At 42.6% G+C, this 127,405-nt stretch overlaps 2 protein-coding genes and 1 pseudogene across 2 annotated transcripts; 1 reads left to right on the top strand and 2 right to left on the bottom strand.

Annotated features, from left to right (window-relative positions):
* Positions 1-6,059: 6,059 nt before the first annotated feature.
* On the bottom strand, positions 6,060-65,598 carry LOC126355980 (cuticle protein 16.5-like). Its single transcript, XM_050006595.1, has 2 exons — positions 65,454-65,598; positions 6,060-7,414 (listed from the first exon to the last, which is right to left on the bottom strand). The coding sequence occupies exons 1-2, from the start codon at positions 65,584-65,586 to the stop codon at positions 6,627-6,629; spliced, it is 921 nt and encodes a 306-aa protein (XP_049862552.1). The 5' UTR covers positions 65,587-65,598; the 3' UTR covers positions 6,060-6,626.
* A 120-nt stretch (positions 65,599-65,718) lies between these two features.
* Positions 65,719-84,270, top strand: LOC126355979 (glycine, alanine and asparagine-rich protein-like). The gene is made up of 2 exons (XM_050006594.1): positions 65,719-65,794; positions 81,185-84,270. The coding sequence occupies exons 1-2, from the start codon at positions 65,780-65,782 to the stop codon at positions 82,781-82,783; spliced, it is 1,614 nt and encodes a 537-aa protein (XP_049862551.1). The 5' UTR covers positions 65,719-65,779; the 3' UTR covers positions 82,784-84,270.
* Positions 84,271-92,745: 8,475 nt separating this feature from the next.
* LOC126356584 (5S ribosomal RNA) lies at positions 92,746-92,863 on the bottom strand (annotated as a pseudogene).
* Positions 92,864-127,405: the final 34,542 nt, after the last annotated feature.

Genomic DNA, 127,405 nt, shown 5'->3' with positions numbered 1-127,405 from the left:
GGAACCTAAAAGATTATTTATGAAAGAAGAAAGTAGGAGCTATTGTATCAGATACGACTTAGTGCTAAATGTCTTTCTGACAACTTCACAATTAGTAAAATAGTGCCAGAATATAAACTATAAAATGTACTTTGTCCTACCTTAGATATAAGTTGAAAACAGAAACTTAGACTGTATTGTCTGTTTCTCAGGGACATGCAGGCTGCATGAATGACTGACAACAAGCGGTAGGGAGATTGGAAGTAAAGACGCAAACCACAGTGAATACAATTTCCTCCCACAATTTTGTCAATCAGTGAAATTAAATGAGTGTTACAATAGGACACCCACCACAGTGCCGAGTATTATAGTAAAAGAAAAATGTGAGTGCGTTGCAGTGATAAAAGTCGTGTGTATTCTCTTTTTCAGGAAGAGACTGATTTTAAAGAAAAAAAATAACTATTTTGTAACCATTGAAAAATTTATATTTCCATGTAAATGTATGTAAATAATTTGTGAATGTCTTCTGTACTAGGTTTTCTATGTGTATATGAGTATGGTTATTTTGTGTATGTAGTAATAAGGAATTTCCTAAGAAGAAGCAACTTAAGTTGAAAGAGGTATACCAAAGTAATCCATCGCTTGTTTGTTCTTTTAGAAATTTAATTTTGTTCAAAAATAGATTTTCACGAAAATTAAAAAGGGGGTGATGAAGCAAAGCAAGCGCTGTATCATGTATAAGATACAGAGGCGAGCGAGTGCACGGGACTTACCCTAGTTCACTGCTAGTAGCGTCACGTCATCGTAACGCGCCTGCATATAGTATTGCACCACATTTAACATAAAAGTAAAAATTAAGATTTGTGTGTAAAACTTTGTTAAAGTATAGTTCTATGTAATAATGTTTCAGGTAACAAATCTTAATGTTATAAAATTAGTAGTTTACGTAAAATTCACGTTTTGAAAGAAAAATAGGAGGCGCTAAATAATGACGCTAGGAAGCCAAAATTTGGTGAGAAGGTGCAGTAAGAAGTCATTAATGAGTGGTGCTGGTTTCCAAAACCATAAAACTAAAATTGACTCCAGAATCCGCGTTTTTCGGAAAAATCAGAGGCGCGAAATAATAGAGCTACAATATTGAAAATTGGTAGGATGCTTCAGTTCACCCTAATAATAATAATGGAAATACCACAATCAGTTACCTCTTCTAGTTTTTTAGTAATTTAGTAAAAACTACTTTTGTGAGTAAAATGTACGTAAGCATTATAGATTAAGTACTTTAAATTTTAATGATAAAACAAATTCTTTAAGACCAATGATCAGATAGGACAATTAACAAAGCTACACCAAGTTTTAGTCTTGTAGCATAATTAACAGCTGATACAAGTCTTGATAAAGCTATGGTTCAGAGGTAACAATCTACCGTTAGTTCCATTGTAAAAATTCTAGAGAGTAAAGTTTTAATTTTAGCGGGCTGAGATTTTCTACGTGCTTCTGTGCTGCTCAGATGTATGCATACAAAAATTGAGAAGTTTGTAAAGCTATTATTAAATGTGATATTTAAGATTATGTGCCTGAGATAGCGGTCATTTGGAGGCCGCAGGCATCTGCATATGAACGGAAAGAACAGATGCTCTCTTGGCGGTACGCGCCGGAGCTATATAAAAAGAGCGGCAGAGGCAGTAGTAAGCTCACTCCGCATTAGACCAACGCCTAGTCCACGCGAGCTTAACGTCCGATCGCGCCTCGCCTCGGGTGACGTCATAGCGGACTGTGACATGCGCGTACTTAGCAATGTAAACGGACATTGAAAATCGCGAGGACTGTACACCGTCCTGGATCGTTTAGACTTCGGTAACAAACTGTTATTGTGCCGTCCGTGTGAAGTATAATTCCGCGTGGCAAGTGGTGACTAACTCCACTTTTAAGGCGAGCATTAATTTTTTTTTAACATTATTGCGAACTATTAATAGAGCACCGTTAGCTAATGAACTATTCGGGAGGAACTTGCTGTAGAAGTCGCCTCTGAACTATTAAACGATTGGCTGAATTAACAATATTTAATGTCTTTAGCATTTTCAGAAGTTTCGAGTAATTTGTGTGAGCCTTTAAGATAATAAAATCTTGTTTGGAACGTTAAATTTTATTGAAGCAGCCCTAATCCCGTGAAGAACTATGGATATTTTTCGTTTAGCTGGGCTGTACAGGAATGTGGCCGTGCAGACTGGGAACTAAGGTCAGTAAGTTTCCCTTCGCTTTCTGACTGGCCACCAAATTAGTTGCCAGGCTCGCGTGATTTAAGGTGGCAATGTTCAACTTTCATTCAACATTAAACAACGACTTCTTCGCCGTCCCACATATGTTGCATCGGCAATAGTCTGTTACGTGAAATGAACATTCAAACAACTCATTCGACGACTTCTTCGCCGCCCCACAACACCTAGACGATTGTTGCAGAAATTTTGGAACAGTCTGTATACTAAAATATACGAAATGAGTTCAATAGGTAATGCAACACATTTTTTTCTGAGACCAGGTTGGTTTTATTCAGCATACCAGTACACCACACCCCTCCTCTGGCTAAAAAAGCCATACTGGCAGAGAATTTACATCCACAGCGTACCCATTCTACTGGTCGAGGTCGGAACCAGAGTTTTGCTGTGTCAATAACTTCCCCATAAGCCATGCACTGCTTCATGCGGAGTGCATCCTTCATTGAGCCAAACAAACGGAAGTCAGAAGGTGTGATATCCGGCCTGTAGATGGGATGAGGAAGCATTGTCGCTGAGAAGGAAAAGTTCGTTTGAATTTTTGTGGGAACCAACAAGCTGAAGTCGTTTCTTCAGTTTCCTCAAGGCAGCACAGTACATTTCTGACTTGATCGTTGCACTAGAAGGGAGGACATCAAACAGGATAACCCCTTCATAGCCTCAGAAAACCGCCGCCATGTCTTTGCCGGCTGAGGGTGCGGCTTTGAACTTTTTCTTCGGATGCTGAGTGGTGCGACGCTGCAACGATACAGGTATCATTACAACACTAAGCACTATCTTTGCTAACAGAGCTGCTAAATTTCGATCAGGTAAATTGTTCGTCTTTCTAGGTGCACGTGTATGGCGTGTTCGTGATGAAAATTGAGCATTTGTTAAAATTAGCGACGGATGACTGCTGAATCATACCACTATTTTATAAAAACTGCAGCTAAACTGTGTGTTATGGAGGAAGTGGCGTCCTCTGACTTACAGTGGAGCAAATAGCCAGATGTATTGTGGACCATCAGACTCTGCAAGCTGCAAGAGACATATTGATGGCTGTACGTACAACTGAAGATCCTGTGGCATTCAGAACCCCAAGTAGTAAGCTGCCGTTTCACATTTGAGTAGCATTTGTTAAAGAGGCTTGGACACAGCCAGTCATCAACTGAAATGCAACATACAATTTTGTCATATGATGACATGATGGAGACCGTGGCTGTTGTTTGAAGACAGATATTGATGGTGTTAGGACAGCAACCAGCCACAAATTTACTTTCAGTTGCTTTATTCAAAGGGTTTCGAATCGTTGTGATTCATCCTCAGACGGTTTACACGCTTTCTTTATGACATGTGGTGTGTTTTTTACAGATTAATTGTCCTAAAATATAAATAATACGTAATTATAAACACGCCACAGACAGATGGTTGCGTTACAGATTTTCCTTGCATGTGACTTACGTGAAACGTTAGTTTGGAGTGTTTGTTTTCGTAACATTCGTCCAACTGATGTAAATACATTCTCACTGCATTCTTAGTGTTGCACACGTAAATTGTTCTCACTGAACACTTTAGATTTGTCACTGAGATTTCTACCACGCACCACACGTTTTGATACATACAAAGAGCTTACAAACATATGAGTATCACAGATGCTATGATATATCGTAACATTTGACGATGATGCCCTATGTTTGGAAAGGATCATATATTCATTTACGCAACTGTAATGCCTTTTACACTAGTACAAAGACGTTGAATTTTTGAGTTGATATATATATATATATATATATTAGAAAAACTTTATAATTAATTTAACAATATCAGCTCAAAACCTTGTTTCAACCTACAGTCACTTACCTTCGACTCCTTCCTGCACACCACAGCATCATCAGCGATCAACTTCAGACTGCTACCTACCCTGTCTGTCGGAACATTTGTGTGTATTTGCCTTTGCTACCTTTGTGGATGACATTTTTACGAAAGTCTGGTAATATGTCTCCAAACTTATAGATTCTACAAGACAACTCGAATAGTCGTTTGGTTGTCACTTGATTTCAGAAATTCCGAAGGATTGTTATGCATAAGCTTCGCGTTATTTAATCTCCATGTTTCGAATTCTCCGTCAGTCTCTAATACTTGTAGAGGTCTTCAGTTTACTACCACCTACCTACTGTCTCCTGTGCATTTAACAGTGGAAGTCTCATTGCATTCTTAGAGTTACCGTCCTTGCTTGTAATTTCCTTCCGACATTTATTTTTCAATTTCTACACATTTTCATGCAGCCTTTTTGCCTTATTTCGCCTTAGCTTCCCTGCGCTTCCTATTTATTTTGATCCTTACTGTACTGATGAATTTTCCTGAACGTTTTTTGTACTTTCTTCTTTGGTCGACCAGCTGATGCATTTCTCCTGTTACATCAGATTTTTTCATCCTTGCGATATTCCTGTTCAAGTTTTACTATTGCCCTTTTTTTTGGAGATATCCATTCCTCTCCAAGTAAACTGCCTACCGTATGCGGCATACATGATTCAAATGTACCATCTCCCCAGTATAAGCAAAGCCACGTTCTACTACATTATCCAGCTCTCACAATAGTCGTCTGAAATTTTTCTCCTCCACATGAGTTATGCACACATCTTACTTTCCATTCCACAGTGTCATCCTACGAAGTTTCTTGCCTGAAGCATATCATCAGCTAGTAGGAAATCACTTCTGTCTAAAAAATAAGATCTCCCAAATCAAGCCTCAGGAACATTACAACACCTTTTATTTTCAGGTCTGTTCTTTTCGTAACCATTATGTTAACCCTTTCAGACCCTGGGGATACAATTGTGTACATTAACTTTTACTGTGTCTTAGCTGCAGTAGAAATACTTTTTCCCAATGGAAACATTTTTGAACGTTCAACATTTTCATCATGGACAAGTGCCACCAGCTGTTCGGTATGACTATGAAACTACGATAAAATCAACGTAGAAGAGCGCAGCAGCTCGTGAGCATCAGATTACATGAATGTGACTGGTTCGCTATAGTCCACTGTACAATTGAATATTGTTTTTGATATTTTGTATGGTATCTATTGAATGAACATTTTACTATTTATTGCAAAAGAAAGTATTTCGTAATTACTTATTTTAGTCCATAAAATGAAACCAAGTGTACAAAGTATGTTTTCAAGATAGGTATACACTTTTGCATAGATCTTGCATGTAAAATCATTTAAAAAATCACCGAAGAGCATTACCCCATAAAGAAGAGTTTTCCATCCTGCAGAAAAAATTCAGTTTGGAAAGGATTAAAGAGCTGGTAGTTCGCTGCTGTTAGCCCATCTGCCCCGTCAGGTGAGAAAAAGAAACGGAAAACAATACATTTTTCGATAGAAGAAACCAATCTTATATTAGTATTCAAAGAGTACCGTTGGTAACTGAAGCTCTTATGGAAAAGTTTCTACATAATTTGTACGTTTCTCACTGGCGCTGAGTTACACTTCTTGTTGGTATCAGAGTAATGTCAGACACGAAAAAACGGAAAAATAAAACGATAAATGGGTAGGAAACAGCCTGGCAGATTAAAACTGTGCGCCGGACTGAGAGTTGAAATCGGGACCTTTGCCTTTCGCTGGCAAGCGCTCTACCATTTGGTAGAGCACTTGCCCGCGAAAGGCAAACGTTCCGAGTTCGAGTCTCGGTCGGGCACACAGTTTTAATGTGCCAGGAAGTTTCATATCAGCGCACACTCCGCTGCAGAGTGAAAAACTGATTCTGGAATAAAGAGATAATTCGGTTTTTTTCATTTTATCCCTTTTATTCGGTATTTCTTTTTCACAGAATTTTATACGTTATTCTATGTGGGACGTGAAGATTCAGGGAAAGAAAAGAAGATCGCATACATAAAACGATGTAGAGTTCAGAATGGAACAAGCAAGTTACAGTAGCGGAGACTACAAAGAGAGCCCGCATCTCGTGGTCGTGCGGTTGCGTTCTCGCTTCCCGCGCCCGGGTTCCCGGGTTCGATTCCCGGCGGGGTCAGGGATTTTCTCTGCTTCGTGATGGCTGGGTGTTGTGTGTTGTCCTTAGGTTAGTTAGGTTTACGTAGTTCTAAGTTCTAGGGGACTGATGACCATAGATGTTAAGTCCCATAGTGCTCAGAGCCATTTGAACTACAAAGAGAGAATAACGTGGGTGGAGCAGGTACGCAGTCGCCAGGGAAGATGGGGCTGTGCCTTACGGCGAGCCCATCCCCACCTCTCACGTTGCCTAGGCTGGTCCGACGGGCAGGCTGGTGGCGGCGACCCTGAAGCCCAAGGCATCGGCGTGGTACTTGACGCTCTGCAGCAGGCCGTGGCCGTCTACGTAGGAGTATCCACCGACAGTGGAGCCGTCAGCGGCACGGCTCTCAGTCTTGGCGGAGTTTCCGTCGGCCTAGCCGTATGTGTACCGGCCGAGTTCGTCTTGGACGCGGTACTGGCTGGAGGCGGCCACTGGCAGGACGGCCGCGCGGGGGCGGAGTAGGCGACAGGCGCGGGGGGCTGAGTAGGTGACAGCTGCGGGGGCGGAGCAGGCAACAGGGGTGACGGCGGCAGCGTGAGCAGCAAGGGTCACTGGGGGAGGCGTGGGCAGCGTAGTCCACGGGGGCGGCATGAGCAGAGAAGGGGGTGGCGGCGGGGGTGGAGACCACGGCGGGGCCGAGGAATCCGGGGCTGCGCTTCTTGCGCTCCAGCAGAGCGGCTTTGGCAGCGACGTCAGCCTGGAAGCGGGCGGCGCGGGCGGCTTCCACCTCGGGAGCGTCGACGACCTCCACTGGCGCGGCAGCCACGACAGCGGGGGCGGCGGCGGCGGCAGGCGCTGTGGCCATAGCGGGAGCGGCGGCGACGGCTGCAGCGTAGGCGGCCTTCAGGCTGGCGGGGACCACCTGTGGCGGGTGCACGGACAGTGTGGAGAAAGAGTAGCAGCCAGTACCGGGGGCGGTCACCACGGTGGAGCCGGAGGCGGCGGCGACGACGGCCGCAAGTGGGGCGCGAGAGGCCACGATGGCTGCATCTGAGGCGGCGTAGGCGATGGCGGGGGCGGCCACCGTGGCTGGGGAGGCGAGGGCGGAGGCCGCCGGCGTCGATAGGACGCCCGCCGGAGCACCCAGATAGCCTGGCTTAGCTGCCGCCAAAGCCAAAGGCAGGAGAAGACCACCTGCAGACATCACGTGCTGTTAGTTAGTTCTTTGCATGTTCTTTGTGCATCATAATTGCGGCCAGTTGCTGTGATGCGGAACTAGATATGCAATTACTGTGAAAAGTAAAGCCACAGGCAGAAGGATCTGCAACGAATCGACGCATGGTGCAGGGAATGGCAATTGAATCTCAATGTAGACAAGTGTAATGTGCTGCGAATACATAGAAAGAAAGATCCTTTATCATTCAGCTACAATATAGCAGGTCAGCAACTAGAAGCAGTAAATTATCTGGCAGGAGGCATTAGGAGTGATTTAAAATGAAATGACCATATAAAATTAATCGTTGGTAAAGCAGATGCCAGACTGAGATTCATTGGAAGAATCCTAAGGAAATGCAATCCGAAAACAAAGGAAGTAGCTTACGGTACACTTGTTCGCCCACTGCTTGAATGCTGCTCACCGATGTGGGATTCGTACCAGATAGGGTTAATAGAAGACACAGAGAAGATCCAACGGAGAGTGCCGCGCTTCGTTACAGGATCGTTTGGTAATCGCGAGAGCGTTACGGAGGTGACAGATAAACTCTAGTGGAAGACTCTGCAGGAGAGACGCTCAGTAGCTGGGTATGGGCTTTTGTTGAAGTTTCGAGAACATACCTCCACCGAGGAGTCAAGCAGTATATTACTCCCTCCTACGTATATGGCGCGAAGAGACCATGAGGAGAAAATCAGAGAGATTAGAACCCACACAGAGGCATACCGACAATCTTCCTTTCCAAGAACAATCCAAGACTGGAATAGAAGGGAGAACGTATAGAGGTACTCAAGGTACCCTCTGCCACACACCGTCAGGTGGCTTGCGGAGAATGGATGTAGATGTAATTCCGTAAGTTTTATTTCCCCCACATGCCAATAGTGATTTATACTGAACAATGCTCATTCTCTCTCAGTATCGCTTGAAAATATTCTCTCTCTCTCCCTCTCTCTCTCTCTTTGACACACGCACACATACACACACACACACACACACACACACACACACACACACATATACATACATACACAAACCATATTACTACAAATTTATAACTTCTTCTATAGAGTGGAAGATGGTCAAGCAGATATTATTTCAGTTTCGGTTTGAAGATGATTTTATTATCATTTCATTCATTTAGATCCTGGACAGATAGTCAAAGATTGTTTTACATGCTTTCTGTTGCACACTATTGCTGTGAATGGAGAGCGTAAATAATATCTGTTTCTATAATTATATTTACGAATAATACTGTTGTTTGTCAACTATAATTGATTATTAGCAATAAACTGAATTAGTCGTTTGTCCTGATGTGTCTACAACCATGGGTCAAAATTATTTAGGTCATACTCAAGCACGCTCCTCCGACTAATTGTACAAACTTTTCGACCATTTCAAACTCTTCTTCTTCACCTTCTGCGTTTCACAGGATAGGCCAGTCGACCTGTTCTGGCCCCATTTAAATCTTTTAACAGGCCGTCCTGTGTCTCTCTTCGTTTTTATTGTAAGGCCTTGTTTCTTCCTTTCGTTCCAGATGTTCCTTCCAGTTTTGTTTATATTCTGCTATTTTGTCATCTACTATGGAAACACTCATTTTTCAAATATTTTCATTAGAAATTCTGTCCAGCAACCATGGTTGTTGCACCAATTCGTCGCTACCGACTTCGTCCTGTATGATGTACGCAGGGCTTGGCCAGTAATGAAAGTGACATTTATGGAGAAATTGGATTTTTGCGAGGGTCGGACGGAGCTTGAGCGACGTATGTTAATATGGTAGTCGGACAGCAGTTGGTGCAGCTGAGTGAATACGGAACGGTACTCCAAGGATCGTGGGATCGCGTTCCGCTGTGGGAGTTTATTTTCAGTACCTACATTATTGCTCTCCTAATAAGCCGAAATAATGCTCGGTATATTGTGATTTTAATTCCGGCGTAGCCGGCCGGAGTGGCCGAGCGGTTCTAGGCGCTACAGTCTGGAACCGCACGACCGCTACAGTCGTAGGTTCGAATCCTGCCTCGGGTAGGTGTGTGTGTGTTGTCCTTAGGTTAGTTAGGTTTAAGTAGTTCTAAGTTCTAGGGGACTGATGACATCAGATGTTAAGCCCCATAGCGCTCAGAGCCATTTTTTTAAACTCCGCCATAGCCGGTCCCAAGCCCGGTTGAGAAAGGAGGAGGGAGTGTAGTACCACCTCGCCCGGGTGATAGTACCTCGTGAGGGCCCCTTTGCCAGGATAACGGTGAAGATCTGAACGGCAGGGAAGGCGGAGATGAAGATCATCGGTACGGTGGAACTGGCGGAAGAGGTAACCCTGCATCCCAATGTATACGTCGTGGGTGTGGGCGTAGCGAAATCGGTAGGCTGGCACTAGGCAACAGTATGGACTTGATGCACAGAGCAAATAATGCTTTAGATAGATGAAGATCGAAGGCGCATGGGCGAAACCAATCATAGTTTGGTTCCTCGGCCATGATACTGCGATGTGGAAGGGAAGCGGAAAGACTACTAAATAATTTTATTTCCTGAACCTCGGAAGCCGGAGAACAATGATGGCACTTCCTGGAGTAAAATATTACGGTGGTAAACTACTACCCCGTTCGGATCTCGGGTGGGGAGTATTTCAGGGGGAGTCATCGAAAGAGATGATCATTTTAAGCTCAGGATCAGGACATGCAATGTAAGAACACTTCGGATATCAGGAAAACTGGAAAATCTAAAGAGAGAAATGGACAAATGCGAAGTGAACGCAGTGGATTTAAGTCAAATGAGATGGGGAGAAAGAGGTGAAGTAACATCAGTAATTACACATTGCTTTATACCAGTGGAAAAAGTTTTGAGCATGATGTGGCAATAGTGATGGGAAATCAAATAGTTCAAATTGTGACTAAAGTGGTATGCCATAGTGATCATTTAACGTTTGTGAAAGTAAGTTTACAACTAGTGGACATTCTGATAGTACAAGTGTACATGCCAACGTCAGACCATGACGACAAAGAAGTGGAGAAAATTTACGATGAAATAGAAGATATCATACATTCTGAAGGCAGAGGAAGAGTAAACACCATAATCATGGGGTACTTTCATAGTGTGGCTGAACAAGTTGGATAAGCAAACATCGTGAGTCAATATGGATTAGGTAGAAGAAACGACAGCGCAGGGATGTTAGTCGAAACAACTTGGTGGTGATGAATACTTGGTTCCATAAAAGGAATGGTAAATTGTACACGTGGAAGAACCCAGGAAACATTAACAGATCCAGATAGACTACATACTCGTCAAACAAAGGTTTGAGGGTGGTGTGAAAGACACTAAGACTCTACCAGCTGCTGACGTCGATTCTGATCACAACCTTTTGCTTGCAGACATCAATACAAGACTGAAGACGATACTATAGCGTGGGAGGAGAAAGCAGAGATGGGACCTGGAAAAGCTACGAGAGAATAATGAGGCAGTAAGACAATCTTTGGAACAACAATTTAGGGAAATGAAAGGTGCAAATATAAGGGAAATTGTGGATGAGCAATTTTGAAGAAATAGACAAAGGGAAAGAAAAATATATAGAAGAAATGTGTGACGAAGTAGAGGAGCTACAAAGAAGAGGAAGGTATGCAGAATAAGATTTTCACTCTGCAGCGGAGTGTGCGCTGACATGACACTTCCTGGCAGTTTAAAACTGTGTGATGTCACAGTTTTTATCTACGAGGAAGTTTCAAGAGGAAGGTAAGGCCTTTTGTGCCAGAAAACAAAGGAGCTGGGACGTAGAGAAAACAAAGGAATAAGGACTTTCGGGATACAAGACTTTAGAAGACAAATGGTTACTGAAAAACGCAAGTGCTGAAAGTATGGGAACAATATATAAAGGAACTCTACGATAAGGAACATTGTCCACAACGCACTGAAATAGAAACAGAGGAAGAAACTGACGAAGACGAAAAAGAACCTATCACACTGACAACTATAGGAGAGAAGGCGATTAAAGACATGAAGAGAAGGAAAGCCACAGGAGATGACGACATTCCGGTGAAAGAAATAGGAAAAGAGGGTTTGAAAGCAGTGACGCATCACATAAACAAAATCTACCAGAGTGGGGAATGATCTAAGGACTTTCTTGGATGTCACAATTGTTGCTCTTGAGAAGAAACAGCAAGCCATGAAATGTAGTAATTCAGAACAGTCAGTTTAATCTGACACTTATCGAAGATTATTGCAACAATACTCAACAGATGGCTGGAACAAAAAACTGAGGAAGTAATAGGATAGGATCAGTTTGGATTTAGGGAGGGAAGAGGAACCAGAGACGCCATCGTCATAGTGAGGATATTGCGGAGAGAGTTTTGGCTGTTCGCGAAAGACGTTTATGTTTTTTCTATAGACTGGCAGAAGGCCTTTGACAGAGTCCACTGGATAAAATTGATGAAGATCCTTAAGGATATAGGAACAAACTCGAGAGACTGGAGACTAATTCTCAGCTTGTAACTAGGGCAAAGAGCAAAGGTGCAGCTGATCTACGGAGAAACAAGCAGCGTGAAATAGGAAGACGCATCAGACAAAGGTGTCGTCTATCGCCGAGAATCTTCAACCTGTATGGGGAATGGCTGACGAAAGAAGCTTCGGAAGGACGCGGAAGCTTCAGGATAGATGGGCAACTCATCAACAAATATGATAATATCAATAAGAAAGTAACGGGTTTAGGGAGAAATTAAGTGAACTTGAGCCACTTCCTGGTGAAGCTGAGAAGAAATCTCAGGAAATTTCTTGAGTTTACTATTGAGAGAGGCGTCTGAGAAAGTTTCTGAGACTAACAAACAAATTGAAGCTCAAATTAAAACTTGAAGTAAAGATATAAGTACAGGTAAAGATTTTGGTAAGTACCATTTGTAATACACAAGTATGGTGAAGCACCCGTTCAGAGAGACGGTGTAAAGGGAGGACAAGCTAATCCAGTGAGTTCTTTGAAGGGTTTATTTGGAGAAATCACTATTCCAACAGTCGTTAGTAGTCCACAAGCATATGATAAATGTGTTGAGAATGAAGAGACTAGGCAAAGGGAATCTATGCCAATTACTCTTGACGAACATGGGCGTAACGAAGCTGTCCTGGCATTTCGGTTATCCTTACGAAATAGAAAAAAAAAATCCAGTGAAGTTACAACATGCCATCAGAATAAAAATATCGTGAAGTTAAAAGGTGCTAAACCATAAAAACCGAGTTGAGAAGCTTTCACTAAATGGATTGGCTTATATAAAGCCTCAGAAGAGCTTAAAGTTTGAAAAAGAGGGTCCAAGACGTAGAGCTTGTAAGTAGGTAGTTCTTTACTGGTGGTTCTGTGAGGATGGAAGTTAGTCTGGTGTCCTCAGGCAGGCCACTGGATTACGGAGACGCAGTAAAAGGTCTAGATAAACGATATAAGAATTTTTAAAGTTAAATGTCATGTCTATATGTTAATTAATCCTGATAGTAATAGCTGTCGAAACAAGGCCCCCGGCCCCGGGAGTAGTCAACATTTCATTAGAACTACTGACAGTCTTGGGAGAGCCAGTCCTGACAAAACTCTACCATCCGGTAAGCAAGATGTATGAGACAGGCGAAATATCCACAGACTTCAAGAAGAATATAATAATTCCAATCCCAAAGAAAGCAGGTGTTGACAGATGTGAAAATTACCGAACTATCAGTTAAATAAGTCACGGCTGCAAAATACTAACGAGAATTCTTTACAGACGAATGGGAAAACTGCTAGAAGCCGATGTTGGGGAAGATCAGTTTGGATTCCGTAGAAATATTGGAACACGTGAGGCAATACTGACTCTCCGACTTACCTTAGAAGATAGATTAAGGAAAGGCAAAACCTACGTTTCTAGCATTTGTTGACTTAGAGAAAGCTTTTGACGCTATTGACTGGAACACTCTCTTCCAAATTCTGCAGGTGGCAGGGTAAAATACAAGGAGCGAAAGGCTATTTACAATTTGCACAGAAAAATGGTTCAAATGGCTCTGAGCACTATGGGACTTAACTGCTGTGGTCATCAGTCCCCTAGAACTTAGAACTACTTAAACCTCCTAACTAACCTAAGGACATCACACACATCCATGCCCGAGGCAGGATTTGAACCTGCGTCCGTAGCAGTCCCGCGATTCCGGACTGCGCGCAATTTGTACAGAAACCAGATGGCAGTTATAAGAGTCGAGGGGCATGAAACGGAAGCAGTGATTGGGAAAGGAGTGAGACAGGGTTGTAGCCTATCTCCAATGTTATTCAATCTGTACACTGAGCAAGCAGTAGAGGAAACAAACGAAAAATTCGGAGTAGGAATTAAAATCCATGGAGAAGAAATAAATAATTCGAGGTTTGTTGATGACATTGTAATTCTGTCAGAGACAGCAAAGGACCTGGTAGAGCAGTTGAACGTAATGGACAGTGTCTTGAAAGGAAGATATAAGATGAACATCAACAAAAGTAAAACGAGGATAATGGAATGTAATCGAATTAAATCACGTGATGTTGAGGGAATTAGATTAGGAAACGAGACATTTAAAGTAATTAATGAGTAATGCTATTTGGGGAGCAAAATAAATGATGATGGTCGAAACAGAGAGGATATAAAATGTAGACTGGCGATAGCAAGGAAGGCGTTTCTGAAAAAGAGAAATTAGTTAACATCGAGTATAGATTTAAGTGTCAGGATGTCTTTTCTGAAATTATTTGTATGGGGTGTAGCCATGTATGGAACTGGAACATGGACGATAAATAGTTTGGACAAGAAGAAAATAGACGCTTTCGAAATGTGATTCTACAGAAGAATGCTGAAGATTGATGGGTAGATCACATAACCAATGAGGAGGTATGTAATAGGACTGGGGAGAAGAGGAGTTTGTGGCACAACTTGACAAGAATAAGGACCGGTTGGTAGGACATGTTATGAGGCATCAAGGGATCACCAATTTAGTATTGGAAGGCAGCGTGGAGGGTAAAAATCGTAGAAGGAGACTAAGAGATGAATACACTAAGCAGATGCAGAAGGATGTAAGTTGTAGTAGGTACTGGGAGATGAAGAAGCTTGCAGAGGATAGAGTAGCGTGGAGAGCTGTATCAAACCAGTCACGGGACTGAAGACCACAACAGTGTTAAAAAAGCAGATATGGATGAGTTTGGTCATAAAGCGAACAGATTTTCCTCAGAGGCATAGTAGGTGGTGAAGATAAGCTGATGTAAACTGGAACATAATAGGTAACGAGAAGTATGAGAGAAGTGGATGATAGGTCTTTACATAGTCACTCACACCGTGTCCATAACTGTGAATTGTTCTGAGCAATTCGTTTAAGCTTTTCTTTCTTAAAAAGAATTTCATGTCAAATTTTGGAGTATTTTGAGGTATTCTTAATGAATTCAGCATAGCAGGACGCAAAGCTATCAATTATTTAGATCAAACTGAACAAAAGTAAAATAGTCAAATGTGTGTGAAATCTTATGGGACTTAACTGCTAAGGTCATCAGTCCCTAAGCTTACACACTACTTAACCTAAATTATCCTGAGGACAAACACACACACAGCCATGCTCGAGGGAGGACTCGAACCTCCTCCAGGATCAGCCTCACAGTCCATGACTGCAGCGCCCTTGACCGCTCGGCTAATCCCGCGAGGCAAAATAGTCAGTAGCCCTGCCGAAGAGGGCAGTGTACAGGGCTCAGATATTGCACATTATGATAAAGACTGTCGAACGGGATTGTCTGACTTGGTGGGTGAATTAGAAATTATCCTGAGGTAGAAATATTACTGCAGGTTTTAACAATTCTGTGAGTGTACATAATACGAGTCCCTAATTTGCCCATTACAACTGTGAGGACATTAGGAGCAGTACAGACTGTCAGCGCCTCGGATACTGCTGTAGATTCCCTTCATGCAGAAGCAGCCATGGGCTGACAACACTGGACACAAGAGGGCCACTACGTTGATTTCTCAGACAAGCCGCGGAACACTATCGGTGGACGTATTGCTGTGTGGAGGATCTGAAGAGAATCAAGATTGTCAAACTGCAATTTCATCATCATATGCACACAGAACCTTATGTGACAGTTTGGCATGCACTGGCTACACAAAACGTTCACATTTGGTTAGCATGGTTGACAAAGTGGAAAGCAAACGTCAAATTTCTGAGTTATTAAGGCGTCAATCTTCAAAAAGATAATACAAAACCGCAAGCTGCCCGTACTGTCCTGACCTAGTTCATTACAGTGGATGGTCGACCGTTACAGTGGTCACCATGATCTCCATACTTCTCACAAGTTGAGACATGGGTTGCCGAGACACTGCTTTGTCACCATTCGCCGGTCATTAGTGAACTTTGGCATACAGCCGGAACAGCATCGATTCACAAACCGCTATCTATATCGCCCAAGCTCAGTTAGGCTCCATACCCCGCCGCATTAGATTTCCTGATGCTGCCAGAAGGGCAGCTGTGTGTACTGAGTTTGACACCCTGTATATCCCCCATAAAATTAATAATATATTCATTCTGTTATACTGTATACTCACAATAAGAAATTTACCGTTATCTGCTATCAATCCTGTTGTTTCAGTTTTATTTGCCAGCGGTATAGCTTGTTGAATACGACCGTATTGAAAATCATATGTAGCTATTCACATCTTTTATCTGTGGGACATGTTTATGTTGTATTAAAAATCCACTGATATATCCATGATGGCCGCCAAGGCGCTTACCCTGCCTACAATGTTATCTTAGCTGCTGTCAGGCAGGCTATGCGCACCATAGACCAGTTTCCGGCTATGTCCGTGGTTTAGGAAGGGCTGCTGTATTGTCATGGATCACGACGATTCTCAATAGAGTTCAGTGGACTACTACGCTCCATTGAAATATACGAAGTGTTACGTACCACAGTCTCTAAAAACGGAACCCTTATAGGATCACTTCGTTGTCCGTCTGCCTGTCCGTCTGTTAAGACCCTTTTTTTCAAGAGCGGGTGGAGACATCAAATTGTCATTTTTGTCAAATACTAAGGTCTACGGTTCCTTGGCGGTGCAAAAAATGCTAAGCTTCTAAGCCAGTTCAATCAAAAGATACAGTCATTTATGTCACATTTGTTGATACTAGCAAACTCACTTATCAAACAGACATAAGTATATTCTCTTCTCTGTTCAAAACTATATACAATGAATTTCATTTATCTTAAATGTATTAAGTTATTTAAGGAATAATGCAATCAAGTAGCAATGAACTATATTCTGTTTCAACTAACAAGTTACAAAAATAAGTGTATTTCTCATTTGAACCTAAAATTCATGTATTCCACGAGTGAAACATACATTAGCGCAAATCATTTCAGATGAGAATAGCTCGAGGTTGTACCGAGACCTTCTCATCTGAAATAGATAGCAATAGGCCATTACTAACGAACATGCTACTTAGATTGTATTACTCGTCCAAATACAGCATATCACTTCCCTCTATATTTTACAAATTATTCTTAACCACGATCATTGTGTTTCATTTTTTTTTATTTTTATTTGACATTTCCATTGTGTAAATTATATTCTCATCAACTATGTAGTAACAAATTATATGGAAACATTTTAACAATTGTTAAGCATTCAATTCGCTGTAACCTCAGAGAAATCTTTATAATATTGTGTTGTTTATGTTATTTAAAAAAAGCATTAACAACTGTATACCAATAAGACTGTAACAATGAGAAGTCTTTGCTATTAGATTCAGAAGCATATAACCCACCTTACATTTCAAGGTGGTGGATTACTCTGTACTCTTAATGAAATAAATAAATAAATAAAATCATAAATTATCAAAACCTAGAGATGAGCTTTCTATATATATGAGTAATCGGCGTTGCACGGGTATGTATTTATTCCAATCTTCTATTAGTCCATACTCTCCTTCCCCCTCTCTCTGTCCATCTCCACCACCACGTATCTCAGTCCTCCTCCTCCACCCCCTCCCCACTCTCCTGCCAACCATTCCCTGCCGCTATTTCTGTCCAGATCTTCCCCTCGTTTGTCAATCTGATAATCCTCCCTGTCCATTTGCTGATTCCTTCTCTGTCCGCCTCCTCCCCACTCTAATTCCATCTCCTCCCCCATTTCTTTCTCCATCTCTTCCACCCCCACTCTCTCCTTCTCCCCCTCACCCTCTCCGCATTCATCTCCTTCTTTCCTATCCCTGTCGATCTCCTGCTCCCGCCCTCTCCATCTACCTTTTCCTCTTCCATTTCTCTGTCCATCCCTTCCTACCCCTCTCTCTGTCGACCTCCTCCACCTTCCTTTCTCTATTCATCTCCGCCTCTCCTCTTTCTCTATTCATTTCCCTCTCTCCATCTCATTATGCGTCTGCTCGTCATGCCTTGTCTCTCCATGTTATCACGCTCATCCAAATATAAGTCTAGTGGTTCCTACCCCTACAGTATTTATTTACAGATTTCAAATAACATGTGCACCAAATTTGACCTAAATCATTCCAGGCGTTTGGGACGTTTTTTACCCGTGACTCTGCCCACACGCACATGGTACATATATTTCCCACATTTTAACCATATTTCACGTATTTGTACATGTATTTAATGTGTTTGACTAGCGAATTTCACCCTGTAGTTTCATTTTCAATGGTCATGATGTCATACCTCCAGAACTATGTGCTGTGCTGGGAAATGTCTGACGAATACAGTTAATTGTAAAGAAGTAATAAATTATGTGTAGCAAGTTTTCTGCATGAGCAGCGAAAATATTGTAATCGACAAACTTTTTCGCTTTCATCATTTTGTGGGGGTACGTCAGTCAGAAAACGTTTCGTTAAGGTTTAAAATTATGTGTAAAGTTTGTTGCAAGTACATATCTGCTCTCTTTCTTAAATACTGGATTCATGAAGTCTGGGAATTCACACGTTGTGAGCAATGCTTGATTTTCACCCCCACCCCTTTGATAAATGGTTCTTAATCCCAGAGAATTCGTTACCTGAGAGTTAGGTACATGTGTACCAAGTTTGGTTGAAATCGGTTCAGTAGTATATGCGGTTTGTAAGGATTAAGTTTGTACGGAGCCCTCAGAAACGGATCGTACGCTCACTTGTCTGGATTTTTTTTCATATGTTAAATTGTCTAATAAACAGTCTAGTTCCTCTGGACGCAGTTCGCCTTACATAAGGAACCAAATGTCTTCAAACTTCGATGATAAGATGGAATGAAAGGAGATAATGGAAAATGTACCACTACAGAATCACAGAAAGTAATTTAAGCAATCTGCTGCGTGAGAGAGGAAGAGAGAGTGAAGTTGGCAACAATAGGTGCCAGGGCATAGTCTATTCCCCTTTAAAATGTGGCCAACGACATAAACGTCTCGTATGACGCACCCATTACCATCGGCGGATTGATGTGCCCTTACTCTACGAGACACTGAATGGTTACAAATTATGGCGACTGGGAACAACTGCCCACCATTGTGGACTCCTTGTTCCCCAGAAACCAATAGCTAAAATATTTTCCGCTAACAAGATTCGCACCACGTACGTACAGTTAGAGCCTCGCTAAACGAACCTGCGTTAGTTATCATGGCAAAGGAAGCGGCTGTTATAGACTGAATAAATTACAGCTTCTCGCCTCAACCTCGTTCTTCCTCGGTTTCTCGCACTGGTATGTCTTCATCTGTTTCGCTCCAGTATTGACCACTGAACCGTAGCCAAGGTTACTTTTACAAATTTACCTTATTTGAAACGAGTATATCAGTGACTACTTCACAACTATGTTCTCAATACGATGTTGTTGTCGTGGTCTTCAGTCCAGAGACTGATTTGATGCAGCTCTACATGCTACTATATCCTGTTCTAGCTTGTTCATCTCCCAGTACCTACTGCAACCTACATCCTTCTGAATCTGTTTAGGGTACTCATCCCTTGGTCTCCCTTTACGATTTTAACCCTCCACGCTGCCCTCCAATACTAAATTGGTGATCTCTTGATGCCTCAGAATATGCCCTACCAACCGATCCCTTCTTCTAGTCAAGTTGTGCCTAATTTTCACTTATCTCCAATTATATTCAATACCTCCTCATTAGTTATGTGATCCACCCATCTAATCTTCAGCATTCTTCTGCAGCACCAGATTTCGAAAGCTTCTATTCTCTTCTTGTCTCAACTATTTATCGTCCACGTTTCACTTCCATACATGGCTACACTCCATACAAATACTTTTAGAAAAGACTTCCTGACATTTAAATCTAAACTCGATGTTAACAAATTTCTCTTCTTCAGAAACACTTTCCTTGCCATTGTCAGTCTACATGTTATATCCTCTCTACTTCGACCATCATCAGTTATTTTGCTCCCCAAATAGCAAAACACCTTTACTACTTCAAGTGTCTCATTTCCTAATCTAATTCCCTCAGCATCACAGGACTTAATTCGACTACATTCCATTATCCTCGTTTTGCTTTTGTTGATGTTCATCTTATATCCTCCTTTCAAGACACTGTCCATTCCGTTCAACTGCTCTTCCAAGTCCTTTGCTGTCTCTGGCAGAATTACAATGTCATCGGCCAACCTCAAATTTTTTATTTCTTCTCCATTTATTTTAATTCCTACTCCGAATTTTTCTTTTGTTTCCTTCACTGCTTGCTCAATATACAGATGGAATAACATCGGGGAGTGGCTACAAACCTGTCTCACTCCCTTCCCAACAACTGCTTCCCTTTCATGCCCCTCGACTCTTATAACTGCCCTCTGGTTTCTGTACAAATTGTAAACAGCCTTTCGCTCCATGTATTTTACCCCTGCCACCTTCAGAATTTGAAAGAGAGTACTCAACTCAACAGTGTCATAAGCTTTCTCTAAGTCTACAAATGCTAGAAACGTAGGTTTGCCTTTCCTTAACCTATTTTCTAAGATAAGTCGTAGGGTCAGTATTGCCTAACGTGTACCAACATTTCTGCGGACTCAATACGATAATGTTGAATATACTATTGACAAGGAATATTTAATATAGTCTCATTAAAATTACTTGATAGTTGACTTGTTGCTACAATGTTGACACATCAGCTGCCGGCTACCGCTCAGTCATGGGTGACACACGAACACAGAGTGTAAGTTTATGTGGTGTGCGTACTGTAAGACCTTCGGTACACACACCATCAGATTATTTCACTTGTCACTCTAACGAAATAGGCGAGTGTCAGCAATATGTCTCGTGGTCTTATCATGGCGTGTCTATCTTTTGCCGTTAGGTCAGATGATAGAAATGCCACTTGGGAGCACTGAGTAGCAGATTGAAAGTGACCTGCTTTAAACAGAACTAGATTAATTTTCACACACAATTATTAAAATAATAAAAATCATAGATATTACGTAACTTGATTCTGGATGCTGTTTACAATTGACAATCTGAAGTTCCTTTGGTCTTGGTACGTTAATCTTATTCTCACATATCTTCATGGCTATGTACAGGAGTATGATAATCTTGTTAGTTGCAGACTGAAACTTGACTACAGACTAATGCAGACTAATGCAGACTGGTGCAGACAAATGGAGACTGACAAATTGGAGGTCTGTACACCCATTAAAATACCTCGCGCGTCCAGGTATCACTGCGCGAGTGTTATCCTTGAGGAGAAAAGGTTCTACGTTAGCAGCAATCTCATTGGCTGCGTTATATATTAATAGGCGGATCGGCTGAAGCAGAATTTGGTCCGTCTCTAAGACAGCGCCATCTCGTAGTGCGGAGACGGACGAGCGCTGCGCCTGCACTGTTGTGCTTTGCTGGGCGCGCTCTAGTTACAAAGTTGTGTACGGGCTGACTACGCGGAACTATGTACACAACACTTTACAAATGTTGTTAATGTATAACGCGAAATAATGTCGGAAGCGGCCGCCGCGAGGTATGTCGGAAATGCGAGATACCCTGTCAACAGATGAATTTAAGACACCAACGACTAAGGAGCGGGAGACGACAAGTTTTCTAGTCCTCAGTTTAAACTCATGTTTTAAGCTAAGCCCAAGCGCGTGATGTGCATGTATCCGAAAAGACGGCAGCAACAACCTGAGGCAGAACTAACATCGCGATCGCTTTGTTCACGGAGTTAAAGCTAACCGCTACGAGCAAATTCAAGTCGGTAAAAATTCAATATCTGCGCTAAAATCATAGTGTAATTCCGTGTTGTCGTTGGTTGATTGAGACTATCCTCACACTAATTTACACGAGCTGCCGCGCTACCAATCGATGAGCAGATGGCACTAGGTTGCAGATTACAGGTGAGACATGCAGATTCCAAACGAAAAAAAAAAACAATGATACGAAGAAAAATAAGAGCAAATTAAAAAAATACAATGATGAAAATGACGCGGCTGAGAATTAGAAATAAAAATACATTTGAACTAATTAACAGAATACAAATAACAATCAAACTCTTTTTATTAGATTTAGAAATTTAAAAATGTTTCGCTACCTTTGACAAGATTCGGATCTGCGATGTCGACTTTGTATTCTAACCATTGCGCTATGCCGCAAGCCTGTGTTAGTTATTTATATTAATAACTTTGGTGCCGTAAGACGGAGAGATAATTGCAGCCTTAAAAAATCCGGCATCACGCAATGTCGTTCGAAGCTTATCTAATGTCAGCCGATCTCTGTGATTATGACTTCATGTGTGACGCTGAATTGTGTTTTGGCCACTGCTGAGTGTGGAACTTGTGTATTTCATTAGCATCGTTTTTGTGCTCGCGTGTGTGTTGTTTCGGTGTGGATATTACGTTTGATGAAGTTAGAAATAAAAGTGCTAGACCCATAATTCGGGACCCAAGCATGTCAAGAAAGAAAGCCGGACGAGGAAATGGACGCGAATTGACCTATACTGTTATAGCAATTTGGCAATGACGAACGGTTTGGACGTGACATTGAGCGCTCTGATGGAGGGAACCACCTCCAACGCGTGAAGTGTCAACTATCAAGTAATTTTATTCGGACTATAGTGTGCCTTCGAGTGTAAGCCGAGTTTTGAATCCGTTTGTGAGGTAACGGGGCGAATTGTGGTGGTCCTGAAAATATTCTAAGTTTACAGTTGGCTTGACCTCACGGGACACGGCGGGCGCGGGCCGCTCCGTAGGCCAACCACGTGGTGCCGGGCTTTGGCAGACGCAAGAGGGGTCCATCGGTCGCGTGGCTGGGAATCCCATGGTGACGCTGTGTTGATGAAAGAGACTTGTATGCCAAGGGTGCCAAACATGGCGGACTTTGTGAAACCATCATGGCAGACATTTCACAGTTCGTATAGAAATTAATATTAGCCAGATGAAGCATGATACCTCAAAAAGAAACAAGTACAATGCTATTGTTTGCACGACGAATCTGATGGAGTTATCAGATTTTCAATATCTTTATTAGTTTAAGGTTTAGTATCGGACGTTAACTTATACAAGTAATGCCCAGCAACGAATTTCCAAAATCTAAATGCTTCATCCGATTTTGTCGATCGACGTGTCTTTAGAAAGCTATTAGTGTAAACCTAAACTGGTATAAATTACAGGCAGGTAACTTGAATAGTACATGAGTTATTGGAGGTCAAAGTGGCCGATTACTATTGATCGTGTCAGGTCTAAGTGCTCCACAGCTACACGGAAAAACGGTAGCAGCATGCTTATAAATATATTTATTTATCTATGTCTTTGTTTATATCCGACATATGCTATTCATGAAGTAATTGGTCAATTATTTATAGAAAGTACAGTGACATTAGGCTACTGGCCTACTTTTGCTTGCTATTCCTTTGATACATGTTTATTTGATTTGATTATGTATTTAATACTGTGTGTCAGATCGTGTTTATGGCCCGACGGTAGGAATATTTATTCAATTTGAAGTTATTTAAATGTAAATACAGTATTTCGAATGTGTTTCATTATGTCTGTGTGGGTACGTTGGCTCGAAGACATGGCACGAGCGCTCTAGCCAACGACAGCGCTCATGAACGGGGAGACTGGATGGAAGCGGGAAGAGAGTTCTGGACAGTCGCGAGAGAGACTCGGAGAGTGTGGAGCGGTCTGGGCGTGGTCGCGGGCGATAGAAATACTTCGGAGTGCTGACTTGTGAATTTGTGAGATTTCTTTGGTTTCTACAGTGAGGACATAGTATGCGTTTAAAAGTGAATTTCTCGCGAGCTATGTTGTTGCTCATAACTGATTACGTGACGTAGGAATCGATTGTTGCCCTGTTACTCAACTTATATTTTATTTAGTTACTGACCATCGACACCAATAAGTGTTTTGCAGAAATACATCGCATTCTCAAAAGTACTTCTACTATCGTACTGATCATTTAAAGTCGTTAAGATAGTTAATTTCAATATTTCATTTACAAATTTCTACGTTAAATTCACAATTGCCAAGCGATAGGAACCTTCGACCATTCGATTCATGTGTCTATTCATATTGTATACTGTAGACTCAGCAGTATTTGGCTTGTAATGCGGCAACTACGTAACCCAGCCCCTAGACAACGAAACCAGCAAAAATTTCTGATGTTTCAACGCTGAGTCAGACGGTAAGTAGTTGAGGGCCACCACCATCATTTCATTTCCTTTTTTTGAAAGCACCCACGTTTTTCTTCGCGTTTCGATGACCGATCTAGCCCTCTCCTTCAGGTACTGCGAGTTTTGTTAGTATGAGTACCGGAAGAAAAGACTGAGTCGGTAATAGAAATGTCGTGCAGAAAAAAAAAAGAATCAAGAGTGTTGGGATGAATTCAAAACGAACATTGAAATATGGAAGAGTGAATTTTGCCGATAAAATTTTGATAGAGAGAACACTGGAATTAAAGCAGGCAACAAAGAACAATGGATAAAAAGACACAAAACACTATGCTATAGTAAAGCTGCTGTAACAAAATGGTAATACGTGACTCAAAAATACGAGTACAATAACAAAATGACTGAGTACATTAGACGAGCTCCAGCACGTTTGGAAAAGTAAAAAAAAAAAAATCGCAAAACTTGATGTCCAATTAGATATAAATATCGAACTTATTAAGAATAGTGGGATGCTTCGCAAGATAAGGCTTTTGCTTGTAATCAATGAACTCTGGCCAGCTTATAACGTTTCTCCAAATAGGAAGACTGCGAAGGTAATTTACATTTTTTAAAAAAATGGATTAAGGAATGTATGTGACAAGTACAGTTTATAAACTCTACTTAAAATTACTAAATAATCGTTGAGACCAGTAGCAAATGTTTTCTTAGTATAAGAACGAAGTGTATTTAGAAATGGGCACCTCCGAACGAAGTTATTTTCAGCGTTAAAACAATTCTAGAATAACGATGCGAAGTAGATCTAGAAACAAAAGCTGCTGCCACTAACTTCGAGAAAATGGACAATAATGGAAGAAGAAGGATACCCCATACATCTTATGCAGAAAACAAAAATTTATATGATGATTACAAAATACACTCCTGGAAATTGAAATAAGAACACCGTGAATTCATTGTCCCAGGAAGGGGAAACTTTATTGACACATTCCTGGGGTCAGATACATCACATGATCACACTGACAGAACCACAGGCACATAGACACAGGCAACAGGGCATGCACAATGTCGGCACTAGTACAGTGTATATCCACTTTTCGCAGCAATGCAGGCTGCTATTCTCCCATGGACACGATCGTAGAGATGCTAGATGTAGTCCTGTGGAAAGGCTTGCCATGCCATTTCCACCTGACGTCTCAGTTGGACCAGCGTTCGTGCTGGACGTGCAGACCGCGTGAGACGACGCTTCATCCAGTCCCAAACATGCTCAATGGGGGACAGATCCGGAGATCTTGCTGGCCAGGGTAGTTGACTTACACCTTCTAGAGCACGTTGGGTGGCACGGGATACATGCGGACGTGCATTGTCCTGTTGGAACAGCAAGTTCCCTTGCCGGTCTAGGAATGGTAGAACGATGGGTTCGATGACGGTTTGGATGTACCGTGCACTATTCAGTGTCCCCTCGACGATCACCAGAGGTGTACGGCCAGTGTAGGAGATCGCTCATCACACCATGATGCCGGGTGTTGGCTCTGTGTGCCTCGGTCGTATGCAGTCCTGATTGTGGCGCTCACCTGCACGGCGCCAAACACGCATACGACCATCATTGGCACCAAGGCAGAAGCGACTCTCATCGCTGAAGACGACACGTCTCCATTCGTCCCTCCATTCACGCCTGTCGCGACACCACTGGAGGCGGGCTGCACGATGTTGGGGCGTGAGCGGAAGACGGCCTAACGGTGTGCGGGACCGTAGCCCAGCTTCATGGAGACGGTCGCGAATGGTCCTCGCCGATACCCCAGGAGCAACAGTGTCCCTAATTTGCAGGGAAGTGGCGGTGCGGTCCCCTACGTCACTGCGTAGGTTCCTACGGTCTTGGCGTGCATCCGTGCGTCGCTGCGGTCCGGTTCCAGGTCGACGGGCACGTGCACCTTCCGCCGACCACTGGCGACAACATCGATGTACTGTGGAGACCTCACGCCCCACGTGTTGAGCAATTCGGCGGTACGTCCACCCGGCCTCCCACATGCCCACTATACGCCCTCGTTCAAAGTCCGTCAACTGCACATACGGTTCACGTCCACGCTGTCGCGGCATGCTACCAGTGTTAAAGACTGCGATGGAGCTCCGTATGCCACGGCAAACTGGCTGACACTGACGACAGCGGTGCACAAATGCTGCGCAGCTACCGCCATTCGACGGCCAACACCGCGGTTCCTGGTGTGTCCGCTGTGCCGTGCGTGTGATCATTGCTTGTACAGCCCTCTAGCAGTGTCCGGAGCAAGTATGGTGGGTCTGACACACCGGTGTCAAAGTGTTCTTTTTTCCATTTCCAGGAGTGTATAATCATAAACACAGGTCGCTCAAGAACAGAGGAGATAATAATAAATAAATTTCTCACACAAGTACATAGCTTGTCACCGACACTCTTTAACACACACTGAAGAGCCAAAGAAACTGATACACCTGCCTAATATCGTGTAGAGCCCCCGCGAGCACACACAAGTGCAGCAACACGACGTAGCATAGACTCGACTGATGTCTGAAGTAGTGCTGGAGGGGACTGACACCAGAAATCCTGCAGGTCTGCCCATAAAGCCTTAAGAGTCGAGGGGGTGGAGATCTATTCTGAACAACACGTTGCAAGTCATCCCAGATATGGTCAATAATGTTCATGTCTGGGGAGTTTGATGGCCAGCGGAAGTGTTTAAACTAAGAAGAGTGTTCCTGGAGCCACTCTCTAGCAATTCTGGACATGTGAGGTGTCGCATTGTCCTGCTGGAATTGCCCAAGTCTGTCTTCATGCACAATGGACATGAATGGATGCAGGTGATCAGACAGGATGCTTACGTACGTGTCACCTGTCAGAGTCGTATCCAGGCGTATCAGGGGTGCCATGTCACTCCAACTGCACACGGCCCACACCATTACAAAGCCTCCATCAGCTGGAACAGTCCCCTGCTGACCTGCAGTATCCATGGATTCATGAACTTGTCTCCATACCCTCTCACGTCTATCCACATGATGCAATTTGAAACGAGATTCGAGCGACCAGACAACATGTTTCTAGTCATCAACGGTCCTATGTCGGTGTTGACAGGACCAGTCGAGGCGTAAAGCTTTGTGTCGTGCAGTCATCAAGGGTACACGTATGGGCCTTCGGCACCGAAAGCCCTTATCGACGACACTTGTAGATGACCAAGCATTGAAATCAGCAGCAATTTGCGGAAGGGTTACACTTCTGTCACGTTGAATGATTTTCTTCAGTCGTCGTTGGTCGCGTTTCTTACAGGCTCTTTCTCCGACCGCAGAGATGTCGGAGAGCTGATGTTTAACCGGATTCCTGATATGCACGACACGGTGGTGAAAAGGTCACACGGGAAAATCCCCACTTCATTGCTACCTGGCAGATGTTGTGTCCCATCTCTCGTGCGGCGACTGGAACACCCCGTTCAAACTCACCAAAATGTTGATAAACTGCGATTGCAGCGGGTAGTAACCGATCTAACAACCGTTCCAGACACTTGCTGCCTTATTTGAGCGTTGCAGACCTCAACGCCGTATTCTGCATGTAGATGTCGTGTGGCTAGGCCCTCCCGTTGGGTAGACCGATCGCCGGGTGCAGGTCTTTCTAGTTGACGCCACTTCGGCGACCTGCGCCTCGTTGGGATGAAAGGATGATGATGATTAAGGCAACACAACACCCAGTCCATGAGCGGAGAAAATCTCCGACCCAGCCGGGAACCGAACCTGGGCCAATAGGATCGACATTCAGTCGCGCTGACCACTCGGTTACCAGGGCCGGACATTCTGCTTGTTTACATATCTCTGTATTTGAATACGCAGCCCTATATTAGTTGGTGCTTCAGTGTACCTATTGAAGATATCAGAAGTAAATGGAAGAATAATCTGAACGCTATGCTATAAGCAGGGAGTGCAGTCCTAAAACAGAATAAGGAAGCAAACTTACAACATTCGGCGAATGTTGTTGTTATTGTTTTGGTCTTCAGTTTGATGCAGCTCTCCATGCTACTCTACCCTGTGCAAGGCTCTTCGTCTCCGAGTACCTGCTGCAACATACATCCTTCTGAATCTGCTTAGTGTACCAACTCTTGGTCTCCCTCCACGATTTCCCCCCCCCCCCCCCCCCTCCTGTCCTTCCAGTACTAAATTGGTGACTCCCTGATGTCGCAGAATGTGTCCTACCAACCAACCGATCCCTTCTCCGAGTCAGGTTGTGCCACATATTTCTTTTGTCCCCATTTCTGTTCAATACCTTCTCATTAGTTACATGATCTACGCATCTAATTTTCAGCATACTTATGTTGCATCACATTTTAAAAGCGTGTATTCTCTTCTTGTCTGTTTATCGCCCATGTTTCACTTCCATAATGCCTACACTCCAGACAAATACTTTCAGAAAAGTCTTCCTAACACTTAAATCTGTATTCGTTGGTAGCAAATTTATGTTCTTCAGAAACGTTTTTCTTGCCACTACTAGCCTACAGTTCGCTTGCTCTCTGCTTCGGGCATCATCTATTATTTTACTGTCCAATGAGATTATATGAACCAGGAAGACACGGCTACAATCGCAAAAAATCAAACACTAAAACCAAAGTTAGGACTCATTACGGAAAACACCCAGTCGGATCGAAAATTGTTATTCAAGACAAGGCAGTGGAACAACTGTCCAGTGTTAGATATTTAGGGTGTGATAACAACATAACTAACGATAATGAGTTACAGAATAAGAAAACAATTTTCAATACATAAGTGGAACCATAAATAAAACCTTAAAGACCAAAATGAAAATGACAAAAAAATTAAAACTTTACAAAATATTGGCTGTGTCTATCTTGCTGTAGAGCAGTGAATTTTAGACTGGAGGAAAGGAAGACAAACGCAGCATACGAAAGGCTAAAATGAGATTTTTAAGATATGTCAAAAGTTGCTCAAGGGTGAGTCTTATAAGAAATGAGAATATACGAGAATTACTAGCATTTAACTTAAACGACAAAATCAAGACAAAACGAGAACAATATCTTAAACGTATATTGGAACATATACTACTTCCGAACATTACGAGTTACCTCGAAGAAAACTATGTATTGGCACAGAGTTAGCGCGGAATTAGAAAATTTCCTTATTGTGCAACACAATTCGCTATTTCTTCTCATGATTAATGAGTGCTATCGAGATGGTATCTAAAACTGAGTCCATGCTTCTAGATTTACAGAATGCTTCCGATACCATTTCTAACAGGCGGCTTCTAATCAAATTGCATGCATATGGAGTATCGTCTCAGTTGCGTGACTGTTTACTCCCTGTGCTGTTCCTAATTTCTTAAAATGCTCATTTTACTAAGTTTTGAAGCTCCTCTTTTCGTTCTTCCGTGTTTGCGATTTAAAAACTGGGTTGTTTTGAAAATCTGCCTTGTACAAACACAATTAGTTTATTTTTATATTTACCCAGGCATGTTTATCCCAATAACATGACACCTCTCACTGACTGTATTGTCAGAAGTGCCTGCTCAGATCACATTTCGCCACATTATGTGTAAATGCATCTGAGGTAAAGTAGTGAGCGGAAATTTATGAAAAACTGAGTGAAAGCAATGCACTAAATTGCAGCTGATTGAGACACCAACCAGGGACTAGAAACAGGACGGAAGATTTTGCACATGGAAGACTATAAAAAAAATCTATGTATAATAATACAGTTCAATTAGCTATGTAATTTTAAGAAATAAAAATGTAACCCACAGAAGATGACACATTCGTGTCGAAACAAGCCTGGGGAAATATAAAAATAAACTAATTGCTTTTGCATAAGGCTTATTTCCAAAACAGTTAAAATGATTTAAGAGAATCTAAACAGCCATCGTAGACTGTTTGTAGATATTGCTGTCATATACCGTCTAGTGAAGTCGTCAGAAGATCATAACCAATTGCAAAATGATTTATACAAATTACATGAAGGTGACGAAAAGCGACAATTGATCCTAAATAATGAAAAGTGTGAGGTCATCCATATGAGGACTAAGAAGAATCCGTTTAATTTCGGTTACATGAAGAATCACACGAATCTAAACGCTGTTAATCCAACTAAATACCTAGGGATTACAATGAAGGACAACTTAAATTAAAACAGTCACTTGGAAACTATTGGGAAGGCGAATGAAAGAGTGCATTTTATTGTACTGGCAGAACACTTAGAAGATGCAACAGATTTGCTAGAGACTTCCCACACTACGTTTTTCCGTCCTCTTCTGGAGTACTGCTGCGCGGTGTGGGATCCTTACCAGATAAGTGGGACAGGTGACATCGGAAAAGTTCAGAAAAGGTCAGTTCGTTTTGTATTATTCTCCAAAGGGAAGAGAGTGTCAAGCATACATTATGCGAGGTGGAGTGGCTATCATTTTAAAAAGGGCTTTTTTCGTTGCGGCGAAATTTATTCACGAAAATTCAGTGACCAACTTTCTCCTCCGAATGCAAAAATATTTTGTCGAAATGATAATCATAATAAAACAGAAGAAATCAGAGCTACCACAGGCAGATTAAAAAAAAAAAAAACTCGAAAGTGTCTATAGTCATGTAGAGGCAGATGTATGGAAGAAGACAGAATGCCAGTCATTGTACACAAGTGTAAACCAGGAATAGACTGGCTGAAAAATTTCAGTCTGAAACTAGCACATTGCTTAAACGTTTAAGAGAAGAAGCGGAAGAAGAATAGAATCAAGAACTTTGCTGAGCACCCGAAAGCACATGATTACTCAATCACGTGGAGAAATCCTGAAAGATCCAATCCATCATTAATCAACCTACTGCAAAAAAATGATCGGGGGACAACGTTATCAAAACCATCAAAGGATTTTGTTATCTTGGGAACGTCATAACAGCCATCCGATTTTGCTCCAATCTGTTCTTCAGAGAAAATTATGTATTAAATTGGAAAGAAGAATTCATTTTATTCGAAAACTTAGCAAAACTATTAGCAAACTACGATGCCTTCAGATGCAGCAAAGAAACCGGGAACATATAAATTTCTTTTCTACGTTTTATGCGAGAGTGAATAGGTATAAACTGTATGTAGCGAAATAGCTGCCAGGGCATCAGCGGTCCCGTTGCTTGTCTTATGAAGCCCGCGTGACTAAATGACATGCACTGGGTGTGTCTAGCGCACTTGGCCTCCACGAGCATATTTGGCTCCCGTAAGTTATGAGTCAACGGCAGGCTGGCGTGGCAGAGGTCACGAGCCGAACCATGCACCTAGTTGAACAGCAAGCTGCTTGTGCTGTAAGGTAAAACTTCGCCGTCACCCGCCTCTCACCATTTCCTTATGAGCCTCTAGATACATACGTTTCCAGTAACATATTACGGCTGTCGTCCGAGTAAGCGTACCTAGAGTATTCTGAACAACTTTGGCTGCTTATCCACAACTACAGATACGGTTGGTGTAGGCTTGCAACGTAACACTGACCTTAACGAACATGGGGAACATTCGCAGTGCACCTGACATACATTATGAACTTCTCTTAAACGTCACGTACGCAATTAAAGCAATTAGTGGTGTCATGGTGTTTTGGGTGTCAGTATTCAAAGCGTGAGGTGGACAGGGGAGGGGGAGTGGTTGTGGGGGGTGAAAAGTTTTGTCATGGTGGAGCCTCGATAGACAGTGCTAAATATACGACTGGCTAAGAGTAAATCGATCTTTGAAACAAGAAGTACTATAAGACGCAACTGCTGGAATATGAATCACGACATATTCAAGAGTTGTTGTTCATTTCACAGGGTGATAAATTATGATGGGAAATAGAAAGGAGAACAGCGAATTGATGAAAAATTGTCAGATATGGTTGTTGTTGTTGTCTTCAGTCCTGAGACTGGTTTGATGCAGCTCTCCATGCTACTCTATCCTGTGCAAGCTCCTTCATCTCCCAGTACCTACTGCAACCTACATCCTTCTGAATCTGCTTAGTGTATTCATCTCTTGGTCTCCCTCTACGATTTTTACTCTCCACGCTGCCCTCCAATGCTAAATTTGTGATCCCTTGATGCCTCAAAACATGTCCTACCAACCGATCCCTTCTTCTAGTCAAGTTGTGCCACAAACTTCTCTTCTCCCCAATCCTATTCAATACCTCCTCATTAGTTACGTGATCTACCCATCTAATCTTCAGCATTCTTCTGTAGCACCACATTTCGAAAGCCTCTATTCTCTTCTTGTCCAAACTAGTTATCGTCCATGTTTCACTTCCATACATGGCTACACTCCAAACAAATACTTTAATAAATGACTTCCTGATACATAAATCTATATTCGATGTTAACAAATTTCTCTTCTTGAGAAACGCTTTCCTTGCCATTGCCAGTCTACATTTTATATCCTCTCTACTTCGACCATCATCAGTTATTTTACTTCCTAAATAGCAAAACTCCCTTACTACTTTAAGTGCCTCATTTCCCAATCTAATTCCCTCAGTATCACCCGATTTAATTTGACTACATTCCATTATCCTCGTTTTGCTTTTGTTGATGTTCATCTTATATCCTCTATTCAAGACACTGTCCATTCCGTTCAACTGCTCTTCCAAGTCCTTTGCCGTCTCTGACAGAATTACAATGTCATCGGCGAACCTCAAAGTTTTTATTTCTTCTCCATGAACTTTAATACCTACTCCAAATTTTTCTTTTGTTTCCTTTACTGCTTGCTCAATATACAGATTGAATAACATCGGGGAGAGGCTACAACCCTGTCTCACTCCCTTCCCAACCACTGCTTCCCTTTCATGCCCCTCGACTCTTATGACTGCCATCTGGTTTCTGTACAAATTGTAAATAGCCTTTCGCTCTCTGTATTTTACCCCTGCCACCTTTAGAATTTGAAAGAGAGTATTCCAGTCAACATTGTCAAAAGCTTTATCTAAGTCTACAAATGCTAGAAACGTAGGTTTGCCTTTTCTTAATCTTTCTTCTAAGATTAGTCGTACGGTCAGTATTGCCTCACGTGTTCCAACATTCCTACGGAATCCAAATTGATCCTCCCCGAGGTCCGCATCTACCAGTTTTTCCATTCGTCTGTAAAGAATTCGCGTTAGTATTTTGCAGCTGTGACTTATTAAACCGATAGTTCGGTAATTTTCACATCTGTCAGCACCTGCTTTCTTTGGGATTGTAATTATTATATTCTTCTTGAAGTCTGAGGGTATTTCACCTGTCTCATACATCTTGCTCACCAGCTGGTAGAGTTTTGTCATGACTGGCTCTCCCAAGGCCGTCAGTAGTTCTAATGGAATGTTGTCTACTCCGGGGGCCTTGTTTCGACTCAGGTCTTTCAGTGCTCTGTCAAACTCTTCACGCAGTATCTTACCTCCCATTCGTCTTCATTTACATCCTCTTCCATTTCCATAAAATTGTCCTCAAGTACATCGCCCTTGTATAAACCTTCTATATACTCCTTCCACCTTTCTGCCTTCCCTTCTTTGCTTAGAACTGGGTTGTCATCTGAGCTCTTGATATTCATACACGTGGTTCTCTTCTCTCCAAAGGTCTCTCTAATTTTCCTGTAGGCAGTATCTATCTTACCCCTAGAGAAATAAGCTTCTACATCCTTACATTTGTCCTCTAGCCATCCCTGCTTAGCTATTTTGCACTTCCTGTCGATCTCATTTTTGAGACGTTTGTATTCCTTTTTGCCTGCTTCATGTACTGCATTTTTATATTTTCTCCTTTCATCAATTAAATTCAATATTTCTTCTGTTACCCAAGGATTTCTAGCAACCCTCTTCTTTTTACCTACTTTATCCTCTGCTGCCTTCACTACTTCATCCCTCAGAGCTACCCATTCTTCTTCAACTGTGTTTCTTTCCCCCATTGCTGCCAATTGTTCCCTTATGCTCTCCTTGAAACTCTGTACAACCTCTGGTTCTTTCAGCTTATCCAGATCCCATGTCCTTAAATTCCCGCCTTTTTGCAGTTTCTTCAGTTTTAACCTACAGGTCATAACCAATAGATTGTGGTCAGAGTCCAGATCTGCCCCTGGAAATGTCCTACAATTTAAAACCTGATTCCTAAATCTCTGTCTTACCATTATATAATCTATCTGATACCTTTTAGTATCTCCAAGATTCTTCCATGTATACAACCTTCTTTTATGATTCTTGAACCAAGTTTAGCTATGATTAAGTTATGCTCTGTGCAAAATTGTACCAGACGGCTTCCTCTTTCATTTCTTAGCCTTAATCCATAATCACCTACTATGTTTCCTTCTCTCCCTTGTCCTACTGACGAATTCCAGTCACCCATGACTATTAAATTTTCGTCTCCCTTCACTACCTGAATAATTTCTTTTATCTCATCATACATTTCATCAATTTCTTCATCATCTGCAGAGCTAGTTGGCATATAAACTTGTACTACTGTAGTAGGCATGGGCTTTGTGTCTATCTTGGCCACAATAATGCGTTCACTATGCTGTTTGTAGTAGCTTAACCGCATTCCTATTTTCCTATTCATTATTAAACCTACTCCTCCATTACCCCTATTTGATTTTGTATTTATAACCCTGTATTCACCTGACCAAAAGTCTTGTTCCTCCTGCTACCGAACTTCACTAATTCCCACTATATCTAACTTTAACCTATCCATTTCCCTTTTTAAATTTTCTAACCTACCTGCCCGATTAAGGGAACTAACATTCCACGCTCCGATCCGTAGAACGCCAGTTTTCTTTCTCCTGATAACGACGTCCTCCTGAGTAGTCCCCGCCCGGAGATCCGAATGGGGGACTATTTTACCTCCGGAATATTTTACCCAAGAGGACGTCATCATCATTTAATCACACAGTAAAGCTGCATGTCCTCGGGATAAATTACGGCTGTAGTTTCCCCTTGCTTTCAGCCGTTCGCAGTATCAGCACAGCAAGGCCGTTTTGGTTAATGTTGCAAGGCCAGATCAGTCAGTCATCCAGACTGTTGTCCCTGCAACTACTGAAAAGGCTGCTGCCCCTCTTCAGGAACCACACGTTTGTCTGGCCTCTCAACAGATACCCCTCCGTTGTGGTTGCACCTACGGTACGGCCATCTGTATCGCTGAGGCACGCAAGCCTCCCCACCAACGGCTCATGGTTCATGGGGGGAGGTCAGATATGGTAGTAGAGGAAATTAAGGCAAATGAGGTATTTCGTTAAATAAGGCTTCCGTTACCTCCTTTCGTCTTAATTTTCAGGTGGGAGACTGCCTTAATTTTCAGATATGGTAGTAGAGGAAATTAAGGCAGTCTCCCACCTGAAAATTAAGACGAAAGGAGGTAACGGAAGCCTTATTTAACGAAATACCTCATTTGCCCAGTAAACCCTAAATTATCAGGAAAAAAAATATTTTGCACCAAAGTAAGGTGCACGCTGACTGAGAAAAGAAATTACCATAATGTGCTTGTAGTTACATATAAGACGTAGGCACGTACCGTAAACATTTATTCTAACATATTATACAATACATTGGCACCTAACATGTCGGTACAATATTTCATCTTGGCCGGTCGTGGTGGCCGAGCGGTTCTAGGCGCGAACCGCGCGACTGTTATGGTCGCAGGTTCGAATCCTGCCTCGGGCACTGATGTGTCTGATGTCTTTAGGTTAGTTAGGTTTAAGTAGTTCTAAGTTCTAGGGGACTGATGCCTCAGATGTTAGGTCCCATAGTGCTCAGAGCCATTTGAATTATTGAATTTCGTCTTACTCATTACCATCAGTATCGGTATTCAGTTCAGCACTCACTATGATATTTTCTCCTCTTCCCACACTACTCCATCCTCGCTGCCGTTCAGCGCAGTCGGCATGAAGCATTTCTTGAACCTCCTGACAATGGACTCTGATAATGTGGAGCAGGATTTCTCTCGCACAGAAGGGTGACTGACGACTTCTTAATCCTACCGGATGTTGGTTTGGGCAAGATCTTCTTTCAGGGGCCAATGTGAATACGTTTTTCAGATGTTGTCCTTGAACGGCTTGTTTATGGCCAGATCTAGCAGGCCGGGGTGGCCGAGCGGTTCTAGGCACTTCAGGCTGGAGCCGCGCGACCGCTGCGGTCGCAAGTTCGAATCCTGCCTCGGGCATGGATGTGAGTGATGTCCTTAGGTTAGTTAGGTTTAAGTAGTTCTAAGTTCTAGGGGACTGATGACCTCAGATGGTAAGTCCCATCGTGATCAGAGCCATTTTTGAGCCACATCTAACTCCTGTAGTTTTGAAGTCATTCCTCCTGATATAACGACAAGGTCTGTCTTTTGTCCAGCAAGTCCATCTATTACTTAATCAATTAGATGTCCCTTTAAAGCATCCAAACATAGCACGGCTCTCATAGCAAGCAGTGCCCCAGGTCGTCGACTCCAACCTGCAGATGTTTTGGCATCGAATCACCAAGCCCCTAGGAAAGTTTTCTTTCGGAATAGTTTTTCTCTTCAGAATGACATAAGGCAGCGACGTTCCGCCATCGGCTGTGAAAGCTATCATATTTATTCTGATAATTTATTTATTTATTATTTGTGTTCCCAGCGAGTCTCACTGGGATAATTTTTGCCCCTTACGTGTCGAATGGAGTATTGCTCGCCATGGCATAAAACATTGCCGTTTCATCAGCATTGAAAATCAGATGAAAACGGAATGAGTGACACTTTGGCAACTGGAAGTCTTAACTCTGGAAGTTAACCGGATCCTTCTCGAAATCTGCTGGCATTCCCAGTGCTTGTGCAGTACTTAGTGAGAGAGCAAGGCCATTTCTGCGCATTAACCGTCGATACGACGCACGGAATTCTCCCTCTGGCACGTTTATGAATCAGGTGATTTCTAAGGCCTTCACTTGGATTATTTCTTGTGAGACAGATATTGCATCTTTCCTCTTATCTTTCACATAGGAAAGAACTTTAGCTTCTGACTTTCGCTTATTTGCCACATTTTGATCCCCTGAATAATTTTCTCGTTAAAACTGACTTCTTTCATTCTGCTTCTAAAGCGACCCAACGTTGGACATTAGGTACGTCAGTCCATAGTTTATACCGACCTCTCTGTTGGTTGTGGCTTTGGCATGATGCACAAATGTACGTTTGAATAGGTTTCTTTATCAGTATCCAACTGAAACTGAATTATGAGCCAACGAAACAATATTGGTAGCCCTACAAAACGTTAGCACCTGTCTTATAAAGTGGTTTTCCACCAGTGTTCGTTACATACACTAGTTGTGCAGTTGTAAATGAGCAAAATGTTTTGTACAGGAAGGGTATGTAAAAAGGTAAGGTAGCGAATATAAGCCCCAATCGTACTTTTTGAGGTTAAAATTTGGATAAAAATTGCGTCTTATTTTCGGGCCAATGCGGTAGGTTCCCTTTTTGGGCCAGGCAGATTTGCATCCCTTCCCGTCCCACTATTGCTGAAGAAAACTTCATAGAATTTATCCCTTTGCAAACAAGTGGAAAGTGCCAACGAAGATAACTAAATGGCCCCATGTTCATATGATGACCATATCGGTTGATGAAAGCTGATTCAAAGAACATTTTTTTTTTACTTCAACAGCTTTGCATCTACAGACGTGTGCTTCCTGTTACATGTAAGTAAATAACGTTGTCTTCAAACTGAAAGCTGTTTGAACACTGCAGCGATTTTCTATGGGAGATGCTATGCCCTTGTCTTCATTTGGCCTTTGAACAGACTTAAAAAGAGACAGCGCCTATTCGGCATCACTGATGTCGTCCTAATTTATGATAGTTGTAGAGCTTGGCTAGAAGTGAATGTCACGCGAGTGAGAGCTCCAGACCGCCAAGCGCTTGGAAAATAAGTTTACCAGTTGCGTGTAGGACTTGTGCACTGAAGTATCCGTATAAACTTAAGTATGTATACAGACAGTTCATCCATTCCACGAATCGAGAATCACGACCATTTTTACCTCTTATCGACACTGGTAAGGCCAAGATACCGATTGATACCGCCAAGATATCGATTCCAACATTTTCGAAATTTGACATTTCAGGGTTCATGTGACACAGACGTTCATAGATTGGTCTGCCAATTTTTGTTTCATATCCAGCTTGAAACACCATATCTACACGCAACAATCGCTCCTGGATATGTGACGATGGATAAATTCCGAAACGCGCCAAATGAAGAATAAAGTCATTCGTTGACTGATGTTCAGCTTTTACCATTGCGACCTAGTGAGCTTGAATGCATAACTAGTGTTGGTTTTAACTTAAAGTTTAACGTCGGGTAAGAAATGAGAAGGAAATATTATTTCATGTGACATAATTACAAATTATCAATCTTCGGATTCTTTTCCTTTACTTGTACAGTAAAACCTTGGTTCTTGACAAATTTCATGATTCAAGGTCAATGAGTAGTACCCTAGACATTTTGATGAGCGAGAATGCGTCAAAATATATGACAAATGGCAGTATCGTTTAGTTGCATCGACTTAGAAGCTTCAGTTTCTTACAGCTGCCAAGGGATCGTAGGCCTTAGTATGTGACATAAGTTTCAGCTTGATATGTCAATCCGTTCATGACAAAAAAGGGTTTTTAACAGTCGAACAGACTGTCGGAGAGACAGACGGACAACAAAGTGATGTTATAAAGGTTCCGTTTTTACCGACTGAGGTATGGAACCCCTAAAATAGCGTTTCGGATGCAGGACGAACGAGGCACTAGCTACACTACTGGCCATTAAAATTGCAACATCACGAAGATGACGTGCTACACACGCGGAATTTAACCTACAGGAAGAAGATGCTGTGATACGCAAATGATTAGCTTTTCAGAGCATTCACACAAGGTTGGCGCCGGTGGCAACACCTACAACGTGCTGACATGAGGAAAGTTTTCAACCGATTTCTCATACACAAACAGCAATTGACCGGCATTGCCTGGTGAAACGTTGTTGAGATGCCTCGTGTAGGGAGGAGAAATGCGTACCATCACGCTTCCGACTTTGATAAAGGCCGGATTGTAGCCTTTCGCGATTGCAGTTTATCGTATCGCGACATTGCTGCTCGCATTGGTCGAGATTCATGGCTGTTAGCAGAATATGGAATCGCTGGGTTCAGGAGGGTAATACGGAACGCCGTGCTGGATCCCAACGGCCTCGTATCACTAGCAGTCGAGATGACAGGCATCTTATCCGCATGGCTGTAACGGATCGTGCAGCCACATCTAGATCCATGTGTCAGCAGATGGGGACCTTTGCAAGACAACAACAATCTGCACGAACGGTTCGACGAAGTTTGCAGCAGCATGGACTATCAGCTCGGAGACCATGGCTGCGGTTACCCTCGTTGCTGCATCACAGACAGGAGCGCCTGGGATGGTGTACTCATCGACGAACCTGGGTGAACGAATGGCAAAACGTCATTTTTTCGAATGAATCCAGGTTCTGCTTACAGCATCATGATGGTCGCATCCATGTTTGGCAACTTCGCGGTGAAGGCACATTGGAAGCGTGTATTCGTCATCGCCATACTGGCATATCACCCGGCGTGATGGTATGGGGTGCCATTGCTTACACGCCTCGGTCACCTCTTGTTCGCATTGACGGCACTTTGAACTGTGGACGTTACATTTCAGATATGTTACGACCCGTGGCTCTACCCTTCATTCGATCCCTGCGAAACCCTACATTTCAGTAGGATAATGGACGGCCGCATGTTGCAGGTCCTGTACGGGTCAATGGTGGCCGAGCAACTGGGTCGTCACAATACGCCAGTCACTACTCTTGATGAACTGTGGTATCTTGTTGAATCTGCATGGGCAGCTGTATCTGTACACTCCATTCAAGCTCTGTTTGACTCAATGCCCAGGCGTGTCAAGGCCGTCATTACGGCCAGAGGTGGTTGTTCTGGGTACTGATTTCTCAGGATCTATGCACTCAAATTGCGTGAAAATGTAATCACATGTCAGTTCTAGTATAATATACTCGTTCAATGAATACACGTTTATCATCTGCATTTATTCTTGGTGTAGCAATTTTAATGGCCAGTAGTGTATTTCTGTTAGAGCACGCGCATCATTTAGCGCAGCGGAAAGAATAAAGGGCGGTACTCCCAAGTCGGCGAGTACAGTCCGTATGCGGAAAGTTCTTTGATCTCTTTATTTTCGATTTTTACACTACATGCACTGCAAGAAGTGAAATAATGCCAGATATACTGTCTTTATTAATATTTTCATAAAAGATACGAAAGGCATTTTTTGGCAAGTAAAGGCATTTTTTGACTGATATGGTGAAGCCCTAGACGCAGAAGACCAAACGTCGTTTTATAAATTGACTCGTGAGGGTCACAAACCAATCCGCAATACTTCGACGTGATTTTTCAAGATGGCAAATGAGTGGCATTGAGCAGTATGAAAGTTATTCCACGAAACGCGCTATGCTAGTGGAACCTTTCGATAGCAACATATTTTGTCAGGCAAAGGATTTAATCAAAAAGCTTCGAAACTCCTCCTAACGTATCGCGAGGAAAATCAAATCACATCTCGAGAAGACTCCATCAAAGTATATTCCATTTTCATTAAGGGTATAATCGCAAAGATTTGTTGAAACGATGCGTTACGTGCAGTTTTCTCCAAACTTTATGATAAGAGACAATCTCTTGTGAATAAAAGCCAAGTTCATGTTTCCATAGAAACTTTAAAACAACCACGTACTTGAAAAAACGAGATGTTTATAAGTTTTTCAGCATGCTGAGAAAGCTAATGCTTCCCCTGTTTCTACAATGCAGATAATCCCTGCATGGATACATCGTCATCTGTACAGTAATTGAAATATCTAATTTTATATATGATCATAATAACATCAATGATTAGTGCCAGACGACGTCCTAGACACTCTCTGAAAACGACTAGAAGATTTTATTTCTAAATGTCGGTTCTTTTCACCAAAAACTGGAGTCTTAAATATTGCCTTCAAGGGCAACAAGTCTTGAAGAACTACTCCACGGAAGTAAATTAATACAATTATATTTCCTTAATAACCGCGAAATTCGGAGCTAAACAATAATCTTAGAATGCCATAATGTGCGAAACCTCCGGTTATTACTGTTATTTTGGAGAGAATACTTTGTATGTCGGCAATGCGGCGGAAGCAGTGTAAGTGATGAGCGGCCCAGATACATGTTGCTCGGAGTCTTTTACGTTGGGGTAGTTCTGGAGTATGGCTGTGAACTCTCACCGCAGTAAAGTAATAAATGTTTTGAACTGGTATTTTATTTGGCCCAAGCAATTGCATCTAGTACAAAAATCGTTAAATAACGCAAATACTGGCAAGAAACTAAGTGAAGTCATCTCCTAGAGAGGCAATAAGTTAACTGAAAACATCGACGAGATTTTCGCTGTGACCAGGGCCTATTAGCGTTACTCGTGTAAAACTTGCAACCACTTGCTGGAAATTTGTTTGCAATCGCAAATTTTCCTTTGCCTTTATTTTTATGCCTTTAATGGAATTAATGAAAATATTGATAAATACGGTATATTGAACATTACTTCTGTTTTTTTTCTGAACGCTTAGGCGTATGGGATTCCCAATTCTGTCACTTTTATTTCTGGTCAAGCCCTCCTTATACCGTAAATCTGGACGAAGTCTTCGGCAACAAGTAAGCAATATTGCCTTGTTAACTAGCTATTTGTAGGGAGACCTCTCTTTAACTTGGACTCTGAACAATAGGAAATTGCAGTGTTGAAAGAAACTATAAATGGCAGAAAAAAATCCAGGTTCAATTGAAGACTGAAGCTGGACTCTGGATTCATAGTCAGTCACTTAACGATTCACCCCCGTCGCTGGGTGTTCAGCGCGGCTGGCTGCCATGCGGAGGACAGGCGTTCGATTCCCGGCTCTGCAAGGGATTTTTCTTAGTGGAGGACTGGCATGCAGTACATTTAACCTCCTGGAGCCTACTAAGTAGCTACTAGACCGTTAAGTAGCAATTTCAAACCCGACAACGATGACGTAGCGATGTGCTGACCACGTACTCCTCCGTACCACATACAATTTCGCCGTTAACATAGGTTGACACGGCGGTCGGTCGGACATGATTGGCCCGTCTAGGGCCAGAACGTGGAACTTATTTTTTTTAACTCACTAAACGAATGCAGACAAAATGTTGACCAGAGAAGTTCAAGGAGAAGAAAATGGTAGCATTTGAAACGTTGCTGCAGAAGGATTTGAGTTGTTAAACAAAGTAATTGAGAACATCACCTGAAACAAAAATTCTTCCTCCCTCTACTCCCTCCCTCTCTCTCTCTCTCTCTCTCTCTCTCTCTCTCTCTCTATTTCTCTCTCTCTCTCTCTGCCTCTGATCTTCTCCATTTAACTTCTACCTTTCTTCCTTTCCATCACATTACCTACACACTCTCCTTTTCCCTACTTTGCACACACTTTTCATTTCCTTTTACTCATCTCGCACCAACTCCACTTTCTTTTCAGTTTTGATCATTAACTCCGACACTGCACCTTCAGTCCATTTTGCTACAGATCAAAAGAACGTTAAAAAAAAAAAATAGAACCCCAGAACACGCAGATAAAGTACTGACCCTAAATACACAAAACGCAGAGACATAAACACTAGTATGCATTGTTTTGTTGCGCTTTTTTTTTTTTGCTTCAAGAAATGTATAGTGCTGCAAGCTAATGGTAAATTAGGCCAAACGCAGCAGTAAATGAATGTGCAAGCAGTTGTAAATAGAAATTAGGCAAAAATGGTGTAAATAAGAAGCAACTTGAATATCTCTTGTGACAAAATGGTTTTAAATCTAGGAGATAACCAAATCTCTAGTTACGTTTCATTTCAGACCAGTGACGAAGTTTTGAATGAATGAGACTAAACCTGTGTGGTGGAATACGTACGCATTCTTTAGATGTTACGAAAACGGATTTAAGATATTTTTAATAGCTGTGCACTAAGCCTGGAATATGTAAGACTGAAATATGTTACACACATTGTTATACCTTACTTTACTACTCGCGTTTATGTTGTGAAATTCCTGTCTTCTCTTTTCTATGAGTAAACAATCCCATAAACGGTGAATCTACGCTTAGAAATCGTTCCGTTCATTTGCAGTAGCCATTTCACTATGACTTGTCGTATGATCTTGTCTTGACAATTAGTATGCTAAAGGTTGTGGCACTACAGCAAAATCTACGACACAAAATATTGCCTTTCTGCACTATTTGGTTGGGACTAGCGTTTGGTAATTGATTCAGTCAGTAAACTAGGGCGAGAATCCCACTGCTTTGATTCCTCTGTCTTACTGCAAGTGCACCCTTACTTCGAGCTCATAAGGCACCACCGAAAGTATGAATCGCGTGTTATAAATATTCAGTATAGATGACTCCAACGATATCGTATACTGTTGTTTGTGTTGATGATGAATTTTTTGCTTACAGACGGGAATGTATGAAATCCGATGTTGTGATATACTGGGGCACCTATACGCAATGGCAAGGGGTACTGGCGACGTGCAGGGGGGGGGGGGGGGGGGGAGGGGAGGCAAGGTGTGTGGAGGCGTGGAGCCTTCCCCTAACACTCAGAGAAAGGAAAAAAAAAGTATGATTTAAAAGTCGGTATTAAGCAGGTTTTTAACAATGTTGGAACTGCTACTTTCTTATGGTGTTTACAAGTCACCACTCGTCTTCCAAAAAAATTCAAAATATTTCAAACCCCCAGTTCTAGACCGCCCTCCCCCCCCCCCCCCCTAAAAACTACAGTATGGGCGCCCTTAGCGATACAGCGTACTTCTCTAGAACAGCACCACTATCGCAGACAAATCAACATTCCCTTCTGACGGACGGATCTCAAAAAAGCTTCACGTGTCCACACTCCAAGAGAGGCTACGATGACGTTACAAACTGAAGTCAGGACAACAGCGTGCTCTGGTAAAGTCTTGGTGATGAAAATTTTTTCTGTCACCAAGATTCTAATAGACGCTTTCAGATAGAGTCATGATACTATCGTAAATTATTGTTCTCGGCTAGTATATTTGTTTTTTGAGGATTCTCTTGCAATAAATTATGAAAATAGGCAATGGAGATGCAAGCGAACAACAAATACACAACAAAAAACGGGAGTTGTCAGTCCATGCAACAACGATAAAGTTTGTGCTGGACAATGAAGTCATTCTTAGAGCCACTAACCTGGAGAGAGTGTAGATGGAAATGTTTTCTAGTTCAGGTGCTTTATAAGTAGAGTTAAGTCTGCGTTTTTAAAGCATCAGCATCTAATTCGTCAAGGAATAACCAACGTGACATTCTTACACTTGCACTGTATGGCGAAGTGACTGTTTATGAAACAAATTTTTGATAATCTGTGCACCGAAGCATTTCAGATTTAAAATGTAGTGCACGATTTAACACTTAAACATGTTTTATAGGCTGCTTCTGCGATTGTTTATTAATACCATAAGTAAATAAATAAACACAACTTAACCAGTCGCTTAACTTTAATTATTCAATTACGACGGGTTTCAGACGTTTTGTTCTTTCAGAGGTGACAGTTTTATTGTTCAGCTCAGCAGAGTTGCTCATGGCAAACCAACGATGTAGGAAATTCCAGAATGTTTTAAATTAATGACTTTCTGTGGAACTACTGAAAATAACATATTTACCAGCAACATGACGGTTTGGAATTGGAGACATCCTTGCCACTTAGCAAATTTTGCAGACATCCAAACATATTACAAACATGTATATGTGTTAGTGTTTGTGTTTGTGTGTGTGTGTGTGTGTGTGTGTGTGTGTGTGTGTGTGCAATACCTCCTTCTAAACTACTGGAACGATTTCAACCAAAATCCCTACAGATATCCATTGCTGTCAGGCAAAAATCGCTTTTGGGGGTAAGAACCACAGTTCATGAAATATGGCGGCATAAACAATGAGTTTTATGAAAAACTGTCTCATCAAGCATGACGTTTAAATGTATTACTTTTTTAATATTAACTCTATTCGCAATATATTTCACTGGCAGTATCTACATATGCCTCTGAATGCACCTTCACGAATATATAAGTGTACGAAACATATTTTAAGAGGTACGACTTCATAAACACTGAGATGCGTAAAAATTGAAGACTCAAGCATGAAGTTTTAATATATTTATTGTTTACTACTAAGGCACTCCTCCAATCGAGTCATCGTGAGGAAATCCCCGAAACCTGTCAGTGCTTTTGACATTTTTCAACGCGCAGACATCTCTAGGTGAAAACAATGCCCGTCTATAGGGCTATGAGAAGGCGTTACCATAGAGACTTTTACAAATCTGCGTTGTAGACACCTTAAGCAGATGCGCACAGCGTTCAGAAACTGTCCAGAGTCCTGTTCCTTAATGTAGATACTGTACGTATAAATTTTTATATTGTCTATATTTCTTTGTACGACTGTTTCATAAATTCAGAGGTGTTTTCGCGAATATAGTATAATTGAACAGATTTCTGAAACTTCCCTAAATTCGGATTCACTTAACAATCTAGTTCCCACGTGCCTTTGTTGTGTCAGCAAGTGTAAAGCACGGCTCTGAGTACCTTAGCTTTGCAGACCGTGTCTCATAGTAATGACTCCTGTTCAGTTTGCTTAGGGGAAGACCGTTTGTCAAACATGTATGTATTTTTCCTTATTCTTATATTTGCACTGAATATCTATGATGTGTGTTTATGTGCGTGAATGTCGCCATTGAAAGTTTCCTCTGACGTTTCCATAATTAATGATAAATTCTGAGCCGCGCGGGATTAGACGAGCAGTCTGAGGTGCTGCAGTCATGGACTGTGCGGCTGGTCCCGGCGGAGGTTCGAGTCCTCCCTCGGGCATGGGCGTGTGTGTTTTTTTTCTTAGGATAATTAAGGTTAAATAGTGTGTAAGCTTAGGGACTGATGACCTTAGCAGTTAAGTCCCATAAGATTTCAGACACATTTGATTTTTTTTGATAAATATGTAGGTTCAAGTTAGATATAGCGGGGATTAACGAAGTTCGCTGGCAAGATGAACGACTTCTGGTCAGGTGAGTACAGGCACGTAAATACAAAATCAAATAGAGGTAACGCAGGAGTGTGTCTAATAATGAACAAGAAAATGGATAAATTTCTGTCAACAGCATTTCGGACGGGTTATCGTAGTCAAGGAAAACACAAAGCCAACACCCACCGCAGTAGTACAAGTTTATATGCCAACTAGGCCTGCAGATGATGAAGAGAGTGAAAAAAGTATAATGAGACAAAAGAAATGATTCAGGTAGTTAAAGGGAGAGGAAGATTTAATTGCGATGGGTGACTGGAAATCGGTAACAGGAAAAGGAAGAGAACAAAAATAAAAGGCGAATATGGTATGAGGGAAAGGGAATGAAAGAGAAACTTACCTGATAGAATTTTTCACAGAGCGTGATTTAATCACAGTTAACACTCGATTTAAGAATCGTGAAAGAAGGCTGCATACGTGGAAGAGACCGGGAGACACCGGTAAGACAGATATTTCAGAACCAGATTTTAATCTGTAAGATTCTCAGTGGCAGATGTGGATTCTGATTGTAGATTGAAACTGAATATTCTGAAAAAGTTAAAAAATTTAGGATATTGGACCTGGATAAGTTGAAGCCCATGCTAAACTTAGAGCTAAAGCAAAACATCGACAGTCTTGAAGATTTACTGTTCTTTTCAATTTGGCATGCTATTTTCGCTGCTTCTGCAGTAGTGTTCTGACGTGTTTCGTTTAACGTGGGGATAAGCACCACCTTTTATTAATTTATTTGGTATAAATTTCTCAACTGCCACCGATACTATTTCTTTGAATCCAAGCCACGTCTGGTCTACATTTACATGATTAGTTTGGAAAGAGTGCAGACCGTCTCTTAAAATTAAAATTTATACAGTTGCTGACAGGGCAGCGAAATGTTGAAGAGCTTAGGATGGCGTTAAGCGGAATTTTTTTCTAAATAAATATATTTTGCCTTTATTTTTGGATGATCTGGATGTTGAGGTGGTCAGTCTAGCTACAACGATCTTGTTAACAATAATCCCTGTATCCCTCATGATGCTCCCTGTTTGGTAAGGATTATTTGTTGAAAAGAGGTCAAGTATTTCGCAACCATTTACACTTAGAGAGGCTCCTGAATAAACTGCTCAAAATACTTTTGAGGGAAATCGTTTGCTAGAATTTTTGACGATGGTTTGTACGTTCCACCGGCTTTGAAGATGTATTTTTGCCAATATTACACCAACTATAGATGTATGAGTTCGGTCCCTACTTGAAATGAGACATAAATTTTCTTCGAAGTGTTCAGCAATAGTATCACGCGAGTTGGGGGATCGGTAAAAGGAACCAATTATTAATTTACTACGGATGTCTCTACAGTAGAATGCTGAAGATTAGATGGGTAGATCACATAGCTAATGAGGAGGTATTGAATAGGATTGGGGAGAAGAGGAGCTTGTGGCACAACTTGACTAGAAGAAGGGATCGGTTGTTAGGACATGTCCTGTGACATTGAGGGATCACCAATTTAGTATTGTAAGGCAGCGTGGAGGGTAAAAATCGTAGAGGGAGACCAAGAGATGAATACACTAAGTGCATTCAGAAGGATGTAAGCTGCAGTAGGTACTGGGAGATGAAGAAGCTTGCAGAGGATAGAGTAGCATGTAGAACTGCATCAAACCAGTCTCGTGACTGAAGACCACAACAACAACAACCGATTATTGCTTGTTAACTAGCTATTTGTAGGGAGACCTCTCTTTAACTTGGACTCTGAACAATAGGAAATTGCAGTGTTGAAAGAAACTATAAATGGCAGAAAAAAAAATCCAGGTCCAATTGAAGACTGAAGCCAGACTCTGGATTCATAGTCAGTCACTTAACGATTCACCCCCGTCGCTGGGTGTTCAGCGCGGCTGGCTGCCATGCGGAGGACAGGCGTTCCATTCCCGGCTCTGCCAGGGATTTTTGTTAGTGGAGGACTGGCATGCAGTACATTTAACCTCCTGGAGCCTACTAAGTAGCTACTAGACCGTTAAGTAGCAATTTCAAACCCGACAACGATGACGTAGCGATGTGCTGACCACGTACTCCTCCGTACCACATACAATTTCGCCGTTAACATAGGTTGACACGGCGGTCGGTCGGACATGATTGGCCCGTCTAGGGCCAGAAAGTGGAACTTATTTTTTTAACTCACTAAACGAATGCAGACAAAATGTTGACCTGAGAAGTTCAAGGAGAAGAAAATGGTAGCATTTGAAACGTTGCTGCAGAAGGATTTGAGTTGTTAAACAAAGTAATTGAGAACATCACCTGAAACAAAAATTCTTCCTCCCTCTACTCCCTCTCTCTCTCTCTCTCTCTCTCTCTCTCTATTTGTCTCTCTCTCTCTCTCTCTCTCTCTCTCTCTCTCTCTGCCTCTGATCTTCTCCATTTAACTTCTACCTTTCTTCCTTTCCATCACATTACCTACCCACTCTCCTTTTCCCTACTTTGCATACACTTTTCATTTCCTTTTACTCATCTCGCACCAACTCCACTTTCTTTTCAGTTTTGATCATTAACTCCGACACTGCACCTTCAGTCCATTTTGCTACAGATCAAAAGAACGTTTAAAAAAAAGAAAAATAGAACCCCAGAACATGCAGATAAAGTAATGACCCTAAATACACAAAACGCAGAGACATAAACACTAGTATGCATTGTTTTGTTGCGCTTTTGTTTTGCTTCAAGAAATGTATAGTGCTGCATGCTAATGGTAAATTAGGCCAAACGCAGCAGTAAATGAATGTGCAAGCAGTTGTAAATAGAAATTAGGCAAAAATGGTGTAAATAAGAAGCAACTTGAATATCTCTTGTGACAAAATGGTTTTAAATCTAGGAGATAACCAAAACTCTAGTTACGTTTCATTTCAGACCAGTGACGAAGTTTTGAATGAATGAGACTAAACCTGTGTGGTGGAATACGTACGCATTCTTTAGATGTTACGAAAACGGATTTAAGATATTTTTAATAGCTGTGCACTAAGCCTGGAATATGTAAGACTGAAATATGTTACACACATTGTTATACCTTACTTTACTACTCGCGTTTATGTTGTGAAATTCCTGTCTTCTCTTTTCTATGAGTAAACAATCCCATAAACGGTGAATCTACGCTAAGAAATCGTTCCGTTCATTTGCAGTAGCCATTTCACTATGACCTGTCGTATGTTCTTGTCTTGACAATTAATATGCTAAAGGTTGTGGCACTACAGCAAAATCTACGACACAAAATATTGCCTTTCTGCACTATTTGGTTGGGATTAGCGTTTGGTAATTGATTCAGTCAGTAAACTAGGGCGAGAATCTCACTGCTTTGATTCCTCTGTCTAACTGCAAGTGCACCCTTACTTCGAGCCCATAAGGCACCACCGAAAGTATGAATCCCGTGTTATAAATATTCACTATAGATGACTCCAACGATATCGTATACTGTTGTTTGTGTTGATGATGAATTTTTTGCTTACAGACGGGAATGTATGAAATCCGATGTTGCGATATACTGGAGCGCCAATACGCAATGGCAAGGGGTGCTGGCGACGTGCAGGGGGGAGGGGAGGCAAGGTGTGTGGAGGCGTGGAGCCTTCCCCTAACACCCAGAGAAAGGAAAAAAAAGTATGATTTAAAAGTCGGTATTAAGCAGGTTTTTAACAATATTGGAACTGCTACTTTCTTATGGTGTTTACAAGTCACCACTCGTCTTCCAAAAAAATTCAAAATATTCCAAACCCCCAGTTCTAGACCGCCCTCCCCCCCCCCCCCCCCCTAAAAACTACAGTATGGGCGCCCTTAGCGATACAGCGTACTTCTCTAGAACAGCACCACTATCGCAGACAAATCAACATTCCCTTCTGACGGACGGATCTCAAAAAAGCTTCACGTGTCCACACTCCAAGACAGGCTACGATGACGTTACAAACTGAAGTCAGGACAACAGCGTGCTCTGGTAAAGTCTTGGTGATGAAAATTTTTTCTGTCACCAAGATTGTAATAGACGCTTTCAGATAGAGTCATGATACTATCGTAAATTATTGTTCTCGGCTAGTATATTTGTTTTTTGAGGATTCTCTTGCAATAAATTATGAAAATAGGCAATGGAGATGCAAGCGAACAACAAATACACAACAAAAAACGGGAGTTGTCAGTCCATGCAACAACGATAAAGTTTGTGCTGGACAATGAAGTCATTCTTAGAGACACTAACCTGGAGAGAGTGTAGATGGAAATGTTTTCTAGTTCAGGTGCTTTATAAGTAGAGTTAAGTTTGCGTTTTTAAAGCATCAGCATCTAATTCGTCAAGGAATAACCAACGTGACATTCTTACACTTCCACTGTATGGCGAAGTGACTGTTTATGAAACAAATTTTTGATAATCTGTGCATCGAAGCATTTCAGATTTAAAATGTAGTGCACGATTTAACACTTAAACATGTTTTATAGGCTGCTTCTGCGATTGTTTATTAATACCATAAGTAAATAAGTAAACACAACTTAACCAGTAGCTTAACTTTAATTATTCAATTACGACGGCTTTCAGACGTTTTGTTCCTTCTTAGGTGACAGTTTTATTGTTCAGCTCAGCAGAGTTGCTCATGGCAAACCAACGATGTAGAAAATTCCAGAATGTTTTAAATTAATGACTTTCTATGGAACTACTGAAAATAACATATTTACCAGCAACATGACGGTTTGGAATTGGAGATATCCTTGCCTCTTAGCAAATTTTGCAGACATCCAAACATATTACAAACATGTATATGTGTTAGTGTTTGTTTGTGTGTGTGTGTGTGTGTGTGTGTGTGTGTGTGTGTGTGTGCAATACCTCCTTCTAAACTACTGGAACGATTTCAACCAAAATCCGTACAGATATCCATTGCTGTCAGGCAAAAATCGCTTTGGGGGTAAGAACCACACTTCATGAAATATGGCGGCATAAACAATGAGTTTTATGAAAAACTGCCTCATCAAGCATGACGTTTAAATTTAATACTTTTTTAATATTAACTCTATTCGCAATATATTTCACTGGCAGTATCTACATATGCTTCTGAATGCACCTTCACGAATATATAAGTGTACGAAACATAGTTTAAGAGGTACGACTTCATAAACACTGAGATGCGTAAAAATTGCAGCCTCAAGCATGAAATTTTAATATATTTATTGTTTACTACTAAGGCACTCCTCCAATCGAGTCATCGTGAGGAAATCCCCGAAACCTGTCAGTGCTTTTGACATATTTCAACGCGCAGACATCTCTAGGTGAAAACAATACCCGTCTATAGAGCTATGAGAAGGCGTTACCATAGAGGCTTTTACAAATCGGCGTTGTAGACACCTTGAGCAGATGCGCACAGCGTTCAGAAACTGTCCAGAGTCCTGTTCCTTAATGTAGATACTGTACGTATAAATTTTTATATTGTCTATATTTCTTTGTACGACTGTTTCATAAATTCAGAGGTGTTTTCGCGAATATAGTATAATTGAACAGATTTCTGAAACTTCCCTAAATTCGAATTCACTTAACAATCTAGTTCCCACGTGCCTTTGTTGTGTCAGCAAGTGTAAAGCACGGGTCTGAGTACCTTAGCTTTGCAGATCGTGTCTCATAGTAATGACTCCTGTCCAGTTTGCTTAGGGGAAGACCGTTTGTCAAACATGTATGTATTTTTCCTTATTCTTATATTTGCAATGAATATCTATGATGTGTGTTTATGTGCGTGAATGTCACCATCGAAAGATTCCTCTGACGTTTCCATAATTAATGATAAATTCTGAGCCGCGCGGGATTAGACGAGCAGTCTAAGGTGCTGCAGTCATGGACTGTGTGGCTGGTCCCGGAGGAGGTTCGAGTCCTCCCTCGGGCATGAGTGTGTGTTTGTTCTTAGGATAATTAAGGTTAAATAGTGTGTAAGCTTGGGGACTGATGACCTTAGCAGTTAAGTCCCATAAGATTTCAGACACATTTGATTTTTTTTTTTTGATAAATATGTAGGTTCAAGTGAGATATAGCGGGGATCGTTGGCAAGATGAACGACTTCTGATCAGGTGAGTACAGGCACATAAATTCAAAATCAAATAGAGGTAACGCAGGAGTGTGTCTAATAATGAACAAGAAAATGGATTTCTGTCAACAGCATTGCGGACGGGTTATCGTAGTTAAGAAAAACACAAAGCCAACACCCACCGCAGTAGTACAAGTTTATATACCAACCAGGCCTCCAGATGATGAAGAGAGTGAAAAAAGTATAATGAGACAAAAGAAATGATTCAGGTAGTTAAAGGGAGAGGAAGATTTAATTGCGATGGGTGACTGGAAATCGGCAACAGGAAAAGGAAGAGAACAAAAATAAAAGGCGAATATGGTATGAGGGAAAGGGAATGAAAGAGAAACTTACCTGATAGAATTTTTCACAGAGCGTGATATAATCACAGTTAACACTCGATTTAAGAATCGTGAAAGAAGACTGCATACGTGGAAGAGACCTGGAGACACCAGTAAGACAGAGATTTCAGAACCAGATTTTAAACTGTAAGATTCTCAATGGCAGATGTGGATTCTGACTGTAGATTGAAACTGAAGATTCTGAAAAAGTTAAAAAATTTAGGATATTGGACCTGGATAAGTTGAAGCCCATGCTAAACTTAGAGCGAAAGCAAAACATCGACAGTCTTGAAGATTTACTGTTCTTTTCAATTTGGCATGCTTTTTTCGCTGCTTCTGCAGTAGTGTTCTGACGTGTTTCGTTTAACGTGGGGATAAGCACCACCTTTTATTAATTTATTCGGTATAAATTTCTCAACTGCCACCGATACTATTTCTTTGAATCCATGCCACGTCTGGTCTACATTTATATGATTAGTTTGGAAAGAGTGGAGACCGTCTCTTAAAATTAAAATTAATGTTTATACAGTTGCTGACAGGGCAGCGAAATGTTGAAGAGCTTAGGAAGGCGTTAAGCGGAATTTTTTCTGCTTTTCTAAATAAATATATTTTGCCTTTATTTTTGGATGATCTGGATGTTGAGGTGGTCAGTCTCGCTACAACGATCTTGTGAATAATAATCCCTGTATCCCTCATGATGCTTCCTGTTTGGTAAGGATTATTTGTTGAAATGAGGTCAAGTATTTCGCAACCATTTACACTTAGAGGGGCTCCTGAATAAACTGCTCAAAATACTTTTGAGGGAAATCATTTGCTAGAATATTTGACGTTGGTTTGTACGTTCCACCGGCTTTGAAGATGTATTTTTGCCAATATCACACCAACTATAGCTGTATGAGTTCGGTCCCTACTTGAAATGAGACTCAAATTTTCTTCGAACTGTTCAGCAATAGTATCACCCGAGTTGGGGGATCGGTAAAAGGAACCAATTATTAATTTACTGCGGATGTCAAGTACACCCTCTACCCATAATAACGGACAGGAACAATCTGCTTAAATTTCGCTACAAGATTAAGTATTCCAACAGTAGCCAACAAGCTGCCAACAACTAAATTTAATCTATGCTTTCTGAAGAGTGTTAGGTCGTTTACAAAAATTCAGGTTGAACTCATTTGTGGCTTTACCCAGTTTTCGGTACGTATAGTGATTTGGGTTTCTGTGCTTCCTATTGGCGCTACAAGCTCTGGTTCTTTCCCAACACCGCCACGACAAGTTACTCCTAGCTTGCCAGCTTCTATTCTGTTCTTGTCTAAACTATTTATCGTGCACGTTTCACTTCCATACATGCCTACACTCCATACAAATACTTTCAGAAACGACTTCCTGACATTTAAATGTATACTCGATGATAACAAATTTTTCCTCTTCAGAAACGCTTTCCTTGCCACTGTTGGTCTACATTTTATATCCTCTCTACTTCGACCATCATCAGTTATCTTGGTGCCCAAATAGCAGAACTCCTTTACTACTTTAAGTGTCTCATCTCCTAATATAATTCCCTCAGCATCGCCCGATTTAATTCGACTACATTCCACTATCCTCGTTTTGCTTTTGTTGATGTTCATCTTGTATCTTCCTTTCAAGACACTGTCCATTCCGTTCAACTGCTCTTCCAAGTCCTTTTCTGTCTCTACAGAAGAATGCTGAAGATTAGATGGGTATATCACATAACTAATGTGGAGGTATTGAATAGGATTGGGGAGAAGAGGAGCTTGTGGCACAACTTGACTAGAAGAAGGGATCGGTTGGTAGGACATGTTCTGAGACATCGAGGGATCACCAATTTAGTATTGGAGGGCAGCGTGGAGGGTAAAAATCGTAGAGGGAGACCAAGAGATGAATACACTAAGTATATTCAGATGGATGTAAGCTGCAGTAGGTACTGGGTGATGAAGAAGCTTGCAGAGGATAGAGTAGCATGTAGAACTGCATCACACCAGTTTCGGGACTGAAGACTACAACAACAACAACAACCGATTATTGCTAGGTTTACTCTCGTTGCGTGTTTGCGATGCAGCGTTTGAGAGTGACTCCTTGTCTGTATATTCCCGAGGCCCTTTGCAGCCGCTTTCCGTGTGTAGTGGTTCCTTGAAGTATTAAGCGGAGCCCGGGAACCCACCACAAGTCAAGGAATCTGCAGTCTACACAGTAGCAGAACTGTCCGAGTCTCTGGTTCAGACCCTCCACCTGGTTCTGTACCATAGGTCCGCAATCAATCCTGTCGATGATGATGCAGATGATGGACTCAGGCTTCATTTCATAAGCAACAATGGTAGTTTTTATCCCTCCAGCTAGCCGCATGAAAGTAGAGAGAATCTCTCCCAATCCAGAGCGACGCACATTATTAGTACTGACGTGAGCCACCACCTGCTGTTGGCTGTACCCTGTGACCTTCATGGCATCTGGAAGCACACATTCCACATCTGGAATGATTCCTCCCGGTATGCACACAAAGCGCACACAGGATTTCTTCCTCTCCTTGGCAACTACATCTGTAAGGGACCTCATTCTGCACCTAACGTTGCAGCTCCCAACTACCAGTAACTTCACCTTCCATAAATACCCAAGTCTTCTGGGCCAAGAGGCTTCCTCCGGAACAAGGCAAGCAGCTGCATCTGGCTCAGGATCTTTATTAGCCCAGACAGCACTCGATACCTCTTTGTCCGATGAAACGGGGAAGATGAATTTGTAATGTGTGGTAGAAAGGTCAAACGAATTTAAACTACTAACCCATATTTCATTTCAGTAGTTCCAATAAGCGAGATGAGCGTATTTTAAAGTTATGTAGAAAATTTACGTGCATAAATGTTTAATTTGAACGTCCACGGAGCTTCCAACTGTGACACAGTTATCGAACTTTCGTCGTTAACGAATCCTGATTTGCATTTCAATAAATAACACAGAAAATTTAGATGGAGAAATATTTAATTTCAAGGTCCACTGTGCTTGCAAAGTGTACAAATCATATATACAATACAATTTTATTTTGCTCAAACTTTTTTAGATATCTATAATTATACTTATGTATTACAAATTACAATAAAGAGCCTGTATGTGCTATGTGTGTGTGTGTGTGTGTGTGTGTGTGTGTGTGTGTGTGTGTGCACGCATGAGTGTTGTGTGTTTTGGTACTCGATAAATGACTAAATTTATCAAAGAATTTCTTTAGAAATATAAACTACATGATCATATTTGGAGATGTTGCGTCTCTGTTAGCATCTTCGGTATGTTGTGTATACGTAAACAAAGCAGTCACTCTACAGTTTCAGTGAAATATTGTAATAAAACACTTTCTTCCTTCCTTCTCAAAACTGTGTTGCAGTTTAGATGATTAAAATACTTCCTTGCTTCCTCCCTAAAATCATTTGCGTGTGAGAGTAGTGCTGTTTTTATTACAAATTGATTTCGACTATGGGATATACAGACTGTAGACGTTCCAGAGAACCTTAGTTCAGATTGTTATGCGTTTTAGGCATTTTACAGAGCATTAGTTCTGTCTGCAGAAGTTTGTTTCGAATACGTTCAATCATTTGTAATAACTGCCATAGATTATAATTTTCTAGTGACACATTATATTCGCCCTCATTCTGAGGAGGTGATGAAATATGGGATGTTACATCAAGAGTATGCCCAAGTAATTACACTCGGAATCCCTATTTGTTTCTGTGTTTGCCTAATACTTCATACTTTTCGATCTTTTACGCATTACTTTACACATCAACTGTCTGTTTTTTCCTCTTCCACCTAATGTGTTTGGGGGTGGAAGTAGCATTAAGACAATTTGAGAGTCCATAGTGATGATTTTATGTACTTGTCTAATATTTCAGCTGACATACATTTTCTGCAGTTAAAAGACTGGCGTGTTTCGTTCATTTAGGCCGAACTTGAAGTGTCAATTGCCCGTAATTTTCTTTGGCATGGAAGTATGACTGAAGAACTTAATTTAAAGTTCAAAGCTATGCTTTAGACGCCTATCCGACGAATATGCACGTACAATAACATCACGATAGTTGTTGTAAATATTTTAATATCTGATGGAAATATTGCCCTTTTTTGCCTTTCTGATGTAATTTTGTTTACATTCTTGGTACAGCAATTGGGCTTTGAACGTTTTGTCAGTGTAGCCATCTGTTGTCGAATACAGAAAACGGGGAACATAAATCAAAAGATAATTGCATTTCGTATTTTTGAAGTTTTAAGGAATATTTAAAGCAAAAGCTACGTGTGACAACAACTTAATACTAATTCTCAATTTACATTGTATAAGTAAAGGTTGGATTTAACTATGTGTGGCGAGTATTTTTATATTTGTTCTAATATTCCAGAGCTAATGATATGTAGCTTCCAATGAAATTCACAGATGCTACTGGCAAGTCAGTCTATAAACCATTTTTTGTAGTCACTGATGGAAACACTGTCACAATATTGCAGTGCCTGTGTTGTTAAGAAAATGTAATGTTCCTTCGGAAATGCATGCATGTCCTAAGGCATGGACACTGTGCCGACTACAACCGTTTGAAATACACGAAATGTATTTGCAGTTACGAATAAGAACAACACCAGCTGTTGAAGGGAATGACGGCAGTGAAAATTTGTGCTGGAGCTGGGCCTGGACTTGAACCCGTATTTGCTGCATTACGCGAGTGACTACGTTAACCGCTTTGTCTATTAATGCATGACCACGGACAGACCCAAAATTCCATGTGTCGTCGTTACCATTACTGCGTCACAAAATTCAAATGTTTCTGAGCACTATGGGACTCAACTGCTGAGGTCATCAGTCCCCTGGAACTTAGATCTACTTAAACCTAACTAACATAAGGACATCACACACATCCATGCCCGAGGCAGGATTCGAACCTGCGACCGTAGTGGTCGATCAGTTCCAGAGTGAAGCGCCTAGAACCGCTCGGCCACAACGGCCGGCGGTGCATGTCAGAGTACGGTGCAGCGAGTAAGTGTGCAGACGTTTTCAGACGTGCTAAAGGTGACTGTGTGTTGAACATAGCTCAGAGAACACATTTTGATGCCATGAGGGGTAGAATACTAGGGCGACTGGAGGATGGTCAAACACAGCAGGTCGTAGCACGGGCCCTTCGTGTGCCACAAAGTGTGATCTCACGATTATGGCAACGACTCCAGCAGAAAGGAAACGTGTCCAGGCGCTACACTGCGGGACGTCCACAGTGTACAACACCGCAAGAAGACCGATATCTCACCGTCAGCGCCCGCATACATCCACGCAGTACTGCAGGTAGCGTTGCTCGGAACCGTACCGCAGCCACTGGAACTGTTGTCTCCAGACACACAGTCTGCAGACGACTGAACAGACATGGTTTATTCGCCCGGAGACCTGCAAGGTGCTTTCCACTGACCCCTGGTCACAGGAGAGCGCGCAAAGCCTGGTGTCAAGAACACAGTACATGGTCTGTGGAACAGTGGTCCCAGGTTATGTTCACGGACGAATCCAGGTATAGTCTGAACAGTGATTCTCTCCGGGTTTTCATCTGGCGTGAACCGGGAACCAGATACCAACCACTTAATGTCCTTGAGAGGGGCCTATATGGAGGTTGTGGTTTGATGGTGTGGGGTGGGATTATGATTTGTGCACGTACACCCCTGCATGTCTTTGACAGAGGAACTGTAACAGGTCAGGTGTATCGCAACATCAGTTTGCACCGCCTTTTCAGGGCTGCAGTGGGTCCCACCTTCCTCCTGATGGATGATAACGCACGGTCCCACCGAGCTGCCATAGTGGAGGAGTACCTTGAAACAGAAGATATCAGGCGAATGTAGTGGCCTGCCTGTTCTCCATTCCCTAAACCCCATCGACCACGTCTGGGATGCTCTCAGTCGACGTATCGCTGCACGTCTTCAAACCCCTAGGACACTTCAGGAGTTCCGAAAGGCACTTTTGCAATGAAGGGGGGCTATTCCCCCAGCAGCTGCTCGATCACCTGATCCAGAGTATGCCAACCCGTTGTGCGGCCTGTGTACTTGTGCATGGTGATCATATTTCATCTTGGTGTCGGGGTACATGTGCGGGAAACAGTGACGTCTTGTAGCATATGTGTATCGGGACGGTTTTCTCAATTTATCACCAATACCGTGGACTTGCAGATGTGTGTCTTGTGTTTTCCCCTATGTGCTATGCTATTAGCTCCAGTTTTGTGTAGTGCCACGTTGTGTTGCACCACATTCTGCAATTTCCTTAATTTATGAGCATGAGTATATGCGTGTGTTTTTATGATAAATTTTAGGTGCAGACGTGCTGCGATCGTTTAAGTTAGATACTTTTGAGCACAGCCAAGATGGGGTACACAGTAATTGGCTCTTTCAGTTTAATGGTGGCTAAAATACTAGGCTCTGATTGGAGGGTAGGGGAAAGAGAGAGTACATTATGCAGTGCGTTTTTTATGCAGTTTTACGTAAATATCATAGAAATAATTGAACTCCGAGCCCTCTTTTTGGTGCTACATTCTGATTGGTCAGAGAGGAGGGGGAGGGAGGGTGGGACGTTCTGAATGGCTGGGTCCCTTTTAATACTTTTCTGTGTCTGGCTGAGGAGGAGAGGAGTTTGGGCCCATCAGTGTAGACCCTAGTGGTCGTCATTTTTTTCCATGCAAAATCATCAGATAGCAGCGCAGTGAGGAGCTAGATGCTTTTGCTAATGGCTTCTGTTTCTGCACCAAATTGTAAATACGTAGATTTGTTAACAGTAAAGATGCGCACTGTTGTTCAGTAGTTTGAATTGCTTGGAAATTCCTTCTTGGCTTTGTCAAACAGTGGAAATGACTGACTTACTGGAGTTCACTCTAGGTTAAAGCAAGTAAGTCAGGACAAGAAACCTACCACGGTCCACGTCCAAGAAAATGTCCAGTGCAGTGGGTCGCAGCATTGTTCAAATAACAAAACACATACCGTTGAAACACCTATACAGTTTACGTGCAAATCAAGGAAACACGTAAACTCTTCCACACAGCCTTTCACCTCAGGAAACCTTGTGCTCTACATCACACGCCACCGGCTTATTGAACTATTTTTACAGTTTAGTAGACACAGTTATTTTTTTCATTGTAAAAACTGTGGGTTTTATTTAGTATATTACTACAATCACGGCACTGAGTGTCCTACATACACAATCTCTTTTCGATGTTTCAATATTCTTTAGCTTGGATTACAATTATTTGGCCAGTTCAGTTAAAATTAAATTATAACGTTAAAATTTTTTATTTTTCTTATTATAAGGTCATTAAATTATTAAATAATGATATCTTTCCTTGTTTTAGATTATGTTTCTCTTTTTTATTTTGTATAAAGTTTGGAAACGTATATTGCAGCAAAATACTCTTCGCGATAACGTATTAAAAAGTTTCTCTCCGCCACTCACCATTTTGTGGCTTGCGGTATTATCGTGTAGATGTATGAGAGACTCTGATTTGTACTTGTCACCAGTGTTCTCCTTTCGTAAACACGATCTGTAATTGGAAAATTACACTTAAAATATCTGGTCCAAATTACATGTTTCCATTGCTCGGGAGCCCAGATTTTATGGTGCTTATTTTAAAAATTAAGTCACCTGGTTGCAAGAAGTACCATGGAAACATTGCTCGTAACGTCAGCCTATTTTGGTTAACACGGTTCTATAGAATCCTATCAAGCTCAATCGTTGCTTTTGTGACAATATTCATCTTGCTAGGGATAAATATCATCCGGTTGATGTCGCATATTAGTAGTATATGCACCGATAAAAACAGCTTTGTTTGTAAAAAGAGTCCTCATTAATTTCATCAAAGTTTTACAAAATGGCGTCTCTGGAGAAGGATGAAAAAACAACACTAGAAGTTACGTCCAACATCACCTAATTAAATATTCGCCAGGTATGACTGGGAATCAGGCCCTGAGAGCTCAGTACGAACTTAAATATGTATGTAGACAGTTCATCGATTCCAGGGATCGAGGATCTTGACGATTTTTGCCTGTTGCCGACATTGACATTGGCAAGATATCGCTCCCGGCAATTCCAAGACTTTCGAGATTGTTTAAACTTTGAGGTTGAAGTCGGTTAAGAAATGACAAATAAATATTTCTTTTTGTGTAGTATATTTACAGTTTTCACATGTTTCTCCTTTGCTTATACTGTGAAACGTTGTTACTTCCAAATTTCGTGATGCTAAGTCAAATGGATGTACACTATTAGTTTTGATGAGCGAGTTTGCAACTATCAAAATATGTGATATAAATGGCCATATATTTTGAGTGGGTTGACTTAGAAGCTTACTTTCTTTCAAGCGCAAAGTGACTACAGACCTTAGTAAGTGATACAAATTTCAACTCGATACGTATATTTGTTCCTGGGAAAAAGGCATCTTAACAGACCTTCGGAAAGACAGGCCCTCGTTCAAGAAATGAAAAAAAAAATTCTTGTGATATAATTTCAGATTCACAATTTTCGAACTTTTTTCTTTATTTGTACTGTGAAGCCTTGCTTCTTGCCAAATTTCATGATTATAATTGGACAGGATGTACCCTATAGCTTTTAATGAATGAGAGTACCAAGATATGTAATATAAATGGCCGTAGCTTTTGGTTTAATTGACTTCGAAGCTTCAATTTTTTTACACCGCTAAGTGCCTTCGGCCATAGTATGTGACATAAATTTCAACCTCAAATGTTTACCTGTTTCTGAGAAAAAGAGTTTTTAACAGTCGCGCAAACAGAGAGAGAGAAAGAGATTGAGGGAGACAGATAAAGTGATACCATAACGGTTCCATTTTTACCGACTGAGGTACAGAGCCTTATATAAGAATATAGAATGCTTATAACAACGGCAACCAGTTAGAATTTGGTTTTGGTTTACTGTTTGGAAAAACCACCGGTTTCGAATTAATACATTGGTCGTCAGACAGCTTTTATGGAAGCACATGGCACGCTGATTTTTCTTGTTAACACGTACAGTAAACGTTTTTTGATGTTCTTAGTTTAGTTTAGTTATGTCGTGTTCGGTAGATCACTTTCATGATTATTTTATCTATATGATGTGGAAAAAGTCAGATTACAAGATATATATACACATATGAATAGTGCTAATATCAATATTACTGAAATTTTTAGTTCTACACATGCAACTGCATTTAAAAGTACAAATTATTATTATTATTATTAATAATATTATTATTTTCCAGATTTGAAAGAGAAACTCGTCCATGGAACAGAAATAGTTGTCCAAAAGAAATGATTTTAAGCTAGATCTAAAAGTTGATCTGCTACTTGCCAGACACTTTATGTTGTTTGGCAACTGATCAAAGAGTTTTGTTGCTGAATAGTGTACTCCTTTTTGAGCAACTGACAGCTTCAATAACAGATAGGAAAGGACATTTTTTCCTCTAGTGTTGTACGTATGAACATCGCTGTTATTCGAAAATTGATATGGATTATTTATAACGAATTTCATTAGCGAATATATGTACTCTGGTGGTGCAGTTAAAAAACCTAACTGCTTGAATAGGTCCTTGGGTGAACACCAATAGCTATTCTCACTGTTGTCTTTTGTGCAATCAATAATTTATGTCTAAGTTGTGAGTTACCCCAGAAAACTATTCCATAAGACAGTATTGAGTGGAAATATGCGAAGTACGTTACCAGGCTGATCTGTTTATTACCAAGACTAGCGATTATACGAAGAGCGAAAGAAAGTGAATTGTTTCAGAAGCTCAGCAATATGCTTCTTCCAGTTCAAGTTGTCATCAATGTGAACACCTAAAAATTTGGAGAAATCTACCTTGTTAACTGGGCCCTGTTCATATGTTACATCAATTGTCATTATGAGTCTATTCGGTGTACAGAACTGAATATAGTGAGTTTTTAAAATTAAGGGAGAATCTATTTTCTGAGAACCATTTCATAATTTTTTGACAGACATCCTTAACACGGCTGTGCACATCATGCATCATGCGGTTTCTGTTTTTGCCACTAGGTCGCAGGCAAGGCAGTTCTGGCAGGTTTTCTCGCATCCTGAAACTTCCGATCTGAAGGATGGCATCAACTGCGACACGCGAAAAAGGTAAATTCAGTTTCAATATTCGTTTGTTAACTGTATTGCTGTTGTTATCGTTTCTTACTCGAAACAAGACATCAAGGAAGTGATATGTGCATGTAATTAAAACGATAGTTTCGTAATTTCACAAACATCGACTGTTGAATTAGAAGTACACATTTGTGTACATCAGGTCTTAGCTCACAGAATGTAGTGGTACTGAGGCTAAGACTGATCTCACAGAGAAATCGTGATTTAAAACGTAATCTAAATTAAAATTTGGAAGTTTAGCTACTAATACGGTAGGGTAGGAGCAAAGACGTTGTCGGAGTTACGTGTAGCATGATGGACATGTAATCTATAGGTACTAAACTCAGTAAGAGCTCTAAATTTTTTAATTTTGTTATTAGGTTCACTTTCATTTCTTTATTCAATTACTTCAACAGTTACCTTCAATTTATTTAATTTTCTCTTCTCAGCTCTGAAAAACGATGAAATTATGAAACTACTTGAGACGAGTGACTTGAGCACCTTGTCAGATGAAGATGAGGATTCTGTTGATGAACTTCCAACTCCACCTGAACGTATTAGTGTGCCACTATTAAGTCATGGATTATGTACAAAAGGTGTTGTCAAAAAGAATGGATACCAAAACAAAAGTGGATTTCTCTCATTAACTTCAGAATTCACTTGGCCCACGACTTGGTGAAGTCTTCAAAAATTGTAGACTCACTGGAACCGTCGAAAGAAATTTCACCTAGTGGAACACAGGAGAATGTCAGCAGTTCTGTTGAAGATGAGGAGCATCAAACCACACAAAGATGAAATGTGCCAAAGCCAACTAGAGAAAGCAAACGTGACTGCGTTGGCCACCTTCCTGAATATACTGAGAGTATTTTTGCCTCAAGGTGTCGGCTACCAGGGTGCAAGTCACGTTCTCACATAATGTGTGAAAAGCGAAAAGTTTATTTGTGCATATTAAAAAACAATTGTTTTGCTAAATTCCATAAGCATGAGAAGTAATGTGTTCATAAAACGTAATGTGTACATAAAAATGAGAAGCAATGTGAACATTTTTCATTGTAAATGAAAATATGAAAATACTAAGAGATCGGCATTTTTTCCTCTGTTAAGACCCAATGTACACATATGTTTACAATCAATTATCCAAACATTATCCAAAATAAAATTTCGAAATTAGTTTTTTATGCTACTTTGAGATCAACTGCACTAAAAAAAGTGACTGAAATATTTTTCCATTCTTTGTTTATCTTCGGCACTGAAGAGGTTAAGTGAGAGGTCATTCACGTGAATAAGGAGCAGCAGAGGACCCAAAATTGAGCCCTGTGGTACCCTCTTTGTGATAACTCCCCATTCACTATAATTTACCACCCTCTCAACATTATTGGTGCTATTCAACACAACGTTTTGCTTTCTGTTCATTAAGTCTGAGTCAAACCAGCTGTGTGTATAGCCTTCGAGTTCATAAAACCTGAGATTTTGTAAGAGTGCAATATTTATTTGGTTTGCGGACTGGTTTTCCGCTTACAAGACTTTCGTTAGACAACAGTTGGATGTCGTAAGAGATTATACGAAGTTGATGGACACCTTTTGATAGCTCTGACTATCTTAACCCATTACTGGCCACTGTCACTTTTTTGGGACGCATATATTTTACTTATTTCTACGTAAGCAATGGAGCTTTTAGCCCTTATTGTTGCACCTGTAGGTTCAAATAACTGCTATAATGCCTGTAAATGTAAAATAAATAACTTTTTTCTAAGTGCTTCACGTCAGGAAAATTATAAACTTGCCGATTTTTTGTTCTCGCACTTGGCAGCACTGTATGTCTGCTGGTAGTTCCTGGACGACATTGAGCTGTGTTTTAGTTGTCTGGGCGTATTTGTTATGAACATATGGATGTCCATGTAAGATTAAGTATACTTCAGATTTTTTCAAGTAAGTGCAATATCGATATATTTTATTCGTCCCAATAATGGGACAATGGCATGATACACTATCATTTATTGTTGATGTGCCCTATTCTTGTATACACATATTATACAGAGAAGAATTGCGTTTTACGTTCTTTATATCTCCTTTTTTCATGTTCTATTCGAATTTTAAGATTCCAACAGAATAAAAACATGCTGCGTGGACTTACACTTGTAGAAATTCTAGCAGAACTAGCGAACCATCAAGAGAGTGACGATGAAGATGATGACGTAGAATTGGCTATTATTCCACCCAATGCAGATGTAATAACAGATGAGTCTGTTGTACAAGATGTAGCCGGTACTTTAGAGAGAAGCTCTCACTTTTGGATGTCCGACAGAGAATAGTGATGTTTTACCAATCAAAGAAAACAAGATAAGTACCAAAACGCAGAGGACCACAAGGAAGCAAATTGATGGGAGGACGGGTGAGCACAGATGTACGACTAGATCCAGGAAATCATTTCAGTGTGTCAAGTAAAACACAGAAGAGAGTAAAACACAGAAGAGATGTACTTACTGCAAGAAAAAAACTATAAAATTTGTGATGGTGCAATTTTGGTGTACAAGACAAGTGTTTTGCTTCATTTCATACTGAACAGACACTCAATAATATTGAAACATTTTTTATTTATTGTTTGTGTTGTTTCTTGCAATGTAAAGCATGGAGAATAAGGTTGTGAATTTGAATAGCGCATTTGGCCAATGTTCCAAAAATGGGACGGTCTGTAGTTTTTGTTCTCATAAACTGAAAATTTTCAAAACAACTTTTTATTCAATTAATCACTCAATGTAACGTATTTATGTATAAACGTTTGCAAAAAATGATCCGATAGAGTTTTGGCCAGTAATCGGTTAAAAGGCTTTAGTGAAGAACAACTTTTAAAGGTAGTAGGAGTGGAAGATGTCTCAAAAACCCACAAAGAAGTCATCGGCCCTCGTCGGAGAGAACGCGGCCGACGTGTGTTAGAAGCTTGGGCGCCGCATCGCGTTGGCCGTTCTTACCTGGTAGTCCTCGCGCCAAGCCGTGGGCTTCCAAAAGCATTCCGAGAAGGAGTTCCCCCAGCGTGTGAAGCGGATGGAGCGGAGCGGAACTGAGTTGCCGCGTCGCGGAGCGGCGCCGAGCATAATGCGCCATCAAAAGTGCTAATGCCGCCGGAGGGGGGTGGCAGGGGGCATCCGTGGCCCCCGGGGGCGAGGGGCGGCGGCCCAGCACGGCGTGGAGCGGCGTGGGCGGCGGCGCGCCGCCCTATATATATAGAGGCGGCCCCTGGGGGCAGAGGCGACTCCGCTAGACGCTCCTACTCCAGGCCGCAGCCACTGCCTCCGACATGAGGACACTCCTGGTGAGTAGCCGCCGCTGTCGTCTGCAGACAAAGCAGTTTCCGTAAGTTCTGAGTGCTCTCAGCGCGTCTACTACCAAGGACGACTAGTAAAGCATCTACAACATGCATAATATGTGGACTTTGCATAGATCTTAAGTGCTAGGTAAAAGTATATCAGGAAAGTAAATGTATGTGTTACTTACATATTAGTTCTATTTCATCCTCAACCTCAGACTATCATCTTACTGTAGCGGAGTACCACAAGTTCTGTTAGATTCACCAGGCTGATCGATATCGTTGTCTAATTATGATTATCTGTCCTTGTACTGGCTGCTGAAATGAAACGAGAAATCATTCCATTACGAGTAGTCCAGCAGGGACTAGAAACATTCAACGAAGGCTTTGGCTCTAAAATGGCTCTGAGCAATACGGGACTTAACATCTGCGGTCATCAGTCCCCTAGAACTTAGAACTACTTAAAACTAACTAACCTAAGGACAGCCGGCCGGTGTGGCCGTGCGGTTCTAGGCGCTTCAGTCTGGAACCGCGTGACCGCTACGGTCGCACGTTCGAATCCTGCCTCAGGCATGGATGTTTGTGATGTCCTTAGGTTAGTTAGGTTTAAATATTTCTAAGTTCTAAGTGACTGATGACCATAGATGTTAAGTTCCATAGTTCTCAGAGCCATGTTTTTTAAACCTATGGACATCACACACATCCATGCCCGAGGCAAGATTCGAACCTGCGACCGTAGCGGTCATGCGGTTCCAGACTGTAGCGCCTAGAACAGCACGGCCACACCGGCCGGCAACGAAGGCTTACACGAGTATAGTCTAGTGAAGCTTCCGGCTTGTACGATCGTGGTTTCGTCCAGAGCTGCGCTACACATCTGCAGAGGCGTCCATGGATACTCTTAATATTACGGAAACAGAGCACCTCTGAAGATGTGCATCGCATCTCTGGGCGAAACGTCGGGACGAGAAAGATGCATGGGCCACGACTATACAAACCGGAAGATTCACCTGCAACATTCTCGTCGCTGTTTGTGTGCACAGGAGTTGCCCTACTGTAAACTGCTCTCGCGGAGGAATTATATGGCATCGTCAGAATGTACAGGAAGGTCCTGGATGTGATTTTGACCGCTGCATGCTGCAGCCTATGGAGTGCCTTTTCCTCCGTATCGTCCTACCAGAAATCTGTTGCAGGCGCCCCACATTAAAATCGGCAGCGGTATGATTCAGTAGATCGCCTATCGTGCCGTATGGCTCTGATATGGCAACATGACGTTCGTTCGTCGAATGAAACCCGAATGCCTCATTAACGTCTTTCGGCGTGGTACGCCAGCCTTTGGGTGCTTCACCCCAAAGTTATTAGGCGAATGCTGAGCTGGTTTCTTATTCTCGCTACAGAAATATGACAGTCAATGTTCAATGAAAGAGGCTTTACGTCTATAGGCAGAAGAACGTCAGTTCTTTTTGCAGAAATTAGTTAATTAATGGTTCCCTGATACTCTCTCACTGACCGCAGAGGGAGAGCATGAACTATGCAGGGTACAGTAAAGTTAACCTACCTATTCATGACAATGAATTCTACTGTTAAGGCAAAGGCGAATCATGAGTGAGATTTCTGAATTCTTCCCAAAAAGTATTATCATTAACAAACGAAAGACAGGTCATTTTTATGAACTGAAAATTTGTAGTTTGCTCTATAAAAGGTGTTAGGGAGGCTACAACATTTTTGCAATCATCTATCGCGTCTTTCAAAACCAAAGACATGTGAACTGATCAAGTCAGTGCTTGATTTATATCTTTATTTTTGGTTAATATTTTGCAAAGCGTTTTAATGTGTACCTACCTCTATTTCCCATGGGAATTTTCAATCGTCTGAGAGCCTACAGATGCTGTTTCATGCTTCTCGACATAGAAGCCATTCAGCAAAACTGTGACGTAACTGACGGGAGCTCATTGTTCAGACAAATTTCTATCAGTCTGTTTTTCTTTTGATATCGACTTGGTGTTATATCTTGTCTAACTTCATGTTTTACTCATTGCTCTTCGTGTATCATAAACTAATATTTTTGTGTTCTCTGCGTTTTTCTCAGATATCAGCACAGAATTGTTTCCACGGATTTCATTTTCAATATTTCCTTTTTCCAACACAGAGCATAATGTTGTATGATTGTGCGTTTGTTATCTCATTCCGTAGGATATTCTTGCATCAGTTTTGACACTGTTAAGATGTCTTAACAGAATTTACAGCCCTCCCTTTACACTGTCTTCTCACGAAAGGAGCGTTTGCAAGCACCCAACAATACTACACATTATTCTTAGTATCTGAATTACTTCCATTACTCTTTCTGTATTGCCCAAAAGACATTCAAACTGCTCGATAATACCAGCTTTACTCTTAACAGTATGGCATTACTTAGCTGGATGGTCTGTTCAACAATAACACATCTGTGCTGCTTTCAAACAAGTTGGCCGCCACTACTACAGTTAGAGTCCTCAGGGTCGATTATTTATTTCTGAAATGCCTTATAACAGGTTCCTGATCGAAACTCATTATCCGTCCATTAAATAGGCAGAGGATTTCTTGATAGCTTTATAGAAATATAAGAAAAGAAAAGGTACAGATTTTTACTGTTTTGCTTTATACTGAATCACGAAAGTTGTAAATATTGACGGATGGACAACCGGAATCACAGTTGTAGTTATATTTCGAAATGTGCCATTGACTTTACTTGACAAACAAATTTCAACGTGTAAAGGAGTCCTTGTCAAAATCATTAATATTTATCTTAGTATTATGGAAGTATTAAAAAAATGTTACATCAGGTGTTTGATTATTGCGAGAAAAATAGTTCAAGGTAGTTCTCCATTACGTGATCAGGAAAATTGTCGGATAATTTAAGCCGCGATATGAGATGCGAATCTACAGCAGCGTCCAACAATATATGTATTGATAAGGATAAGGACTATTTTAAACAGTTATTTGGCGAGAAGTTCTTAGCAGATATTGGCAGTAATAACGTATCATTATATTATAAAAAGAATGTGGAACACAACGGACACTAATGAGGTTTCAAAATGTTCGATAGCGGTCTGTTTCCTTCAATTTATGACACCTATGATCCAAAACGGAATAGAAAGGTATCATTGTATCACTAGAGGTGACAGAGATCTTTTGTAGTTTTATGAAGAAAACAGTCTAGATCATGGTTGTTTAACTTTAATTACCGGTTTATGCCTAACAGTAAATTATAGCTAAGTACAAAATAAACGTGATCCAGATTATTCTGTTCTGTTACAATATGCCAAATAACCCTGGAGAAAAATCTGTACGTCGTATGTTTCCCGCCACTAAAAGAGCCTGACCGTCACAGATTTCTGTACCAAAAACAGCTTTTGCTGCCTACCTGATTCTGCAAACTGTAGTGTTCCACAAGGAATTCGCGTGAGGATTAATTCCGACACATCACGAACTACAGTTTTCCCTAGTGGAACATATTTCATAGGAGCACTACGGTACTGTTGCAGTCGAAGAAATCGCAAATTCCGTTCGTCACGCCAACGAAGTTCCTCTAAGTATAGAGAATTACTAACGAACTTTGTCATTGATTATCATTTCCTAAAGAAGCCCTTACGCTCACCAGATGAAAAGGTTTTCTTGATAGCCTATCAGACTTCAGGCATAATGGTCTTCTAGTCCAGAATAAATTAGCAATATTTCCTTAATAGAGTTTCTAGGAATTTATTTTTTTCAGACACAGGGGATTATTGTCAAACTACGTCAAACATTGACATTTACCGCCAAGAATTTACCAAATGAACGAGTTTTGCTACTGACTTGGCCACTGTAGCTTGTGAGGCTTTTTGAACCGTTTCCGATATCCCATATTTCATAACTAATCAACCGCTTTTTTCACAAAATAAACTACTCCAGTCTTAAATAATTAACTGGTGCCATTAATACGTTAAAAGTACTGCAGTTCTAAGATAATTATGGCATAATCTGCTTGTGACTTCTTGGACTGCTTAGAAATTTACGAACTATGAAGAAATTCTGCGGTCCTCATCCACACGACATGGACAATGAAATATGAAGTCCGCTCCTAGAATACTTGCGAGTAAGTGCTCTTTCCAAGTGTATGACGTTTTGGTGAAGGGGATTCTTTAAATGGCATTAAAAGGTACTTTGCTTAGAACTAGGCGAACTATGAACAAAAGTTCGACGCCAGGAATGAGAAGCAGCCTAAAAGGAAACAGCAATGAGCAGAAGGTCAACACTGATTAAGACAGCACAGACAAAATGGGATGATTGTGGTGTTCGAGACAAAAGTCTCCACATAATAATCATAGAACATTAGTCTTACTAAAGAGACTATGGCAGGAGAAGAAAATTTCTTCGGTTACAAAATTATGTTCAGACCCGACTTATGCTAAACGGCTATATGACTATTAAATGCTGTACTGCACTTCAAAGTGAGACAGATACAGAACACTATCTTTCAACATAATCAACGGTCCTACCATTCTACATATCGTTCGGTTCCGCGGCTATAGAAGTCCTCTGCTTGGTCACGCAGTGATTCGAGAACCACTGAGTGAACTTCCTCGGCGTTGAAAAATCTGCAATACCTGCTAACCAGTTCCTCGATTGCCTGGACATTTTCATCTGCGGTCGTTGTCGGTGGCCCACTTCCGCGATCAGCATCTCTCACATCTGTGAGGCCTTGGTCAAATTGTTGGCACTGTTTCACTATATCTGGACACAGGATCGCATTTGGTCCTTATATAGCCAGTATGTTACGGTGAATCTGTTCGATGTGTTGTCCACAAGAATCGTGATGTCCTGCGTACTTCAATCCTGGAGTACGTTTCCAGTTGCCGAATCATTGCATTTGCACACTGCGATGTACCCGTTAACCGCACCGCACTAGAACTGTGCCTGCAGTGAACCCAGAAGATGGACCCACTTCTCACAGTGCGCCTCTTCCCCATTTCCTACGTAGAGAGAACTGTGGCATCTGTTCTAGAGAATATTCCGAACGAGGAATCATCAAATTGCATAATGATATCACAAGACGAATGAAAATAGCAGAAACTCGTCGAAGGGTGGTGATGAATTTGTTTTTCACTTTTCTTTCCCTACTTGTAAACACAGTGCGGGCTGTTGTAGAACGACAGTCTGTTCTCAGAGTGTGCGCTGATATGAAACTTCCTGGCACATTAAAACTTTTGTGCCGGACCGAGACTCGAGCTCGGGACCTTTGCCTTCCGCGGGCAAGTGCTCTACCAACTGAGTTTCCCAAGCACGACTCACGCCCCGTCCTCACAGCTTTAATTCTGCCAGTACCTCGTCCCCCTACCTTCCAAACTTTGCAGAAGCTCTCCTGCATACCTAGCAGAATTAGCACTCATGGAAGAAAGGACATTGCGGAGACATGGATTAGCCACAGCCTAGGAGATGTTTCCAGAATGAAATTTTCACTCTGCAGCGGAGTGTGCACTGATATGAAACTTACTGGCACATTAAAACTGTTTTGCCGGACCGAGACTCGATCTTGGGACCTTTGCCTTTCGCGGGCATCTGAATATGTAGGAGAGCTTCTGCGAAGTTCAGAAGGTAGAAGACCAGGTACTGGCTGGATTAAAGCTGTGAGGACGGGGCGTGAGTCGTGCTTGGGTAGCTCAGGAGGTAGAGCACTTGCCCGCGAAAGGCAAAGGTCCCGAGCTCGAGTCTCAGTCCAGCACACAGTTTTAATTTACCAGTGAGTTTCAGTCTGTTCTGCTAAGTATCCCAGCTGACTGGGAGTGAGGTAGAGGAAATCCCAATTTGGAACCTTACCGGAAATATTTCCGCTTCAGTCATTCGCCTGCCAACCAAGGAAAATTTCCCGGAAACCTTGGAACCAGAGAACTGGAACAATTTTAATTTATTTCTTGGGCAATGTTGTCCATTGTCCATTGTCCATTGTGTGTGTGTGTGTGTGTGATTTTCTTAATCGCCCGTTCATCTCCATACTCCTAACTCATTCACAAATAATACGTGCCGCAAGCAAAGTGAACAGTGAACCGAGTTTTGGACGGGGGCGTTCCGGATACTGCAGAGTCCGGGATCGGCGAGCCATCTGCATAACGACGTGGCGGCGATTAGCTGCGACCTTGCCCGCCTCAAAACACATATTGTCTCCGCCGCCGCCACGCTGTGTCAAGGACACGAGCGCACTTCTGGGTCGTGGGCTGACTCAAGTCACGCACGCGGCTGTTCGCGCACGCTGCTGCCAGCCACTGCGACTCACTCTGCTCGCTATCTCATGTAGGCGGATTAGTCACCCAACATCGGATTTCTCCAGATCTGCGACACGCAAACTGTACGTACTTTTCCACTGCACGAGCACTTCGTAAGAACTCGATTTCACTCCTCCCACTCTTCCTCTCCCATAATGTCTTATTTTGTTTACAAACGCAGGGCGAGAGAAAACTTCTTTCTCGAATTTCTTGGTTGGTTCCTGACACAATACGTGTGCATAAGTGAGAGAGGTTTTTGACATTACGAACGAAGTCTTTTGTGAGTTGCACAGTTTGCATTTACGTGGCATTCGTGCCGTGGTGATCGAGCGGTTCTAGGCGCTACAGTCTGGAGCCGTGCGATCGCTCCGGCCGCAGGTTCGAATCCTGCCTCGGGCATGGGTGTGTATGATGTCCTTAGGTTAGTTGGGTTTGAGAAGTTTTAAGTTCTATAGGACTGATGACCTCAGAAGTTAAGTCCTATAGTGCTCAGAGCCATTTGAACCATTTGATGTTTTCAGCCTCGCCACTTCTTTGCTCAAAGATGTAGGCCGTTGCCAAATCACTGACTCACATGGAAACAATAACGGTTCATATGTCTGTGAGGCCATCCTGGTTTATATTACTGCTTTTATTCTAAAGTCCGTGAGATGGCTGACCGAACAGTTCCTTTGTACCTAGAACACCACAAGTATTTTCTGTTATCCTTGTCTAACAGAGTTACTGCTTCATCTTCACTCAGCCTCTCTAATACGTCAGTCCTTCCAACCTGGCACGTATCTGGTACAAACGAAGAGTTCCTTAAAGCACAAATCATGATAGTTTTAATCTGTCTTCCCTAGATGGGCTTAATTTCTTACAAATTCTTCCAATCAAGCTTATTCCCCAGTTTTTTTGTGTGAGTACACAATAGATTTCTCAAATAACTGCCATTTCGATCAGGCTTCAAGATTTTAAAGGTTTTGCAATATTTATCCAGGTACGTCAACTCTGAGTGAACAACAGTGTCGTTTGAAATCACTCTGGGGAGCTGTTGATGGAATGCTTTAAGTCCCACTTTTCTGAGACACGCGGGAACGATTTGGTACACTAAGCTCATATTCGACGCAAGAGGAGTTCACATCGGTTACAGGACGCCTGATTTCTCTAAATCATTTCAGTCTAATATTTCCTTTTATTGACTAGATGTTCTTTGCGATTCAAAAAGTTGTTCAAATTGCTCTGAGCACTATGGGACTCAACTTCTGAGGTCATCAGTCCCCTAGAACTTAGAACTACTTGAACGTAACTAACCTAAGGACACCACACACATCCACGCCCGAGGTAGCATTCGAACCTGCTACCGTAGCGATCGCGCGGTTCCAGACTGAAGCGCCTAGAACCACTCGGCCACTTAGGCTGGCTCTTCGCGATTCCTTTCAACTTAAAGATCGCATCTAAAGACCTCGTTTATTCTAAACATTGTGTTATATTCTATTCCTAAGATGACTCTCCATACAAAGCGACGTAATATCTACCTCATAACAAAATATTCATTCCAGTGTCACACGTAAGCAGTATCTTCCATGCGAGCTCCTATTTTTTCACATTGGTCGAGGACAGTACAGCGTTTGAAGTCGCACAATGTTTAAATTCAACGAAGGGCTGTCATAGGAATTAGGTTTTTCGTTGTTTCCTTAAATGGTTTACGGCGGGGTCTCAGAATGGTTTCTTTGAAAACATCACGGATTATTTCCTAACCCATCTAAACCGAAAATGGGGAAAATATCTCGATTCCGACCAAGGCTTTTCAGAAATTCCCTTGGTTACCCGCAAACGCTAGGGCTGAAAAATCCCTCCGTAATGTTACCATTCGGAACGAATTTGTCCCGTTTCCAGCTTGCTGAGTTTCGACTGAGAAGAAAGGACAATCCACACTGATCTTATCAGTAGAGAATGAAAGATGCAAAAAAAAAAAAAAAAGTTGTCTGAAGTCCTCATCATTGCTGCTCTTATTTTACATTCATAGAGCACAAAGGCCACTTTTGATACACCGCTCCATGTTACAGAGATTCTCATTGAGATTGTGGGTATTACCTGGTTGGCATATTATAAAAGCTCACTTTTAGGAAGAGACTTTTCTGCCATTGCCACTGCTCATAATGTTGAACCGACATACTCTCCAATAATTTCACTAGCTTTCAATAGCGCCTGGTCAAAGACTGTAGCCGAGCGAGGTGGCGCAGTGGTTAGCACACTGGACTCGCATTCGGGAGCACGACGGTTCAATCCCGTCTCCAGCCATCTTCATTTAGGTTTTCCGTGATTTCCCTAAATCGTTTCAGGCAAATGAAGGGATGGTTCCTTTGAAAGGAACTAACCACTACCACCAAAGACTGTATTGTATGTTTGCATCCGCTAACATTTTATGAACAGATATCTTCCATAAGGGCATTCTCATTCTTTCGAAATGAGTTCAGGTCTTTCTTAAATCCATATTAAGTAGGTGGCTTGTCTATACCGAAATTTGTGTGACGCCAGTCCCCCCCCCCCCAAATTTCCTTTCCTCATCTTTTCTTGCTCAATTCTTCTCAGTCTTGAGCTAAGTCTCTTCTGGAGCTAACCGTTACCTTTTTAATTTGCTGATTAGAATGAAACTTACATATAAATGTATATTATCATTACAAAATCTTAATGCTTTGGTGCTATAATAACCCCAGTATTTTATGTAACTGGTCTACTTGCACAAAAAGACCACTGATTAATATTCAAGACCGCTGCCACCGCGATGCCTCCACTTGGTACATCAATATTGTTTTCAGTAGGGTGTCCGAAGACAAAGTCATTGAAAATGTGGGCTTGCTTTTTTTGCGATAATACATCGAAATAGTTATCTGTGCAAACGAATCTCCACAGATTTAACTTATTGCTTCCTGAGCCATTTGTTACATAGACGAGTCGCGAAAGAACACTGACAACTGAACCAAAGGCGTTATGAAAAAGTGAGTAATACAAACTGAGTGAAATTGTCGTTCCCAATTTTGGGATTTGCTTTTTGAAATAAAACACTAACGTTAAATTTACCAACATATTTGCGTTTCTCAGTTCATTCAGCAGTCTCACATTGACGGTGATATTCCTACTGCATTCTCCATTCTTCGTGTTTATGTTACGGATATAAACATCTCTCTCGAGAACTGAAGGCCTTATTGTTTTTATGAGTAGTACTTATGAAGGCCCTTTAACTTCTCCTTTACCACTAGTACTGTTTATATTTTGAGGCTCAATACCTCTTAGCCTCGCTCTACGAGGCAAGGTATTTATCCTTGACATTTCCTTTATACCTATAGACCCGCCAGGGTAGCCGAGAGCGCTAACTCGCTGCTTCCTGGACTCGGGTTGGCGCGCCGGCCCCGGATCGACCTGCCTGGCGGATTACTGACGATGGGCAGGTGTGCCGGCCAGCCTGTATGTGGTTTTTAGGCGGTTTTCCACATCCCGCTAGGTGAATACCGGGCTGGTCCCGACGTTCCGCCTCAGTTACACGGCTCGGAGACATCTGAACACATTCGCACTATTCCATGGATTACACTAGATACAGACAATTGGGGTACACTAATCACTAATTCCTTCCCGGGGGGTTCGGGGTAGTGACAGGAAGAGCGTCTGGCCACCCCTTAAAATTAACATGCCACATCCGGTTAACCAGCAGACCCTGCAATTCGTGATTAATGGTTGGAAAGAGAGAGATTTCCTTTTTACCTATAATATACCCCCTTCCTGGTATGGGGCTATCTTCTACTACTATGCTCTAATAAAAGTGATAGAGTGCTCCTTTCAGTAACAGAGGCGACAAAAGTATCATATAAACATACATAATGTTTTCCTATCCTTTACAGTTACAATTACCTTTCTTGACTTTTCAAGACAGCTATAATCCTCGTTTTATATTAGATCGAGGCTGACGAGTGAAAATGACTTAGTAGCGCAGATGTTTTTGCAGAAGTGAGTGTCTAAGAGACAGCAAAAGAAAGAAACGAAACGAACCATGAATCGAAACAGGGTGCGTTATTTGGAAGCAGGGGTAAGTGCGTAATATGACACAATACAGAGATCTGTGTGAGTGGAGCAAAAATGCATGCGTAGAATGAGATAGGCCAAATCGGGTCGGGAAGTGAACCGGGGCGACTCTAGAAATATTGTCTTGCTAGTCACATACGAAGCGGTAACGGAAGTGTTGCCATAAGTGGTGAATGTTGGAGACCTATGTCTAAGTTGGACAGTAGAAGACATAACCGTTTGGTTGCTGCGTTAAGGTCTGTGACAGATCGTGTTCTTTTGAAAGTAGACTACTTTGTAAAATAGTCTAGGAAATTAAGTAATACGTTTAGTATTGTGTTGAGTATTCATTGCACAGCAGCTTTATATGCTGGAGACGAGATCATGATGTTACCAGCACGCCAATACTCTTGCACAGGGCTACCAATTTAAGGATTAATGTTTTGCATTTCCAACGATTCGGGTCAATAAATTGTAGATGAAAAGGGCCGTTAACTTTTCTGTAAGTTTACTGAAATTACTATTTCCTTTGCATTTTACACTGCAGATGGGAAAATGTAAGAGAAACCCCCTCTTTGTTGACATAGAATGCCACATAAAATGCAGGTAAAGCTTACCTTGAGGGTACACGTCAGCACAACGCAGCGCAGTTAGTTGAAATGACACACTTCTATGTCTGCAAAGACGACTGCAGAGTGGAGAAGACTCCTCGTCAAAGACGAAAGGCGTTAAAATAGTATCTAGCGAGAAGCAAGAATACTAAAAAAAAAAAGACCAGCAAACACACGTTTGGAAATATTTTGAAGGCTAACACTAGCAAGTGCTGAAAATGGATTTCGTTGAACAGGCGTTTCTTCGTTGAATAAAAACACATTGATAGAATATGAATTTTGGCCTATTAGTACATAGTCGAGCCGAGCAAACACATCAAACGAAGATGAGCTCCAATCTGTGTCACCTCCCTCTAACGATAACGATGGCACGCCAAATTCTCTGTTCTTTTCTTGTTTTCCACAAAATGTTGCCGTTTCAAATGAGTATATACCAAAAATCATCCAAGAAACATAAAGTACTACTTTTTACATTCCTAGAAGATAGAAATGGAACAACAACAAAAAGATTGACAAGTAAATAAGTCTTCCCACGGATACAGTTTGAAGAAACATCAGGTGAAGAAGAGTCTACACCTGCAAGAGGAACCATGTGAGTCAAGTTCATCAGAATAATACAAATAAACAGATGAAGAGAATGAAGCATCCTTTGAACTCTATAAGATTTAATACGGCGAACCAATATCGGCGAACATGGTGACTACATTCAGTATCAAGGCAACCACTACAAATTTGTTATTTCAGTTGGGAAGAAGATGTTTATGTGTGGAAAATGTTTTGTGATTTTAGTGTGTGTACAACATAAATTTCTAAACTGACCTAATTGGCCTTAACGAACTAGGTCTATGCTGCTAGTTCTTCAGATAAATGTTTTGAAACGGTGACCAACGTGTATACAGGGTGTTACAAAAAGGTACGGCCAAACTTTCAGGTAACATTCCTCACACACAAATAAAGAAAAGATGTTAAGTGGACATGTGTCCGGAAACCCTTAATTTCCATGTTAGAGCTCATTTTAGTTTCGTTAGTATGTACTGTACTTCCTCGATTCACCGCCAGTTGGCCCAGTTGAAGGAAGGTAATGTTGACTTCGGTGCTTGTCTTGACATGCGATTAATTGCTCTACAGTACTAGCATCAAGCACATCAGTACGTAGCATCAACAGATTAGTGTTTCATCACGAACGTGGTTTTGCAGTCAGTGCAATGTTTACAATTGCGGAGTTGGCAGATGCCCATTTGATGTATGGATTAGCACAGGGCAATAGCCGTGGCGCGGTACGTTTGTATCGAGACAGATTTCCAGAACGAAGGTGTCCCGACAGGAAGACATTCGAAGCAATTGATCGGTGCCTTAGGGAGCGTGGAACATTCCAGCCTATGACTCGCAACTGCGGAAGACCTAGAACGACAAGGACACCTGCAACGGACGAGGCAAGTCTTCGTACAGTTGACGATAACCCTAATGTCAGCGTCAGAGACGTTGCTGCTGTAGAAGGTAACGTTGACCACGTCACTGTATGGCGAGTGCTACGGGAGAACCAGTTGTTTCTGTACTATGTACAGCGTGTGCAGGCACTATCAGCAGCTGATTGGCCTCCACGAGTATATTTCTGCGAATGGTTCATCCAGCAATGTGTCAATCCTCATTTCAGTGCAAATGTTCTCTTTACGGATGAGGCTTCATTCCAATGTGATCAAATTGTAAATTTACACAATCAACGTGTGTGGGCAGACGAAAATCCTCACGCAATTGTGCAATCACGTCATCAACACAGATTTTCTGTGAACGTTTGGGCAGGCATTGTTGGTGGTGTCTTGAATGGGCCCCATGTTCTTCCACCTACGCTCAATGGAGTACGTTATCATGATTTCATACGGTATACTCTACCTGTGCTGCTAGAACATGTGCCTTTACAAGTAGGATCCAACATATGGTTCACGCACAATGGAGTTCGTGCACATTTCAGTCGAAGTGTTCGTACGCTTTTCAACAACAGATTAGGTGACAGATGGATTGGTAGAGGTGGACAAACTCCATGGCCTCCACGCTCTCCTGACCTCAACCCTCTTCACTTTCATTTATGGGGGCATCTGAAAGCTCTTGTCTACGCAACCCCGGTACCAAATGTAGAGACTCTTCGTGCCCGTATTGTGGACGGCTGCGATACAATACCCCATTTTCCAGGGCTGCATCAGCGCAACAGGGATTCCATGCGACGGAGGGTGGATGCATGTATCCTCGCTAACATTTCCTGTAATGAAGTGTTTGAAGTCACGCTGGTACGCTCTGCTGCTGTGTGTTTCCATTCCATGATTAATGTGATTTGAAGAGAAGTAATAAAATGAGCTCTAACAAGGAAAGTAAGCGTTTCCTGACACATGTCCACATAACATTTTCTTTCTTTGTGTGTGAGGAATGTTTCCTGAAAGTTTGGCCGTACCTTTTTGTAACACCCTGTATAGAGTTACGTATTAGAATTTCGAGGCAAAAGGGCGCAGTTCTTCAGTACTGACAATGGAAATCTGTTCATGTAAGAATATGTCTTGTATGACTAAGAAATTTTGACCTGATTCAACCAACCTTGCAACGGACTTGCCGCAGTGGGTACACCGGTTCCCGTCGGACCACCGAAGTTAAGCGGTGTCGGGCGTGGCCGGCACTTGGATGGGTGACCATCCGGGCCGCCAAATGCTGTTACCAGTTTTCGGGGTGCACTCAACCTCGTAATGCCAACTGAAGAGCTAATCGACCGAATATTAGTACAATCGTAACGACCGGGAGAGCGGTGTGCTGACCACACGTTCCTCCTATCCGCATCCTCAACTGAGGATGACACGGCGGTCGGATGGTCCCCATGGGCTACTTGTGGCCTGAAGACGGAGTGATGCTGCTGCAACCCACTTTACCTTACGTTGATCTCATAATAAAGAAGCAAAATAAAAAGCTCAACACCGGGACTAGTTGAGAGACCGTTAAATGATAATGCTAGGATGGATTACATCTTGTGGAGTGTACAGGAGAAAAAATTACAACAAATCATGCAACTCGAAATCAGGCTTTGCACTGTAGGTGTAACGTTTTAGAAGTGAAATGTCGGTAATTAATAGTGAGATGTTGTTGTTGTAGTCTTCAGTCCTGAGACTGATTTGATGCAGCTCTCCATACTACTCTATCCTGTGGAAGCTCCTTCATCTCCCAGTACCTACTGTAGCCTTCATCCATCTTAGTGTATTCATCTCTTGGTCTCCCTCTACGATTTTTACCCTCCACGCTGCCCTCCAGTACGCAATTGGTGATCCCTTGATGCCTCAGAACATGTCCTACCGAGCGATCCCTTCTTCTAGTCAAGGTGTGTCACCAACTCCTTTTCGCAATTCTATTCAATACCTCCTCATTAGTTATGTGATCTATCCATCTAATATTTAGCATTCTTCTGTAGCACCACATTTCTCTTCTTGTCTAAACTATGTATCGTCCATGTTTCACTTCCATACATGGCTACACTCCATACAAATACTTTCAGAAACGACTTCGTGACACTTAAATCAATACTCGATGTTAACGAATTTCTCTTCTTCAGAAACTCTTTCGTTGCCTTGCCAGTCTACATTTTATATCCTCTCTACTTCGACCATCATCAGTTATATTGCTCCCCAAATAGCAAAACTCATTTACTACTTTAAGTGTCCCATTTCTTAATCTAATTCTCTCTGCATCACCCGACTTAATTCGACTACATTCCATTATCCTCGTTTTGCTTTTGTTGATGTTCATCTTATATCCTCCTTTCAAGACACTGTCCATTCCGTTCAGCTGCTGTTCCAGGTCCTTTGCTGCCTCTGACAGAATTACAGTGTCATCGGCAAACCTCAAAGTTTTTATTTCTTCTCCATGGATTTTAATACCTACTCCGAACTTTTTTTTTTTTTTTTCATTTACTGCTTGTTCAATATACAGATTGAATAACATCGGGGAGAGGCTACAACCCTGTCTCACTCCCTTCCCTACCACTGCTTCTCTTTCATGTCCCTCGAGTCTTATAACGGTCGTCTGGTTTCTGTACAAATTGTAAATAGTGAGACATGTAAGAAAATGAATGTTACCTTATATGGTAAAGTATAGCGTGATAGAAATTATCTAAAAGCTACTGAACGTTTGAACCCGTTTAGCACCTTTTCTTTTTCCGAAACAAAAAATAGGACTTAACATCTGTGGTCCTCCGTCCCCTAGAACTTAGAACTACTTAAACCTAACTAACCTAAGGACATCACACACATCCATGCCCGAGGCAGGATTCGAACCTGTGACCGTAGCGGTCGCGCGGTTCCAGACTGAAGAGCCTAGAACCGATGCGTCACAGCCACCGACTTTTTACAAAACAACTTTGATATCTTCCTGTTTCTCGTTTTTTCATGTAGCAGTACTGTTGTGTCCATATCAGCGTACTGAACTCGTTTTGTCTTCCACAGGCTGTGCTGAGCGCCCTGCTGGCGTTGGCGGCCGCCGCCCCCAAGGCCTCCCCAGGCTTCCTGTCCTCTTTCCTGCCGCCCCCGCCGCCTCCACCGGAACGGTTCGAGGACTACGACTACAACGACTACGGGGGCGGCAACGGCAACGGCAACGGCAACGGCAACGGCAACGGCAATGGCGGCGGTGGCGGCGGGAACGGCGGGGGCGGCACTGACGGCGCGCTGCTCGGCGGCTACTCGTACGTGGACGCCAACGGCCACCTGCAGAGCGTGCATTACGTCAGCAACGGCTTCCGCCTGCTGCACACCTACCCCGCCTCGGAGGTGAAGCCGCAGCAGCCTCAGCTGCAGCACCACAAGCCGGCACCGCTGCCGCCTCCGCCACCACCGCCGCCGCCGACCACGACCACCACCACCACCACCACCACTACCCCAGCGCCCAGCCACAACGGAGGCGGGTTCTCTGTGAACGGCATAGGAGGCTCCAGCTTCAGCGGTTTCGGCGGCTCCGGCAGCAGCTTCGGCAGTGGAGGTGGCGCCGGTGGCGCGAGCGGCAGCGGCAGCGGCAGTGGAGACGTCCACTCGCTGAACAAGTTCTTCTACTCTTTTACTGACCCCACCACATTCGCCACGGCCAACACGGGTTTCCCCGTCCAGCACAACACGTACCTCGCGCATTCCGGCTACCCGGTGGCGCCGTCCAACCTGTACGGCTACGGGTACGCCCCTGCCGCCCCCGCGGCCGTCGCGACTGCCGTTCCTGCGCCGACGGCTGCGACGTACACGGCTCCCGCGCCGATCACGTACACGGCTCACACGTACGCCGCCGCAGCGCCGGCGAAGATCTCGTACACTGCCGCCGCGCCGGCCAAGATCACCTCGTTCGCCGCGGCTCCGGCTCCAGTCGCCGCGTACACAGCCGCCGCCCCCGCCGCCGTCACGACGTACACCGCCCCGGGGCCGGTAGCGACGTACACGGCGGCTGCCGCTCCAGCTACGGTGACGTACACGGCCGCCGCGCCCGCGACCTTCACGTACACGGCCCCCGCCCACCCCACCACCCTCACGTACGCGGCGGCGGCTCCCGCCCGCATCGCGACGTACGCCGCTCCGGCGCCCGTAGCGACGTACGCGGCGCCCGCCCCCCTGCCGTACGCCACGACGGCGGCAGTGCTGCCGGGGGTGCAGACGCAGTACCACGCGCAGGGCGAGCTCGGCCAGTACACGTACGGGTACGCCGGGCAGCTGTCGGCCAAGCAGGAAGCGGGCGGCGGCGACGGCACCGTGGCCGGCGGCTACTCCTACTTGGACGCCAACGGCGTCGTGCAGACGGTCAAGTACCTGTCGGACGACCTGAACGGTTTCCGGGTGGCCGCCACCAACCTGCCTGTAGCGCCCTCCGACCACAGCCGCCAGCAACCGCCCCCGCAGCAGTCGCAGCAGCAGCAGCAGCAGCAGCAATCGGACCAGAGGCCCGTCGACTCCGGCTTCGTGGTGCCGATGTCGGTGACCGAGACGCCGGAGGTGAAGGCGGCACGCAGAGCCCACGAGGCGGCGCACCGAGAGGCGATCGCCAGGAACATGAACATGTCCGACTAGGTTGCCAGGTGCCCACTCTACTCGGGCAGCACCGCGAAACACCGGCCAAAAAGCAACCCGACCGCTCTATCTTGTTCTCGTCTTAACCAATTGTAATCCGTACACCCGCAACCACTAGCAGGGTAATCACTTTCCCCCATCGTACCTACAGATCCATGAAACATATTCTACGAATTACACTTTGCTCTCCCAGGGCAGTAGTTCACGCATTTTCCACCTTTTTCCTTTCACACACTACGTTGCCCGACATTGATCGTAGCAACTGCCCAATTCATATCAATTTCAACAAAAAGCTAGGGAGCACATTTTATTTCATTTATTATTCCCGTTGAAGATTCTGGCTCATCAGTCTGCCAATTTATATGTAAGAATGGTGGAACTACGATTGTAGCCTTTCAGAGCCGGTATCCTATTAAAAAAAATTCCAAAGTCTTAAACACGTCATCTTAAATAAAAACAACCTGAATTTTCGCTGTTGTTGCAGACGACTTTCATCAGTGAATATTAAGTAGGACACACCTTCCTGATGTTCTTATAAGTACTGTCTATATAATCATTAACTGGCTTCCAGTTTCTTAGGCCGTCGTCTGGTGACAACAACGATATCTCGCGAAGCAAGTTTGTGATGAAATCACATATTGCAGAAGATAAGCAAAGTTTTTTCCATTCAATATTACTGTAATATTTTGTTAAGCACCGACAAAAATTGAATTTAATGTTCCTCAGGACAATTCACTCTAAGGCTGCCTATCAGAATAGCCGACACGTTGGCCTTCAAACAAAATTCACTTTCATTCCTGCAACAACAGTGAATCAATAAGGCCAATACCCTATGTAGAGGTGTTTCAGTAGGTTACATGTCTCAGTAGCACCAAGTACATACAGCGGGTGTCCAGAGTGAATGTCGTAAGGACTGCTCTTTACGAACGCATATTCTTGTGTGCCATCGGTTTCTAAACTGATTACAATTGTTTAAAAGGAATAAAACAGGGGAACCATTAACAGTCACATTCCTTCATGAACGGCATCAGTGATAATAGTGGCTATTACACAAAAAATGTTATCTAATAGCTATGTGGTAACCAGTTTTCTGAGGTGAGCTCAATATCTGTTCCGATTATGAGACGCTCTCCCCTGAGACTGATTCCTGGTTACGCCATGTGAAGCAAGTCGCCAGTAGCCCGACGCAAAAGATGAGATTCTGCTGCCAACATAAGCACTCGAAGATTCCCACACATTTGAGGCACGTAAACCTTACCACTCCTAGGTAGTGTAAGCTTCACATTGTGATATGTTTTACTCAGTAAGAACATCTGAAAAATTTGTGTTGTTTAATGTCTGACCGCCCGTGAATTGAAGATTTTGGACTGTTACTGCGCAGAAATGACTTTTTAGAACGTAATTTATTATTAGGAGTTACATTTTTAAAATTTAAGTTTTGTGTTAGATAATGGATGGATTTTTAAAATAAATTTAGAAAACTGTAAGCTGTAGTTTTTTTTTTTTTTTGGTTCCTTAATACTGCTTTGAGCACTATGGGACTTAACATCTATGGTCATCAGTCCCCTAGAACTTGGAACTACTTAAACCTACCTAACCTAAGGACAACACACAACACCCAGCCATCACGAGGCAGAGAAAATCCCTGACCCCGCCGGGAATCGAACCCGGGACATCAGTGATACAGCTGTACTAGTGTGATAGTAGACGCAAGTGGATGCAACTAAACATCAGCTTCCATTGTTTCATGATCATTCACATCAACATGGCTAGTGGGTGCTGAACCAAAATGAATAAAATCGTTAGATCTGATTTCGTCACAATTGAAACTATCCCACTGATACATATTGATCCAATTCTACCCTTCCTCCCTGCCCCCCCCCCCACAATAGAATAATATTAAGTACTACTCCTCCTCCCTGTCTTTGTTCTGTAGTGTTTATTGCATAATCACACACCGTGAGCAGAGATATGAGGATACAGCTCCTCCATTCTCCCCCTCCCCGACATGCCAGCCATCACCTACCTTCCCCGTTGGCCACTCAGCTGTAGAATCTGCCACTCGTACCATCTGTGCTACAAAAAAATGGTTCAACGGCTCTGAGCACTATGGGACTCAACATCTGAGGTCATAAGTCCCCTATAAGTTAGAATTACTTAAACCTAGCCAACCTAAGGACATCACACACATCCATGCCCGAGGTACAGGGTGTTTCAAAAATGACCGGTATATTTGAAACGGCAATAAAAACTAAACGAGCAGCGATAGAAATACACCGTTTGTTGCAATATGCTTGGAACAACAGTACATTTTCAGGCGGACAAACTTTCTAAATTACAGTAGTTACAATTTTCAACAACAGATGGCGCTGCAAGTGATGTGAAAGGTATAGAAGGCAACGCAGTCTGTGGGTGCGCCATTCTGTACGTCGTCTTTCTGCTGTAAGCGTGTGCTGTTCACAACGTGCAAGTGTGCTGTGGACAACGTGGTTTATTCCTTAGAACAGAGGATTTTTCTGGTGTTGGAATTCCACCGCCTAGAACACAGTGTTGTTGCAACAAGACGAAGTTTTCAACGTAGGTTTAATGTAACCAAAGGACCGAAAAGCGATACAATAAAGGATCTCCAAAATGAGATTTTCACTCTGCAGCGGAGTGTGCGCTGATATGAAACTTCCTGGCAGATTAAAACTGTGTGCCCGACCGAGACTCGAACTCGGGACCTTTGCCTTTCGCGGGCAAGTGCTCTACCATCTGAGCTACCGAAGCACGACTCTCGCCCGGTACTCACAGCTTTACTTCTGCCAGTATCCGTCTCCTACCTTCCAAACTTTACAGAAGCTCTCCTGCGAACCTTGCAGAACTAGCACTCCTGAAAGAAAGGATATTGCGGAGACATGGCTTAGCCACAGCCTGGGGGATGTTTCCAGAATGAGATTTTCACTCTGCAGCGGAGTGTGCGCTGATATGAAACTTCCTGGCAGATTAAAACTGTGTGCCCGACCGAGACTCGAACTCGGGACCTTTGCCTTTCGCCGGGCAAGTGCTCTACCATCTGAGCTACCGAAGCACGACTCACGCCCGGTACTCACAGCTTTACTTCTGCCAGTATCCGTCTCCTACCTTCCAATCTTTACAGAAGCTCTCCTGCGAACCTTGCAGAACTAGCACTCCTGAAAGAAAGGATATTGCGGAGACATGGCTTAGCCACAGCCTGGGGGATGTTTCCAGAATGAGATTTTCACTCTGCAGCGGAGTGTGCGCTGATATGAAACTTCCTGGCAGATTAAAACTGTGTGCCCGACCGAGACTCGAACTCGGGACCTTTGCCTTTCGCCGGGCAAGTGCTCTACCATCTGAGCTACCGAAGCACGACTCACGCCCGGTACTCACAGCTTTACTTCTGCCAGTATCCGTCTCCTACCTTCCAAACTTTACAGAAGCTCTCCTGCGAACCTTGCAGAACTAGCACTCCTGAAAGAAAGGATATTGCGGAGACATGGCTTAGCCACAGCCTGGGGGATGTTTCCAGAATGAGATTTTCACTCTGCAGCGGAGTGTGCGCTGATATGAAACTTCCTGGCAGATTAAAACTGTGTGCCCGACCGAGACTCGAACTCGGGACCTTTGCCTTTCGCGGGCAAGTGCTCTACCATCTGAGCTACCGAAGCACGACTCACGCCCGGTACTCACAGCTTTACTTCTGCCAGTATCCGTCTCCTACCTTCCAATCTTTACAGAAGCTCTCCTGCGAACCTTGCAGAACTAGCACTCCTGAAAGAAAGGATATTGCGGAGACATGGCTTAGCCACAGCCTGGGGGATGTTTCCAGAATGAGATTTTCACTCTGCAGCGGAGTGTGCGCTGATATGAAACTTCCTGGCAGATTAAAACTGTGTGCCCGACCGAGACTCGAACTCGGGACCTTTGCCTTTCGCGGGCAAGTGCTCTACCATCTGAGCTACCGAAGCACGACTCACGCCCGGTACTCACAGCTTTACTTCTGCCAGTATCCGTCTCCTACCTTCCAAACTTTACAGAAGCTCTCCTGCGAACCTTGCAGAACTAGCACTCCTGAAAGAAAGGATATTGCGGAGACATGGCTTAGCCACAGCCTGGGGGATGTTTCCAGAATGAGATTTTCACTCTGCAGCGGAGTGTGCGCTGATATGAAACTTCCTGGCAGATTAAAACTGTGTGCCCGACCGAGACTCGAACTCGGGACCTTTGCCTTTCGCGGGCAAGTGCTCTACCATCTGAGCTACCGAAGCACGACTCACGCCCGGTACTCACAGCTTTACTTCTGCCAGTATCCGTCTCCTACCTTCCAATCTTTACAGAAGCTCTCCTGCGAACCTTGCAGAACTAGCACTCCTGAAAGAAAGGATATTGCGGAGACATGGCTTAGCCACAGCCTGGGGGATGTTTCCAGAATGAGATTTTCACTCTGCAGCGGAGTGTGCGCTGATATGAAACTTCCTGGCAGATTAAAACTGTGTGCCCGACCGAGACTCGAACTCGGGACCTTTGCCTTTCGCCGGGCAAGTGCTCTACCATCTGAGCTACCGAAGCACGACTCACGCCCGGTACTCACAGCTTTACTTCTGCCAGTATCCGTCTCCTACCTTCCAAACTTTACAGAAGCTCTCCTGCGAACCTTGCAGAACTAGCACTCCTGAAAGAAAGGATATTGCGGAGACATGGCTTAGCCACAGCCTGGGGGATGTTTCCAGAATGAGATTTTCACTCTGCAGCGGAGTGTGCGCTGATATGAAACTTCCTGGCAGATTAAAACTGTGTGCCCGACCGAGACTCGAACTCGGGACCTTTGCCTTTCGCGGGCAAGTGCTCTACCATCTGAGCTACCGAAGCACGACTCACGCCCGGTACTCACAGCTTTACTTCTGCCAGTATCCGTCTCCTACCTTCCAATCTTTACAGAAGCTCTCCTGCGAACCTTGCAGAACTAGCACTCCTGAAAGAAAGGATATTGCGGAGACATGGCTTAGCCACAGCCTGGGGGATGTTTCCAGAATGAGATTTTCACTCTGCAGCGGAGTGTGCGCTGATATGAAACTTCCTGGCAGATTAAAACTGTGTGCCCGACCGAGACTCGAACTCGGGACCTTTGCCTTTCGCCGGGCAAGTGCTCTACCATCTGAGCTACCGAAGCACGACTCACGCCCGGTACTCACAGCTTTACTTCTGCCAGTATCCGTCTCCTACCTTCCAAACTTTACAGAAGCTCTCCTGCGAACCTTGCAGAACTAGCACTCCTGAAAGAAAGGATATTGCGGAGACATGGCTTAGCCACAGCCTGGGGGATGTTTCCAGAATGAGATTTTCACTCTGCAGCGGAGTGTGCGCTGATATGAAACTTCCTGGCAGATTAAAACTGTGTGCCCGACCGAGACTCGAACTCGGGACCTTTGCCTTTCGCGGGCAAGTGCTCTACCATCTGAGCTACCGAAGCACGACTCACGCCCGGTACTCATTAATAAAGGATCTGTTTGAAAAATTTCAACGGACTGGGAACGTGACGGATGAACGTGCTGGAAAGGTAGGGCGACCGCGTACGGCAACCACAGAGGGCAACGCGCAGCTAGTACAGCAAGTGATCCAACAGCGGCCTCGGGTTTCCGTTTGCCGTGTTGCAGCTGCGGTCCAAATGACGCCAACGTCCACGTATCGTCTCATGCGCCAGAGTTTACACCTCTATCCATACAAAATTCAAATGCGGCAACCCCTCAGCGCCGGTACCATTGCTGCACGAGAGGCATTCGCTAACGATATAGTGCACAGGATTGATGACGGCGATATGCATGTGAGCAGCATTTGGTTTACTGACGACGCTTATTTTTACCTGTACGGCTCCGTCAATATACAGAACTGGCGCATATGGGAACCGAAAAGCCCCATGTTGCAGTCCCATCGTCCCTGCAACCTCAAAAAGTACTGGTCTGGGCCGCCATTTCTTCCAAAGGAATCATTGGCCCATTTTTCAGATCCGAAACGATTCCTGCATCACGCTATCTGGACATTCTTCGTGAATTTGTGGCGGTACAAATTGACTTAGACGACACTCCGAACACCTCGTGGTTTATGCAAGATGGTGCCCGGCCACATCGCACGGCCGACGTCTTTAATTTCCTGAATGAATATTTCGATGATCGTGTGATTGCTTTGGGCTATCCGAAACATACTGGAGGCGGCGTGGATTGGCCTCCCTATTCGCCAGACATGAACCCCTGTGACTTCTTTCTGTGGGGACACTTGAAAGACCAGGTGTACCTCCAGAATCCAGAAACAATTGAATAGCTGAAGCAGTACACCTCATGTGCATGTGAAGCCATTCCGCCAGACACGTTGTCAAAGATTTCGGTTAATTTCATTCAGAGACTACGCCATATTATTGCTACGCATGATGGACATGTGGAAAATATCGTACTATAGAGGTTCCCAGACCGCAGCGCCATCTGTTGTTGACAATTGTAACTACAGTAATTGCCAAAGTTTGCCTAGAAATGTACTGTTGTCCCAAGCATATTGCAACAAACGATGTATTTCTATCGCTGCTCGTTTAGTTTGTATTGCCGTTTAAAATATACCGGTCATTTTTGAAACACCCTGTAGGATTCGGACCTGCGACCGCAGCAGTCGCGCGGTTCAGGACTGCAGCGCCTAGAACCGCTCGGCCACCGTGGCCGGCATCTGCGCTACGCTACCCCTTCTGTCATGTGCTTGATGCCTGCCATCAGTTTCACCACATCGATTTCCTCTCTTCTTGCGCGCCCACTGTGATAGACTGTCACTTTTCGCTTGCAGTTGTCAACTACTGCTTGGTCATGATACGTTAACGATTTCGCTAGTGCTTCCAGAAGTGGAGAAAATCAAAACTACTTGAAAGATATTCATTGGTCTCCAAGCGCTGTCAACGCCAAGCTGCTCATAGATCCGAAGTTATGATGATGTTTGGTTTGTGGGGCGTTCAACTGCGCGGTCATCAGCGCCCGTAAAAGTCCCAATTTTGACACAGTCCAATTTTTACACAATCCAATCTAGCCACTATAATGAATGATGACGATAATGAAATGATGAGAACAACACAAACACCCAGTCCCCAGGCAGAGAAAATCCACAACCTAGCCGGGAATTGAGCCCGGGACCCTGTGATCCAGAGGCAGCAATGCTAGCCACTAGACCACGAGCTGCGGACTGGATGCGAAGTAGCACAAAAGGCTTGCGTCCACCAACAAGCAACGTCTGTAAATACTTCCTGAGGGGTTTACATTAGACCAAACTCTTTCTCAAGTATATTTTTTCAAGCCACTGGAGCAAGTTTATTTCAGGAACTCGCCGCAAGTACTTGCTGCAGTACTGCAGTTATTCTCAAAAAACAGAGTTGTTGGCACTATAATTGCATTATTATTAATCAATAAAAATCATGATGAAATACAAAAATACGGACATAGAAAAAAATATTAGAGGAGTACATCTTGATGTTACCAAGAAACACAATTCAGTTAACTAAAACCAGAGGATTTCACTCAAAGTGAAAACTTTGAGGATGTCGTATGCAAATTTTCGAACATCTCTTGTCTATTGCATGTTCAGACACTCAGTAATAGGAAATAAAAACGCGGGGCGGTATCTCACCAAAACTACGTTTTAATTACTCTTCGATTATTGAAAGCAGTATTTACTGCTTTTGTCACAAATGTAGCGCATTTATGTCTACGGTAACATAAAAAGATCAGTCAAAATTTAAAGACGTCTCTGTTGTCATTCTGCTTTCCCTTCTGGTAAGACAAATTGATTGCTGAACACATTTCACAGCTCCTTGACTGGTGGTGCCAATTATGTGTGTTTTAGAGGATCCAACGGTACATTTGTTTCGGCCCATCTGTCTTTGTATCATTGCTCTTTTCGACAATAATGTTTTCGCACCGATGTTCTGTAAGTTTCAGAAAAACTTCCACGAAAAGACAAATTGGGCAAGTACTTGCACCAAGATGCAAGAAACTAGAACGAATTTTCATCCTGAGCGGAGTGTGCGTTGATTTCATACTTCCTGACAAATTAAAACTCTATGCCGGACAGAGACTCGAACCTGGAAACTCGATCTGGTACACAGTTTCAAACTGTCAGGAATTTTCAGGCACGAAACTGTTTCCCTAACTTGCAAATTACTTGAAATTGCCGAAATTAGTGGACGTCGACTCAAAGAGGGAAAGGGAGGGGGGTTTGCAGGTTTGGTGGTTCGTAAATTACACCCAATTCTGTGATGTACTGATAATGTTCCATACCATATCAGGGAGCTCGACAGAATGACTAATAAATATGATTTCAGGATTATGATGTGAGAGTGGTTGCAAGATGGGCAAATAAACTGGAACAATCAGGAAAAAAAATGGTTCAAATGGCTCTGAGTACTATGGGACTTAACATGTTAGGTCATCAGTCCCCTAGAACTTAGAACTACGTAAACCTAACTAACCTAAAGACATCACACACATCCATGACCAAGGCAGGATTCGAACCTGCGACCGTAGCAGTTCCGCGGTTCCGGACTGCGCCCGGCGAACAATGAGGAAGCCTGAACTGTTACCTACGGTAAAGGAAACCAAACCAGCCGTGAAAGTGTACGTCGTGGATTAAATCACTGAGAGTAGAGGCTACAAAGTAGTGCATTTAACACCCCCAAACTGCGATCAACATCCGATAGAACTGGCATAGGCCAAAATAAACAGTTTCAGAGATGACACTGGTGACTGTTCGAAGGAAACATTACAGAATCTTGTTAATGCTGCTTTCGTTTCAGTTACTGCACGCGACTGGCAGCTTTATTGCAGGAATGTTAAGCGGGTGGAGCAAGAGTACTGGACACGGGATGGAATAATGGTAATGGCCGTCGATGAAGTTATCATCAATACCAAACCCACTGGCGATGGTGGTGATGATCTTGCATCAATCCCAAATGACAGTGACATTTAGTGAACATCAGTTTGACAGTTCTTTCCGGACCAATTAACTACACTTTGTAAATCTTACTGCTGTGCTCCTTTTAATAAATACAATGTGCAAGCAAATACCTCAAATCATTTTCTGATTTTCAGTTCATATTGTCGCAGGTTGCATGGTCATCTACTTTCATTTCTATTGTTTTCGATAAATAAATATTACATAAATGAATATGTCAACACATTAGATGATTTCAGGTCTGACGGAAGTGTCATTTGAGCGGGCGCTATTTCCTCGAGTGCTACCTCCTATTTCGTGTTAAGCACAAAAGGCTGCAAGCAGCCGACGATGCCTTCCCCTCGCCGCTCATCTTCCCCTCGGCAGCCATAAACCGGGAGACACCGGCATTTCCGACAGCCACCGCGCCAATGATCAACTTATCAGGGACAAACAGTACTACAGCTATTCTCAATTCTATATTGGGAATACTTTTATTCTTCCCGGCACAAGACGCAGCATGTAAGACCCCATCGGTTTTTCTGCTAATTTCAAAATTACTCACGTTGGTTTTCTAGAAACACGGCTGTTCCTAAGGCTGTGTAGACTGAAGAGTCAACACTTGCCTGTTATCGTGTAGGGTCCTCGCGAGCATGCAGAAATGCAGAAACACGACGTGGCATGGACTCGACTGATGTCTGAAGTAGTGTTGGAGGGAACTGACACCATGAATCCTGCGGGGCTGTGCACAAAGCCGTAAGAGTCGAGAGGGTGGAGATCTCTTCTGAACAGTATGTTGCAAGCACTCCGTCTTTAGGCCATAAGTGGCTCATCAGGACCATCCAACCGCCGTATCATCCTCAGCTGAGGACGCAGATAGGAGCGGCGTGTGGTCAGCATACCGCTCTCCCGGTCGTTATGATGGTTTTATTTGACCGGAGCCGCTACTATTAGGCCGAGTAGCTCCTCAATTGCCATTACGAAGCTGAGTCCACTCCGAAAAATGACAACAGCTTATGGCCACTCGGGTGGTCACCCATCCAAGTGCCAGCCACGCCCGACAGCAGTTAACTTCGGTGATCTGACGGGAACCGGTGTATCCACTGCGGCAAGACCGTTGCCTAGCACGTTGCAAGGTATCCCATATATGCTCAATAGTGTTCATGTCTGGGGAGTTTGGTGGGCAGAGGAAGTATTTAAACTCAGAGGAGTGTTCCTGGAGCCACTATGTAGCAATTCTGGAGTGTGGGGTGTCGCATTGTCCTGCTAAAATTGCCCAAGTCCGTCGGAATGCACAATGGAGATGAATGGATGCAGGTGATCAGACAGGATAGTTACGTACGTCTCACCTGTCGGAATCGTATCTAGACGTATCACGGGTCACATATCACTCCAGCTGCATACGCCCCACATTATTACAGAGCCTCCATCAGCTTGAACAGTCCCCTGCTGACACGCAGAGTGCATGTATTCACGAGGATGTCTCCATGCCCGTGCACGTCCATCCGCTCGATACAATTTGAAACGAGACTCGTCCTACCAGGCAACATGTTTCCAGTCATCAACAGTCCAATGTCAGTGCTGACGGGCCCTGGAGAGGAGTAAATCTTTGTGTCGTGCAGTCATCAAGGCCCCTAGAGTGGGTCATCGGCTCCGAAAGCCCATCTCGATAATGTTTCATTGAATGGTTCGCGAGCTGACACTTGTTGACGGCCCAGCGTTGAAATCTGCACCAATCTGCGAAAGGTTTGCACTTCTGTCACGCTGAACAATTCTCTCCAGTCGTTGTTGGTTCCGTTATTCCAGGATATTTTTCCAGCCACAGAGATGTCGAAGATTTGAAGTATTACCCGATTTCTGATATTCACGGAACACTCGTAAGATGGTCGTACGGGAAAATCCCCGCTTCATCGCTACCTCGGGGATGCTGTGACCCATCTCTCATGCGCCGACTGTAACACGAAGTTCAAACTCACTTGAGTCTTGATAACATGCCAGTATGGCAACAGTAGCCGATGTAACAACTGCGCCAGACACTTGTTACCTCATATAGTCGTTGCCGACCGCAGCGCCGTATTCGTCCTGTTTACATATCTCTTTACTTTAATACGCATGCGTATACCAGTTTCTTTGGAGTTTCAGTGTATAATGTTCTTCAGCTGAGAAAAGCTAGTAAAAAATGAGCTAGCAGCACTACACGTGTGAACAGGTTCCATAGAGTGGACTATCTTATCCCTGTAAAGTGTGGTAATTTAATCAGATCTGGCTGTAACTACTAAATGAAAAAAATTTCTCAAATAAAAAATATTTATTCTGTTTTATCGTTTAGAGTAGATGAATTTTGTGACCAAGTGCAATCTAGCACGTAGTTCCAGAAAGGAAACTATGAAAATAAACACAGTTTGTACTGATTTTTTCACACTTTCGGCTTCTCTCCTTCTCTCTCCCTCCCTCCCTCCCTCTCTTGTAGGCAGCGCTAAACTTGAACTGGTAGTATTTATCAGTTAATAAGCAGTTTGTCGAAACACTCAATGTTTAATAGTTTGTGCGCATACCTGTATGTTCTCGGTTATGATTGCAAAGATGGCTATGATGAATTTGTACTCTTCGAAAACAAGCCTTTGCTCTCACTAAAAAATTGGAAAATTGCTTGCAAGACATCACAGATTTTGATAGATTAATCCATTTCTTCATAAAACAAATAGGAAAAACAAGGACGGCCGCCTAAAACACAGCGACAGACACGGCAGCACCCGGCCGGAGAGTGGCTGTGTCTGGCGACAACCACAGCAAACATGCCGCCCCCCCCCCCCCCCCCCTGCCACCACTCCATAGCCCACAGCGAACCCACCCCTCCCCCTCCGCCCCACCGCCCACAGCGGAAAAAAAAAACAATGGCAATGTACAAAGCATATTATAGCAGAAAAAGCAGTGTATCAAACAACGAAACAGGGTCTCTCTCCTGCGACTGATAACATGTGGGAGAAGGTTCTCATACAGTACAGGCGATAAAACTTTACACCGGTCTGTGCAAGCGACTTCTATCACTGCCCACCTGCTCCAATGGGCCCATTAGCAGCCTACTGGTACAATATATCACTCATCACAGCTATAATTATACTTTAAAATGTTGTTAAACAGGCCGTTCCAAACATCACTCTATTGGTTGAGTCTGTGAAATTGTGTGGACAGAAGTTGCGGCCCGCTGGGGCAAGAGGAAGGTGAGGTTTTGGTTGGTACAATTGATCCAGTGGGAGCCTGTTTTAGTAGGGTCCTCTATGTTTTACAGAATTTACTCATTGATGGTGAGGTAATTGGGCACGCTGTATTAGAGAAGGGGGCGCTAGTATCGGCTGTGAATGCAATGGAGCCACCGTTCCTGATGTCCGCGGCGATGTCGTAATGACATGCTGTTGGTTGCTGCGTATCGTAGCTGGCAGTGCTGGTAAGTGCATTGAGCCGCTGATGAGTCGGGAGGGGCAGGATTTCTATACCGTCTCGTCATATTTTGTGGGAGGAATGACTGCATTCGCTTAAGGTCTGTTTTCAAAGACAGCTACGGTTTCGCAGAACGTAATATTACTGATACAATTTTGTTAATATCCGTGTGTTTGATATACAATGGGCAGGTTAGAGATAGAGCGTTGTGGCCACCAGCACAATGAATAAAGGCTGGTTCGCATGTACTCATCTGAATCTATGTGCTCATGACCATCAACAACATCTAATTGTACGAGTATTTTGTCAGCCACGATCACCTCCTCTGCACTATCAAGGATTTTATCCTCCTCAAGATTCCTACTTATACCGACCACTTTCTGTTTAACACCAATTTATTTCACATCGGCAGCTCGCGTGCTTTGCGGGTCGCCTTCCTCTCCCTTACCAACCAGTTCATCTGAAATCACTGCTTGTTCTCGCACCTTGTGCTGCGCTAATTACTTTCATCTCCTTTTCATTTTCGGACATCGCCCTCTTCTCGACGTTTCCACTTTCGTTTCTCCCTTTTATTAATTCTCAGGTCATTTAAAGTTTTCCCACTGATATTGCTTTAAATTGTGAAACAAATCATCAAGCCATTCTGTGATCCCTGAAGACTCCTTTTCGCGCAATTTATCTGTCTTTCCTTTGTTGTCGATGCTTTCACTTTTACTTAATAACGCATCTGATTCCTTTCTCATATATTTTCCACTGAAACAGGTCCACTGAATTCCCTTGTGACGACATCTCTTCCTACTTCCCGTACTGCAGCCGCACTACAGACAGGTGATTGCGCCGGCAAGTTCAATGGACGCGGTTGCTTAGATCGCACGCTAGCCCCTGTAGAATAGTCTGTGGCCAGTGGCTCACGCGCGCATCTGTCGTTCTGTGTGCACCGCCTTATAGCACATCTCTGGCGCATACTTGTCTTAAATTCAATTTGTTTTAGCCAGTATGATTTCTTTAGTTTGGGCAGGTAACATTTGTCCTCGCGAATCTGGCCCGTAAAACAGGCCTTAGTTTTCCACCTCATTTTGGTTTTGATCGACTATGTTGACTGGAATACCCTCTCTCAAATTCTGAAGGAGGCACGGTAAAATACAGGGAGCGAAAGGCTATTTACAATTTGTGCACAAACCAGATGGCAGTTATAAGAGTCAAGGGACATGAAAGGGAAGGGAGTGAGACAGGGATGTAGCCTATCCCCAATGTAATTCAATCTGTCTATTGAGCAAGCAATAACAGAAACAAAAGAAAAGTTCGGAGTAGGAATTAAAATCCATGGAGAAGAAATAAAAACTTTGAGGTTCCCCGACCAAATTGTAATTATGTCAGAGACAGCAAAGGACCTAGAAGAGCAGCTGAACGGAATGGGCAGTGTCTTGAATGGAGGATATAAAATGATCATCAACAAACGCAAAACCAGAATAATGGAATGTTGTCGAATTAAATCGGGTGATGCTGTGGGAGTTAGATTAGGAAATGAGATGCTCGAAGAAGTAAATGAGTTTTGCTATTTGGGGAGCAAAATAACTGATGATGGTCGCAGTAGAGAGGATATAAAATGTAGACTGGCAGTGGCAAGGAAAGCGTTTCTGAACAAGAGAAATTTGTTAACATCGAGTATAGATTTCTGTGTCAGGAAGTCGTTTCTGAAAGTATTTGTATGGAGTGTAGCCATGTATGGAAGTGAAAAGTGGACGATAAATAATTTAGACAAGAAGAGAACAGAAGCTTTCGAAATGTGGTGCTACAGAAGAATGCTGAGGATTAGATGGGTGGATCTTCTGAACAAGAGAAATTTGTTAACATCGAGTATAGATTTCTGTGTCAGGAAGTCGTTTCTGAAAATATTTGTATGGAGTGTAGCCATGTATGGATGTGAAAAGTGGACGATAAATAGTTTAGACAAGAAGAGAATAGAAGCTTTCGAAACGTGGTGCTACAGAAGAATGCTGAAGATTAGATGGGTAGATCACATAACTAATGAGGAAGTATTGAATAGGATTGGGGAGAAGAGAAGTTTGTGGCACAACTTGACCATAAGAAGGGATCGCTTGGTAGGACATGTTCTGAGGCATCAAGGGATTACCAATTTAGTATTGGAGGGTAAAAATCGTAGGGGACGACCAAGAGATGAATACACTAAGCACATTCAGAAGGATGTAGGTTGCAGTAAGTACTGCGAGATGAAGAAGCTTGCACAGGATAGAGTAGCACCGAGAGCTGCATCAAACCAGTCTCTGGACTCAAGACCACAACAACAACAGTTTCGCGGTGCAAATGCTCTACCGCGATATGACAAGTTAACATGACCTCTGCCTCTGCCCCCTGCATCTTATTTACATAGTAACGTTCGTTCTCATTCTGCCCATTATTCTCGTGATTATCCCTATTCCGGTTGTTATTATTTTGTCGATAAGCACGTTTCCCTCTCCAGTGATCCTCGTCTCCTACTCTTTCCGAAAATGACGAGAAGCTTTTGTGATTAGTTCCCACGTAAGGTTTTGAATCCCCTGGGAGCTTCTTCCGTAGTTCCCACACTAATTAGGATTCTGTTCGCCTGTTTCTCAAGTGTGTCAGTTTCTGATACCACATTTCACGAAACTCTGCCATTGAGCTTCTGACCCTGTTGTCATATAACCTGGCCATGATAAATTCCCGTCATAGGCGGTCCTGTTTATGCTCTGACCAGTATTCCTCTATAAAATTCTGTTTAAATTCACCAAATTACATTTGTTTTGTATCCAAATTTAGGTCCCATCTTTTCGCATCGCCAGCTAATGCGCTAATAACCACATTGATATTTTCCTGGTCCATTACGTAATCAGGAAAATTTCTTTCACAGTTTTTCAAAAAATCTAATGGGAGCCATCCATTATACCTTTTTGCCACATCAAACCGTTCCTCGCCCACTATCAGTTTGCTACACATTATTCTGTCAGTGACATAATTCAGTTTTTCTCTTATTGTCCGTTCAAGGTCGCTCACTTTACTTTGAATTTGTGAAGTGTTCTGTTCACACTTCTTTTCGCGTGTTGCCACTTGTTTTGTCAGTTCCTTTTTGTCTCAATTGACAAAATTAAGTTTTAAATTTATTTACTAATTCGGTTTTGATACCGAAAACTTTTTCATCAAATTTTGTTACAACCAGAGGTTCTACAGTGTGTTGAATTTTCATTATTTGGGTATCGAACCTATCGTTGACGTCATTAATCTATCCCTGCATAGTGTCGTCATTGTCATTGATAGTATCTATTACAGTAGTTAAGTCACTGATTGCATTACTCATAACACCTACTTTCGAATCTTCTTTTAAGATTTGTTTACTCAGTTTAACTCCTTGTGTTTTAATTTGGTTGTTAATATCACTATCTTGTGCTGTGATTTATGCAGACAATATTTTTAACAAATTTTTCATATTCAGTGGTTTTCCGCTATCTGGTTCTAAGGTGTCCTCACACTGAGATTCTACTTCTCATCTTTCACTCTGATCGCCTTCGACTTTAGATGAACTGAACATATCCATCGAGTCGTTAACATAACCACTGTCTTCATTCGTGTCCTCTTTCAAACCTTGTTTTATTTGCGAGGAGCACATCATCTTTATTTCATCGTTGACGTGCGTGTGGTACTCAAAGTAAGCCCGTTGTCATCCCGTTGCGTCATCTAGTAAACTACTGCCACTGGGTACTTTTTCGTTTTGCTCGTTCTTACCTGCTGTCGTCTTTGTATCCATTTTAATTTTGGTAACACTTTATATTTTATCTTTTAAAGATCTGTAAATCATTGTTGATGATTTTGCCCGATATATTGTAAGTTCACGCCGCTAGAAAATCAATGCTTTTCTTCCAATGGTTTATGCACAATATTTATGTTAGTATATGTAGTTTAGTGAGTAAAACTGACGAATGTCCTGTCACGCAGCACCCCATATAACACTAATGTGTATCACTCTTCCCTAACAATCGAACCTTTAGTCTTGTCCGGGAAACGCCACATATAACCCTAACTTGCCGCGAAATACGCTAAAGTTAAATTCTGAGAAGATTTCGAAGACTGACCGCGCGTGTGTCTAATGGACAAAGGTATCGGACTTTAATTTTGAATTTGGTGATATTAACAGTAAAACCTGACGGCCTTTAACATTGGGAATTAATAAAAGTAGGAAAATGATAAAAGAATGAAAACAATGAACGGTCGCCAGCCCAATTAGTCACATTAATTTGGAAATATGTGTTTGAGAAAATTGGCTATTGGTTACTGAAGTTACTTTCGTTGAGATTTCGCTCTGAATGGCAAACAGGATACAAACTGAGACGGTGCACTCTGACCTGTGTATAGGAGCAGTTACCAATAACGCACACACCTTTATATTGTAGGAAGTAAATCTGTATCAAGCTCATACTAATGACAGCTACACTCAAGAGCATTACTGAGTCAAATACTGAAATGTTACTGCGTGAAATGCAGAAATAATTCTGGACATGAGGGGCTTTTATCTTAACTGAGATGAAAAAAAAAGGATGAACAGTATAAACTACGAATTACACAAAGTTGAAGTCCTAGAAAAAAAATCATTCGAAAAATACATGGACCGCCAAAAAATACAGAGGTATGGATATTAAGAAGTAATGAACACGTTGATCGCAATATAGAAAACATAAATGAAGCACTACGAAAGAGGCGACTGCTATTTTTTGGACTTTTATACAGAATGAACAGCAACAGGTTAACCAAATAGATTTTCAAGTATCTTTGGGACAAAAAGTCAACAATAGCCTGGATTCAAGAAGTTAGGAAAGATTTGGAAAGAAACAACATAAGTGAAAAAGATGCAACAGAAATGCAAGAATTAAAATGGATACAAAGACGACAGCAGAAACGCAAGAATCACTTTCAAGAGGAAAGTGTTAAAAATGGAAGGATTCCAAGGCAAGAGGGAGAAGGAGACAGGGTCAAAATGATCCGAGGAGAGAAGAGGGATACACAATGAAAAGATGAAAGAAAACCATAAGAAAAAGAAAGAATGACAATGCAGGAAGCATTGAAATTGGTGCGTGGTCCTTAGATGACCCAAACGAAGAAAGAAAGAACATTATCATAAACACGCTGTTTAAACTCCTCTAAATATATCAATTTGCCTTATCAACAGTAATAGTTCAGTTTCTTACTAACAGATGGAGAATATCCCATAAACTAGTATAGTTTCACTAGTCAATGTTCTATGATTATTACAGTAGAAAAGACTTATTCAAAAAACTAGTCATTCACTTCATTTGGAGTGGTTCAAATGTGTGTGAGTTTCTAAGGGACCAAACTGCTTAGGTCATTCGTCCCTAGACCTACACACTACGTAAACTGACTTTAACTTAGAACAACACACACACAACCATGCCCGAGGGAGGACTCAAACCTCCGCCAGGAGCGGCCTCGCAATCCCTGACATGACACCTCAAACCTCGCGGCCACTCTGCCGCGGCTGGAGTAGTTCATAATTTACTTTGCAAGTCAGTAAAATGCAACACGGGGCTTAGTTAACTTAAAAAAGGAACCATTCATGATAGGAATCAAGACCACACTAATTCTGAAAACGAGCAAATTCTATTTGCCTTTCTATCACCTGCGAAGCAAATATTCTAGACAATATATTTACATAATCTTGCACTGTAATCCTAGAATACTATACTTTGTAACAAACTAAGGATACTTTAGCAAAAGCCTATCCAACTTCACTTTTGTGGTTTTAACTTTAACTTTTACTTCTACTTTTACATTAGACAAAAAGTCACTTTGAAACACTTGAGTGCAAGAATCATTCATTTAAATCAGCTTACTCGGTTTTAGTCGCACTTAGGTGACGATCCTACATAGGTTCGTGGTCAGAATAGAAAATATGGTTCCGAACACGAATTTATGTTTTCGTGATTATTATTAAAAACAACCCACAAATTAACTGGTCAATGGCCATATACATTCTACATCTACATCTACATCCATACTCCGCAAGCCACCTGACGGTGTGTGACGGAGGGTACCGTGAGTACCTCTATCGGTTCTCCCTTCTATTCCAGTCCCGTATTGTTCGTGGAAAGAAGGATTGTCGGTATGCTTTTGTGTGGGCTCTAATCTCTCTGATTTTATCCTCATGGTCTCTTCGCGAGATATACGTAGGAGGGAGCAATATACTGCTTGACTCTTCGGTGAAGGTATGTTCTCGAAACTTTAACAAAAGCCCGTACCGAGCTACATACATTACTGAATGTATGAAGTAAGTGAAGCAAAGGCGAAGATATTTGGCAAGCGACATGGCGGCTAGCTGTACTCACGGCTCTTGATGTTCTAATGCTCTATAAAATATCTTCTTGGCGTTGGATTTTCCACATATTAGAGCCATTCCTTTATGCCGAGAAATCCGAATAATAGCCAGATTGACAACAGAGGCAAATCCTTTATAAAGCAGCTTCCAAGTCCTCTCTTAGCACCCTGTAAGTGTACTGTGCTACGGTTAGCCACATACTGCGTGTAATTCACACAAAGGGGCCGCTCAGTTCGACCGCCAAGTCACCATCGCACCATGCCACCTCCGTTGCGGAGGGACTTCCCTACTGCTTTTACATGTTACAAATACAAGTGCCCTAAGCATGAACCAGCTTTCATAAACATTTTCTTTTCATAAACGTACACATTTTACAATAATTTGTCATTTTTACATATTCTTTTGCTTTTTTCATTTATACATTACAAAACTAATTTTCTTGCCACAGAAGGGGTTTAAACAACACAGAATACAGACTTCAAAATTGCAGGTACACAGTTACATAATATAAACATACTTCTAACCGTTATAAGTGTTACAAACTGTAGCATTGTAAGACGGAGCGTACATACGACTAAACGTCCATTGGATAGTGAATTACATGAATATATAATAACTTTGGGAGCCGCAGAGATCTAAATGTTACAACAGAAACTAGATACGGCTTTATTACCTTTTGCCTGTTCAGAATTATAACTTTATTAATTCTCCTGATAGCAATAGCATCGCACCAACACGTAATTTCCATTAGTAAATCGTCTTCCGTAAGCGATGATGCTTTGTTTAGCAGTGATAAAATTCGGAACTTAGCGCTCCACATTTGCTTTGTCTAAGAAAGAGTGTTGAACTAAAGAATTGGCATTTAATCTTGACACAGTCTCATTTTACACACCGCTTCTCTGTGCCACTGTAATATTGATTATATGCTTGAATAATGTCTCGTAGTCGCGCCTAATGAGTTTACGTAATGCAGTAATACAGTGTGGAGCCTGCTTATGTTTCTGTCTCTACTTTCAACAAAAATGATGAAAGGCCCATTTTCGGTAGTTGCGTATAAGTTAACAACGCAACTTACATGTTGGTGGATGACGGGGTCTTCTTGGGTGGCGTGGACAAGTAACACTTTTTCAGTTTTGTCCCGTTGATTGTCTCGCCCTTCCTCATCTGTGCAATCCGGTTGGAGTTCTATGAGGGTAGCAAATCTCTTGCTATAGTTGCATCAGCAGGTGGAACACGCTGGTATGTGTCTGTGTTGTGGGACGCGATGATTGCGTCGCATAATCACTTCACTGATTGGTGCTCGGAGTTCTTCAGTATCCATCGCAACAATGTGCGGCTAGTTTTGTGACGTTATTGGAGCAGGGGGATGCGTTCGTGGTGGTAATTACAGAGGAGGAAAAGTTTAAACGATTCGACAGAGACTGTGGAAGTGGTATAAATGTCATAACGAGCTATTACTGTGTGCACTGCGCGAGAACTAGACGCGTAGGAAGTGTCTAATACCCTAGCCCGCAGATGTCTCTTTCGCTTGCCGAAGCGAGCTGTTGAACCTTTCATCTCCAGCTTTGAAATTGAAACGGTTCAAAAATAAATAAACACACACACACACACACACACACACACACACACACACACACACACGTACAAACAGTTCCATTCAATAGTACGAGAAAAGAAACTTCACTACTGGGCATTAAAATTGCCACACTACGAAGATCTCGCAGTTCTAGGCGCGCAGACCGGAACCGTGCGACTGCTACGGTCGCAGGTTCGAATCCTGCCTCGGGCATGGATGTTTGTGATGTCCTTAGGTTAGTTAGGTTTAAGTAGTTCTAAGTTCTAGGGGACTAAAGACCACAGCAGTTGAGTCCCATAGTGCTCAGAGCCATTTGAACCACTACGAAGATGACGTGCCACAGACGCGAAATTTAACCGACGGGAAGAAGATGCTGTGACATGCAAATGATTAGCTTTTCAAAGCATTCACACAAGGTTAGCGCCGGTCGCGATACCTACAACGTACTGACATGAGGAAAGTTTCCAACCGATTTCTCATACACAAACAGCAGTTGACCGGTTTTGCCAGGTGAAACATTGTTGTGATGCCTCGTGTAAGGAGGAGAAATGCGTACCATCACGTTTCCGAATTTCATAAAGGTCGGATTGTAGCCTATCGCGATTGCGGTGTATCGTATCGTGACATTGCTGCTCGCATTGGTCGAGATCCAATGACTGTTAGCAGAATATGGAATCGGTGGGTTCAGGAGGGTAATACGGAACGCCGTGCTGGATCCCAACGGCCTCGTATCACTAGCAGTCGACATGACAGGCATCTTATCCGCATGGCTGTAACGGATCGTGTAGCCACGTCTCGATCCCTGTGTCAACAGATGGGGACGTTTGGAAGGCAACAACCATCTGCACGAACAGTTCGACGACGTTTGTAGCAGCATGGACCATCATATCGGAGACCGTGGCTGCGGTTACCCTTGACGCTTCATCACAGACAGGAGCGCCTGCGATGGTGTACTCAACGACGAACCTGGGTGCACGAATGGCAAAACGTCATCTTTTCGGATGAATTCAGGTTCTGTTTACAGCATCATGATGGTCGCATCCGTGTTTGGTGACATCGCGGTGTACGCACATTGGAAGCGTATATTTGTCTTCGCTACACTGGCGTATCAACCGGCGTGATGGTATGGGGTGCCACTGGTTACACGTCTCGGTCACCTCTTGTTCGCATTGACGGCACTTTGGACAGTGCACTTTACATTTCAGATGTGTTACGACCCCTGGTTCTACCCTTCATTGGATCCCTGCGAAACCCTACATTTCAGCAGGATAGTGCACGACCGCATGTTGCAGATCCTGTACGGGCCTTTTTGGATACAGAAAATGTTCGACTGCTGCCGTGGCCAGCACATTCTCCAGATCTCTCTCCAACTGAAAATGTCTGGTGAATGGTGGCCGAGCAACTGCCTCGTTACAATACGGCAGTCACTACTCTTGATGAACTGTGCTATCATGTTGCAGCTGCATGGGCAGCTGTACCTGTACACGCTATCCAAGGTCTGTTTGACTCAATGCCCAGGCGTATCAAGGCCATTATTGCGGCCAGAGGTGGTTGTTCTGGGTACTGTTTTCTCAGAATCTATGCACCGAAATTGGGTGAAAATGTAATCACATGTCAGTTCTAGTATAATATATATGTCCAATGAATACCCGTTTATCATCTGAATTTCTTCTTGGTGTACCAGTTTTAATGGCCAGTAGTGTATTTTATCTAGCAGAGAAGAAGAGCGTGGAGGTGTGAAGTTTTTGTAGTCATTACACTAGGTGGCGCATTAATTAAGAGACAGTCTCGCTTGCGGAGAGATGACAGTTAAATTCGCCTTAGACCATCCAAATTTAGATCCCTAATTTGCTTTTGCTGTGACGTTTCATTTGCAAAAGACACTCCTGCTTTTCTTCATCCATTCTTCCTCGGTCCGAGTGTGGCCGAAACCTACTACATATAGAAAATAACAGTCATCACAGATTGCTAAAAGAAAACTGTTATTCCGTGTGAGGCAAACTGAGGAGCTACTTGATTGAGAAGTAGCGGCTCCGGTCTCAGAAAGTGACATACGGCCGGGAGAGCGGTGTGCTGACCAGAAGCCCCTCCACATCCGCATCCAGTGATTCCTATGAGCTGAGGATGACACGGCGGCCGGTCAGTACCGTTGGGCCTTCATTGCCTGTTCGGGAAGAGTTTTATATATTCGAAATTACGGTAAACGAACAACCAACCAGATTTGACTCTTTTTACAAATGCGATCCTTAAGAACTATAGTGTTTCCATACAGCGCCTACGTAGAAAACTGGGCCCACTGAAGAAAAATATAACAGCATAATAGTCGGAAATGGTGCGTTCGGTCATCGAACATTTAATGCGGTTAATATTTCCGCTACTATATTGTTTCGGTGTTTGTAAAATGTTCATACTGATTCATATTCGTTTATACTGCGTGTCAGTCGTGACGTCGAAGCTAAGGTATCGCTTTACTGACAACCAGTAAATTCAAATTAAGTGGGCGAGGTGCCGCTCACGTCAAAATCTTGGGAAGTCATACTTTACAACGTGTAAAAGAAACAGTAATTGAGGCAGCCCTCACAATAATTACGGGTTGCGAGACGAGTTAATGAAACGGAACGAATTGCTAAACAGTATTGTTTATTAACGCACTGGCTGGCGTATAATTTACGATGCCGGTCCGTTTAGCGCCTGAACTTTACCCACTAACGTATAGCGGACGTCAGACTTTAACAACCGGTAATACCAACTCTGATTTACGTGCTGTGGTGGTAACAAAACTGTGGCCAATAAAACAGAACGATATGACGTGAACCACATTTGCACTCGTTGCAGTATGCGTGCGTGTAAGGACCGGCAATTTACGCGATACTAGAGTAGCTGCTCTCATTCCGTGGTTCAGTACAGTGGAAACGAGTAACCTACTGCCGATAGAAAATACTTTTCTGTATCAAGATACAGTGAAAAATGTATCATACTTAACCCGAGGCACCTATTTTTTCGTATTAAGCGATGTGTGCCATAATAATTGTTACTATACAGTAAATCCATTTCCTGCTAAAATCAACATACTGTACATTCAAAATATATGTTCACTATTACTATTTATTGATATATCTGTATCAAGATATAAATATCAAATTTTGAACGAAGTTTTCAATATCTCTATGGTTTTTCACTAATTTTCCCAGTCGGAATATAAATAGCTATGCACACTCCTCGTGATGTTCCACATTCCTGACGCAAGAGGGGCAGGAACCGTAATGTTAAATTGACTGTCAAATTCGTTATCATCGTCTACATCGACATGGGCTATTGAAAACTAAGCAGTTTCTAAAAAGTATTCATCTGTCATTATTGGTGCTGTATACACTTAATATACCGCAGCTTTTTCATGCAGTGATAATGTAGGTAAGTCTAATAATGTAGTAACCTATCTCGAAATTTCATTACACGTCATTTGAGGTTCAGTATCAGCCTATCCTTTAGGCGCTTTACACGCTACTTTGGAGAATCCCAAACGGCGAAAACAACTTCCAGTCACCTTTGCCGTCCCCAAATTCCAAGCAGAATGAACATAAGTAACGCAACTAATTAACTGATGGAAAAATCTTATTTTGCTTCGGATACGAGTAATTATTTTCAGAGCGATTGCTAGCGATAATGAAATTTCTAGTTTTGTATGACGCCTTGATCACACGGCTATAAAACACCTGTGGTCGAATGCAAGTATATACTGTACAGCTTTTAACTTTGTCAGAGTGTACTCAATTCTATACAATAATTGTGACAGCACGTTTTGCTCGTAAAAATTGCTTCTCCCAATTTCATCTCCAATCGGTGAACATTGCTATCACAATCCATGTTTTCTTGGCCCACTGTATATTTGGCCGATAAGATCTTACTTTTTTATAAACTTCTACCCATGACAAACAGGGGAGAGAGGTGTAATGGGAGACAGCAGGAAATGGGACACATCATGAAAAGTCAGATGCTTCCGGTCTATAGACGTGAGTACAGTGACATCTAGTGATAACGTTCGCAAGCTAGCGGTAATAAGTCTGAGTTGCTTCATTGAGAGACGTTTGAGCTACGATTGCATATTTGTTTTGCACAAATTCTTCTATTAAGGTTTCCAGGTTCTAAACAAGGTAAGTGGAAAACCGGTTTTTAATGTGCAGCCAAAGTGCCTAATGACATTCTGTGAACTGTGTGCAGCAAAATGCTTGCTGTGCTTCATAATCGAACATTCCGTTTCTAGATACCGTTTCAATGTGAAAGTGAGCAAACGACATGGCACAATCTGTGGTAATGGTACGCGGTACGAGATATGGTGTTCCATGGCGCATAACCTTACCACTCGTGTAATTAACAACTGTTTGATTTTTGCGGAAGTAAGGTAATCAGTATGTGAAATTTACGATGCATTTAATGAGGGAATCATTTTATTTATAGAGGATTCGGAATTATTCCTGGAAAACTTGTAAAGATTCGTGAATAGAAGAATTTATAGCTGCAATCATGACTGCAGTTAGAAGTTGAAAGAAAATTAGAGAATCTGGACGACACATTGGTAATTATAATGTTACACTTCGGAAAAGGTGAATGTAAATACTGAGCCCTCTGTAGGAAACAAAATTGATTCCTAAAACAACGATCGTGCAAAATCCAGATTTCTCTGTTTGTCTACGACACCCATAAAACAGTAGATACCGATGCCCATGTTTATTCCGTTTTCATTGGTTCTGGAAGGCGCTGAATGCAGTTGTGACGTGACGAAAAAAATACGAGCGTATGGAATATGTGACCAGCTGTGTGACTGGATCGAAAAATTCTAGTAAACGGAATGTCAATATTAATCTTATACTAATTTCAGGAAACTTCCTTAAGGATATTTTTGGTTGATAAGGTCGGAAGATCCATTACGCTTGTTTGGACGATGCTTCTGCACGGCGCGTCCATACAATAATTTTCCAGTTTCAATGTTACTATATAACAATTTAATTTAGACTATTGACAACAAATCATCCGTCAAATTCAAGGTAATTACTCTAATATTTGTTGCAACTAAGGGCGTACATCCAACCTAAAATCCAATTCCTCGCACACTTCAGTTAACAAAAACGCATCAATGGAAGGAAACCTCTTCAGTTCTGTGTCTCAACTCTGGAAAATTATTAGGTAGCTTCAAAGAAAATAATTACGTGGCGTGAGGTCTACATCTACATCTACATGGTTACTCTGCAATTCACACTTAAGTGCCTGGCAGAGGGTTCATCGAACCATTTTTATACTACTTCTCTACCATTCCACCCTCGAATGGCGTGTGGGAAAAGGAACACCTAAATCTTTCCGTTCGAGCTCTGATTTCTTTTATTTTATTATGATGATCATTTCTCCCTACGTAGGTGGTTGTCAAAAAAGTGTTTTCGCATACGGAAGAGAAAGTTGGTGAGTGAAATTTCGTAAATAGATCTCGCCGCAAAGAAAACCGCCTTTGTTTCAGTGACTGCCACCCCAGCTCGCGTATCTTATCAGTGACATGCTCACCCCTACTGCGCCATAGCACGAAACGAGCTGCCCTTCTTTGCACTTTTTTGATGCCCTCCATCAATCCTACCTCGTAAGGATCCCACACCGAAAAGCAATATTCCCGCAGAGGACGGACAAGTGTAATGTAGACTGTCTCTTTAGTGGGTTTGTCGCATCTTCTAAGTGCTCTTCCAACAAAATGCAATCAATGTTTCGCATTCCCCACAATATTATATTTTGGTCTTTCCAATTTAAGTTGCTCGTAGTTGTAATTCCTATATATTTAGTCGAATTGACAGCCCTTAGATTTGTGGGATTTATCGTATACCCAGAATTTATCGGATTTCTTTTAGTACCCATGTGGACGACCTCGCATTTTCCTTTGTTTAGTGCCAATTGCCACTTTTCGCACCATACTGAAATTATCTTTAGATCATCTCGTAATTCGAATTGCTCGTCTGATGATTTTACTAGACCTTAAATTACAGCATCATCTGCAAACAATCTAAGGGGATTGCTCAGATTATCATCTAGGTCATTTATGTAAATCAGGAACAGCAGAAGGCCCATGACACTACCTTGCGGAACGCCAGATATCACTTCTGTTCTGCTCGATGATTTACCTCCTATCACTACGAACTGTGACCTCTCTGAGAGGAAATCACGAATCCAGTCACACAACTGAGACGATACCCCATATGCAGGCAATTTGATTAATAGTCGCTAGTGAGGAACGGTATCAAAAGCCTTCTGGAGATCTAGGAATATGGACTAGATCTGAGTTTCCTTGTCGGCAGCACTCATTACTTCATGGGAATAAAGAAGAAGAACGATATTTTCTGAATCCATGTTGGTTATGTATCAATAAGTCATTTTCTTCAAGGTGATTCATAATGTTCGAGTACCGTATATGCTCCAAAATACCACTGCAAATTGAGGTCAGTGATATGGGTCTGTAATTCAATGGGCTACTATTTCCTCTCTTGAACATTGGTGTGATCTGTGCTACTTTCCAGTCTTTAGGAACAAACCTTTCGTCAAGTGAGCGGTTTTGTATGATTGCTAAGAAAGGCGCTATTGTGTCTGCACACCCTGAAAGGAATCTGATCGGTATACCATCTGGACCGGAAGACTTGCCTTCCTTATGTGATTTGAGTTGTTTCGCAACACCTAAGATATCTACTTTTATGTCACTCATGTTAACAGCTGTTCTGGTTTAGAATTCTGGAATATTTGCTTCATCTTCTTTCGAGAAGGAAATACGGAAAACTGTATTTAGTAACTCCGCTTTAGTGGAAACATCATCGGTAACAGTTCCATCGCTATCGCGTAGTGACGGTATTGAGTGATTTTTGCCACTCGTGTACTTTACATACGACCAGAATCTCTTTAAGTTTTCTACCATATTTTGAGACAATGTTACATTGTGGAACCTGTTAAAAGCATCTCTCATTGACGGCTGCACTAAATTTCGAGCTTCCGTAAAATTAAGCCAGTCTTAGAGGTTTTTGCATTCTTCTGAATTTGGCATGCTTTTTTCGTTGCTTCTGCAACAGTGTTCTGACGTGTTTTGTGTAACATGGTACAAGTGAACACGGGGACCAACGAAAAGAGTGCTGTCCTATCGACCATTACGATCAATCCGACGGCCAAGAACATAATATTCAACGACTCTCGTACAAAGAGATTCCAATGAGAAGAGCCTCCATATTAGTGCCAAATAAAGCCTTCAGGTTCACCTTGTAATTGGGAAAGAACCATTCTTGCAACGCATCCATGTAGCATAAGCGGGAAAAAATCATCCGCTCATTTGATGTGAGGAAAGAGCTTAGAAAACGTTTAATTTCAGGGAATTTTTTTGGTAGTGTGCAAGTCCATCAGGATGCTCTAACCCGCACATACGGACAGTACTGGTATTTACCTTCCCACACAGATGGAAAGGTGCCTCATCACTGAACATCACACGATCTCGAAAATCATCTTCCCGCTGTAAACCTTCACTTGCAAAGTTATACCGTTCACCATAGTCATCTGCATTTACAACATATACCAACTGTAACCGGTATGGAAGCATGGGTACGCGTTTGTGAAAATCTTCGTTACTGTTGTCTTTGGCAACTGAAGTTCAGTACTTGCTTTCGGAACAGAATTCATGGGACTACGAAAGTAAGATGTTCTAACACGGTGAATATGCTCTTCGGATACTTTTGGTTGGCCCGTTCTTTTCTTTTTACACACACATCCGGTCGTTTCGAATTGACATTACCATCGGCGGATGTTACTGCCACATGGGGGATCACAATTAAACTTTAAACGAACGCATGTTGAACTGAAATTGCAGCTTCACTCTTAGCAAACTGCAGAACACACAACGGTTTACATTCCGGAGTCGCCATTGAGTGGCGTATGTGTGGCTGCAAGTGGAAAAACAACAAATCAGTAATTGTAACCTTGAACCAACACTTCATAGCCCTTAGAGTTGACATTATTAAAATTTATAACTGGAACATTATTTTATGGACAGCGTGTATTAAGAGACGTTTCAACACTAAAAAACTGTAGCAGTATGCAAGGAGACCTCCATGTGATTGATGTTTGGTGCAGAGATTGCATCTGACGCTCGACATAAACAAATGTAAAGTATCGCGCATAGACATAATAAGATCCATTATGGCATGGTTACACGATTGCAGAGCGATTTAAATTGGAACTACCACATAAAACAAATTGCAGGTAACATACCAGACATTTTCATTGGAAAAATTATCAGGAAGTGTAATCCATCCATGAAGAAAGTAACTTACATAACACTTACAAAACCCTCGTCGACCAATACTTGGAAGTTACTCCTGCCTGGGATACAGACCGGCACCACATTGGACTGGCAGAGGAAATAGAGAAGATACAAAGAAAAAGAGTGTTTTTCGGTACTGGCACATTTATAAAGCTCCAAAGCGTCAAGCAGATCCACAGCCAGCTCCACTGGCAGACATTACAAGGTAGGCATTCTGCATCATGGCGTAGTTTACTATTAAAATTCCGACAGCGTAACATTCTAGAATGTCAGCCAATATATTGCTCCCTCCAATAGATCTAGTGAAAAAATATTCGAGGTATAATTAGAGAGGAATGGGTTCAAATGGCTCTGAGCAATATGGGACTTAACATCTGAGGTCATCAGTTCCCTAGAACGTAGAACTACTTAATCTTAACTAACCTAAGGACATCACACACATCCATGCCCGAGGCAGGGCTCGAACATGCGACCGTAGCGGTCGCGTCGTCCCGGACTGAAGTGCCTGGAACCCCTCGGCCACAACGGCCGGCGACAGGAATGGAAAAGGGGGGGAACACACTGGCAAGAAAAATAGTCCGCCACACTCCCACGGTTTGCGGGATGTACGTGAGTTGGTCAAAAAGTATTATCTCCTATTTGTTCACCTGAAATAAAGTTTGTAAAGTGAAAAATCTGAATTCTGGGCTATTCCGCAAAATTACTTCTTCTGTCCATTCAGTAATAATTTGGTCTCATGTCAAATCGGTGGGTGGATCAAATCAAAATGTCCAGATCAATGTGACCAAAATGGTACTGAAACAGAGGATGACAGACCAAAGGCCGAAATACTAAATGTCTTTTTCCAAAGCTGTTTCGCAGAGGAAGACTGCACTGTAGTTCCTTCTTTAGATTGTCGCACAGATGACAAAATGGTAGATATCAAATAGATGACAGAGGGATAGAAAAACAATTAAAATCGCTCAAAAGAGGAAAGGCCGCTGGTCCTGATGGGATACCAGTTCGATTTTACTCGTAGTACACGAAGGATCTTGGCCCCCTTCTTGCAACGATGTACTGCAGGTCTCTAGAAGAGCGTAGCGTTCCAGAAGACTGGAAAAGGTCACAGGTCATCCCCGTTTTCAAGAAGGACGTCGAACAGATGTGGAGAACTATAGACCTGTATCTCTAACGTCGATCAGTTGTACAATATTTGAACACGTATTATGTTCGAGTATAATGACTTTTCTGGAGACTAGACATCTGCTCTGTAGGAATCAGCATGGGTTTCGAAAAAAACGATCGTGTGAAACTCAGCTCGCGCTATTTGTCCACGAGACTCAGAGGGCTATAGACACCGCTTCCCAGGCAGATGCCGTGTTTCTTGTCTTCCGCAAGGCGTTTGATATAGTTCCCCACAGTCGTTCAATGAACAAGGTAGGAGCATATGGACTATCAGACCAATTGTGTGATTGGATTGAAGAGTTCCTAGATAACAGAACTCAACATGTCATTCTTAATGGAGAGAAGTCTTCCGAAGTAAGAGTGATTTCAGGTTTCCCGCAGGGGAGTGTCTTAGGGCCATTGCTATTCTCGCTATATACAAATGACCTTGTGGATAACATCGGAAGTTCCACTGTGGCTTTTTGCCGATGATGCTGTAGTATATCGAGAGGTTGTAACAATGGAAAATTGTACTGAAATGCAGGTGGATCTGCAACAAATTGGTGCATGGTGCAGGGAATGACAATTGAATCTCAATGTAGACTAGTGTAATGTGGTGCGAATACAAAGGAACAAAGATCCTTTATCATTTAGTTACAATATAGCAGGTCAACAACTGGAAGCAGTTAATTCCATAAATTATCCGATAGTAGGCATTATGAGTGATTTAAGATGGAATAACCATACAAAATTAATCATCGGTAAAGCAGATGCCAGACTGAGATTCATTGGAAGAATCCTAAGGAATCGCAATCCGAAAACAAAGGAAGTAGGTTACAGTACACTTGTTTTCCCACTGCTTGAATACTGCTCACCTGCGTGGGATCCGTACCAGATAGGGTTGATAGAAGAGATAGAGAAGATCTAACGGATAGCAGCGATCTTCGTTACACGATCATTTAGTAATCGCGAAAGCGTTACGGAGATGACAGATAAACTCCAGGGGAAGACTCTGCAAGACGCTCAGTAGCTCGGTACGGGCTTTTGTTGAAGTTTCGAGAACATACCTTCACCGAGGAGTCAACCAGTATATTGCTCCCTCCTACGTATATCTCGCGAAGAGACCATGAGGATAAAATCAGAGAGATTAGAGCCCACACAGAAGCATACCGACAATCCTTCTTTCCACGAACAATACGAGACTGGAATAGAAGGGAGAACCGATAGAGGTACTCAGGGTACCCTCCGCCACATACCGCCAGGTGGCTTGCGGAATATGGATGTAGATGTAGAAACAGAAGCCAGTACTGCAGTCGATTGCAAAATGGTCGACATCGATGTTCGTATCAAACAGCTTTCTGTGATGGAATTCTTGAATGCAGTAGGTGGTACGCCCATTCGTATTCATGAAGTACTGAAAAACGCATATGCTGATGCAACATGGCTATCAGCACTGTCAGACGATGGCATTGTCGCTGTAACGGAGCTGAAGGGCAAACATCTTTGGCTGACGAAATGCGGAGTAGCAAACCACTGATACACAACATTAAGCGAGTGGATGACATCATTCGGGCTGACCGCCTGGTGAGTACGGATTATTTGTGTCGCATTACTCTCTTCAGCTACGGCAGTGTGATGATGGTTATTCAACAATTGGGATATTCAAAGGTTTGTGCAACATGGGTGCCAAAAATGTTATCCAGAATAGAGAGATAAGAAAAAAAAATTCCTCCCAACTCGTGCAGTGCTTCCGTTTGGAGGAAGAGGATGTTCTGAAGAAAGACCGAAGATGAAACACGGGATCATTTTCATGAGCCAAAATCAAAGAGGCGCTCAATGGACTGGTATCACAGAGACTCACAGCAGAAGAAGAAATTCAGAACTGTGCTATCGGTAGGGAAAGCTACGGCTACATTATTCTGGGATGCAGAGGGTGTTGTTATGGTTGGCTTTTAGGAGCAGGGAAGCACAGATCTGTCCAGTTCGTCAGAACCCTCAAACAGCTTAATGCATGTTTTCAGCGATTTCACACAACTGAAGCTACAGTGTATGTTTATCTTGTTCACAGAAGATCCAACGAAGAGCGGCACATTTCGTCATGGGATCGTTTAGCTGGCGAGAGAGCGTTACGGAGATGCTGAACAAACTCAACTGGCAGACGTTACAAGAGAGACGTTGTGCATCACGGAGAGATTTACTACTGAAATTTCGGGACAGCACTTTTCAGGAGAAGTCAGACAACATATTACTTGCCCCCACATACATCTCGCGTATTGATCACGAGGAGGAAATTCGAGAGATTGAAGTCAACACAAAGGCTTACAGACAATCATTCTTCCTAAGCACTATTCGCTAGTGGAACAGGGTTGGAGGCATCAGATAGTGGTACGGAAAGCACCCTCCGCCCCACATCATTAGGTAGCTTGCGGAGTATGATGTAGATGTAGATGAGGAGACCGTAAAAACTTCCCCGCGTCAGTGGATTCGGAAACAGGATCATGAGTTTTATCACACTGGGATCCACGCCTTCTCAAAATATAGTCCGAAACTGTGGAAATGGACCGATATGATATTGAGAAGCCATAAATTAATCGTCACTCTTGTTGTTTTCAACCTAAGTGGTTGTATTTGAAATTGAGGCATATTATTTTTTGACTGACCCTTGTAGATGTGTTACTATGGGCCCGATAACCTTCCTATATTTAACATTAGGGTCTGAATATGTCGTGGTGTCACGTTTTGCGAGATGTAGACGACATAGGTAGGTGTACTGCCCCTTGCCTATAGAGTACCGTAAATAGAGATAAGTGTTATGCAAGATTTCCTATCAAGTAGCGGAATTGAAGGTCTTAAATAAGACTACTGAGAGTTGTCAAGGTGAACTGCAGTGACAGAGGGAATAAGATACTGTGTCGCAAAGTGAATATTTATTGAGTGCAACCGGTATCCACCGTGCACCGTTACGGAGCTGAGCTGCTCCACGCACGGCACCGTTTACCGGTGCTAGGCGTGGCCTCTGTGGGCGAGGCGCGGAGACAGATCGTTGCTCGCGAATCGTGTTTGTTCCAAGCTCCACAGATGTCGCCACGAGTACTGGTGCGAACACTAAGGCCTACTGTCTTGCCGAAGATGAGGTATTTTCGTTCACCCCTTAAGGCAATTTTGCGTATTCATTATCCAAGAAGCAGTCCTATACACAAGGAAAATTAGTTTCATAATAACATGATTTTTCCCAGACGGGGTATCGTTCTTATCTTGTCTTTATAGAACATCATAATTTTCCTTCCAAGCATTAGGCTGTTGTTATGTACTCGCAAGCAAAATGATTCTTGTATAACCGTCTCCCAATATATATTTTCCACCATTCGGCTTGTAGTTTTGGATTATTCTGGAGAGTTGCGTAACCAATCATTCCCACGAGGTATCCATAATTTTCTTGAGAATTCTGAATTTTTTCATTCGTGGCAAAAATATTTAATTCTGTTCTAATATCATCATTTCTAGTCACATCGTTACTTGTACAGCCCTTCTTCGTCTTTATTAGGAACCTTGGGACAACACAGGAATCGCCATTACTTTATAGAATTTAATGATGTCTCGTTCTGCTAATGATAGCACAAACAGCTTGGAGTCTGTGTATTTCATTTTCAATATCAGTCGAAATCAAAACTTAGACCACAGCCTCAAATAAGAGATTTGAGACATTTGTTGTAAAACTGAACTATCCAAAACAATATTTTATATAACTTGAAATTTTCCTCTACATGTCATTATTTGCCTTTTATTAATTAAGGTTTTAAAGTTATACATTGAGTAAACGGTAAATGAATGGTGTGGCTCATGGTCTGGTAAGAATGCTTTGGTTTTCTTTTCCCTCTCACGAAGGAGGGGAGGTGGGGGGGGGGGGTTGAGCGGTGAGGGGACTTGTATACTTGTATGTCAAGTGTAATTGTGGTGTGCAGGTGACAGCAGTAAGTAAGCCGTCAACGTAGAGTCGTGAAGCCACGTGTCAGTGCTCAGCCTACTGCTCTTGAGAAGCACCAGTGGGCTGCCGAGCCTTAGCTTTCTCCATGTGAAGAAGGGATCATCATCACTAATGTTACAATATCATGATCGATGAGACAATGTAGAGTGGTTTGAAATTTAATACAGTATTTCAGTGTAGTATATGTTGATCGAGAACTGTGCTCGACCACCCTCATTTGCGGGCCGGAGTGGCCGAGCGGTTCTAGGCGCTACAGTCTGGAACCGCGCGACCGCTACGGTCGCAGGTTCGAATCCTGCCTCGGGCATGGATGCGTGTGATGTCCTTAGGTTAGTTAGGTTTAAGTAGTTCTAAGTTCTAGGGGATTGATGACCTCAGAAGTTAAGTACCATAGTGCTCAGAGCCATTTGAACCATTTTGAACCACCCCCAATTATTTGGAGCCAAATACTGCCGTACAAAACTCTCCCCCCCCCACGCGAGCTGGACCGATCCGAAAGAGGTGAGATTAGCAACAGACATTTACGACATTTTGAAACGGATTCGTTGTCTGACATTTTACACTTCTTACAATAAACTGGAGCCGACAATAATTTAATTCCTCTTGCACCAATCTGCATTCTACATAGAGCTCTTCACAGTTCAATTTTTAGGACGCAGAGATTAGAATGTAAAACACATCTGCTACGATTTAGCTGCCATTTAACGAATGTACCGTGACTACTGAAAACTTGTGTCAGAACGGAACAAGAACCCGATCAGGCATAAACTTTATTGGTAGGACTGGAATAGGGTATTGCCAACCTCGTGAGACCAATGAAGATCATGAAGATTTACTTGAATGGGAAGTAGCGGATCCAAAGGTATGCAAAACCGACAATGGCTGGGTGAGAAATCGGCTGACCCAGTGTCTTTCACGCGCCGCATCAAAACATCCTAACAACGCCAGCCCGTCAAAATGACGTTGTGCCACGGCCTTGATGACGGAGGTGCTTTGGGGCAATTAGAAAAGATAGTGAGTATGACTGACAAGAAATAGTGCAATAAAGTCGGCTGGAAAGGGGTGTACTCACTAGAAATTGTAGCAGTAAATCACTCAAAATTATTATTGAGCAATTTTCTACGATTGGTATGACTCTCATTTCAAGAAGACTCAACATATTCAGTAATGCACGTACAGATATACCACACCACTGATAAGTGCAGTTCATGGAGAGGAAATAATAACTAGGGTGGAAACTTAAAAATTTTTCGGTGTCCATATTGACAAGAATTTAAACTGGAGACAACACATTTTTGGACTTCTCAAACAACTTAGTTCAGCCACACTTGCGCTTCGAATCACTCCAAATCTTGCGTTGACATAGTTTGCGTATTTTCATTCTACAATGTCATATAGAATAATGCTCTGGAGTAGGTCATCTTTAAGAAAAGAAAGCTTCATTGCTCAAAAACGAGCTGTAAGAATAATGAATGGCGCTCTCTCACGATCATCTTGTATACACCTGTTTAAAACGTTAAACATTTTGACTACTACTTCATAGTGTATTTATTCGTTCAAGACGTTTTGTTGTAGATGATCCTCTCCAGTTCAAAAGGAACAACTATGTACGTAATTACAATACCAGAAGAGAAGATGGCATTCAACATTTCACATTATGGTTGTCTTTAGCACAAAAAAGAGTGCACAATGATGCCACCAATTTTTTTTTTCAGTAACTCAGTTATATAAAATGTCTGACAGAGAGCAAAGATAAATTTGAGAACAAATTGAACCGTTTTCTCCTTGACAGCTCCTGCTATTCCGTAGAAAACTTTCTATTTCTGTAATGTGTAAAAGTGTTGTGTAGGATTTACTAACTCACACGTGCACTTTTTTTTTAAAAAAAAAAGAAAAGAAAATACTTGTCGCACAAATGATCCATGGCAGATGAAACTAAGACTGTGAAGCACAACGCCGTTTTTAGAGTCTTGGAAGTGAAGTTGAATCATCACTTCTGCCTACCTTTTGTGCTTGAGAAAAGGGAGTATGTCGAACCGTGAAGCTCACCTTTGGAGCTTCACTAAATTTTTGTCGATCCTATCTCAGAATGACGGACGATACATGACTAACGGCCTAACAAGAGTTTTATAAGCTATCTCATGCGTGGGTGGTTTGCACTTCGTGAGGAATCTTCCAGTGAATATGTCTGTCATCTACCTTACCTGCGATTAGTTTCATGTGATCGTTACTTTTTAAATCGGTTCGTACAGGTCTTCGTATATACTTAAGGAATGCCCCTCTAATGATTTCTCGGCAACGTTGTGATCATAAAGTAACAGATCCTTCCGAGTATCCATCTACAAGAAGTGCGTTTACATCTCATGTGATCAACTTTATAACAATAGTGATATACGAAGAGAGAATATTTTAGCAGCGGTAACACAATGTAGATGTCTCTACCCGACAGTTTGAATGTGCGAGTGGGACATGCCAAGCAAGTGTGCTGTAAACTCTACACCTCAAAATATTTTATCCTTTTTCTGTTTCGCTCCATCCATATTTCATGGCAAAGACAGCTACAATTCTTCGGATGTTGTCGACAAAAACTGCAAAGCGAAGCATCGTTTACGACCCAAGGGAAATAAATCTTCACGATATTTACTACTCTCCAGTTGAAAACACGCGTTGAAAGATGTGAATAAACAAAAAGCGTGGCCTGTAAATGTGTGATATGGCCTTTTGCAAGAACCGAAACGTCGATACGTATTTTATTGACGGGACATTAAACAGCCAGAAGTACCTACTAGTATCCTAATATGTATGTTGTCCAAGTAACTGGGAAACAGCCCGCTGGACATGAGGCAGTATTAACAGAGAGCTCTCTTTCGGCCGTTTGGACGGTCACCAGAACATTTGTCTGTGGAGAACACTGAAACAAGAGCTCTAGCAGGAAACACAAACTTCTTCTCTATACATGAAATCCTGTACAACACGGACCTGAGCTGCAGTAACTCCAGATAAAATACAACGCACGGTACTGTCTGCGAGGAATCGCTTTATAGCGTGTACCAGCGCTCAAGTTCGAATTTTTGATAGTCGTTACACTACAAACACAAACCATACCTCAGTTAAGTGCTTGCTCACATTTGGTACAGTAAGTCCGACACATGTGGAACATCTTCTCTTGATGGTGTGATAGTGGTTTGCAGCGCTGTTTTCTTGTCACTGTTTTATCACGTTCCATACAGTTTATGCTGCTGAGGTCCTTTTGGAAGGTTGTATGTAATTCCACAGAAAAAGCGTATTGTTCAATGTAACGAAAATAAATGGCTTAATTCATTCAACCGGCACCCAGTCAGTCGTCTTCAGTTTTTTTCAAAAGGTTTCTCCAAGTACAGTGTGACTTAGGGCATTACCTGAATAATTGGTATCAGTTTCCATTGTCTTCGCTGTTAGCTCTAACAATTGCATGAATTGCTTTACCCAGGATACTTGCACTGTACGGTAAAACAGCAGAGTGAAAGTTTGTTAGTTGTCCCTTTTTTAATACATGTTTACGTGAATGATGTATGTGATACAAAAGAGGGTTTGAGGAGCGGAAGTGGATAACCAAATAGGCATTTAGCGGAGTATGCTGTTGTGTACAGAGAAGTTGCAACGCTAGAAAAATTATAGAAAAATGCTAGAAGATCTGCAGAGGATCGAGGTTTGGCGCAGGAGGTAGTAACTCACCCATAACGTAAACAAATATAGCATTTTGCGAATAAGCAGACAAAAAAATTGCAAAATAATCACTGGAAGCAGTTACTTCCATAAAATATATATCAGTATGCGTATGGAGCGAAGTGAAGTGGAACAACCACATAAAGTACTCGTTCGAGCAACGTTTGAATTTTGCTCGTCAGTCTGCGATTCGCACCAAATAGGATTCATACAGGAAAAGGAGAACAATCAAAGAAGAGTATCACGTTTGGTTAACAGGCTCGTTTAGTAAACGCGAAAGGGTCACACAGCCAACTCTAGCGGCAGACGTTGCAAAAGAGGCGTTCTGGATCACGGAATAGTCTACTGTTACACTTTTTCGGATAACTTTTCTAGAAGAGTCAACCAATATATTGCTTCCTCTTACGTGTATTTCGTGAAAAGATCATGAAGATAAAATCAAACCACATAGAGGCTTCATTCTTCCCTCGAACCATACGCGACTGGAGAGGAAATTGATGAAGTGACAGTGATAGACAAAACACCCTCAGGCACACACCGTAAGGTGGCATGCGAAATGTAGTTGTAGATGCGGGCGCAGAGAAACAATGTAAGATGCTATTTTTAAAAAAAAATGCTGCTGCAGAGGTACAGGGTGTCTGGGCTAGTGGTATGCAAAACATTTGTGTATATTTCCGTACCTATTACTTATAACTTTATTTGTCCGACACTATACAAAGGAACTCAAACGTTTTTATACGTGTTGGTACAGTTCAGTGTGGTCATCGTTTGTAACTCTACAGATACGGAACCGGTACTCCACTTCTCACGACATTTTTATAAGCATGACAGGTATTACGGCCTCTAGAGCAGCCTAGATCCGTTATCTCAAATCTACCAGATCTAGAACCTTTCTTATGTAGCCAGTGTTCTTGATAATCACCATGCACTGTAATCTAATGGAGTCAGACAGGGGGACGGGCACGGCCAGGCAATGGGACCCTTAGGAAACCTCTCAAGGAGAAAAGGGGTAACATCCCCATCTCCATAATAGTGAGTGGGGGGCCGGTGAGGCACCGTCCTACTGGAAAATGACGTCGGGAGGCATCTGTGAAACTGCACAGTTCGTCAACACGTTGAGATAGATGTGCGCTGTTACTGGCCCGCATGCACCGCGCTCCTCAGTAGAGTTCATTTAATCATAAGGATAACATCTTTGAGTGTGTGTCTATCGACTTTGTATTTACCCAACAGCATAAAATATCAAGTTTTTTCGTTAAAAGGATGTACCAGTGCGTATCTCTAGCCAGGACACCATGAATTTGTAAGGAACAAAATTACGAGAAAGATATACCAAGTAGCGGAATAAGGATTGGGGGTAAACCATTGGCGAAGGCAGAAAGTGTTAAGTACTTGGGAAGTGTTATAGAGGGAAATGGAAGAAATGAGAAAGAGTTCAGGGAACGTGGCAGACAGGCGGAAGCATTGCTGCAAAATGTTAAGAACCTGATTTGGAACAAAGAAGTCCCACTGAAAAGCAAAGAAGTAATATAAATAAGTTACTACATCCCAACACTGACCTAAACATCTGAAACATGGGAAGTGAAGAAAAGAGACGGAAGCAGATTACAGCCGTGTGAAATGAAGTTCTTCGCAAGTAGGACAAGACTAACAAGGAGAGATAGGATAAGGAATGAAAGAGTAAGGGAAATAGTGAAAGAGGAATTCTTGCAGGGCAGGATAGAACCATCAAGGCTAATATGGTATGAGCACTTACAGAGGATGGAAAACAAAAAGGTTTCCAAGAAGACACATGAAATGGAGATTGGAAAGAAACAACCAAGAGGAAGATCAACAGATAGATGGCTAAAAGGTGTGAAGGAGTCCGTTGTAAAAAAAAAAAAGAGAGAACTAGAGCAACCTGAATACAGACAGATGATGGCTTATGTTCCAAACGGATCAAGTCTGGGGCTGGAAACAGTTCGAGATAATGATGATGATGATCGTGATAACAACCATGCTGGTTAATGTTCCCTAGTAGCAAACAACATTCCCTTCACAATTTTTTTTTTATTTTACCACTGGACAAATATAATTTGGAGTGGTCAGGGTTAAGGGGACACCATTTGTAAGGGAGAGGAGTGTACCTAAAACTGAACCTTGTGGGACACGCTTTGTGTTTTCTCCCCAGTTACTATAATTTTATTTCCTTCCGACATTGCTTGAATCGTTCAGCACAATCTTTCGGCATTCTGCTTTTTAAATATAAATATGATATCTACATATATATGGATACTCTGTAAATCACACTTAGATGCCTGGCAGAAAGATTCATCGCACCAACTTAACTTTAATTCTCTGTTATTCCACTCCCGAAAAGCGCGCGGAAAAATGAATACTTATTGCTTTCCGAACGAGCTCTGATTTCCCTTGCTTTATTGTCATGATCGTTTCTCCCTATGTAGATCGGTGTCCACAAAATATTTTCGCAGACAGTCGAGTAATTTGGTGATTGTAATTTCCTGAGAAGATTCCGCCGCAACGAAAAATTCAGAGCAGTTGTTCAGAGAGCGATCAATCTATAAGGAACAAAGATGTACTACAGAAAAGCAAAGTAGTAATATAAATAAGCTACTACATCCTAACACTGACCTATGCAGCTGGAACATGGACAGTGAAGAAAAGAGACGGAAGCAGATTACAGGAGTGTGAAATGAAGTTCTTCACAAGTAGGACAAGAGTAAAGGGAAGAGATAGGATGAGGAATGAAAGGGTAAAGGAAATTGTGAAAGAGGAATTCTTACAGAGCAGAATAGAACCATGAAGGCTAAGATGGTATGCGAACTTAGAGAGGATGGAAAACAAGAAGATACCCAAGAAGACACATGAAATGCAGATGTGAAAGAAACGACCAAGATGAAGATCAAGGCACAGATGGCTAAAAGGTGTGGAGTGCGTTGTAAAAAAGACGAGTATTGGACCAGCGTGAATACAGACAGACGATGGGGAAACAGGGCTAGATGGCGAGGGTTATGTTCCAAACAGATCAAGTCTGGGACTGGAAACACTTCGAGTTGATGATGATGATGATGTTGATAACAACCATGCTGGTTAATGTTCCCTAGTAGCAAACAACAATCGCTTCATACATTATTTTTTGTTTTACTTCTGGACAAATACATAGGGAGGAACGATCACCATCATAAAATAATGGAAATCTGAGCTCGTACTCAAAGATATAGGTGTTCATTCTTCTGACGCACTATACGAGTTTGGAATATTAGAGAATTGTGAATGTGGTTCGATGAACCCGCTGCCAGGCACTTAAATGTGATTTGCAGAGTATCTATGTAGATGTAGATGTAGAAATATAATTTGGAGTGGCAATATAAATGGGACACCATGTGTGAGGGAGAGGAATAGGCCTAAAATTGAACCTTGTGGGACACCCTTCCTGATAACTCCCCAGTTACTACAATTTTATTTCCTTCCGACGTTGCTTGAATCGTTCAGCACGATCTTTTTGCATCCTGTTTGTTAAATATGATATCTACATAAACGTGGATACTATGCAAATCACACTGCAATGCCTCACAGAAACGTTCATCGCACCACTTTAACATTAATTTTCTATTATTCTATTCTCGAAAAGCGCGCGACAAAAACGAATACTCACGTCTTTCCGAACGAGCTCTGATTTCCCTTGCTCTGTTGTGATGATCTTTTCTCCCTATGTAGATCGGCGTCAACAAAATGCTTTCGCATTCGGAGAAGGAAGTTGGTGATTGAAATTTCGTGAGAAGATTCCGCCGCAACGAAAAATTGAGAGCAGTCAGCTCAGAGAACGATCAATCTATAAGGCTTAAGTTGTCCTGGAAGAGTGACAAAAGGTACGCAGTTAAAAGCTTCGGATAGATCACAGAAAAGTGTTGGCATGTCGTGATACTTTGTTATTGAACTGTCGCGTTATTTGGCGAGTAACGGTGGCTCGGCCGTCCTGTTGGCAGCGGAGCGGCCCACACGCAGCCGCGGGTGCCCGCGCCGGGGCACGCCGGAGCCGAGTGGCGTGGTCAGAGCGGCGGTCGCGGGAGAGCCGCCAAGTGAAAGGGAACCCGGAGGCTGCGGCGAGCCGGGGCGTGGCTTACGTAAGCGGCGGGCGCTCAGCGCGCGGTCCAGCGATTTCTTGCCCGCGGCGCTCGGCCTTGACGGGCCGCGCCCTGCTTCCTCACCTCGTCTTCGCTGGCCAGCCGACGCGTCTGGACACGGCAGCCTTTGTCCAGGGCCCAGGGTCGCGACCCGGCCGGCTCCTTTGTCCACGCCTTCCGGCCGCTCGCCCATACGCCGCCACCGCTGCTTCCACAGCGAAATTTTCCCACAAATTGTCGGTCGTCGCGAAATTACATTACTGGCCATTAAAATTGCTACACCACGAAGGTGACGTGCTACAGACGCGAAATTTAACCGACAGGAAGAAGATGCTGTGATATGCAAATGATTAGCTTCTCAGAGCATTCACACAAGGTTGACGCCGGTGGCGACACCTACGACGTGCTCACATGATGAAAGTTTCTAACCGATTTCTCATACACAAACAGCAGTTGACCGGCGTTGCCTGGTGAAACGTTGTTGTAATGCCTCGTCTAAGGAGGAGAAAATGGTTCAAATGGCTCTGAGCACTATGGGACTCAACTGCTGTGGTCATTAGTCCCCTAGAACTTAGAACTACTTAAACCTAACTAACCTAAGGACATAACACACATCCATGTCCGAGGCAGGATTCGAATCTGCGACCGTAGCATAAGGAGGAGAAATGCGTACCATCACGTTTCCAGGAGGAGAAATGCGTGCCATCACGTTTCCGACTTAGATAAAGGTTCGGATTGTAGCCTACCACGATTGCTGTTTATCGTATCGCGACATCGCTGCTCACGTTGGTCGACATCCAATGACTGTTAGCAGAATATGGAATCGGTGGGTTCAGGAGGGTAATACGGAACGCCGTGCTGGATCCCAACGGCCTCATATCACTAGCAGTCGAGATGACAGTCATCTTATCCGCATGTCTGTGATGGATCGTGCAGCCACTTCTCGATTCCTGAGTCAACAGATGGGGACGTTTGCAAGACAACAACCACCTGCACGAACAGTTCGACGACGTTTGCAGCAGCATGGACTATCAGCTCAGAGACCGTGGCTGCGGTTACCCTTGACGCTGCATCACAGACGGCAGCGCCTGCGATTGTGTACTAAACGACCAACCTGGGTGCACGAATGCAAAAACGTCATTTTTTCGGATGAATCCAGGTTCTGTTTACAGAACCATCATGGTCGCATTCGTGTTTGGCGAAATCGCGGTGAACGCACATTGGAAGCCTGTATTCGTCATCGCCATACTGGCGAATCACTGGTGAATGGGGTGCCACTGGTTACGTCTCGGTCACCTCTTGTTCGCATTGACGGCACGTTGAACAGTGGGCGTTACATTTCAGAAGTGTTACGACTCACGGCTCTACCCTTCATTCTATCCCTGCGAAACCCAACATTTCAGTAGGATAATGCACGACCACATGTTGCAGGTCCTGTACGGGCTTTTCTGGATTCAGAAAAAGTTCGACTGCTCCCTGGCCAGCACATTCTCCAGATCTCTCACCAACTGAAAACTTCTGGTCAATGGTGGCCGAGCAACTGGCTTGTCACAATACGTCAGCCACTACTCTTGATGAACTGTGGTATCGTGTTAAAGCTGCATGGGCAGCTGTACCCGTACACGCCATCCAAGTTCTGTTTGACTCAATGGCCAGGCCTATCAAGGCCATTATTACGGCCAGAGGGGGTTGTTGTGGGTACTGATTTCTCAGGATCTGTTGTTGTTGTTGTTGTTGTTGTCTTCAGTCCTGAGACTGGTTTGATGCAGCTCTCCATGCTACTCTATCCTGTGCAAGCATCTTCATCTCCCAGTACCTACAGCAACCTACATCCTTCTGAATCTGCTTAGTGTATTTATCTCTTGGTCTCCCTCTACGATTTTTACCCTCCACGCTCCCCTCCAATACTAAATTGGTGATCCCTTGATGCCTCAGAACATGTCCTACCAACCGATCTCTTCTTCTAGTCAAGTTGTGCCACAAACTTCTCTTCTCCCCAATCCTATTCAATACTTCCTCATAAGTTATGTGCTCTACCCATCTAATCTTCAGCATTTTTCTGGAGCACCACATTTCGAAAGCTTCTATTCTCTTCTTGTCCAAACTATTTATCCTCCATATTTCACTTCCATACATGGCTACACACCATACAAATACTTTCAGAAATGACTTCCTGACACTTCAATCTATACTCGATGTTAACAAATTTCTCTTCTTCAGAAATGCTTTCCTTGCTATTGCCAGTCTACATTTTATATGCTCTCTACTTCGACCATCAGTTATTTTGCTCCCGAAATAGCAAAACGCCTTTACTACTTTAAGTGTCTCATTTCCTAATCTAATTCCCTCAGCATTACCTGACTTAATTTGACCACATTCCATTATCCTCGTTTTGCTTTTGTTGATGTTCATCTTATATCCTCCTTTCAAGACACTGTCCATTCCGTTCAACTGCTCTTCCAAGTCCTTTGCTGTCTCTGACAGAATTACAATGTCATTGGCGAACCTCAAAGTTTTTATTTCTTCTCCATGGATTTTAATACCTACAGCGAATTTTTCTTTTGTTTCTCAGGATCTATGCACCCAAATTGCGTGAAAATGTAACCAGATGTCAGTTCCAGTGTAATATATTTGTCTAATGAATACCCGTTTATCACGTGCATTTCTCCTTGGGTAGCAGTTTTAATGGCCAGTAGTGTAGGTAATGTGACGGCGCAAGCTGGAAATATCGTCGCCCCCACCGCTTCCGTGCCCGCAGACAGGTACACGATCCCGTCACGCTTTGTTGCGACAACGGTGCGAGAGCGAAAAAGCTGACGCGAATCAGGTTCGCATGCCGTGTCTCGAAATGGAAACTATCTCACCTGTAACGGAACAGTGCGTGTTGCAACCGACAGTTCAGTTGCGCGCTGCGTTACATTTTCTCCCACGGAAGACTGTCTCCGTGGAAACAGTTGCTGATAGCCGCCTATAAAGTGGTTTCTCAACAACTCCGGACATCCGAAT

The sequence above is a fragment of the Schistocerca gregaria genome, chromosome 3 (genome assembly GCF_023897955.1).
Source record: "Schistocerca gregaria isolate iqSchGreg1 chromosome 3, iqSchGreg1.2, whole genome shotgun sequence".
Lineage (NCBI taxonomy): Eukaryota > Metazoa > Arthropoda > Insecta > Orthoptera > Acrididae > Schistocerca > Schistocerca gregaria.
The sequence above is the reverse complement of the archived record's forward strand: the minus strand, read 5'-3'. Positions and strand labels throughout refer to the sequence as shown.

What these genes read in the sequence shown, in the direction of transcription:
- LOC126355980 (XM_050006595.1), bottom strand. Translation starts at nt 65,586, where the DNA reads ATGGCGCATTATGCTCGGCGCCGCTCCGCGACGCGGCAACTCAGTTCC. An exon ending in CTTGGCGCGAGGACTACCAG is followed by an intron (nt 7,415 to 65,453) that starts GTAAGAACGGCC and finishes TGATGTCTGCAG; the next exon opens with GTGGTCTTCTCCTGCCTTTG.